At 43.0% G+C, this 117,460-nt stretch overlaps 36 protein-coding genes across 36 annotated transcripts; 18 read left to right on the top strand and 18 right to left on the bottom strand.

Moving 5' to 3' along the window:
• Nucleotides 1-265: 265 nt before the first annotated feature.
• Bfra_008659 (putative eisosome protein 1 protein) lies at nucleotides 266-2,988 on the top strand (the record flags this gene model as incomplete). The annotated part of the gene is made up of 4 exons (XM_037339017.1): nucleotides 266-287; nucleotides 344-523; nucleotides 584-2,167; nucleotides 2,225-2,988. 4 exons carry the CDS (start codon nucleotides 266-268, stop codon nucleotides 2,986-2,988), a joined length of 2,550 nt encoding a protein of 849 aa, XP_037190583.1.
• Nucleotides 2,989-5,461: 2,473 nt separating this feature from the next.
• On the bottom strand, nucleotides 5,462-6,766 carry Bfra_008658 (putative o-methyltransferase protein; the record flags this gene model as incomplete). The annotated part of the gene is made up of 3 exons (XM_037339016.1): nucleotides 5,462-6,239; nucleotides 6,298-6,554; nucleotides 6,602-6,766. 3 exons carry the CDS (start codon nucleotides 6,764-6,766, stop codon nucleotides 5,462-5,464), a joined length of 1,200 nt encoding a protein of 399 aa, XP_037190582.1.
• Nucleotides 6,767-11,466: 4,700 nt separating this feature from the next.
• Nucleotides 11,467-11,802, top strand: Bfra_008657 (putative cytochrome p450 monooxygenase protein; the record flags this gene model as incomplete). The annotated part of the gene is made up of 2 exons (XM_037339015.1): nucleotides 11,467-11,637; nucleotides 11,671-11,802. The coding sequence occupies 2 exons, from the start codon at nucleotides 11,467-11,469 to the stop codon at nucleotides 11,800-11,802; spliced, it is 303 nt and encodes a 100-aa protein (XP_037190581.1).
• An 844-nt stretch (nucleotides 11,803-12,646) lies between these two features.
• Bfra_008656 (putative f-box protein pof6 protein) lies at nucleotides 12,647-15,466 on the top strand (the record flags this gene model as incomplete). Its single annotated transcript, XM_037339014.1, has 1 exon — nucleotides 12,647-15,466. One exon carries the CDS (start codon nucleotides 12,647-12,649, stop codon nucleotides 15,464-15,466), a length of 2,820 nt encoding a protein of 939 aa, XP_037190580.1.
• Nucleotides 15,467-15,888: 422 nt separating this feature from the next.
• Bfra_008655oa (putative serine threonine-protein kinase protein) lies at nucleotides 15,889-17,152 on the bottom strand (the record flags this gene model as incomplete). Its single annotated transcript, XM_037339013.1, has 2 exons — nucleotides 15,889-16,904; nucleotides 16,966-17,152. 2 exons carry the CDS (start codon nucleotides 17,150-17,152, stop codon nucleotides 15,889-15,891), a joined length of 1,203 nt encoding a protein of 400 aa, XP_037190579.1.
• Nucleotides 17,153-17,807: 655 nt separating this feature from the next.
• On the top strand, nucleotides 17,808-18,736 carry Bfra_008654 (putative fk506 suppressor sfk1 protein; the record flags this gene model as incomplete). Its single annotated transcript, XM_037339012.1, has 3 exons — nucleotides 17,808-17,831; nucleotides 17,884-18,367; nucleotides 18,417-18,736. The coding sequence occupies 3 exons, from the start codon at nucleotides 17,808-17,810 to the stop codon at nucleotides 18,734-18,736; spliced, it is 828 nt and encodes a 275-aa protein (XP_037190578.1).
• A 227-nt stretch (nucleotides 18,737-18,963) lies between these two features.
• Nucleotides 18,964-19,668, bottom strand: Bfra_008653 (putative c6 transcription protein; the record flags this gene model as incomplete). Its single annotated transcript, XM_037339011.1, has 1 exon — nucleotides 18,964-19,668. One exon carries the CDS (start codon nucleotides 19,666-19,668, stop codon nucleotides 18,964-18,966), a length of 705 nt encoding a protein of 234 aa, XP_037190577.1.
• Nucleotides 19,669-21,655: 1,987 nt separating this feature from the next.
• On the bottom strand, nucleotides 21,656-23,261 carry Bfra_008652 (uncharacterized protein; the record flags this gene model as incomplete). Its single annotated transcript, XM_037339010.1, has 6 exons — nucleotides 21,656-21,715; nucleotides 21,837-21,972; nucleotides 22,055-22,201; nucleotides 22,302-22,664; nucleotides 22,767-22,877; nucleotides 22,942-23,261. 6 exons carry the CDS (start codon nucleotides 23,259-23,261, stop codon nucleotides 21,656-21,658), a joined length of 1,137 nt encoding a protein of 378 aa, XP_037190576.1.
• Nucleotides 23,262-24,083: 822 nt separating this feature from the next.
• Bfra_008651 (putative siderophore iron transporter protein) lies at nucleotides 24,084-26,101 on the bottom strand (the record flags this gene model as incomplete). The annotated part of the gene is made up of 5 exons (XM_037339009.1): nucleotides 24,084-25,012; nucleotides 25,065-25,407; nucleotides 25,459-25,511; nucleotides 25,580-25,797; nucleotides 25,860-26,101. 5 exons carry the CDS (start codon nucleotides 26,099-26,101, stop codon nucleotides 24,084-24,086), a joined length of 1,785 nt encoding a protein of 594 aa, XP_037190575.1.
• Nucleotides 26,102-28,615: 2,514 nt separating this feature from the next.
• On the bottom strand, nucleotides 28,616-29,014 carry Bfra_008650 (uncharacterized protein; the record flags this gene model as incomplete). Its single annotated transcript, XM_037339008.1, has 3 exons — nucleotides 28,616-28,685; nucleotides 28,734-28,845; nucleotides 28,896-29,014. Coding segments are annotated over 3 exons (300 nt in total), but the record flags the coding sequence as incomplete, so codon positions are not given.
• Nucleotides 29,015-33,163: 4,149 nt separating this feature from the next.
• On the bottom strand, nucleotides 33,164-33,502 carry Bfra_008649 (putative c2h2 transcription factor protein; the record flags this gene model as incomplete). The annotated part of the gene is made up of 2 exons (XM_037339007.1): nucleotides 33,164-33,470; nucleotides 33,495-33,502. The coding sequence occupies 2 exons, from the start codon at nucleotides 33,500-33,502 to the stop codon at nucleotides 33,164-33,166; spliced, it is 315 nt and encodes a 104-aa protein (XP_037190573.1).
• A 65-nt stretch (nucleotides 33,503-33,567) lies between these two features.
• On the bottom strand, nucleotides 33,568-36,758 carry Bfra_008648 (putative c2h2 transcription factor protein; the record flags this gene model as incomplete). The annotated part of the gene is made up of 3 exons (XM_037339006.1): nucleotides 33,568-34,159; nucleotides 34,218-35,354; nucleotides 36,673-36,758. The coding sequence occupies 3 exons, from the start codon at nucleotides 36,756-36,758 to the stop codon at nucleotides 33,568-33,570; spliced, it is 1,815 nt and encodes a 604-aa protein (XP_037190572.1).
• Nucleotides 36,759-40,859: 4,101 nt separating this feature from the next.
• Bfra_008647 (putative rna polymerase ii elongator complex subunit protein) lies at nucleotides 40,860-41,900 on the top strand (the record flags this gene model as incomplete). Its single annotated transcript, XM_037339005.1, has 2 exons — nucleotides 40,860-40,865; nucleotides 40,923-41,900. The coding sequence occupies 2 exons, from the start codon at nucleotides 40,860-40,862 to the stop codon at nucleotides 41,898-41,900; spliced, it is 984 nt and encodes a 327-aa protein (XP_037190571.1).
• A 215-nt stretch (nucleotides 41,901-42,115) lies between these two features.
• On the bottom strand, nucleotides 42,116-43,084 carry Bfra_008646 (putative alpha beta-hydrolase protein; the record flags this gene model as incomplete). The annotated part of the gene is made up of 1 exon (XM_037339004.1): nucleotides 42,116-43,084. One exon carries the CDS (start codon nucleotides 43,082-43,084, stop codon nucleotides 42,116-42,118), a length of 969 nt encoding a protein of 322 aa, XP_037190570.1.
• Nucleotides 43,085-43,769: 685 nt separating this feature from the next.
• On the top strand, nucleotides 43,770-45,040 carry Bfra_008645 (putative cupin domain-containing protein; the record flags this gene model as incomplete). Its single annotated transcript, XM_037339003.1, has 2 exons — nucleotides 43,770-44,075; nucleotides 44,297-45,040. 2 exons carry the CDS (start codon nucleotides 43,770-43,772, stop codon nucleotides 45,038-45,040), a joined length of 1,050 nt encoding a protein of 349 aa, XP_037190569.1.
• Nucleotides 45,041-47,894: 2,854 nt separating this feature from the next.
• On the top strand, nucleotides 47,895-49,381 carry Bfra_008644 (putative exo-beta glucanase protein; the record flags this gene model as incomplete). The annotated part of the gene is made up of 5 exons (XM_037339002.1): nucleotides 47,895-47,959; nucleotides 48,014-48,139; nucleotides 48,199-48,455; nucleotides 48,506-48,524; nucleotides 48,583-49,381. 5 exons carry the CDS (start codon nucleotides 47,895-47,897, stop codon nucleotides 49,379-49,381), a joined length of 1,266 nt encoding a protein of 421 aa, XP_037190568.1.
• A 1,126-nt stretch (nucleotides 49,382-50,507) lies between these two features.
• On the top strand, nucleotides 50,508-52,099 carry Bfra_008643 (putative aldehyde dehydrogenase protein; the record flags this gene model as incomplete). Its single annotated transcript, XM_037339001.1, has 2 exons — nucleotides 50,508-51,487; nucleotides 51,580-52,099. 2 exons carry the CDS (start codon nucleotides 50,508-50,510, stop codon nucleotides 52,097-52,099), a joined length of 1,500 nt encoding a protein of 499 aa, XP_037190567.1.
• A 3,732-nt stretch (nucleotides 52,100-55,831) lies between these two features.
• Nucleotides 55,832-57,460, top strand: Bfra_008642 (putative glycoside hydrolase family 45 protein; the record flags this gene model as incomplete). Its single annotated transcript, XM_037339000.1, has 2 exons — nucleotides 55,832-56,409; nucleotides 56,464-57,460. 2 exons carry the CDS (start codon nucleotides 55,832-55,834, stop codon nucleotides 57,458-57,460), a joined length of 1,575 nt encoding a protein of 524 aa, XP_037190566.1.
• Nucleotides 57,461-59,381: 1,921 nt separating this feature from the next.
• Bfra_008641 (putative polysaccharide export protein) lies at nucleotides 59,382-60,732 on the top strand (the record flags this gene model as incomplete). The annotated part of the gene is made up of 2 exons (XM_037338999.1): nucleotides 59,382-59,990; nucleotides 60,067-60,732. The coding sequence occupies 2 exons, from the start codon at nucleotides 59,382-59,384 to the stop codon at nucleotides 60,730-60,732; spliced, it is 1,275 nt and encodes a 424-aa protein (XP_037190565.1).
• Nucleotides 60,733-60,876: 144 nt separating this feature from the next.
• On the bottom strand, nucleotides 60,877-61,800 carry Bfra_008640 (putative glycosyl transferase family 8 protein; the record flags this gene model as incomplete). The annotated part of the gene is made up of 1 exon (XM_037338998.1): nucleotides 60,877-61,800. One exon carries the CDS (start codon nucleotides 61,798-61,800, stop codon nucleotides 60,877-60,879), a length of 924 nt encoding a protein of 307 aa, XP_037190564.1.
• A 4,170-nt stretch (nucleotides 61,801-65,970) lies between these two features.
• On the top strand, nucleotides 65,971-67,767 carry Bfra_008639 (putative xlf family protein; the record flags this gene model as incomplete). The annotated part of the gene is made up of 1 exon (XM_037338997.1): nucleotides 65,971-67,767. The coding sequence occupies one exon, from the start codon at nucleotides 65,971-65,973 to the stop codon at nucleotides 67,765-67,767; it is 1,797 nt and encodes a 598-aa protein (XP_037190563.1).
• Nucleotides 67,768-72,949: 5,182 nt separating this feature from the next.
• Bfra_008638 (putative reticulocyte-binding protein 2) lies at nucleotides 72,950-74,299 on the bottom strand (the record flags this gene model as incomplete). Its single annotated transcript, XM_037338996.1, has 3 exons — nucleotides 72,950-73,353; nucleotides 73,434-73,553; nucleotides 73,612-74,299. 3 exons carry the CDS (start codon nucleotides 74,297-74,299, stop codon nucleotides 72,950-72,952), a joined length of 1,212 nt encoding a protein of 403 aa, XP_037190562.1.
• A 626-nt stretch (nucleotides 74,300-74,925) lies between these two features.
• On the top strand, nucleotides 74,926-75,340 carry Bfra_008637 (uncharacterized protein; the record flags this gene model as incomplete). Its single annotated transcript, XM_037338995.1, is given in 3 exon segments — nucleotides 74,926-75,048; nucleotides 75,067-75,205; nucleotides 75,237-75,340. 3 exon segments carry the CDS (start codon nucleotides 74,926-74,928, stop codon nucleotides 75,338-75,340), a joined length of 366 nt encoding a protein of 121 aa, XP_037190561.1.
• A 130-nt stretch (nucleotides 75,341-75,470) lies between these two features.
• On the top strand, nucleotides 75,471-76,228 carry Bfra_008636 (uncharacterized protein; the record flags this gene model as incomplete). Its single annotated transcript, XM_037338994.1, has 3 exons — nucleotides 75,471-75,718; nucleotides 75,768-75,886; nucleotides 75,939-76,228. The coding sequence occupies 3 exons, from the start codon at nucleotides 75,471-75,473 to the stop codon at nucleotides 76,226-76,228; spliced, it is 657 nt and encodes a 218-aa protein (XP_037190560.1).
• A 602-nt stretch (nucleotides 76,229-76,830) lies between these two features.
• On the top strand, nucleotides 76,831-80,325 carry Bfra_008635 (putative wd domain-containing protein; the record flags this gene model as incomplete). Its single annotated transcript, XM_037338993.1, has 1 exon — nucleotides 76,831-80,325. One exon carries the CDS (start codon nucleotides 76,831-76,833, stop codon nucleotides 80,323-80,325), a length of 3,495 nt encoding a protein of 1,164 aa, XP_037190559.1.
• Nucleotides 80,326-81,308: 983 nt separating this feature from the next.
• Nucleotides 81,309-86,271, bottom strand: Bfra_008634 (uncharacterized protein; the record flags this gene model as incomplete). The annotated part of the gene is made up of 3 exons (XM_037338992.1): nucleotides 81,309-82,425; nucleotides 82,471-82,683; nucleotides 82,730-86,271. The coding sequence occupies 3 exons, from the start codon at nucleotides 86,269-86,271 to the stop codon at nucleotides 81,309-81,311; spliced, it is 4,872 nt and encodes a 1,623-aa protein (XP_037190558.1).
• A 2,419-nt stretch (nucleotides 86,272-88,690) lies between these two features.
• On the top strand, nucleotides 88,691-91,366 carry Bfra_008633 (putative pheromone processing endoprotease protein; the record flags this gene model as incomplete). The annotated part of the gene is made up of 3 exons (XM_037338991.1): nucleotides 88,691-89,848; nucleotides 89,899-90,472; nucleotides 90,516-91,366. The coding sequence occupies 3 exons, from the start codon at nucleotides 88,691-88,693 to the stop codon at nucleotides 91,364-91,366; spliced, it is 2,583 nt and encodes an 860-aa protein (XP_037190557.1).
• A 1,308-nt stretch (nucleotides 91,367-92,674) lies between these two features.
• Bfra_008632 (putative vacuolar targeting protein atg24 protein) lies at nucleotides 92,675-94,121 on the bottom strand (the record flags this gene model as incomplete). Its single annotated transcript, XM_037338990.1, has 3 exons — nucleotides 92,675-93,100; nucleotides 93,130-93,819; nucleotides 93,876-94,121. 3 exons carry the CDS (start codon nucleotides 94,119-94,121, stop codon nucleotides 92,675-92,677), a joined length of 1,362 nt encoding a protein of 453 aa, XP_037190556.1.
• A 662-nt stretch (nucleotides 94,122-94,783) lies between these two features.
• Bfra_008631 (putative mrs7 family protein) lies at nucleotides 94,784-96,494 on the bottom strand (the record flags this gene model as incomplete). The annotated part of the gene is made up of 2 exons (XM_037338989.1): nucleotides 94,784-96,375; nucleotides 96,440-96,494. 2 exons carry the CDS (start codon nucleotides 96,492-96,494, stop codon nucleotides 94,784-94,786), a joined length of 1,647 nt encoding a protein of 548 aa, XP_037190555.1.
• A 939-nt stretch (nucleotides 96,495-97,433) lies between these two features.
• Bfra_008630 (uncharacterized protein) lies at nucleotides 97,434-98,384 on the bottom strand (the record flags this gene model as incomplete). The annotated part of the gene is made up of 4 exons (XM_037338988.1): nucleotides 97,434-97,703; nucleotides 97,756-98,050; nucleotides 98,105-98,126; nucleotides 98,246-98,384. 4 exons carry the CDS (start codon nucleotides 98,382-98,384, stop codon nucleotides 97,434-97,436), a joined length of 726 nt encoding a protein of 241 aa, XP_037190554.1.
• A 3,277-nt stretch (nucleotides 98,385-101,661) lies between these two features.
• Bfra_008629 (putative adenylate kinase protein) lies at nucleotides 101,662-102,515 on the top strand (the record flags this gene model as incomplete). The annotated part of the gene is made up of 2 exons (XM_037338987.1): nucleotides 101,662-101,818; nucleotides 101,869-102,515. The coding sequence occupies 2 exons, from the start codon at nucleotides 101,662-101,664 to the stop codon at nucleotides 102,513-102,515; spliced, it is 804 nt and encodes a 267-aa protein (XP_037190553.1).
• Nucleotides 102,516-103,557: 1,042 nt separating this feature from the next.
• Nucleotides 103,558-105,540, top strand: Bfra_008628 (putative mfs monosaccharide protein; the record flags this gene model as incomplete). Its single annotated transcript, XM_037338986.1, has 7 exons — nucleotides 103,558-103,691; nucleotides 103,756-104,084; nucleotides 104,135-104,152; nucleotides 104,206-104,238; nucleotides 104,299-104,409; nucleotides 104,477-104,723; nucleotides 104,778-105,540. 7 exons carry the CDS (start codon nucleotides 103,558-103,560, stop codon nucleotides 105,538-105,540), a joined length of 1,635 nt encoding a protein of 544 aa, XP_037190552.1.
• A 2,091-nt stretch (nucleotides 105,541-107,631) lies between these two features.
• On the top strand, nucleotides 107,632-110,253 carry Bfra_008627 (putative phosphoketolase protein; the record flags this gene model as incomplete). The annotated part of the gene is made up of 2 exons (XM_037338985.1): nucleotides 107,632-109,284; nucleotides 109,441-110,253. The coding sequence occupies 2 exons, from the start codon at nucleotides 107,632-107,634 to the stop codon at nucleotides 110,251-110,253; spliced, it is 2,466 nt and encodes an 821-aa protein (XP_037190551.1).
• Nucleotides 110,254-111,993: 1,740 nt separating this feature from the next.
• Nucleotides 111,994-112,869, bottom strand: Bfra_008626 (uncharacterized protein; the record flags this gene model as incomplete). Its single annotated transcript, XM_037338984.1, has 1 exon — nucleotides 111,994-112,869. One exon carries the CDS (start codon nucleotides 112,867-112,869, stop codon nucleotides 111,994-111,996), a length of 876 nt encoding a protein of 291 aa, XP_037190550.1.
• Nucleotides 112,870-113,878: 1,009 nt separating this feature from the next.
• Nucleotides 113,879-114,896, bottom strand: Bfra_008625 (uncharacterized protein; the record flags this gene model as incomplete). Its single annotated transcript, XM_037338983.1, has 4 exons — nucleotides 113,879-114,495; nucleotides 114,550-114,669; nucleotides 114,745-114,813; nucleotides 114,866-114,896. 4 exons carry the CDS (start codon nucleotides 114,894-114,896, stop codon nucleotides 113,879-113,881), a joined length of 837 nt encoding a protein of 278 aa, XP_037190549.1.
• A 176-nt stretch (nucleotides 114,897-115,072) lies between these two features.
• Bfra_008624 (uncharacterized protein) lies at nucleotides 115,073-115,454 on the bottom strand (the record flags this gene model as incomplete). The annotated part of the gene is made up of 2 exons (XM_037338982.1): nucleotides 115,073-115,270; nucleotides 115,395-115,454. 2 exons carry the CDS (start codon nucleotides 115,452-115,454, stop codon nucleotides 115,073-115,075), a joined length of 258 nt encoding a protein of 85 aa, XP_037190548.1.
• Between the last annotated feature and the right edge of the window lie 2,006 nt (nucleotides 115,455-117,460).

Below are 117,460 nucleotides of genomic sequence, written 5' to 3'. Positions count from 1 at the left end.
TCTAGCAAGCTCTTCCTAGCTATCGTTGTCCAACTTCACGTCAAGAAACGACAGAAACGACAGAAACGACAGTTCCAAGATATACATCCGTCAACACTAATTAATTCCGTTTCGATTCGTTTCATCCATTATTCAACCTTCTCAGAGGCTTTGTTTGAGCTTAATGTCATAGCAGGAAGCCAGTATCGTTTCTGTCAGCTTGCATTCCTGAGAACAAATCATACCTACCAGGAGAACAAAGAAGGAGGGAAACTATTGTGTAATCATGCCGACTAGTAATAATCATGGTGCGTCTAAGCAGTCTTTGATTCCTCATCTGCATGTATACTAATCTGTGCTACAGCTACAGGCATTGAAACCAATGGAATATCAGTTGAAAGCAAATCGCACCCAACTCGAACAAGCTCCAACAAATTAGAGGATCAAGCTGCCACAGCAGCTCTTTACGTGACAAATCAAAATAATCAAACGCCCAAGACGGGTTATGAATTTCTGGACAGCGACAATAAATTGTCGTCTGCAGGTAATTATTTGATTTCACTTTGTACAATATGACCGCATCGCTAACAGTCTTTCCGAATAGGTGCAGCAGCATCCCTCAAATACGCGAAGCCCCGAGATTTACCAAGTTACCCCTCCACCGGATTGAACAAGAGTCAGTCGGCAGCTGGAGCAGCAGCATCTTTGGGTTGGCAGAACCAAAAGACTTTCGAACATTGGAAACCAGATCCGTCCGCTGCGGCGTCTGCTGCTGCGATGTTAGCTAAGGATTACAAAATGAAGCCCATGTGGCAGCCAGAAGCAAGTGCGCATGGCGCAAAAGCAGCTTTGTTGGCTCATAAAGCCAATAAAGGTGTCGAATTGTGGCAACCGGAGCCTACCGCATGGGGAAATACTGCCGCCACTCAAGCTATGAAGAAGGGGAACACATTATCACCGCAATTGGATTATGGGCACACTGCTGTTGGAAGACAGGGTTCCCTTTTGGCCGCGACTGGTGCTATGGCTAGCAGCAGGAAACGTGCAAATTCGACACCAGTGAAGACTCAAAGACCCGAAACCTATCCTGACGAAGCCAATGCTGCCAGTAATGCTTTGAGAGCTGCAAAGTCTGTTCACAAATCTCAAATCGGTGCTGGAAAAGCTACCAATACTGGTCAAACAAATACACCCAGTAATGCCATGAAAGCTGCAGTCGCTGTTCATAGATCCAACACTGTTCTAAAACCCAATACCTTCGAAAAGAGTGTTGGATCAGTACCATTCACAACAATGCCGCGAGAAATGTATACGTCTCAGCCACCTGTCGACCAATTTGAACAGGAGCTGCCCAAAGACCAAAATCGTGAAGATGTCCTTAAAGCCTCAGCAATTGCCATGGCAAAAAAAATGTACAACCAACAGCAGAAACAAAGTGCTGCTACTTCCAATGCGCAATCTGGTGCGGCTGCAGCACACGGCCAGCGAAGACTTTCTATAGATAGCGATGATGAACCTACACCGATGCGTTTTGATAATCTCCAAGCAAGAGCACAGCAGCTCACCAATGAGTCGGTGGCGAGAATGACAACCGAGGATATTCGAAATCGTGAATATCGAGATTATTATGGAGCTACTCCAAGTATATCTTCAAAGTTATCTAAGCGTGGTCGGACAAGACGTCGGGCTTCCAGTTATGATGAGGATCGCCATCAGTCTGACAAAATCCGAGCTCAGATGAATTTATTCTCAAGCAATATCTCTAAAGTAGACGAAGAAAAGCGACAACGAGATCGCGATGCTTTACATGCTGCAGCTAAGCGCAATGTTAATAAGGATATTCACGAGATGGATAAACAAGTATTTAAAAATACTGGCAAAGTTGCTCCATCTCTACTCAACGAATGGGAGCTGAAAGCACATGAAGCTGCTCAAGCCCAGAGTAAAGCTAGAATGGAGAATTTTGGCAAAGTCGATATTGGTGGTGGAAAATTTGTCGATCAAAGTGTGATTGATGCTGCTGCCGCTAAAATAATCCAGCCACAATTGGAGGAAATCAACACAAAGGCAGAAGCTAAGAGGTTTCGAGAGGCTGAATTGAAACTTGAGGAAGAGACTCGAAAGAGAAAATCGCAAGAGATTAAGATGAGAGAGAAAGAGGAGAAAGAAATCACCAAGAAATTGAAGCGTAAGTTGTTCTTGATTAAAAAATCGGTGAATTTACATAAACTCATATATTATATAGAACAAGAAAAAGACGAAGAGAAAGAGCGCAAAGCTGATGAGAAGGCCGCTCTAAAGGAACGTCGTAAATCAACCACCAAATCCGAACCAGGTGCTCCAGTTTCAAAAACCTCACCCACCAGCGTACCTGGCGAATCTGAACGTCCCACTACGGCTCCAGCTCCAGTACCTATTCGTACTTCTATAGATGGGAATAGTACTCATGTATCTGGAGCTACAGATGATCCACACACAAGTCAACAGGTTTCATCCAATGCCCCATCACCAACTTCTGAGAGTGGTTCCAAGGTGAAGAATTGGCTTAAGTCGAAAATGGGAAGGATATCTGGTCGTCACTCAAAATCTTTATCAGAATCTAATGCTATTAAAGATGAGAAAGGATTTGTGGGTGGTCATACCTACACAGGTGCAAGTGTTAATAATAGTACGACATCTCTTAGTCGACAAAGTATAAGGGACGTTGCAAATGCCACCGCTCTTGTCCCCGGAACCAATCCCACTGTTGCTCCTACTCAACAACCAGAAGAGTTTGAAAGAGTAGGCAGAAGTAAAGTAAGACCAGGAGATGATGTGAGTAGCCTTAGCGAATTTAGTGACAAAGCAAAGGGCAGAGAAGACATTACAAGTGGCGACGATGATGATGATGACTTTCAGGAGGCAAGAGACAACTTTAATGACGAGTTGGCGCCGCCTAGACCATTCTCATCTCACGGAGCAGTCAGTACGAGTCCGGGTAGAGCCCCTAGATTTCATGAGGAGATCTAAAAATAGAGTTGTATCAATATTTATATAATTTCGGTGGGCTCTGGGGAATCGGTTCGGAGCTTTCGGTGATCGGGATATGGGATTATGCAACAAGGTTCTTTCTCTTCTTCTTTTTTTTTTCTTTCCATGTTGATACGGTATTTGAAAACCGGGATGATCTTATGATATTTCATCCTCCTACGCGAGGCAATGGAGAGGAGGAAGGTAGGCTCAAGAAGGGAAAGCAATATGGCTTACTTAATAACCGTTTTGTTTTTTTTTGTTTGGGTTTTGGGTCAAGTTACTTGGGTTTGTACAGTACATATGCGGACTAAATATGGAAACTGGGAGCAGTGGCATGATTGGAATGGAGATAGGGATGAGAAAAGGGTGATCAAAAAGGGGAGGCGGAGGGAAATCTGAAGTAAAGTAGTGAGATTTTGTTATTGATGAAGTTTGTTAATCCGAAGGTTTTCTCATGCAGTGGAATTGATGGATTGGGAAAGTCGGCGTGATGTATATGTGTTGTTACGAAAGCCACGTCTTGGTATAGAAAGGGTAAGGAAAGCTCAATTTGTGAGTGTTATTATTTCTTCATGTGAGATACATGTGAGAAATTGTTGTTGGATTAAAAGTGGTCTGCTCTTTTATGTAGATGGTTGAAGATGATTGAGATAGTATTTGAGGCTTTAGTGAGCTGGTAATAATAGATAACTACATACATGCATATATATTTTCTTTGGATCTTAATAACAATTTCTATTTCGTGTTCTTTTCTTTTATTGTGTTGTTGTTATTGCTATTCGTTTATTGGGAGATCATTTAGTAGTATAGTGATTATGGGGGTTGTTGTGGATGTAGATATACGGGACGATGGTCTTGACTCTTGATCTTCACACACACACACGTGGATATTGGATTGGATTGGATTTGGTGGGCGACGAGTGTCGCGAGGTAATGGAGTTTGTAGCTTTATCCTGCTGCGGTGAGAAGAGTGGGATGGATTGATGGGGGGATTTATTAGAAGCTTGATGGTTTGTTGGAGAGGGTGGTGGGTGGTGGGTGGTGTTGGGGGTTCTTTGAGTAATGGAAATGTTTGTGAGGAAGATCATCTGGCATGTTTTGATATAGAAGCATGCAAATAGATGCAGCTCTGGTTCTCTGCTAGACGCAAGATATATTTCGAAGGATTTTTTGAGGCGGAATGGACTTTTGCCTGTGAGGGTAAGAGGTATAAGCAGTGGTGTAGCTATATAGTGATGTGCATACGAAATTCCCGCTTACAAGCCAGAACTGGTGATTAACAATACGAGCATCTATCAAATCGGCTTGTAGAAAGTTCAGACAAGAGGCGTAGTACATGGCTCACCCTAAGAAAAGTAGCATTCATTGAATCAATCAATCTGTATGCTTGAACAACGTGACATGATTCAGATGTGATGGCTTAACAGTGGTGCGATGCCTGTTCGCATTGTATATCAATGTCCGTCGAATGTCGTTGTATTTTTATGTTTCTTGGTTGAATAGCGAAAATTGCTGCATACTGTCTTATATGTAGTTTGGCATACCTGTGCGTGAGAAATCTTGTAGGGGCCCTTTTTGGTATGCAAGATCGGGACCGAACGCTGAATTTTCTATCAACCTGGTTGAGGGTGATTCCATAATATTCATGTTCTCCCCGCAGTGTTATGCAATTGGGCAAGCTGAGATTCAAAATTTCGAGTTCTTTTACTTATATTAATTTAGTCAATATTGTTGTTGACTAACTAACATGTTACTGCCAGGTTGTATGCCCGTCTATTTAAGTCGATTGGGAAGAGCTAGGCAACGTTACTTGAAGATAAACAAACATCAATAGACTAGTATCACATTGTTTAACAGAACTAATCGTCTAATCCGGGGTGGGAAACCCTTCGACATCTAGATCGCAAGCTGTCATGGCACGGAACGGCACGACACTTCTGCGCCACTAATATGCTCACATTTTAATGGAGACTGCTGACGGATAACGGGCCGAAGGAGTGCTCCAATTGCCTACTATTGAGCGAGATATTGATATGTGGACCAAAGTCTGCACGAAATCAAACGATCTTAATAGCGAATTGTCCGCTGAGATTTATGATAAGCTTTTGATGACACAAGACAGCAGTTTATATTCGGTAAAGAAGAGGAAATGCTGAATTAGAGGGCTTGAGGTTTTGCGTATGATGTGACGGCCCTCAATTGATATACTTTTAATCGGACCAATGACAATACAAGATGTCAGTCATTCTTTACAAATATTGTTCACAAATATCGGTTGATATGGGATTTGGTATGTTTGAATGAGATCAATTACGTGGATTCGGAGTGACAATCCTACATTGATGAGGTATTAATACTATGAGGCAACACGTATAATTGGTCTTTAATAGCTAGAGGAGAAGTTTGAAGATCGCGGCTGTGATTGTTAGCGACTCGCGAGTATTTATGAGATACCGATACAAAGGTGTTTCTAATCTTGTTTCAAGATAGCCTCAAACAAGAACCCACTTCCAGGTCTGGCCACTTTGGGCCTCCAAATCTTCACCAAATTGAAACCTTCACTTTCCAGGAGAGCTCTGAACTGCTTGATTGTACGGTCAGTCGCAGCAAACAAGCTCATCATAAGAAAGTCGAGTTTGACTTGGTATAAACCAGCGTTGGTATCAGGAACGGCATTCTCACTCAAGAGTAGAATGGAATCTTTGCTCATGGCATTACGAATGTGCGACAAAATTGTCCTGCATTCTGCATCTGGCCAATCATGAAGAATGGTGCCGAGGAAGTAAAACTTAGCACCCTTAGCAGTCTCGGGCTGTGGCTCGAGGAAACTATGAACGACGCGTTCGATAGTAGGATCCAGCTCTTGGATACTGGAGATGACCTCAGGAAGATCCTCAAGTACGAGACGACCGGGAAGTTCTGGAAACTTGGCATGGAAATCGTTGAGATTAATTCCTATGTTTCCACCAACGTCAACCATAAGAGGAGCTTTCTCATCAACAGCTGTCTCGATTTTGGATGCGACAGGGTAGTAATCGTACCAAGGCTCACCGCGATCCATACGTTGCAATATCATGGCAGTATTGAAAGCGACAGCTTGCTCGGGCTCTGTCTTCAACCAGTCGTAGTACTGAAGTTTTGTATTCATGGCATATTGAAATGGCCCATCGTTGGTGTTCTCTGGATTTTGGTACTTGGTTTTCTTCAGGTATTCTGGAATCTTCATGAGAACTTCATTGGCTGTGACACTATCCAGCATAGAGTCAGCTTTTGCATGGGAATACGGTCGTACTAATGATCACTCACATGTGAAGTACAGCGTTTGGCAGTGGTGAAGCATCAGCGAAAGCCGGTGCAAATGGTCCATTTGCATATTTGTCTTCTGCAACTTCTTTGAAGAGACCCATAGCAGCCAAAAGCTTCATGACTCTGCTTACCAGCAGCGGCGCGGCTCCCGTCCTCTGGGCAACCTCAGAGGCTGTTAACTCGCCTGTACCAATAGCTGCCATGGTATTGAAGATGCCACTTTCGATCCCAATTCGAAGACCAACTTGTTCATGTGCCTAGAATAATGAGCGGAATGTCAATAGTTAATGTGTGTGAGGCTTACACCAAAGATAACCCGAGTTGTGAAATCAATCGGTGCCTCGACTACATTTCTGAGCTTTTCGAGACTGGCCAAAAGAGTTACTCGTTCTGCTTCACTGACAGCATCAGGAGCAGGAGGGTTTTCAACCACTTCGTTGATCTGCTTGATAAGATCGGCAACGGCCATTTTGTTAATTGACAACTGAGATAAGTTTAATGATGATGAGTTTTTGGAGTCTCTGAATGAAAAAATGTACAGGACGGGGTACAGTAGATTGTGATATAAGCAGATTTCAGCTGTGGACTGGATTGGATAAAGTTACCAATTGCCTCGAAAACCAACTTGTTGTGCTCAAAACCCGATCTAATTACAGCAATCAGTTTTCTTACTAGTATTGCTCGTATTTCGTATATTGGTCCGTATGGTGGTGCGTATCAATATTTTCGAAATTATTCATGTAGGTTATATCGATTTATATATCACTAAAAATATTCAATATAGAAGTAATATTGAATATCAGTAGGAGTAATATAATCCCTTTTTACATATACGAGATATTGTATTAAAGGCTTCATATATGCCACTATTACACTACCGTATATTAGTACAAACACTGACAGCAATAGAGCTGCAGAAAGTAAGAGGATAGGGGATTCTCTATAATTTCGTAAGCTGCAGCGAGCTAACTGTGCTTCATGCCTGATTCATGTTCTTCTGATCCACAATACACCAGACTGTGTCTCATGTAAGCCATTACCAACAAACACGACTGCGCCGTACAGGTTAACTTGAGGATATCTGCAGTCAGAATCAGATGAAGAGCTTTTATGTGATTGCAATGCAGACCGTAACGTTCACTGCGCAGTATGTCGTTATAGCTTTCGAAAGTCCAAGGTGAGAAAGATATGATCCACAGAGTATGGATTAGAACTCAGAAGTAACCTGGATTGATGATGCAAGGCATACTGCTACAGTTCCCATCACCCAACTACATACAGTTTTTTTCTTCAAAATTGAATGATTTTTATATCCAAATGTAGTCCTATATCAGGAGAATACAATGAATTTTTGCAGAATTCAGAATTCAGAAAATATCTTGTGTGTAGTTGGGTGACAAGAACTGTAATTACCCAGAGCAACACGAGGTGATAAGTAAGAAATTGATATGCACTCTCATTCACAACCACATACTTCGTCTCATTGCAAATTCTGTACCATAAGCCTCGGAATATCCAACACGAATCTCACCTCAAGGCGGCTCACGGACATGGTTGGGGCTGGAAGACATGGAACTAGACTCACTCTTATTCTATCAGACTTGAAAACATCAAGGAATTTTGAAGATGATTGGACGAATCTTGGATGTGAAAATTCTGAGAGGTATTTCTTACCATTGAGATTACATTTCTTTACAAGAACCGATGGAAAACACAAGGTTCAGAACATGAGGGCATTCAGACTATTATCTAATGGCTAGCTAGGAAAGAATCTACGTAATTGAAGCTCTACGGATCAGGACTAGTTTCGCCTCATCCTCTCACCACGGGGACTTAAAACTTCACCGGATATGTTATTTAAACTTCATCGTAGCTGACTGGACAAGGGACTCTTTTTGATATTTGACGCTACTCAGCATTGGAAAAGTGATGTAGTTGGACCTTGACCATGTCAACCTGGGGTATTTCGGGATACTAGTAACTAAGAATGAGCCTATACTTGATCTTTGCTCGGAAAAACGGGAATGTCAGCAATGCAATACAAACATGAGAATAATAATGATTCACTTTGTTAATTCCACTAATTATATAGTTTATTTGCCGATCCACAACGATTTATTAAGCGCGGAATGACAAAATGGGTAAAGAATTATCGTTAATTAGTTAAACTTATTTGGTATGCTTATGACTAGGTCGAAGATTGGCTTGACTTTACGATGTAAGCGCTAAAGTCTGCAGGAGTAAAGTTGACAGACAGGCTTCCCTAGCGAAGGTGACACGGTTGTATGTACGTATTGATTGACATCTAATTAGCTAGCCGAAGATTTACCGACCTATTCGTTCCTGCAAGCTTTGGGTAATTATGGAATTATGGTATGTTTGCAAACAGTGATTTGTTGGAAGAAACATTGTTGACTGAGACGCTTTCAGAAAGTGCAGACAAATACCATCACGAATTTCCAAAGTATAATATTTACGGTTTTCAAACACATAATCAGATTCACTACACCAGCCATTATCTCCCGACAAGACTCCAGAACTTGCAAAATTACTACACCAAATGCTACTACATGTGAAATGCAGGCCATGAGAGCTTTTTCCAGCAGTACGCATCGTGCCCGGCTTTGCCTTCAGAAAGTAAGTAACAATGCAAATTTTGCATATGCCCACTGTCAAAGTTCAACCTTAATCTATACTTCGGAACGTGCACTCTGTGAGCCGATCTCCACAGACCGTTCCGCATTAATCTCGTTCTTCATCTCAGTTCTGATCCAAATACGTAGGGCAAGAGATGGTATGGTACATATGAGCGGCGTGTAGATGATTGCGTACAGAATGCTCGATCATCATTGCTAGATTTCGCAAAAACTAAATTGCTTTTATTGTGCGGCACCTTCTTACTTTGTTCATGGGCATGCGCATGAAATGATATCGCCGATCGAGAACTCGATAAGCTGGACGAAAGATGCAAACAAAGGCCCATGATCAGCGGCAGGCTCTCCGTAACGGGTGCTTGCTTGTTCATGGGACTCCTGTGGTTTGCTTGGGTATTCTTGATGCAAAGCTTTGTTCCATCACTCATGGCTCATGGTATAGCCTTAACCATTCTTTCGGGAGTACACCCATTTACCAAAAGGTTCATGGCATATACTCCCGGTTTCCTCGGCGTAACCTTCGGATGGGGAGTATCCATGAATTTGCAGCGACGGGCATCGATCCACTGCAACTAACACTTCCTTTCTCTAATCAAGGATATGAAGTGATAATTTTCGGCGCTTTATTGCTCTTCTTATATTATACAATATGGGCAATCATCTTCGAGACAGTCTATGCTTTTCAAGACCTCCCAGATGACACGAAGGCCAAAATAAATTCTATGGCAGTTCGGCATCTCCATAATTGCACTTATTGTATTCCTGCTGACTACTTGGCCGTTTATGGCCTACAAACCTTGGAATTGTACCCGCGTCATTGGGGTAGCAGCTCTTTGGTATGGTGACCCGAAAGATCGAGCTTTCGGGTGACCCTGAGAAAGAAACGTTATTTCTATATTGATCCTAAAATATAACCGTCTGCAGACATAGCTTGTTTATCTGTATAGTGAATATTGGTGTTTGATTGCTTCAATCTCGAGCTTCGTACGTCCATTTGGTGATAAGTGCAGGCTTGATAAATGAAACACACAAGTGCTCCATTTAGATACTAAAGCATTCCTCTTCGTTTTCCGCCGGATGTTTTCGTAGCATGTGAAGATACTCTTTCAAAACATCAGAAGCGATGCAGAAAACGCAGCTGGAATGGATCGAGAATGAGCTGATGTGAATTGAATCACAGAATGTTATAAGTAGTTATAACATATCAACGTACAAAGGATTATGCAACAATGATGTTATGATATTCTATTTGATGGAAGTGAGAAGTGCAAAGGAGTAGGGTAGAAAAAACGGGACCTTTCCTGATGATACAATATAAGAGGGCCCTCAGGGGAAGCAGTTTATCGATTCTTCCAGAGCACACTGTGAAGATAGAAAAGAAATCCATAACGTTCTAGTTCAGATCATTTGATAAAGGGCTCTACTTTATGATGGTCAGTCTTTATAGGGCAGGCCGCTCTTCTGAATCGTTAGACGGTGAGTTGGCTAGTTGAATGGAGGATCTTATTCTGTGTTTCATTCTGGTTTGCGTTGCTGCACACACTGTTTTGGAAGATGCCGGGAAGATGCCTCATCCAAAACACAAAACACAAAACACAAAACAGAAATCGGTCTCTTTATTGTTCTTGCTCTTCCTCCTTCCCTCTGTTCTTTTCCTAAAGTTGTCTTGTGATGGATGAAAATAGCAAGAGGAGCAGTAGATTACAAACAACAGAACCAATACTAGATAAATAATTCTTAGATATGTGACTAAAGAAATTCGACAAGCAGTGTCACTATACGTATAACAAGATGACACTAACATCAGCAACTTGAATACTGTGCTTTTCGCTTTTCCTTTGGTATTCATCTCACATTCCGCGCAACTATCATTTAGCACAGAGATCCCCTCTTCTCATTATTCTAGGGCCTGCGAGCCTAGCCAATTCCATATGACTTAGTATCCTTGCCTGTCTAGTCATCAAATTATCTCTCGTATCATTCATCGATCGATATTTGATGGGGTTAAGCATACCATCCTTAAGCGGGAGCACAGCAACCGAAATTTTTACTATAAGAAGTCGGGGTTTTTTGTTGAATCTTGTTTCGCCGGGGCAAAACATGATTTTCACGGCCGATCATAAGATATTCATGGAAGTGTTATCGCAGGTACTTGTTCGATTTCACTATTTCAGGCTTTGGCACCACGGCTAACACACTTGCACATGCAATCATGTATCTCGCTATTCATTCGGAATGGTAAGACGGGATCATTGTCAATATCTCTCAAGTTATGGATGCCCACATGTCAGGAGATTATTCGACATACTTTTCGATTCTGACTTGCTGTCTGGTATTCATGGTGCTTATTTCTGCATTAAGTCTTGGCAAGCTGTGATGATGGAGCAACTCTTTTAGTTCCAGACCATACGTCTCTATACACCTGTTGTTCACGTAGCGAGGACTTTCGCAGCCACAGAAGATTCAAGACTTTTCCTTCGCACCAGGAATAATTACCTAGGTCAGCGGCTCTACAATGAACACTAGATCATCGATATGGCGTTCCGACTCTCTCGAATTCAGATCACCTCGCTGGCTCAAGCTCTCCACTGGTGATGAGACTGTCCGTGGACCTCGCGGCACATTTATTCCCTGGTCCGCGGGTCTGCGCTTCTGTCTTATCTTCAAAACGGCTCATGTAGAGTTCGTGAGTGATTTATTCACAATTTGCTGTAAGTAGAAATTAGAAATAGTGAGGCAAGAGGGCGAGACCGAACAGGATGCAAGAGATGGAATGGCTGCTATGGGTTTAGGTAGTTCACCCAAATCGACTTTGCAAATTAACAGACCGCAGGATGTGGAATTGAGATGAGTTGCGAGATGGTTTGGATATGGATATGAAGGCCTGGGGCCTTTCTAGGTGCTCGTTGTGAAAGAAAATTTTGCGATCATTTCTATCGCTCTTTCTCGTGTTTGGCATTTCATTGACGAAGAGCGACTAACTTGGGACCGGCAATTTAATCCATAAATATATAATAGAGATGCTTTTACTTGAAAATCGTATATAACTATTAGACTTCTTGCAATTCTCCAGGTTAAAGGAGTAAAGTTGAGAGCTCTTTGAAAAGGGGTTGTCCACTAAACTGATACCCCTCATCTACTATCAACGACATTCCCTTCTTCACCATTCTAGATATTCCCACACCACTACAGCACACCTCGAATATGAGACGAATCTACTTGACATCTCTTCTCAAGAGAACTAGAAAAGGATAAAAGGAAAGTATATGATCAGAAGATTCGGTATGCATCTTTATATGTGATGTCTATTGAGGTTCCCCGCGGGGGGGGGAAACTGCTAGTGAAATAGTGAAGCTGATCGGCCAATTACCTTAGGTAGATATACTTGTAAGCACGGAATGAATTTATAAACAACAGTAATTTCTGTTTAGTCAGAAGTAGAACGGGGCGTATAGTAATGAATGAATTTAGATATACACCTTAGTGGTAGGGGTAATCTAGCCAAGCCACAACTCCCAGTCTAGCGACATCTCCAGATTACAATGTGTCGGCCAGCTTTCAGCCACAACCTTGAGCAGCAACGGTGAAGACGTCAAGATACCACCATAATTGGAAGATGCGAATACGTTCACTAACGCCCTTAATTCCATGAACAATTGTCCCACACTCGCGATATCACGCGAACTCAATCCACGATGTCGAATTTTCGGCGCGCCCCAGTTGGGGGTAACAATCGAAACAGCATTCTAAGTTCTTTGAGAGCTACTGAAATGGTCGGCAGCAATGGCAGCAAAGCTGTTCTGCCTGCTGAAATAATATCTACAATTCTCGACTACCTACCGATTCCAGATCTTATGAGCTTTGCGCGCACATCGAAACGAATGCAAGAAATGGTATATGAGGATTCGCGATGGGTTTCGAGACTGAAATCCATGGGTGTCTGGAACGAAGGAGAAGCTAGGAAAAGATTCGAAGAAATACTGAGAAAAAAGCGAGAAATGGTGCGAGTGAGGGCAGAAGAGGATTCTAAGAGAATTGGGATTGGTGTCGGTGTTGGTGGAGCTGGGGGAGGAAATGGGAATGTTGCTGGAATGAGGAAAACTAGCACGACGTTATTCGATGCGGGAGAGGAAGAGTTACGACAGCAGCGGAGATCAGCAGAATTTGCTTCGAAGAATATTAGAGGCCTTCCGGATGGATTTGAGACGTTGTCAATATCAGCGCAAGGTCATATGAGTCTACCGCCCCCACCACGAACTCGAACGCCTATGCAAGATCCGGAAGCTTTGTTGAACGTATTTGCGGAAGCTAGATCAATACGTGGGTCTGCGAGGCATGAATACGGGAAAATATATGCAGCACTAGGACCTTTCTACTACGATTTGGCTAGATCTAGGAGTCATGTTGATCCAGTTTTATTTCGAGTTTACAGAACACCAGAACAACAGGCACAAATGCTAGCCCATCTCCAGGTGTTTTCGCGGAGTGATTGGGCTCAAGGGTGGAGACAACGAGAGGAAAGGTTAATTACTATGACAGGCATATTCGAGACCGCAGTGCTGCGAGAATTTGAGCAGGGTTACGAGGTGTGGGATATTGACGGTAGAATGCGTCGGTATGCTCATGTGTTGGGTGTACTAAATGGGGGGCATGCTGGTATAGAATTATTCGTTCAGAAACACCCAGTATTCTCCGACCGCGATTTTCTCGGTAACTCAATGGATTGTATCAACCAAGCAGCTTCTGAATGTATAGCGCTTGAGCCGTCACGGGCGTTTCTGGAAAAGCTGTCCAAGAAAGTGAATGAACAAGCAGATATAATCGACAGGGTCTTTCCTCCAGGGCAGGATGTTTTACAGATCTTTTTGGATAAAGTAGCAGAGGATATTCTTATGGAATACGTTACTCCTTTATTCGATGAATCCCACGAACGAAGCATTGCATCTTATCTTCAAGCGGTTTCTGGTATCTTTGAACAAAGTATGCAATTTGCATCTACACTCAGGTCCACCAGGAATTCAGGGAAAGACTTTTTCGATAAAGTTAAAGCTGTTATAGCGCGAGTGTTTGAACCTCACGTAGATCTCTACCTGTCAGAAGAACTTGATCATTTTAAAAGACACGCCGAATCTGAAGTAGGAGAATGGGAGACGAAACTCTCGGCTCAAGATGCTTCAAAAGAATCATTCTTTATGGGCAATGTCAATCGCGTTGCAGATAAGAAGGACTTCATGAGTTCGTTCAAAAAAGTTGTTATGATGCCTGTTAACGTTTTACCTATAATGTCTCCGTTCGGTGCGACTAAGCCCGTAATAGCGCCCCAGGCAGGGAGTCGATCAAGCTTGCAGGTACTTAGTGCGAGTCAGTCAGCAGTATCTTCTCGATCACCCACTCCATCATTACCACCAGGTGCAATATCGGTTCCACTACCGACCGAAGCACCAACAGATGAACTTGCAGCCAAAGCAGCTTTGATGGCCTCTAGGTTGGAAGGAATTCGATCACTCTTCAGTATTGAAGTGGCTCTAGACCTTACGCATTCTGCAAAAGCGAGTATTGAACGTGCAGCTCTTTTCGTCCGACTAGGAGGTCAAACTGGAGAAGAAGCCCGAGAACAGTGCGAGGCAATATTCGTAGTGTTATTGCAAATCCTTGGAACCAGGCACGTCAAAACAGGGTTTGATAAAGCCGTGGATCATCTCTCCAAATACAACCCTCGTGAGATTAGCGAGCACCAACAGGGTGTAGTGGTACCTCTGATGACATTCCTGGAGCTTGTCAATGTTGGAGACTTGATCTCCCAGATGATCGATGTCTTCTACGAACAGCAACTTGCAACGACTAAACTTGCTGACCGGAATGATTTTCTTGATCCCGCCGTTAAAGCCAAGAAAAAATTCGAACAAATGCTGGATGAGAGAGTCGCAGCCGGTTTGAATAAAGGTATTGATGTCCTAATGGACGAAGTCGAATATATTTGCGGCACCACCCAGCTTCCCACTGACTACAATCCACCCGAATTCGATGCCACTGGTGCAAACTCAGATATTGATATCGGGCCAACTAATACCGCCGTGCAAGTTGTCGCTCTCGTAGAATCCCACACTAAAATGCTTACTGGAAGTACCGACAAAACAATGCTCGACGTCTTCAATCAAGAAGTAGGACTCCGTCTCTTCACTGCCGTCTGCAAACACCTTAAGCGTCAACGTATCTCCACTTCCGGAGCCATCAAACTCATCTCCGATATGAATATCTACTTCGTGTACATCAAGACTCTAAGGAATGCAGACCTACTGCAGTATTTCAAGGCATTAAGGGAATTGAGTCAGATTTATTTGATCAGTCCAAATCACGCCAAGGAAATGGCGACAGTTATTGCGGATGGTGATAGATTCGGGGGTATCTTCAGAGCGGAGGAGGTTTACGAGTTCGCGGAGAGGAGGGCTGATTGGTATACGGTTAAGAAAGACGTTGAGAGGGCTATGTATGGAATTGGATGTGGAGTTATGTGAGATATAGAGTGGGGGGGGAGAAAATATTAGCACGGCGTACATAGAGACCTTATGAGATATGAATGAATGTGTCTCTCTGAGACCAATGAATATGATGGAATAAATTTCATTGTTATTATGATGACTATATAGTTTCCACTCTTGCGCTTTTCCAGTAGATTCAGTACTTTTTGTAGCTGGTTCTGGAAGGAGAACAAATGCAGCTTCAAATGCAACTTCTTTGTGCTCAGAACCAGTACCACCAGCGAGAGGGAGAGGTGCACGTCTGTTCTCTGTTGAGGTCTAATCTTTCGATAGAAGCTTCACGAATAAGGCTTTCTTGCCTCCTTGTCTGCGATTTCCTGTTTCCAATCACCCTTGACGCCTCATCCTTGACGCCAGATGACAATATACGCCGCATAATGTTCGGTGACCCAAAATCTTTACCTCATAGAAGAAAAATCCAACTTCCTCGCTACCTTACTCGTCCGATCATCATCTACTAGTCCTGGTCTCCTCTTCAAATCCTCTCCCATTTTTTCCTCGCCACCTCTCTTCTTTGGAAGATCTTGATTTTTTGTAGGTTTGGGATCTGATGCCCACCAAGGATGTTCTAATACCTGCCTCGCCGTGATCCTTTTACTGGGATCCAGTATCAACATGTTCATCAACAAATCCACTCCCTCGGGCCCAGCTGTTCCAAACATGCCCAAATAGTTTTCTCGTGGAACTACTGGGTTTATTGGATCGGGTACTGTGTATTCTGGTAATTTGGTAACTCCCGGCCAATTATCTTCAGTTGGTGTGCCAATAGCTTGACAAATGAGAGAAACTTGATGAACCTCAGTTTCACCACCTAGAAATGGAATTCTTAAAAGCATTTCGGCAAACACAAGTCCCACTGACCAGATATCCACGGCGCCAGAATAGTGCCTGGCGCCGAACAACAGCTCAGGTGGTCGATACCAACGTGTGATAACATTCGATGTCATAGTTCGCTGGGGGTCTGCGAAGTTTCTCGCCAAACCGAAATCTGCAAGTTTGACCTCTCCGTCTGCGGCAATCAACAAATTGTTTGGTTTGATATCGCGGTGTAGAACGAAGTTTTCGTGACAAAACCAGATGGCTCGACTGAGCATGCCCATCCAAGCTTTTATATCGGCCGCACCGTACCGTACGCCATCAACGTCTTTGATCAACATTTCGAGATCTCCGAGAGGTAGAAATTCGAGGACCAGGTTCAGGTTTTGGTCTTTGGAAGAGAAGACTGAGAGGAGAGATATTACATTAGGGTGGGAGATTTCTTGGAGGTGCTTCAATTCGCGGATGGCATCGGGTGCCATTCCCTCTGTGTATTCTTTTTGTATTTTAATTTTCTTGATAGCGACGAGAACCTTGGGATCAGTCCTTAAGTGGCCCAGATAAACGTTGGCATAAGTTCCCTCTCCGAGTTTCTTGCCTAAGACATTAGCTGGTTAGCTATGTTACGACCTAACAATGTAATGCCATGGAATAAATACCTTTGACATATTTAGATCTCTCATTCTCGTTCATCTGCTCTGCTAAATCATAAGTTGTGCCGGCACTTGCAGCTGGGCCATCAGAAGGAGTCCCATTACCACTGGGGACGGCGCTCGAGAGCTTTGATCTGCTTGCACTTCTCTCGCCAGAGCCCGCAGATGGGACAATGAGAGGTGAAACTGCCATATTGAATCGGGGCGGTAATTGACAAGCCTAGCGTAGCATATTTAGAGTCATAGAGTTGTAACGTTTTGTTTTGCTGACGGTTTGTCGGGTATTAAGCTTAGATTGAAGCATAAGGCTTTGATGCACATTTCGGGGTTGACAAGGCTGAGATCTTGAAGTCCTAGCGCCAATTGATTAATCATCAGCTTTTCTCATAAGATGGCGTCGGGCATCCAGTGATCTTTTTGTCATTTTGATGCGAGCTGGTCATCTACCAATTGTAAACATTTTTCATCTTAACTGTCTTTGCCATATAAGTTTATGTGCGTTGTGTAGTTATCAGTTCCATGCTGGTGTTCGCCGGTCTATTGGCCCGTGAAGGCAAGAGCGAATGGGCTACGATTTCGAGCCTTCCAAGATTGTCTTCCAAGTGGAATCCATCGCTCTTTCTATGTTGAATGTTCATTCTCTTCTCAAAATACTGTAAGTAAAGTATCTTCTCATTCAAAGGGTTCATCATCACTATCTATTATTGATACCCGACCCACATACACTTGATTTTGTTGGGGGTTATGTGAACTCGATTGGTATGATTTCTCTCTTAGTTCATTAATACCTTCTTGCGCTTCTGCTTAGAGTATTGATAATTCTAAATATTGTACCCCTCTCGTTCATGATGTGGCAGGTATTTTCATATTGGGTTTGTTTTCCTATCAGAACCTGCTCTTCGCTTGATGTCTGACAACAGCTAGATGATTCCAACGGCCTCAGCTATCATCTGGTTTACTACACTCAATGCCCTGCTCGGTGCCTTTATCGTCTTTCCCCCTCATGATCATCTTAACTCTACTGTACCAGCCCGACCACCTTATCCATCAATGGATTCCCAATTCCATACAGTACCATACGTATCGGACATCGGAGCTACCAAAGAAATGCAGCCAATATTTGTAATAGGCTGTGTCCTGACCACTTTCTTGCTCGCAGGGTGTTTTATTGCAGAACGCACACTTCGTCATAAAGGTCGTCTCGCAAGGAACACAGATAGTACAGAGAGAGTAGTGGCTTATCTGAGCATTGTGTCGGCTGTAGTTGGATCCATGGGCTTGATCTTTCTGAGCATATTCGATGTTTTCAGGTATAGGACCATACACAACACAATGGTGGGGTTATTCATTTCTGGATATGCTATTAGTGCATTTTTCCAATCTTGGGAACACTATCGTATGGGATGTAGTATGTCTCCTTTCTTTCCATTTCAATTATATAATCTGACTTTAATCAGAATATCGAGACACGCATGCAAACTTGATGATTTCAGCCTACACGAAACTCGTTTTTATTGGTCTGGAAGGCTTTCTCGGTCTAGCATACTGGTATGTCTTTATAGCAAAGAATTGGGACGCGGGTGCTGCTATCGAATGGGCCGTTTCCTACGTTTTCTGTTTTTACATCCTTTCATATCTTTTTGATTTCCTCCCAGCATTAAATACGAAAGAAAAGCACTGTAGATTTGGAGTTTATAACGAAGAATGTATGGTCCAGGTTAATGGTCGCAGGAAGCAAGCTGTTGTACAGGAGGTCAGGGGAGTTACACCAGGATGAGAAGAAGTGGAAGACTTGAGTTGTACACATTATTCCAGCAATTGAAATTGACCATAACCCTTTCAAGGCAACATACAAAAGCTCTAGATTATTCTAAGTAGGCCATTACCAAATGCAACCATTCAAAGCATATATCCATTGACATCCAATACTAGGCCACTGCCTCGGCCAAAAACGCAACCCTTAAGCAAAAGTATTATCATCTTTCCAACTAATATATGCGACGATTATCTCCCTTTCTGGCTTTCCTTCGTCGTCGCATTATAGCTCGCTGGTTTGTTCTTCCTAACAGTCATTTTCGCTGTCTGAAATCTCACAAAACAACCTGCCACCACTTGCTCTTTCGTTTTATCTGTGTCCACCAAACCTGTTTCAATCAATTCCCTTACAAACATCTCAACATCCTCGAATTCATTCCAATCATTCAGAAACCTTTCCGGTATTCCCGTGTTATTCAACAAAGCTATCAAGCCCGCGTTGACTGTGTTAGCAGCCGCTAATATGGTTATCGCAAGTCCATGTTTTGCGGCAGAGGAAGATCCGAGAGCAGTCAATACAGCTCCAAAAAGGAGTTGAAGGATTAATGCAAGACTGTAAAGAGTACTGGAGAGATAATACGCCAGTTGACTCTTCTGGCGTGTTTGCACAATATCTTTGTAAAGGCCATTAGGCAAGTGCCGATGTGAGAAGAGAGGGGAACCAGAAGCTATTTCAACTGGCTGCGATGGGTTGTCTGTGCGCGTAGCACCGATGGATCGTAAGACGCCTATGTATTCGGCTTCAGAGAGGGTGCAAAGAGGTGGGAGCACGTATTGTGTCTCTATCTGGCCGAGGGCATCGACATCTTGTGGTGTGGGTGTTGGACTTCGCGAAGGTGTTGAGTCGAGGTTAAGTTTGTCCGCTGGGATAGTGGAAGTCATGGCTGAAGCCATATTGATATAGTGTATATTGTTAGATTTTCTGAGTGGATTGAAGCAAGAATCGATTGAAAGATCGCTAATAGATGACACTGATTGCAACTGACCAGGCTAGGTACGAGATCAATGAGAAGACGTGGAAATTAGATCCAAACTATAGCGCACGAGAATTGATACAGAACAAGGCAAGGAACGAATCCTTCTGGGATCTTTCTCCCTTTTATACTTCTCGGTGGCAGCTCTCTTCCCTAACTTACGCAAAACTTTCCATGCCATACCCTCAGTACGCGAGTGCAACCCAACTCAGTCTTTTTTCAATACCAACATTGTCGCAATTCAACACACCTTGTCAGCGGTTCCTAAGTCGAGTCAGGCTGTGTGTAGGCGTGGGGGAGTGAGGCTCCTTGTTCTTGCCCAATGTGTAAATGGATAAGTCAAGGATGGTATGACAAAAACGTAAAAAAGGTGCGTCAACTCGACACGCCACCTTTGTGCACCGAATGTAGCCTTATAGACATCAAAGATGATCTCATCCCCATGGAAGGAGATTTTGACAAGATTGTTATCCTAGTATCATATCCTCGAAACTAAACATGGTACTTCTTTCTCGCTTTCAGGAGATTGGTTGAATACCGAAGAACATAGATTGACTTAAGTAAATTACACTATCGAGGTAAATCGGGATGGGATGAGATCATCCAGTACACATGGATGCTTGTAATTGAGTCAGATATGTAGGTACATTGATCTTACCCTGAGTGGCAACCCTAGTCATCGAACAAGCATTCGCAGACCGGGACCTCCACGAGTTCATGAATAAGCCTTTTCTATAAACACGCTTTACAATCAGCCTACAATAACCGGTACAATACCTGCCAGTCGGGTCTTCGCAAATGATAGCATGTGCGACTGTGTCTTACTGCTCTTTGTGGCACCAATCGGTGAGAGGATCGAATAATTACTTGCATCTGAAACAAAAGGGGAAGGCAGCCCTATCGCTTATTTCTTCAGGGAGGTGGGGATAACGGTCTCATTGGCTATGCTACGTATTGGTGGCTTATTGTCAGAAATCTTACTCTATCAATCCTTTATGAACCCTAGAATCGTGTAGTTTGTCTACGTCAAGACTAACACACTATACGACTAAGAGGTAGGAAAATTTTGGGCTTATGGCAATTGGTCATGTGGAAAGCTTGAAGTAGATAGGAGTTGCAGTGGGCCTTAGACATTGTTCCTATTTGTACTTCGTACTTTGGATTAAGAAATAGGTGATACAAGGCATGGGGAGAACACGTTTTTGAAATTGTTAGTTCAGCCTTGGTAATGGTCGCAGCGAATTACGGGATATTGCTTGGGGTCCGAAACGGATACGAAGTATGGTTGACATGGATTCTCCTTTTTACTTAATGGGTTGATACTTTTTGGCTTCATGTTGGTCTTTGGTATCAAATCAGAAATCATTTTTTTCCCCGGGAAAATATGTTTACAGCGCTTGCTTGTGTTGGCAGACATGCAGGAGACTCAACTCGACACCAATGTTGAAGGTGCTCTGCATTTGAATCCAACCAGTTGGGGTTTCAAGGCCATTTCAACCATTCTTCATACTTGGTCATGAAACGACAACTTCGAGATGATAACTCAAAATGGGTTTGTGAAACACGGACACTGCTATTGATTATCTCTCATGTCAATTTTTGCGCTATTGCTCTGATGTTCGGATAGAGACTTCATATTCCTTCATCGATCACTTTCAAGAATTGGGTGCGAGCGCCATAGAAACATCTCAGAGTCACTAACCCCCCATTCCGGTTCGTACCGTCGTTCACAAGGATGCATGGAAGCTGGAGACGAGAAAATCGTCGAATGACAATACCCAACATGCTGCGAGATAGTTCTCAATTCGGGTACGAAGCGTAACATCTTTCTGTCAACTTAAGATGCATATTTCATATACTGTAGCTAGCAATGACTTCACGACCAGAGACTCATTAAAATCCCTCACTTAGAGCCCATTCTTCTTCAGAAAATCTACAATAACCTGGTAGCCGCCCGTTGCATTATACTGTTAATAGGCAAATGTTAGTCAATATCAATTAACACATCCTCAACATCTAGCTCACTGGAACTTTCACAGCCACGATGTTCAACTACACAATCAGGTTACAGGAAAGGGGGGAACTTACAGCTAAATTCAAACTGTGAGCTGCACCTGGCTGAACGTGACTCTGAAATCCTTTGGAGTTAGGAAATGCTTCTCTAGCCGTTGGTCCCAGAATGCCTTGGCAGTTGCCACCGCAGTTTATATAATCGTATTCGCCGCTTTGGATTAAAGAGAGTTAGTGTATAATCTCGAAAGATGGTAAAATTGGTTTAGGGAACGATGTCATGATAGAATACATACGCCATGACTAACACCGGGCTTTTAAAAGCTCTCGCATTCAGATCGACTAGGGGCGCCGTCGCGCTTCCCATTATAGCTTGTGGATATCGATGTTCTGTACTATGTGAATCTGTAAGATTCGTATCATAGTATCCTTTCCGATAGAACCTATATCAAATTCTCGTGAGCATTTTCTCAATTTTGACCCCCTCAATTTTTCCCAACACACAAAAATGGGAACAGATTTATGAAAAATCGTCTTTCTTACAATTTCCAAATCACAAACTTATCATCCTGATCCAAATACCCCGAATCATATCCCGAATCCTCCCATTTCTTATCCACCGTACTTGCAATCTTTCCATTCCAGCTCGAAAGAAGAGAGCCGATGGAGCTGGCAACGCTGGCTTTGTAGCCAACTCCAGTCAAGATTACCGCGTCGGCCAGAGAAGCATTCTTGGCTATAACTGCATTTGTAATGCTGGAACCTACATTAAAGCCGATAGGGACAATTTTCTTGGGCACAGTATGTTCGACCGATTTTGGAAAAAGCGAGTTTTCGCGGATTCGGGTGAGGATTTTCTCGAGCACGGCAACGTGCATCGGGAGTTGGAGGGTGTAGCCGCTTATTCTGTGATGATGTTATTACTATGAAGAGATGTTGGTGTTTAATTGTTTAAATAATCCTCGTAATGGGGGTATCAGTTGAGGAAAGGAAAGCGTGTATACGTACACTTGAGAACGACCTGCCCCTAGAAGATCGTAGGAAAGAAACGAATATCCCTTCCCTACTACGTAGTTTGCGAAATTGTATTTTTCGGGTTGGTATTGTATATCCCAATAACTAATCAAGTCAACGGATACTCACAACTAACAATCTTTTTTCACAAGCAATAAAGCAAGCTTACGTTCTATCAGAGTTCAAACCATGCGTAGCAACTAACAAAGTAGTTGCATTCGCCGGCTCGCAATACGTTCCCGAGAAACGAAAGGTTCCATTTCCAGGAATGCTGCCTGAAATAGAATGGAAAGTCTTGTCGGCGTCGCGGCGATTGATGTCTTGGATATAGGTAGCTACATCGTAATTGTCACTGAAAGGGGGGTAGCCGAATTGGTATTGGGTGTAGTCGATGTACACGAGAAATCTAAAATCGGTGCATGCAGTTTCGGCGCGAGATATTTGGGTATGAATAATGAGGAGTACGATGGAGAGGAAGGGGAGATGCATAATAAGCTTAGATGAGTGATTTTGAGGGTCTTATATGATTAGACGTGATTCTTTCTCGTGCCTTCGATGGAGGTAGAAAGTTCTTGAGATTTCGCAGTTCAGGCAGATTCTTGTGTGTAGAATATACCAGAGAAATAAGAAAAGACTTGTCATGAGAAGAGTCCAACTCCAGAAAAGTTCAATTTATACATTAAAATGAGTTTGAGCTTCATCCAAAAAGTTGTATGATCTTTTCCTCCACACGAAGACACAACTCGTAGCTCAGATGATCAATCAGCCCATTAGTAGAAATGGATGAAATTTGAGTACTTGCCGTCCCAGGAGCAGTAAGCAGCTATCAAAACTATCATTTATGGGGAAAAACGTTTCTTGGAATGACTCGAGAATGGGTAAGGTTCACAACTTTTCTCGTATGGAAATAGTCGATGTCACTGAAGAATTGGATGCCTAGCCTTGGAAATTATTATCCAGTATTGAAATTCTTCTTGGCATGCAACGGGATACTCTCGCAGAATAGCCACGTCAAAAACCGAGCTGAAAGTAATTGACAATGATACATTTGACAAATCAATAGCATAAATACGATGTATAAGTATGTAGAACAGCTTTATAATTAAATTTCATTAATGACTCGATTAACCCATCTTGAATAACCCATTTTACGTTTCCCATTCCAAAATTCTATCTTTCCATTCTTCATCAACATTAAGCACCATAACATAACGGGTATATCGGAAAGGGCGCGACCGTGCAACCGCCCATTTTTTCTCATCAAATGAAGTCATCTTCTGTCATCACTAGAAAGGAAGAACTTCCTTTCCTCTAAGCAACAGTTCCCTTAACTTGCTTGATCTCATCGACCTTGTAATCTCTCCACATGCCCACAAACACGAAACAAGGTATCAGGAATGCTACTCCGGCAACAGCCAGCCATTTCATGCTCTCCCCATATGCAAACCAGACTGCATCCCTCTCCACACTGCCAACGGGATACTGCAATTGAACAGTCAGACTTCCGTATAATTGAGCTGCCAATTCTGGGTCGCTAATCTTCTGTGCCAATGCTGCGGGGAATTTGTTGGTATAAATAGCTCCTGAAATTGCCACACCAATTGCGCCTCCAACAGAACTGAAGAGTCCAATGAGCGCTAACATAGACGCAACCCCTTTGTGTGGTGCAGCAGCCATAACAGCCATTTGTTCACAGATGGATATAGTTCCACCAGAGAAGGCGATGAAGATTTGACACATAATGACATATCCGATGGGTTGATCTGGTTGGCGGAAATGAATCATAAGACCCACGCCCAAAGTTTGAAGTGGAACTGCGAAGTAGAGGGCGAGCCACCTGAAACGGCCGGTGACGCGGATGGCATAGGAGATGACTACAGCCCAGAAACAGGAACCGATGGAATATATGTTGGTGACGTAGCCAGTGTGGGTGACGCTGAGATTATGGACCGCTTGGAGATAGTTATAAAAGTAAGAGTCCCAGCAGTAGAAGGAAATGAAGAAGAAGGAAGAGCAGAGGCAGGCGCCGACGACGGTGCGGTCAGTGAGAAGCTCGAAAGGAATGAAAGATTTGCGGCCAGCATAGCGTTCGAAGAAACCGAAAGCGATGAGACATAATATTCCAATGACGAGCATAGCGATGATCATGCCGGAGTGCCAGCCTTCCTTTTGGTAGGAGGCAAGGGAGAAAGGAAGAAGGAAGAGGACAAAACCAGCGGAGACGAGGAGGAGACCAATTACTGCATAATTCTTAGACGAGAGTCAACACGCGTGAGATTGAAATAGGCTTACCATCGAATTCCCAGAAATAGTATTTGATACTCTCAGCCCATGTGCGGCCACTATCGATTCTCTTGATTAAACCTGCCTTCTTTGCTTTACCTTGATTCACCCATAAAAGTGAAAGAATTGGGATACAGATCACGGGAGTGATGATTGCGAAAGCACCGAAGGCCCATGGCCATCCACTTGTCTTGAGGAATGACGCCGCAGCTGGAGGTCCAATCCATGTTGTTACGATATATGGAGTTGTCGAGAACGCGAAAACCAAAGCTCGATTCTTCAGACTTGATGTATCGGCCATGAAGACATCGAGGACGTACATCATTCCATCGAATCCCAACCAATAAAATACCTGCTTTTGTTAGTAATCGTGAGTCGAGAAAGGACTAGACTCATCACTTACTTGTGCAGCTGCATAAGTTTCTACATTTTTGCACGCAGCCATCATGATAAGACCTATACATGATTAGATACATCGTACATAGCCAAGAATCACTGTGACACGGAAGGTGGGGGAACAATACCTATTGTGGCGAAACCGGTCATGATCGCAAATCCTTCAGCGCGACCAATCAAATCAACAAACTTAGCAATTGGAAGTCTGAAGACACCACCAACAATGCTTGACACGATACTAGTGGTACCAGTCAAAGGCAATAGGATGAAAGAAGAAGTAACGTAGACCGAAAGATTGTTCTGGATTTGTTGTTGCATAGAGATCACGAAGAAAACGAGGAAAATGCTATTTTATATTAGAGCCTTGTTCACATAGTATAGGATTCATTAGGATAATCAATAACTCACAATGCGTATGCCAAATATAATTGGTTTTTGGTCCAGATCAAAGTGACAGCTTCTACTGCTTGAACACCATGCTGAGCATCCTCTACTGGTGTATCATCTACCGAACTTGCTGGATCGTTAACGGCTGTGTTGAGGCCATCATTCTTATGATCGAGACCGTCAGGATATGCTGTCATCTCAGGACCGACGGCAACCTCAGAGGCCAAGCCGTCAGTCTTCGTTCTCCATGGTCTGAACCCCATGTTGCGTTGAATACTGTTGTCGATATCTCTATCCAGTCAACGTAGGTTGGTATGAAGAGATATGCGAAGATTATTGCTCGGATGAAAATTTGATGGTCGGATATCAATCGAGATATGAAGAGGAAGATGAAGATGAAGATCTATGAGCTACAAGTACAACATATATCATATGTACTAGTACTGTATGGCAAAAAAAAGAAAGCTAGCTTACGGTGTGCATACTTACTTATCACTCCTAGCGTAACTTGGTCTCCGTGCCATCCCTTCGAGTTCGGAAATCAGCAGTTGCATTATTATTGTTGAACATACCCGTGTGACTATCGTATAGCAGTAAAATCGGAGCTTCCGTGGTCCCATAACCAAAATTATGGGGAGTGGTACAACCCGGTAGCCATACAGATAGCATTCTTTTTGGTGGGATTATGGGAAATGGCTCCATTCTGCTACGCAAGAAGGTAAAGATCCGCTATCAATATAAATCTGTGACACCCAATCAAATGATAGAACGAGGAGAAGATTTTTTACACAGATATATAGGACTGAAGTTATGATTGGTTGGTGAGATCCACGTTGACTGCTACCCTGACGAACTTTGTTACTAGAGCAGTAAGTATAGTCCGGCCGGCCAGGATTTTGTTCATTGACGGATCTGATAACTTTAAAATCTCCTCAGACTCCATCTGATTAGATTGATTAAGGAAGTGGCGAACGAAGCTATTGATTCATTCATTCGCTCCAGCTACTCGGTATATGTTCATGGCATTCGTGTTCTTACATTGGTGCTACACTCTCATTCTCTTCCTTTCCTCGGTAACGTATTTCGACAATCACCGGTAAACGGCGAAAGGTACTCCAGAAGTTAGAAGCCAGGAAGACTCGAAGGGTGATCGACAGAACTTTACTCAGTTGCGACTTGGAGGTAGAAGCACACCTACCTATTGATTGCCAATATCACTCTTTCTATGATTACGTACATCGATGTATTGAAGCCTTCCCTCATCTGCTTTGTACCTGGAGGGTAGGTAACGTAACGTTATCAAGAGATACCCAAAAAAATGCGGGTTGGGCTGCAAACGAAGTAGTATTAGCAATTGCTGAGGGGTGGTCTTATTAGCATCCGGCCGTATCCACATGACTCAGTCAGCCATTTTGGGTATTTTTTATTAATCATACGTCCATCACAGTATAATTTCACATCAAAGCATGGCGGTTATGGTTTCATTCACTGTCGGGCAAGGTTTCCTTATGGGGATCACGAAAATGGGGAAAGTCGGAGAACACTCGACAGGGGTAAGATCTGATAAAACTTTCAGTGGGGGCAATTGAATCGGTTGCGCCCCCGAGACTTCTTGACATGCAATTATTGGGAATGTTTCTCAGCTCTGAGAGAAGTTCAACGATGTTGACGAGATCGAAAATCATGACAGCGAGACCCATCACAGTCATTCAAAAAAAAGTCTTCCAGAAAGAAGCAGACCTCGAACCATCAAGGATGTTGTCAAGTGAACATGCCAGATGCTGCACAGAACACTTGCTATTCATTAATTTTTACTTTTTGTTCAAATTGTTCAATGGACCATTATAGACCACGCTAATTAAATGGAGCATCTAAATGAGAAGTGAGTCAAATCCTTGGAACAGCCAAGGCTGGTGAAAATTGAGTGAAAAGGGTGTTTTCAGTTACAACCGATATCTAATCAATAAATCTAATCAATCAGTCACGCGTTGGACAAGAATTTCCTCGTCAGATCTAATCAGATCTTTTTATCTCATCTCTACAGCCAATTTCAGGCAACAGAGCTGATCTCCTCCTTTTTCTCGCCTAACAGCAATGCGATCTTAGGCAGTTCAGAGGCCCAGTAAGCGTCAGAAATCTGAATGAAGTGGCATTCCCGTTACGTTTTCAAAATCTTAAAACCTCACGGAACGGAGGATCGTCGCGAGCTTCAAAAGATGCATCGATCCTAGTAGCATATGCTGTTGGTGCAGCTAAACGAAATTTACGAAGTTCAAAAACCCGGAGCTGTGGATCTTGTATGGAACGCAGGAAAATACGATCCATTCATCTAACAGACAGCCAACTGTCTCTAGTCTATAAGGGGAAATGGTTTTGCCTATACAGACCAATCATCGCAAGAGAAACTCTCTCAACAAAAGACTTATGTCAAAAGTGTCCTAAATTTCACCATACCCTTACAGTGTGGTCTGGAAGTACTGGCATCTTGACACTAATCACATTTTAGACCTGTCAAGATGTGATGGGTGATTATTTTCGGACGACTAACTCTTTTCATCTCTTGAAGTTGGAGGCTTTAGCCTGGCCCTCTTATCCACTCGATTCCGCTCTCTGTCAAGTTTAAATCCACCTGATTATACTCTCTTTTCTAAGATCGAATTTGGCCTGATTTGGAACACAAATCTAGATCGCCTACAGTCAGACTTTACGAAACAGCCTAGACTGTTACGGCTTCCAACTTGCCACTTTTGTGATCGTATGTGAATCTGAACGTGTTCTCAGCGAATCCTTCGTGTATAGTGATTTTCGCGAAGTATGGCGATATCATTAATGACCGACTGTTTGAGGCTGGATAGTTATTAGCTTGAAAAGTGAGCTCAGGAGAAGACTTCTAACTTATCAATTGCACCGAATGCCATATAATTGATTTCATGATGATGCTTAGTTGGCATACAAGCTCTGAGAGAATCGCGAATGTCCTCATTGGTGAAGTGGATAGCTCCACTGTCTGGAATTTAGTTAATTGAACTGTGTTTCAAATCAACGAGAAAGATGAACCTGTATGGTGTATCACCATGATTTTATCAAAATGTAGAGAATCATCTAGTGCATTGATATCTTTTAAGGCTGGCTCGATATGACGTCCAGCATTTCTTATAACCCCAACCCCATCTACAGAAGATTAGATGAGTGTCTTGAATTGAATTGAATGATCGTTAGTATACTTTCAAGTTGGATATTCAAGAACAATTCTGGCACAACACATGGGTCCATGCAAGTTAATAATGTTTCTGCCAACATATAAGAAGAAACAGAGGCCATTCAAATTATGATTCACCAACCATGACTCGTGTTGGTTCACTCCCTGTGGCCCCAAGTTCGGCCAAAGTAGGGATGTGCGTTTTCACACTGTCTTAGAGACATTTTCAATCGATGAGCGAGATAGCCGCAAGATTGGTGATACTCGCGAATTGACCAAAGATGCAATGTCCATCGCAAAGTATATTCTGATTGTGTTATGAAAATTGGGTTATTGCTCTGAAGATGGTATGCTCGTGGTTACGATTTCTTTGAGAGAGATCATATGCAGTATTCACAACTTTGTAATGAAGATTGAATCGTAACATTGTGCGGAACGTCCATCTATCTTCACGGCTTACAGGCTCGAACATATCATATCTTGTGCCAGCTAGCATGAACCAGCATCATCAAAATCTTCTTTCTTCGGGGAACTTTTTTCCTCGGTTTATGATGAGCAACATGAATAATTAAGCTTGGGGATACTGATATTCTTTCAAGTCTTGCACGTCCCGGAAAATGAATCCAAGGCGACAATTCGGAGACGCGGCTACGATAGGTTTTGCAATGCATTGTAATAAGTAAATGTTAATCTTGTGTTTTGTCACCACGACGATTCAATAACATCTGATTTTTGGAGTTTTTTGTGTACTTGTGCATCTTCATTACACTCGGTAGCCTCCCTTGAGGATGCTAAAATCAATCCCAAGTAGGTACCTGCCTTATCGTCGTTTACGTCAATATCGTTGGTTATACAGTAGTCTGATCGTTTATCCACAGTAGCAATTCTTATACCCCCGAGATATCCCACTTCTTTCATACACGGGGTGCTATTTGTTGCTTTTCCAAAGAGTTACTCGTAAAATCCGCTTCAATTTTAGGGTTTTCTGCTCGAATCAGAAGGCTCTGGGTCATTGGCATTTACCGCAGATCCAACGACCATGTAACAAGTTCCATTTACGTACCTAAACATATCATTGACAAACGCTCTTTACTTTAAACCCCCATTATTCATCTCTCCATCTTCCTGGAATAATAAGTATCACCCAATTTCCATGACTGCATATGAATATGCTTAAGGTTCTAGGTGCGAGCCGAAACGCAAGGATTCCGAAGCAAGTCAAGTCGCATTACGCACGCATTTTCTCATAGCAACATAAGCATCAATATGGTGTTCCCCAATCCAGACGATGTGAGTCTACAGATATAGCCACTATGGATAACCTGTATTTGTTTTTGAAGAAACAAAAGCCTTTGTACCCTTCCTATTCTCGATATGGTTGTTTCACATCAATCGATGTTAAATACGTCTTCTAGAACTTAATCAGCACGCCGAGGATAGAATGATATTGTCGGGAAAGGGAAGTTCTGATTAGGAGCAGGGCAACGTTGCACAATGAATGATTGTTACCACGATCAGCAATCGTTGATTTTACCATTCATCTATCACAGATGAATTTGCGATCTGGGATTCTACAATGTTTTTTCTTGTTCTATTTTTCGAGTTACTAGGGAGACCAATCATCCTTCCAGCATGCTGTGCATCATCAGCTGGAGGAACGCAGTCAGACCGACGATCGAAAATGGAGCTAAGAATTTTTAAGATGGTAGTACACTGGACTGCTTTCCCGCATGAGAATAATACGCTTTACCCCTTCTACACTGTTATTTCTGCTGTTTTCGAATTGTGGTCCTGGGATTTAGATATGTTATAAAATTGGGTAACTTATGCAAAGTGAGTGTAAGCGATGCAGTCTAAGCGGGATACTCTTTTATACACTATGCATTCGAGTAAATAAACGCAAGAGAGCAGATTCCCAAAAGGCAGTGAGATATCGAGATTTGGCGAGTCATCGCTCTATATCTCTTGCAAGCAGAAACTCGAAAAATCAGACTTTTATCAGTACACCAGTACTCCGTTCACCATCCATGGGGAGACGAACTATCCATCTGCGTTTCCCCCATGGTTTTGGAGACTTCACTTCAATGATTGATCGACCTCTGATCTTCTAGATATCGAAGAATGCACCTCGTCGCCACTTCTTGACTAAGCCCTGCATACCAGACATATGATTTAAATACACTTCAACGTCATATTTCGATCCCTCACTGCCAAGTACGTAGGCTTCCTCTTCGCCCAAGAACTGAATATAAGTGCGCCTGCCTATACCAAAATAGAGCTCTGAGAAAGGTATCCCAATCAATATGTATCCATAGTTGAAACTGTGTATTGCAGAAAGCCAGGCGGAAAGTATCACTTTCCTGATATCCTGATATCTGAGATTCCACGTTTTTGGGTTAGAATGTCATAAGATAGAAAGGAGCTATATCATGATATGTCATCGATACATCAATACGAAGAGTCAAATAAACAGAGAGGAGATTGACGAAGGAGGAACCAATCCATACCGCTATCCACAATGTTAGTCAAACTATCATTCACCCACTTCGACTTCTGAATTTTGAGCTCGTGAAGATTCTGCCGCGACTGCGAGAAATTATGCCAAAGCTCCAAATTCTACTGTCGAAGATAAGATTTAAGTGGGAAAAAATAAGCAAAGTTTCATTATTCAGAGGCGCGAGAATCAAAGCTAGTGTATAGTAACTCAACTGCTTTCTTCCAATGCAGTAGCTACTCCCTCGATATTCTCACCAAATGATCTCCTCTCCCCTCGAAACGCCCTACTCCCAACCCACTACATCCCCACGCATCACCCTCCAACTCCCCCTTCTCCCCATACCCTTTCTTTACAAACTCGACATCCTCCGCACAAGCGACTAAGTCCCCCGAGCCCTCTAGCTAAACCACATAGATCCATCACCCCTTTAACACTGCGTCATTTATTGCATTACAGAAACCGCAAGTTTCCACGACGGATCACGAACGCACGCTCTTCATGGGTCATGTCCTACGAGACCCGGATATCTCGACGTGTTTATCAAAAGGGGCGAAATATTCTTCCTTGGAAGAGAAGGTTGTAACTGGGGTTGCGCAAGATGGCGGATTTGTTTTACTTTCTGCGACGGATACTTGGGGTGGCGATGGAGATTAAGGGTTGCAAGGTGGATTTGGGGAACAGGATAGGAAGAAGTGACTTCGGGGATTGATGAACCAACTTGTGAAGAAGGGAGCGTGTGAAGAAGGGAGCGTGTGAAGAAGGGAGCGTGTGAAGAAGGGAGCGTGTGAAGAAGGGAGCGTGTGAAGAAGGGAGCGTGTGAAGAAGGGAGCGTGTGAAGAAGGGAGCGTGTGAAGAAGGGAGCGTGTGAAGAAGGGAGCGTGTGAAGAAGGGAGCGTGTGAGTTTTGGGATGAAAGTGTGGATTTTTTTCACATTTGACTGGAGTATTCGATCATGGTAAGAATGGATATAAAGAGTAGTGTTGCATTTTATACAGGCGACCCTCTCAATCCCCGTGGGAATACGAGGGGTAGAAGTCCGCGAAGACTTTATTCAGCTTGCCATTCTCGAATATGTGACCAGCGCAGATATCTCACTAATAGGAAACGGAGAGGGCTATAAACCTCGAAATGTGATGTTTATTTCCTGACATATATGCGGGTAATTCAGATTCCATTTTCTCTTTACTATCCGGGCAAAATAATCACTGATCCAAGCTCCTTCTAACTATCTAGTATACTATCCCATAGCACAATCAAGTCTAAAAAAACATAACTTTCATTCCCAATTCTCTATCCGATATCGTCCGATACAATCCGCTAAAACTCCTAGGTATCTATCTAAATTTCAAAAGTCCATCTCCAAGTTTCCGAATCCCAATGGTATCTGCCCTCCCAAGTTCTTTCCAAAAGATGCCAGCTGGCCTGCTATGATTGCTATAAAGCTTTTATACCAAATCCATACCTCCCAATCCAAGATATTCTACGTGAACAAGTCCTATAACCAAAACCCAAAAATATAAAAACAACACTTTTTCTACTCTGTTCATCTGCGAAATGACCCTCCCCCTCCCCCTTGATCCTTCTCTCAATTCTTTTATCGCCAGCCTAACCTTGTAGGTTGACATCTATCTATTTGATAAAGAGCATGCAAAATCCAGGGCTTGTAATATTTTCACAATGTAATTCAAAGAGACAGACTGGTACTGTCGACTCTGAGACACTGATTCCTGGCACTGGCATAAAGGAAAGATCCTTATGGCTGGCTCCTTGGCTCCTTAATTCTGGGGTATGTATGCATGACTGGCTCCATGACTTTCTATTCTGTCGAATATTGCAATGTCCTGGGATTTCCTGACGGGATTGTCTGAGCGGGCTGGGTCCGCTTTGTTGTTTTCCTTGAGGGGAAATATCATTGGAGATAACTCGGCGTAGGTAGCTAACGAAGAAATGTTAATTAAACGGTCCCATTGAAGTAGTTAAAAATATAAAGTTCGCTTACAATAATTCTCAATATGTTAAAGTGAATAATTCACTCAACCCATGGATCCATGGCTGAAGGTACGGCTCATGGCTGGAGATGCTTGATTGATCTTTTGAAGAGTCTGCGCCATCATCTTGATGCAGTCACTGGCATTTCTCAAGTTGGTCATTCCGTTGGCACTCTTGGGATCATGCAATTGCTTAACAGCCTCCTGGAGTCGTTGTTCACTTTGGTGGTAAATTTCAATCAAAGAAGGTTGCTGGTTAACAACTGGAGACTTGACTCTCTTGACTGGTTCCTTATCCGAGGTACTTGGTTCCGTGATGGCATCCTGCTTACGCTTCTTGGAGCCAGTGGCTGGCTTCTCAGTAGGTGGTGGAGAACCACCGGCACTCCTGGATGTGCATGGGTCATTGTGTACGCGCTTCATGTGGTCATAAAGATTCCAGCGACGTGGGAAACCATTGCCAGTAACGCCGCGCTCGCATCCGTCATACTTGCAAAGGAAGGGCTTATCCCCATGTCCGTGCATGGCGTGGGCTTCTCTCTCGTGGCGGAGTAAGCATGCTGTGGAGGAGAATTTGTTGTCTGCACATGCAGCGATCTTGCAACGGTATGGCTTCAAGTGAGAGTCGACGAATTTGCTGTAGCGAAAATTGATTAGCTTGTTGTACGGGCTTAAAAGGGGTACATGAGTCCTACTCGTAATTGCACTTAAGCTTCTCTGGCTTGTGTTGGCATGATGCGTTTCCTTCCCATGGGCAGTGGTATAATCCATCGGATTGAGTCGTCACATTATGGTACAAATGATGATCACGTGCTGAGTTATCAGCATCGAGACTGGAGCGTCCCATCAACTTGAAGGACTCCTCTGTCTCAGTTCCAAGGACACGTCTGGAATTCGTGTCACTAGCTACTTTGGAAGCTCTAGGTCCCATTGGCTTCCTTATAGTCCTGTCGCCGATCTTGTAAGGAGGTGAATCCACGAAATCTGGAAGGCCTTGAACATACCTTGGTGATCGGCCTTCGGTTGGGGAGTAGTCCAATGGGCTATTTGTCGAAGACATCATTTGTGGTGGCAGAGCCCATGAATCCTCGGCAATAGGTGTGTGTGGTTTAGAAGATTCAAGTAAAGCAGTCTCCCACATATCTGGAGATCCCAAGACAGGGCTTTCGAAGAAAACTGAATCTTGTGCGCTGTGAACATAACTGGAAATAGAGCTTGGAGCTGCTGTCATACTTGTAGGTAATCCATGGGCACTGGAAAACATGTCAAATCCTCCTGTTGTCAACGACAAAGTTGGTGGCTGCTGGAATCCACTGGTAACTGGTACGTGGTAATCATTTCCGGCTGATTCATCTCCTCCTGGGTACTGGAAATTGTCGAATGCAGATTGAAAATCAAATTGTGCTGTTGGAGTATATAGAAGAGTGTTGGCTGGACTAGTTGATCTACCTGTAACATCTGATCTTGCAGATGCCATTTGATATTGTGCCTGAGAAGCATTGGGCAAGTATCCCATTTGCATAGACTCAGTTGTTGATGTTGACTGAGTTGTCCTTGATGAATCCTTGGATGGAAAGCGGGTCATTTCCTCTGACTCAAGACCTGAAGTCAAATCGGCGGGCCACCGTTGACTTGTCATATGAGCCACTGGGATATAAAGAGAAGAATCAGAAAATCCATTGGGTCCTTGGGAAGTAGATTCACGAGGTGAGTACTGTAAACCCTCACTTTTTCCGTTCCAGGATAATCCACTGTATTGTCCCTTGGTAGGTTCTGTATGACGCAAAGAAAATCCAGTTGTTCCTTGGAATGGAGTTCTTGAGTGAAAACCGCTACACAAGATCTAGGTTAGTATGATGTACATATACAGGTGGAACAGTTACAATTGCAGTAAAACAGAAACAACAAAAAAAGAAATGTAAAGCAAAATAACAGCATCCAGCGAGGTTCCTGCAGCAAGACGTTAGTTGTGAAAATCTCATGTATAAAGGGGGGAATCTACAGACCAGGTGGAATTTGGCGTGATAAGTGTAGTCGAGACGGTGATAAGAATCCAGGGAGAGTGATTGAAACATCCAGGGCAATAAATATAAACAAATGAGAAAAGGCGATATGTCCTCGGAGTCCTTGGCATCCTTGGGTTGGCCTTGCTTGATACGTTGTTGTGTCCATGTGATGTTCTGGTGAATATAAATCCTTCTGCTCAACGAAAACAACGTACTGTTAGTGGATACTCGATTGTGTTATAAAGGGGGTTTGTTGTCAGACTTGTAGTCAACATTGAGTAGGTTACGTACTCAGTGGCATAATTGATGCCCGATGCTTGATAGAGCACGGTGACTGGCTGGAATAGCCAGTCGCTTCCATTGTGGTCTTTTGGAGTGTCGTCTCAGGAATTGGTTCCATGTGCGGCAGTTAAAAAAGAAAAATTAATCCACGGTGTCCATTGTGGTAAACGTTGTTGAAACCGACATGCTACAAAGTTGTTGTGGGAACCCCATGCATGGAAGCTGCATTAAGAAACCACCGCTCGCATGAAAGATGGATGTTTGTCGCCATGTTATCCTGTAGCACATAGTTTGGCCCTGGAAGCTGAGTGCGTGTTCGTATTGATAAGCTGATAGGTGTTATGATGTGCTCGCAGGATATGCGAGCCCACATCTGGGAACTTCGGCTGATGGGTCTCTGGCTTCGGGTATATAAACGGCTAACAGGCTACCATGAAAGAAATCAGGTGTTTTGGGTCCATTGGAAATTCGGCTCCTTCCGGTATGTATAAAGAGAAATTGCAGTCTGAGTTCCATTTGAAGTCGATATACTCACCAAAGACCGGAGGTCTTTTGATTAATAGTTCATATTTTTGATTTTCAGAGTGCTCTTGAAACCTCCAAAGAGGTAAAAAGCATGCTCTCGTCGTGTGGATACACGGTAAGACCATCGAAAATCCTATGGGTTCCTGGGAAGCTTGGGAAAGCTGGATATGTGCCTGGAAAAGTCCTTGGAAGTCCGGTATCATTGGAAATGTTGTGTTGCGAAACAAAAAAGTACATGATTTTTCTGGGAAACAAAGACATCCGGGATTCTAGCAGTAAAAGCAAACGCAAACTCAACGCAAAGCAAAAACACGCAAAATAGAAAAAAACAATATACCTGGCGGATGCCTTCCTGGAATGTGATTGTGTATCGAAGCCTGCCATGGTTTCCGGGAGAAGGGTCAAGGTCTCCGTGCAAGTCATTTGGGATCCTTTTTGAAGCAACGGCAATGTGCTTTGTCGAATATGTTGAGGAACTATGTGTTGAAGACACTACTCTTATGGCCACGGCCTTGTGGTATGAGCAGGACAAGATAACTGATGTTGGTGATAAGAACAGTCCGGCTGGATGATCTCTGTTGGGTATGTTTGCAATAGAAGAGAAAGCAGAAACAAGTTGGGCAGCTTTTCGGGGGAAGATCCGCAATATACAAGAACTGGAGTAGGGGGGTGGTGAATGTATGGACCTGAGTGACAGAGAAAGAGGCTGACTGAGATGCGAGCAAGGTAAAGGATGAATGAGAATGGAAAGAAAAGAAGAGTTCGTCCAAGGTGGGGAGGTTGGGCACTTATGCTTTTCAATGGTAACCAAAATGAGGAGACAAGGTCAGAAACGCACGAAGCGAACAAAAACCAAGGATATTTGACATTAATGAAATGTGTGAAAGAACCAGGGTGATTGATTTGTCGACGAGGATACTCCTGCCATGTGAGACATTGATGCGTTGTCTCTTTTCAAAAATTGCTTGCCTCGTTTGAATTAGCCACCACTTGATATGACTGGTTGGGTGAGGGCAATGGGTCACCCTTTCACGACTCATAAGAGAATTATACCTTGTTCTTTGGATATTCAAATAGAATTCTGCCCTGTAATCAATCCTGGCATTTGTTCTATTCATCTCGAAATAAATATGGACCATTTGTATGATTGACTACATGACCCCTCTCTCGACCAGGTTTTGTATGGATGGAATGAATGGAAACTGCAGCAGATTGACTATACGATACGCATTTAGCCTAAGAACTATGTGAAGTCACGACCAAATTTCAAAGTAACTTTCCGTACTTGCTCAAGGATAGCTAGAGAATGGAATGACGACGTCTACCTACCTCCTGTTAACGGAATCTTGAAATGTGATGGATTCCAGGAAACGTGCATTGCATAATTACTTTGGTACCAAGAACTGTGGCATTCAAGTGTCTTTTTTAACTTTTTGCAAATGAAATAGAAGGAAACCAAGCCGCATTCAGTAAACATGAAGCTATGAGCAGGATTGCAATCCTTATCACGGAAGGGAAAGGAATCCACTTCCCGTTCAATTTCTCTTAAACTCTCCAACTTCCCGAAAAGATTATGCAGATTCAGGGTTATGAACCTCTCAGCCCTCATTCATTCGACAAGAATCCAAGTCAAGAAAAAGGTGTGTATCATAATAATCAAACGGCACGGAGTCTGTCTCCAATAATAGGTCCATGTCTCCTCTCCGCAGCCTTATCAAATGTTGGAAGCGATTATCAAGCGTCAGAAACAAGAAGGTAACATTATTGATAACAATTTCGGCATTCTTTCTCTGAGAGGGGGAGGCGGGAGACAAGAAAAGGAGAAATCGAGGAAATTCCGAAAAGCCATGGGGGATAAAGTCAATTGTCGGTATTTGGTATCGTTGTGCCCTGAAACACATGGAAATCAATCGAATACGGAGTACATGCGCGCACTTCACTTGTCTATCAATGTCTGAACGCCATGTGCTGAAGGGTTTTCATTTGATTAAATTGGAGATCTTTTACTCCAAAGAGCCACTTCAACGCGAGATCATTCAGGGGTTCGAAACTCTAAATTCAAAGAGATTGAAAATCATGAATTCATCATCATGCATTCCGTAATTTCCATTATTATTCCTTTCTTCTTCGTACCGTAGCTCGAGAGTGGCTCGGTGGTACATCACTTCGCATTCAGAAGAAGCATGAGCACAGTACATCATCCAGTATGATAAGCATGAAGATGCGCAGAGTGTCAAGGTATCTTTCTCACATGAGTCACATCAATCCAATGTACCATCCACCCGAAGGAGAAATGGGGTGGTGGGTGGTGGGTGAGTAGCGTTCTCAGCAAGCTCCGTTCTTTGATGCGCTGGTTTCTGTGTGGTTGAGTCAAAAATTGATTGGTATATAATTTATCAATTCCCCCAGCTTCCTCCTGCAAGCTGTCGCCCCGTATCATCAATAGTTTCATTTCCCTGACCAATCGATACCTTCCTTCCAGCTGCGTAAGGGCAAGCCTGCAAGCAATCCATTACTGCACATATGAACATGGGTAAAAACATGAAGCTATCACGGTCACATCAATCTCTGATATATGTATTCGCTGTTGGTCGGTAGTATTCGGATCTCATCACACCATAGAGAGCCCATACAAGAATGCTTTGCAACGCCTTCATTAATTACAGATCCAGCATCAAGGGGCCTCAGTTTGCGAACACACGATGAGTCTTTCTCGTGCGGTGCGCTTTCGCGGTACCTACTTTGTATAACATGATAGCATCAATTTTGTGGCGGCGGCGGTTAAGGCTAAAATATAGAGGCCTTTTCAATTGAACAAGGGCGGGGTGCAAATTTTCAATTTTCTTTGCGCGATTTTTGGGCCTGCCGCTTGGAATAATCCACTTTCATGCTGGTCTACTGTACAATTTTCAAAAAACTTTATAACATTCGACAGCAATTTGGAAGATCAAACGTTTTCGACTGTGTGTGATATGTACGATGCATGGAGCTACAAGTTTAAACCGCCAGATGTCCGGAAATTTTGGTTAATGTCCTCCTATGTTCCACTACTTTGTACGTCTCTGGCACAGCGATTTGAAATCACGGCAACACAAGCAAAATTCGGCATAAACAATTTCAAGGATGCTGCTTACTACGGTCCGAGGTTCGTTGCCGTGTGCATTTCACGCCGATTCAGGCTATTCTTCCCCAAAAAGCTTCCTGGTCTCTGCTGAGGAAGAACACATTCGATCTTCCACTGAGCATTTCTAGAAAGCCCTTGCTGTGTGATCTGTGTGGACCATATCAAGTAATATTATATCCGTGTAGGATTTGAGACTCCCCAACGGCTGAAGAGATTACAATTCCTATAGCCAAGTTAGTTTTAAGAAACTTCGCATTCCAACATGAGTGTCACCACAGTACCCGAAAGGACTCCGGAGCCTTTTGAGAAGCCTCGAAGCCACCCACCAGTGTTAAATCTCACTTCAATCTCATTGCATGTTGTGTGGTACTGACCGAGTAGCAGGTGTTCTAGACTCCACTCTCGCACATTTCATTCATCGCAAGCGAGTAGATTGATTAGATCCAACTAATCTGCAGAATCCCAACCACGAAATATCACGCAATGAATGTACAAGCCCAGCTACTCCCTCATTGGCATGATTCCAAACGCAGTGACTCAGTGACTGTGTGCTCTTCGCTGAAGTTTTGTGTAATACTCAAGGGAAGCTTCAACAAATCAGACCTCTAGAAAAACGCACGACGATAACATACAAATAGTGAGCTCTCACTTGAGCCGTCAGCCTATAATTTGATTGGAAAATGTAATCGTGTTGGACCACGACCGAATGACCTGTGTTCCGTGTCAGCTATCATCACTCTATGAGTCTTGCCAAATCAAAACACAACTTTGAGTCCTCAGCTGCTACGATTTTAATCACATTGTACCGCCTCAAGCGAGTATCCGAACATACGAGAATGGGGCGGCGAACCGACACGCGTAGGCGCCAATATGAAGACACTACGAGGACCAATTCAAATATCTGATATGCAGTCGAGTAATAGTAGACGTAGACTAAGAAGCCGTGGGAATGATCAAGCGGGAAACTTCATGCAAAAGATCCCGCTTGAATAGTGGGAAGTAATGATAACCGCCTCGTTTCTTCGCGCATTATACGAAGTGCTTCGAGCAGACCATGAACAATTGAGAGGAAGCGAAACTGAGAAAATGGGTTTAAGACAATTGGATGCGTTTCGTGATGTCTTTGAGTGATATCTATCCTCCAGAATGACTTTGACTTCGGGATGCATAATATTTGGAGAAATCAAGTCTGTTGATCGCAAGTTGAGCTTGAACTTGAGCATTATGGCAAGTGTCATGCTTTCCAACGACCCCGCACTAGGTATTGTCAATGGAGGGGTAGTCTTATCGACACGTGATTGTCTCTTATCTTGTCTACCTCCATGATGGTACAGTCCCGGTACCGAGAATATTTTTCCACTCGCACAAACCCAGCATTCCATCCTCATACATCATCCACCATGCCAGTGAGTAAGCCCTTTCAATGTTTTTCCGACAATGCTAACACTATGTCCTCGATGTAGCTTATAATACTGACCGGCTATCCTACCTCCGGTAAAACCTACCGGGCTACCCAACTTCGCGAATACTTCCTCGCAAAAATATCTTCGCTTCCTCCCAGCAGTCCCTCTTCCTCCCTCCGTGTCCACCTCATCTCTGACCACACTCTTGCCATTTCCCGCGAAGTGTATAATCTTGAATCCAAATCCGCTAATGAGCGATCGAATAATGCTAGCGAGAAAGATGCTCGAGCTACAATATATGGTGCGGTGAAGAGAGTGTTAAGTAATAAAGATGTGGTAATACTTGATGGAGGAAATTATATCAAAGGGTGGAGATATCAATTATTCTGCGAAGCGAAAGCTATGAGGACTGGATGTTGTGTGATGCATGTTGGAGTTCCTGCTGATAAAGCTAAGGAGGTTAATGAAGCACGATTGGAACGAAGAAATTTCTCACCTTCGGAACAATCTGCGGAGGAAGCGGAGATCAAGGAAGAGGATAAGGCATATGAAAAGGACAATTGGGAAAATCTAGTATTCAGATACGAGGAACCAAATGCGATGGTACGCTGGGACTCTCCGTTATTCACAGTCGTATGGGAAGATGAAAACGTACCAGGAGACGCCATTTGGGATGCTATAATCGGAGATGACTCAGAAGGAAAAAGGAAGATTGTCAGGCCAAACGCAGCGACGGTAGCAAAGGTTCATAGTAGTGAGGGGTTTCTATACGAATTAGATAAGACGACCCAAACGGTTCTCAATCGGATTTTGGAATGGAGTAAAGACCACCCAGGCGAAGGAGGAGGAGAAATCAGTGTTGGCGAGAATTCGAAGGGGGAGGAGCTGGTGGTGGAGTTACCTGGAGATCCCGTGGGACTGCCGGCGTTGCAGCGGCTAAGGAGACAGTTTATAAGTTTGCAGAGGACGAATCCGGTGACAGTGGAGAGGATTAAGGAGACCTTTGTGAGATACCTGAATGATAGCTTTGAAGCTTAGGGAATGGGCATTACTTTGGCGTTTGGCAGGCTGGAAACGGATACCCTAGAAATCAAATTGACTCGCAAAAGTTGTCATATATGCGAACATCTCTTCGAAAAATCGTCCAATTATTTGTCAACTGATACTTTTAGGGAAAGTTTGCACATATGATGTTAGGGGCTTGAAGAACAATGTGGGACAAAGTAGTTGGATGCGTCTCTATTGCCAAGAATCTAAGAATTTATTTTAATCCATGCTGCCGCCTTCTCGCCCCATTCCTCTCCTTCCCCAGTACTTAAAGCCATCGGTGGACTAATGTGATTATGACCTTCAATCTTAATGACCTCAATTTTCTCCTCCCATATTTTCTCTCCTAGCTTCACAAAAGCATCATTGGGTTTTAAAATTTCGTCCGCAGGATCATACTCTGAATTCATAACCAACAATTTCGGAATCCCCAATTCCTCTCTCGACTTCTTACTTTCTCCTACCGCTTTCAACAACCCATAAGGACATCTCGCAAGAACATCCTTATCACTTCCGTAATATTTCTCTAGCATATCTTTACGACCAGCCAACGCCTCTTCGAAACTAAATGGTACTCCTACCTCTACCGCCCCTTTCAATGTCACATTGGCTTCTCCCTGCCATGACTTTCTCTCTTCGAGAAAGCGGGGCTCAAGGAGATATGTAGCGATGTGGAGTCCACCGGCTGAGTTCCCCATTAGATATACATCTTTTTTATTTCCTTTATCGTCTACTAGATCGGTTTTGGAAAGCCATTGGAGAACGGCCGATACATCTTCACCTCCACTAGGGTAGATGGCCCCTTCGCCACCTGTCTCGCTGTCCACACGTCGATAGTCGGGAATAATAGTTGTGATTCCTTGTTTTGAGAAGAAAGAGCCCAAGTTGTGATAAACAAGTTTGTCAAGGATTGGGACCTCGAGAGTTTTATCACCGCGAGTGAGTCCCCCACCGTAAAAGTAGATGAGGATGGGAGAGGCACTAGAGGCGGTGCTAGAGGGATAGAGGTCAAGGGTTTGGCGGGGATGGGAACCATATGTGTGAGTGCTGCGAGGAACAGAGAGGATGGAGTTGCGGTTCTTTTGGAGATGGGGGGCCAGAATCTTGACGGTGGGAAAGAGAATTTCCATAATGGAGGTGCCGGTTGTGAGGGAGAGATTCTTGAGTGCTTCCATGGTTGCGGTTGTGGTGTGATGACGGGTGTAGGATATATCAATGAACAATGGGTGCTGTGAAAAGAATTTTGTGTTCTCCAAGATACCAAGTAACTTTCAAGCTTCACAAATAATAAGAAAGATGCGTGTGTATAACCAGATGGATTAAAGCATTCTTTCCACGCCACTTATATCTTCAAGAGCGGAATTCCACTTCACCATTGCTAGGTAGACAAGCACGAGCTTTGCCGTCCACATACACGGCTTGCCCAATGATACGTATGCATTTACGAGTCCATCCCACGTCCACTATCCACCGATGGGGATCTCACAAAGCGTCGCTCGGTGCTGCTCGGGTTTAAATAGCGAAAGTGGAATCGGACAATTTCGGACAATTGGAATATCCCCTGAGAGGCATGCACCCTTAGAAATTTGGGGAAGAATCCCCACGAATCTGAGATTGTGGGGGATGAGCAGCGTCCACATGGAAATAGTGGACGATGCGGACGGGCCCCTAAAATTTATAGTAGCTCTGCAAATGAAGCTTGTGGACGAGACAGTATATTTTCTTGCCATTTCCCGTCTTTTCTGTTCCAAATCATATCAAATTTTCTCAGAAAAACTTCACTTCTTCACATCTTCTCGTCTTCACGTCTTCACGTCTTCCCAAATTCCCACCGAATTGATAACTATATATCCTTCAAATATGGCGCCAGTCCCCCATCTCACCACTCCTCCCGGAAAAGCAACACCGTATGTTCTTCCTTGTTTCACTGGTGAACTATGGACAATTCCAACCTCCAATTCCACAATGCGATTACTTGTTACTGGAAATGAAACGAATAATGCTTTTGCGGTAGTGGGAACAGGCGGAACTAAGGATAAGCCAATTGGATTTCATTATCACAAGGAGGCTCATGACGTGTTTTTGTGCTTGAAGGGTACGCTGAATATATGGGCAAATGATGAGGCGAGGAGTATGGGTCCAGGTGATTTTGCCAGCGTGCCACCGGTAAGTAGATATTGTGAATGAAGTTCAATTTTGCCGTCTCTGTGGTGGGGCTTCGGTATACAGTGAGCTTGTGGAGATATAGCTTTGTTGCATTTCTCTTCTAAATCTCAACTTACTATGGACACTCAAACAAGCGTTAGAGTTCAAGCTGAAATGAGACATCACTGAGACGGGATATAATATTCACATGTTCACAAATGCTGATCTCTTCTCTTCTTTAGGGAACTATCCATCAATATCAAATCGCTTCTTCCCACACCGAGTTCTTGGGCCTGATCATCCCAGGCGGTTGGGAAGAATTCTTCCGCTTCATTGGCGAACCATATTCTGGTCCTCTATTCCCCACAAACGACAATCGCAATCCTTTCGAAGTATTGATTCCAAAACTTATGGCGGCAACTGAGAAATTCGATATGATTCCAGTGCGTGAGAAGAAGAGTTTCGATCCACAGCCATGGAACGGTACCGAAAATAAGTTACCTGGAAAATGTGAGAATGGAGGATACTTCCTCAAGGAGGGAGAAGGCGAAAAGACGGTCCTCGGTGGCACAGTAGTGAGAGCTATGTGTAGGAGAGAGGAAACAAACAACAGATTCTCAATCTATGACATTTTAGGAAGCTCTATACATGCATCCAAAGCATTCAACAAAGAAGTTCAATTTGCAGACACACACCATGCTATATACACAGTGGATGGCGCGCTCAAGTTGACAATTGGCGGAGAGGAAGTCATAGCACCAGCAGGAGAAACCACGTTTGTACCTGCGGGAACAAAGTTCAAGGTTGGCTTTGAAACCGTGTATGCGAGAGCATATGTTTTTGCTAATGGGGGTGGTATTGGAGAGTTATTGAATGTGCTAGGAAGTGTATATGAGAGTGTGGCAGTGCCAAATGAGGTGGAGGGAAGTTGGGATGAAGGAAAGTTGAAAGAATTGGAAGCAAAAATAGCAGATTTGAGCTTTTAAATATTGTTTTATAATATGATGCAGATAAGGCGATCATTGGAAAAAAGGCGTTTATTTTGATATAAACAATAGAGGTAGATCATATCTATGGATTGTTGAGATATATTTGCAATGAGGTGAAAAGTGATCTGGAGAAGTTGAAGATTACCAACAGCTGGCTCATGATAAGCTGGGTGGAGAGAACCGTCCCAGTTGAGCTGTTATTTAATAGGTCCTTGTTATCGAAGAAGAATCACAAAGAACTTGAATCACTCTACTGAAATAAATTCTTGTTTCATTGAAATCTACTGTCGTCACTGCCATTCTTCCCTTTCGTAGCACCATGTAGTAAACACTAGTCCAGATAAAGACTAGTGGCGCATTTGTATCGTGCATTCAATCTGGAGCATCTCATCGTTGGGATTGCATCGAAACTTTTTCAGAGACGAAATCATTGTATTTCTACTTACGAATAACCAGGGAGTCTCCCTTACCTCAAAATCATGTCTGACTCAAAACGTCCCTTACTCAAAGGCCCACCGCGTCCACCTCGATCAAATCCATCGTTATCCTATACCGAACCTCCCAGACTCAGGAACGAGGTGATATGTACAAAGCGTGATAATCTCAGAGGTGATTCCTCCAAACTCTCTACCATGATCTTACACTCATGACTTATTCATGTCTCACAGTTGTGGAATTCAACGGATCCGCAATTCCTCAGCCATTTCTCGATCCATCCATTATGCAGAAAATAGCGCAGTTGGAACGAGAACAGAAGTTAGTGTAGGAGAAAAGCACATGATAGCAGCTCGAGAGAAACCAGAATCAGGCCTCTTCTAGATCCTAATTGAAGGAGATGTGTTCAGTGGCGTGCATTGGTATCACGTGAAGTTTATTTTGAAATGTGTTTGCTTTGGGATAATTTTGGGATAATTTTTTGAGTACTACGATCCTCGATGACGGATTGATATCGGATGCTCGACCACATGTCGTGTGTAAAGCTGTATTTCACAAAAATACACGACTTTCTACATGCGTAGGCCATCATGTGAATAAATAGCAACGATAGGTATGAGTTGCAGTGCCATTTCCGAGGTCCGAAGTCGGTCGAAGGATCGGATGATGAAGTCTGCGATTTTGAAGATATCCGGATACTTGCGTGTTTCGATAGATCTTATCTCTTGTCCCTGATGACCTGAAGATCTGTCCATGAGTTTGCTCTACTTTGGGTCGATTCCTTGGTTTTATGTAAGAGATGTAATACTATTCGGCGACGTCAGAGCCCATGTCATGGTTAATGACATACTTGGGATCTGGTGTGCATGAAGATGGATCATCAGAGCCGCCTCTTACTGCACCCCGCTTTTTTGACATCTCATGAACTGATCGACCCTGAAAGCTTAAATGCTTCATCGTTGTGGCTGGCTGCCACAATTCAAGGGAATTTATCCATAAACTCTGAAGCATGGCACGTTACAAGCCTCGGCAAGAAGTTCCTGAAACTTGATATTGATGTTTTGGTTGGGCATCTTCAAATTCGGGCGTAATCGGCATTGGCTGCTTATAAGCACTAATTAATTCGCGTCGACGGGAAGACCAATAAGTGTACGATGCGCAAACCGATGTGTATCACCAGCTTATTCTCCGACGTGATCATATCTCTAAGAAATCATCATAATGGATCAAATAGGCCCGAGTCGTTCAGGTAAGGACTTCACACAAAAAATCAAAATTGTCCTCGTGGAACTACCTGCCTCTCGATTATGATCCCTTTTATGTCGATTAACATACCACGACCTATTAAAAAGAGCCAACAAGTCGTATATCACACGTGAGTAAGGATAGCTGAAATCATGACTTTGTATGGAACAGCACAGAGCAAGATCTTCTCATCTCTATTGACAACCAGGAAACGCAAAGGTTCCGAATATCTGCAATCTTCGTTCGACAGATATATTAGCTGCAGCATGCTGTGTCAACACAGGTGATGTACGACATCATTCGGGACAAATATCCAAGGCTGCTTTGAGGGTTTGTTGTTTGCGCATCCGGCCCAGCATTCAATAAGTACTTTTCCTATCGGCGTTATTCCAGTTATTCTGGATCTTTGAGCTTCAGAACTAAATCCAAATCAACTATTATTGGATATGAGGTTCAAGGTATCGTCTTGATGTCCTTTGGCGAGATTTCAGAAGACAAAAGTTAGCCAAACCTAATTTTAAGAACGTCGAAATTTGTCTCTAAATTTCGCAGTTTCTTTGAACTATTCCATGACTAAAAGCGGCAGTCTCATAAATGTACCCCTACTTTGTGTCTTGCACTAATAATAATTATGTGGATTCCACTTCCACTACAACCTTTACAGACAACGTTAACGTTGAAATTCACATAAATTTCTTCTTCCACTGGTTGTGTGGCCCGAAAAAGACTATTTAGCTTGGACCTGTCAAGCATGCATTTTCCGAAAAGCTGGCTCTGTGCGATCACCCGATACATGTCATGCAGCTCGACTCATGAGATTTCTATCCATTGCCATGTTTACATACCCTATTCCCAATGGGATGTTCATGAAGACAGACGTGTCTGTTTACAGCCACGGTTCTTGTCCTGCCCTTCCATTTTATCCAAGGTTTCAAATGGCACAGTCGTACTAGCCATATTGTTTGCTCCTTCTTTGCGGGAAAATAAGTATTCGGAAGCATCTCCCAACGTTGGATGGCTGAATGCTTCTTACAAAACACCGAAGTATCTTTGTGCATTTTCATTTACAAGTTCTCTTTCAGTGTCTTCTAGAATACATATACATTGACTTCCCACTACATCAGGATACGTTCTAGAAATTCTCCAGAAAACATCTAGAAGCTCAGCCAAAATGGTATCGTCTTTTAGAACTATCATTATTGTGGCATGTCTACTAATGACTGAAGCTACACCCTTGTGGGAACCATCTCACGTTAAACCTGATGTCGGTGCTCACTAATACGTGTATAGACTCAAGAAGAAGGGGCTGAGCTTCGATTACAATGGCAGTAAGGTTCGCGGCGTCAATTTAGGAGGATGGTTTGTGCTGGAGCCCTGGATTACTCCGTCATTATTCTATGGATCTTGGGTAGATGAGTGCGTTTCTCACAACAATGATCACCAGTAAAGATTGACTAACACTGTACTCATGCTAGGTACACTCTGACTCAAACACTTGGGAAATCTGCTTCACAAAATCTATTGAACGCACATTGGGCAACTTGGATTACGCAGAATGATTTCAATGAGATTGCAAGTGTAGGCTTGAATCATGTCCGTATACCAATTGGATATTGGGCTTTGAATCCATTGCCTGGGGATCCTTATGTCCAGGGACAGTTGACTTACTTGGACAAAGCTATTGGCTGGGCGAGACAAGCAGGGTTGAAAGTCATTCTGGATGTTCACGGGGGTGAGACACATTGCATGTTTGAATGAAGAGCTTTGCTAACTTTTGCGCAGCGCCAGGAAGCCAAAATGGGTTCGTTAGTTGATATAACAGGAATAGTGGTGCATCAAAAAGCTAATGCGATTCACAGGTTCGATAATTCTGGACGGAAAGGACCTGTCACTTGGACCCAAGGAGATACTACCAAGCAAACATTGGTTGCCATTCAGACGCTGGCCTACCGCTATGCTCCAGCCACAGACGTTGTGACTGGGATCGAGCTTCTCAATGAACCAGCGAACTGGGCTCTTGACATGGGAGCAGTTAAGCAATTTTACTATGATGGTTGGGGAAATGTGAGAAACGCGAATCCTGATACCGCGGTTGTCATCCATGATGCTTTTCTTTCTCCGCCTTCATGGAATGGTTTCATGAACTACCAATCTGGAGTCAATGATATCATTCTCGATACCCATATCTATCAAATCTTTTCCTTTGCAGAGGTCGCCATGAAGCCTTGTCAACATATTCAGGTTGCTTGTAGTCAAGTCGGAAATTTGGCCAATACAGACAAATGGACAATTGTTGGCGAATTCAGTGGAGCGCAAACAGACTGCGCGAAATGGTTGAATGGCTTTGGTGTTGGTTCTCGATACGATGGATCATACCCTGGGAGCCCTGCATGGTATGGATCTTGCCAGACAAAAGACGTTGGCACGGTTGACGGACTACTTGAAGTCGACAAAGTCAATCTGGCTTATTTCATGGAAGCACAACTTGATGCGTATGAAGCTCACTCGGGCTGGGTTTTCTGGACATGGAAGACGGAATCTGCTCCCGAGTGGCACTTCCAAAACCTTACAAGAGCGGGATTGATCCCGCAGCCTTTGACAAGTAGAAAATTTGGGAAGCAATGCGCAACTTCAGCCTGTTTGATTCCAGGCAATTGAAGATTTTCCACACTGCTTCACAAAAAACCATGAAGTTACTTTCGGGGGCGATTCAAGATAGTAGGTACGGGGCCCAATGACGTTTATACATGCAATTATTTGGAAGATGGTATTTTGGCGAGATTTACGATGCAATAACGATACCCCTCCATTCGCTCGGGGAGTTAGGAGCAAGATAGATTCTAGTTATTGGAGAGAAGCGAAGATTTAGAGTGCAAGGGATGCCAAGAGAGGGGTACTTTGTTGGTGTGACATCTAATGAATGCCCCGAGCGTCCTTTTCCTGGTCGATAAGAATAGCACGTGAGGCGCGAGACAAATGAGAAATAACGAATAGAAAAATGATGAGATGGATTGCTTCATATGTTACGGGTGCTTTCTTGTCAACAAAGTTAGTTGCGTATGCATAATTGAATCATTAATGAAGTCGGTCAGGTACCGGAAAAGTTTCCGGAAAGTGGATGGATGAGGTTTTCTTAGGAGTCGGCAAGGTCACAACCTTCTACCAACGACTCGGTTTTAGTATTTCCCTATTTCCCTTATGTCCTTCTGTCATTCTGTCCATTGTCCTTATGTCCTCATTATTGCCATGGATTATACCCACCTACCTAGTTACATAAGGTGTTTGCTTCGATACTTGTAGTCTCTCATTGGTATCTACATCTCTTACCAACATTGCCGTAAGCATTTCCCGGGTATCTCCAAGCCACTTCTCCATTCCGTGGGTTGACTAAATTTGCGGCTCCCTCCTTGACCCCATACTTTTGAGCGGGGTTGTTACAACATTCGAAGGATCCGACCGTTAGACTGCAACCCAACAATCAATTCGCCCCCACTTCTCCACTATTATCCAATGTTCCGCTGTTCCTTGCTTGTCTAGCTGCCTAGTAGAATCATAGAATCAACAGCTTGGAAGCAAGATCCCACCAATTTACAGACTTGATCCCAGAGCTACTAAAAGTAGGCGCTGTTTCTTAACTTGGCTTAGGTAATACAATGTCTCATCCATCGAACTTTCTAATGAAGACTACAAAAACACAATATATTTCCTTTATCTATTATCTTGGTTTTATCATACCACACTCTCCTTGTGATATACGATTTTGATTGTTATATCCACAAACAATATGTCTCCCTCCGCTACCGAAGCCACTGGCACCACAGCCAAGACATCATCCAAAATTAACGATGCAGTTTCACCCTCAACCTCAATCCACACAATACCCCTCATTATCAACAATGAACCTCATCAATCTAGCAGAACTTTTCCTGTCCATTCGCCATCAGATAATTCACACCTTCACAATTGTGTATCTGCATCTGCATCTGATATTGACCTCGCTTTGGATACAGCTCAAAAGGCCTACCCAGCATGGAGCAGATTACCGCCACCCCAAAAACGCGATATCTTTCTTCGAGCAGCCGAGATAATGCTCGAACAAAAGTCTATGCTTGAAGAAACCATGATTAAAGAAACCGGCGCGGACCCCATTTGGGCTGGTTTTAATACTCATCTTGCTCGAGAAGGTCTTCTCGACGTTGCCGGCCGTATAACTTCCATCGTGGGTAGTATCCCCATGACGTCAGAGGAAGGTCGAAGTGCACTTGTCTACAAAGAGCCTTATGGAGTTATCCTCGGCGCTGCACCATGGAATGCCCCCTATATTCTCGGTTTCCGAAGCATCACCTATGCACTCGCAGCTGGCAATTGCGCAATTCTCAAAGCACCAGAGTTTTCACCAATGTGCAGTTGGCATATCTGTGATATCTTACACAAAGCTGGGTTACCTAAAGGTGTATTAACATACATAGCAATTTCAAGTGAGGATGCTCCGGCGAGGACGGCACAAATGATTGAGAGCCCGATCATTAAGAAGATTAACTTTACGGGTAGTACCAGGGTAGGAAGGGTTTATGGAGAATTAGCGGGAAAGAATCTTAAACCTGTGGTGTTGGAGTTGGGTGGGAAAGCCAGTGTCATTGTGTGGGAAGATGCGGATTTGAAATTAGCAGCTGTGGAGTGTGCAAAGGGGGCTTTCTTACACTCGGGTCAAATCTGTATGAGTACGGAAAGAATTCTTGTCCACAAGAATGTTGCAGCAGAATTGTAAGGTTTCTTTTTCGTTTATCTCATCATTCTTGTTCTGCTTGACTAGCAAAAGACAACAAAAGCAAGAATAAAACTAACAACACATGTAGCGAAAAAGAATTAGCGGCCGCTACTGCAGAGATGTTCCCTTCACCAACAACCCTCATCACCTCTCAAGGCGTCTCCAAAAACGCATCTTTAATCTCAGATTCCCTTTCCAAAGGCGGCTCCATTCTCCACGGCACACCACCTACTGATTCCTCTCCCACCACCAAAATGTCCCCAGTAATCCTCAAATCCGTTAACTCCTCCATGGCCATTTACCGTGAAGAATCCTTCGGGCCCACCGTCTCAGTGATCGAAATCTCCACCGAAGAAGAAGCGATCCGTATCTCCAACGACACCGACTACGGGCTCGCAGCAGGTATCTATACTCGGGATTTACAGCGGGGATTGCGCATTGCGAAAGCAGTGGAAAGTGGTGCCGTGCATATCAATGGGCATAATGGGAGTGTACATGACGAGGCGGGATTGCCGCATGGAGGCATGAAGAATAGTGGATTTGGACGATTTGGATCGCTTGGCTTGGAGGAGTGGGTCAGGACGAAGACGGTGACATTTATGGATTAGGGATTGAGGATGAGAGATATGACGATGAATGTAGAATTTGAAACAAGTGAGACACGAATTTTATGTAAGCCAAAATGACTAAACTCGACTATATTAACCTCATTGATCACCGAAGAAAGTCTCTGTTTTAGTGTACTTTCTAGATTAAAATCGAATAATGTATACTTCTGAATACTATTTTTGTTTAACTTGGAATGAGATATATGCTTATTTATTATAGATAAGATAAAATTCATTCAAATAGTATTTGAATGCAAATCATTATTGCTCCTATGCTTGATAGTACAAAGCAAACAGAGCAGAGAGTAAAAAGCAAAGCTAGCCAAACAATATTCGGTAAAAAGACGGAGTCAAAGTTCTTCCAAAATCCATCGTATACAGCCCCCTACTTCACCAACAAGCAAGCATCAAAATGACAACCATCAATCCATTATTCCATCCATACCCACCCCAACATTCTCATCCAAAGCCCCTTCTCCACTAGCCCACAATCTCCCTCTCAGAAAACCCAGCTCCTTCCTCCTCTGACTCCTTCATCACCTTTTCAACTCCACCCAGTGTTGTAATTAGTATTTTCCGTATTTTGGATACGCCCCACTTCAGTGGTGCATATCGAGTTTTTGAAATATATTCCAATAATTATTATTATGTGAATATCACTAGTAATATCCCCGTATTTCAGTATATCCTCAGTATAGCTCCTTTTGTATACTACGTACTAGCGTGCGTATTATACTTCTTATATCAGCCACAGTAATACTACCGTATACTAATTACAACACTGACTCCACCTCCACCCTTCATCCCCTTTGGATCACTTGATCCAACATCTAGTAAATTATCGTACTTCAATAATCATTCTACTCTCTCATCACACATCGCCAAACCATTCATCTTCGCTCATAGAAGCTTTCATCTGAACTATACAGGGGACACTTAGCTCAAGCTTAATAACAGTAATAAGCATAATCGACATGATTGACAAGGGGGGGCAATGAGTAGAGATTCTACCTCGGCTGTTTGACGGTTGTGGGGAGGGTTAGCGCTTCTCCTAGGATATACAAATAGCATTTTTGAACCAGTGAGCCGCCTGGTTTTACTTTGATCTACTGGTACGGTGTATATAGCTTCCTAGGAGACTATTGTTATGTAGATCATCATGGAATTTCGCTTACTAGAATCCCTTGCGGTTCTATGGATATTCTCTACAGTTTAATATTTATGGATTAGTAGAGAGTATCTTGTCTGAATAGAGTTATAAGTAAGCGATATATAATATATATACTATATAGGAGTTTATATACTATTCTACTGATTGATCTATAGTATTTACTTTCTTGTAAGTTATTTAATCCGCAGTAGTTTAGATCAGATAATGATTGTTCATTCCTGTGATTTGTAATTCCTTTACTAGGGACGTATAACCAGCTCTAGTGACAATTGCGGTCTTTTACTTTACTAGTCTGGTTTGCTGACTCCGGCGACACAGGTAATGCTACTTGGGTTTTAATTTAAATGACTGAAGCGGCGGCAATAAGTGTACTTTTATGAGCGAAACTTTTCTTTCTTCCCCTATTCTTCATGGAGATGAGGTTGAGTAGTCGTTTTGATTATATTAGTATGGCTCAAGATGTTCTTGTTCCACTTCTCTTTAAATCCAAACAGCCTTTAAGCCTTTCTGCGATTTCTTGTAGAAAATGTGCGTGAGACCTGAATATTCGTTCCCTCTTCAACATCCTAACGCAAGGCATGAAAAGTACGTAGTTTCATACCTTGAAAGCTTTGCGTGAGCTAGGAGATTCACCCAAATTCACGACACCTTACCGTACAGTCCAAATGTAGAATCTTCTCTAGAGGACCTGAAGCCACGGCACGTCCTTCTGCGAGCACGGGAACTCGTTAGATAAAGCTCAAGTGAGCAGATGTCTTATCCATTGGCTACCGTATAGGCAACTTGAGCAGGCTGGGAAATAGATTACGCCGGCAGGGTCTATGTTTGGTGGTATTGAAAATGATGAGTTCCTATCATGGACACCATGTTCACCACCCCTTTTTTGAAAGCTTAGAAAGCTTAATTTAACCTGAATTTGGATCTGCATTCACAAATTATCAAGTATTCATAGCCGATGCCACGTTGTAACTTGCACGGTAGTTCCTATATTTATATGAAGCTCCGCCGCACCCTATTTGCGCCTAGTGGTTATTATTATTATTATCATTTTTTTCTATTTTTTATTATTTCTTCGTTCTACTTTCTTCTAATAATAATTAGATTTGTATTATCTGATATAATATATGGTTTATACTCAAAACTAATAATTTATACTAAATAATTGAATCTATCACATCTCAAAAAGAAGCTTTATATACGTTATATATATAGAGAGAGAGAGAGAGAGAGAGAGAGAGAGAGATTCTTTATCTTGCTTTCATTGTTTAGCATCGAGTTATATGATTTATACTATTACTAGATAGATATAGATAGAAACACAAGGAGAATTATTACTTCATAGTTATAACACTTTGCCTTAGAAGAACTGCGAGAGCATAATACAATTTATTCTTAGAATCTATAATTACAGAATAGGAGGCAAAGTGCTTATAGAGTGCTCCTATACATTAGCTATATACATATAATCGTGCATATGCGTATTCGCGTATGTGAGCGATCACATTGCGATTAAGTGCGATCCGTGATAATAGTAGCTCGGCATTCTCTAATTATTTGTAGTAGATACAGCATTATTCACCTAATTGCTTTCACTTGATTCATAAAGATAAGCTTATCAATTAAGGTTAACTAATTTAGCTCCTAGGAAATGCTGTAGCGCCAATTCATAAAGTGTTAAGTCTGTTCTTTCAGACCGGGGGTAATGATTCTAGGCTCTACTAGAGGTATTAGACAACCCAGAACTCCTGGGGAGCGTCTGAATTCAGACATTCCTCACTCCTGAAATAAAAAAGCAACCCCACATTTCATCAGTCCCATAAAGTCGAATCGTATGAAGGCTTGAGACGACACGGCCTATTTGTCATATTTTGTGCGGGTCGCGTTCGTTTCAATCAGCGGCGGCGTGGGAAAGTTCAGGTTTCAGTATATAATGTTCTTTTGAAAAATTCGTTCAAGGCTAGCAAGGATTAACAGTTTAAGCTTTTTGTGGGGTTAGAGTTGTGGAAACCCTTAGAGTCGTTTGATCTTTATTTCAACGGATCATTCATTAAATGCCTTGTATTTCTGTCGAATACTTTTATCTTGAGGTGTTTTATTTCATTCAGAGGGAAGCCAATTGGCTTTAAAATAACCTTAAAGTAATGATCCTTGCTAATAGTGAGCGAATTTTTGAAGAGAACATGGTATATACCAAGTTACTTATGTGCTAGTGAGCATACAGAAACACAATGGAGAGGGATCAGAGTAGGAGAATAAAGGCCGTCTGCTAGCTCATGCATTGTTCAAAGAAATTTGGGCTCCAACTTCACTCTACTTGCGGGATATTATCACCATATTATGGGACGTTATCACCATATTATACGAGAAGGGCAGGCAGATCTGCTTCTGAAATGACAACGTTTTTGTGTGGTACTGACTTGCCCTTGTCACGAAAGGTGATTGAGGGGTTATGTATGGTTAAATAGAGAGAATAAGACAATGACTTTTTTCCCTTCTACGAAAATTATTTAGCATCATTCTTTGCATCTTTCACATTCTTGCGATTTCAATTGTCACGAGCAATGTTGTACCGATTTTCTTTCCTGGCGCTTACCGCCCAAGTGGCTCTTGCTGCTATCAATGTCAATGTTGGCACAACTTATCAGACCATGGACGGCTTCGGATTCTCTCAAGCATTCGGTCGAGCGAATGATCTTTACAACCTTCCTTCTACCCAACGAAGCCACGCACTTGACCTTCTCTTCAGTCCGACTGCTGGGGCAGGCTTTACCATCCTTCGAAATCGCATTGGTTCCGGGGGATCAGGCGACAGTATTGAGCCAGCCAGTCCCGGCTCACCTAGTGGCACCCCCAAGTATGTTTGGGATGGCAGTGACAGCCACCAAGTATGGGTCTCCCAACAAGCAAAGTCTTATGGAGTGACAAGATTCTATGCAAACGCCTGGAGTGCACCCGGTTTTATGAAAACAAATGGCGTGGAAACCCATGGAGGTTACCTGTGTGGTATGAGCGGCGAATCCTGCTCGTCAGGAAATTGGATGCAAGCATATGCCGAGTTCTTGATTCAGTATATCAAATATTACGCTTCTGTTGGCATTGATTACAAGTATTTGGGCTTTTTAAATGAGCCTGACTACACGTGAGTACTGTATTTGCACCCTCTAGCGATTCAACACTGACAAGAACTGCTCAGCACGGCTTATTCCTCCATGTTGGCTTCGGGTACACAAGCGGCCAGCTTCATCAAAGTGCTTCATCCAGCTCTTGCTGCCGCTGGCCTAAGTGAGGTCGGTATCAACTGCTGCGATATGGTTGGGTGGGAAGACCAGGTTACTGCTACGGCGCAACTTGTTGCAGCTGGTGTCGAAGACATGATTGCGAGAATTACATCCCATGGTTATTCAAGCGACCCAACCTCGCCCATCAAGACTTCTCGCCCAACTTGGATGACGGAGAAAGAAACGACAGATGCCTGGAATGCAAACTGGTACTCGACTGGATCTAGCTCTGATGGCTACACGTGGGCAAACAATATTCATACGGCCATCGTCAACGGAAACGTCAGTGCTTATTTCTACTGGGAGGGTATCGAATCCACAACGAACAATGCTGGGCTGATCCAGATTTCTGGAACAACAGTAAATCCCTCCGCCAGACTCTGGGCATACGCACACTTTAGCCGATCGGTGCGCCCCGGTGCTGTCCGTGTTGCTACTTCTGGGGTTCCAGCTGGGATCAATACCAGCGCATTCAAGAACACCGACGGCACTGTTTCCGTGCAAATGATCAATACCAACAGTGCCTCCACTGCCGTTCAAGTAACGACCACTGGCTTCTCAGCATCGAGCGTCGTTGCGTATGTGACTTCTCAAAGCCAGAACTCTATGGCTAGTCTCAGCGCCACTGTCAGTGGTGGTGTCGTCAGTGCGACAGTCCCCGCCCACGGCATGGTCACATTCATTCTGTCTGAGAAGGGAGCGAGTGGGACTGATAAGGTCGAGGCTACCACTTTACTCAAAGTACCAACGTCAACGACCTCTCCTCTGGTTGAAAGCAAAACTGCGACGTCCGCCGAGACTACTCAATCCCACTACGGAAAGTGCGGCGGAATAGGATGGGCTGGCCCAACGATCTGTGCTGCTCCGTATAGTTGCAAGATCACGAATAACTACTACTCCCAGTGCCTGTAAAGCGTAGACTCCTAGTCGTTAGACTGAGCGAACACCAGTTAGGGGGAGAATGCTCCATATCCTGTAGATTCATCCTTTCCTTTCCCTCAACTTTTACTTTCAACCCAAAAATGTTTATACTTGGCCCTTATTTTCTATGTAATTCTAGTATCATGTTAGCGTCAATCAGATTGAATTGCACCCGAAGAACGATCGTTCGTGAAATGAATCCATAGGTACCCTTTGTCGATTCTGTGTAACAATTATCTTGAAATCACTACGATAATGATGAGAATGGCCGAAATGTGAACTATGTATAATGGATGCGGACTCTGATGTAAAAAATAAAATCCCAAGCTTGACCCAAGCACGATCTTTGCTTCTGATTTCGATGGAAAAACGCCATCTCTACCTTGAGGATGAAAGCCTCTGAAAGGTACGATTCTCCGACATGCACCTCAAGAGGCAGATTTAAACAGACATTAGTGAACAGGCTTGTATATCAGCCAATGACTTTCGTGCTGGCAAAGTAATATATCTGAGACTTTCCTTAGCATCTAGGACTGGAAGCGCAAGTAAAAGCTTGTTTTGGGGAGAGCTGTAGCGGGTCCTGTCGCTCTACTTTTGGTTGCTGCTGCCAGCATCTGTATAGTAACTAGCAGACACAAGGTTTACAGTGCTGGTGGTAGCGGTCTTGACTGGTAGTATTACAGGGTAAATAATCTTGACTATGGCGCTAGTCAGGATAAATTAGAATCAAGTAAGAAAGGATTGGGGGACCCGTCTACTAGCTATGTCATCACGCCCTGGACGAAAAAAACGGTATACTAAAAAACAGTGCTACTTTCAATTTTTGAAATCAATAATTAATATTCTTCATTAGAAATCAAGGAATGAAAGCTCATAATTTATCATATATTTCTTATTCTCATTCTTATTCTTCTTTCTCTTTCTCTTTTCTTTTTTTGTTGGAACACGTGAGTCAAACGTGACATATCAGTCTGTTACGCATTACTCTTTATAAGCACGGAGTGTATATGTAGAACGATTAAACATATATAGAATAGTAATTTCTCTTTGTATAAAGGGAATAGATAGAATTACAATACCTTTTAACCCTATATGCTTTGTGTATACACCTTACCAAGTCTGCCCGGCATTTTTATTAGAATCAATAATTTATATAAGAAATTGATTGAAGGTTTTATAACTTGATATTTAAGAGGAACTACAGACTACTCGTGCGGCCAGAAAGTATGCAACTCCAGCACTAAATATGCTATATCGGCTCAAATGGACTAATGGATTCCACTGCTTCTCTTAATCCCATTATATCAAATAGAGATTTGGAAAAATTAGTTAATTGAATGACTTGCTTATATTGAAGCTCTATTGCTTTGAATACAAATTTTAATGATTTATACCTCTTTCAAGCACTAGCAAGTTTCACCACAATAGCTTAATCCTATTGGGGCAGGAGTTTCATACTTTCTGGCCGCACGAGTACAAGATTCAACTAAAAGTGGGTTTTAAAAGACTTGCCTGGGTACTCTTTCAATCTTCGTATATCAGCTACACACAACTCCACTAAAAGGAAGCTTTTGACTACCTAGCATCATAGAACTTCGATTTAACGGTAGGCGCAGTACCGAATGAACCACTTGGCATTATGCCCGTTGACCAGGGTTTCCATCGTCCCAAGCTTACTCAGACCCACCCAATCCTTCTCAATTCAGCCGATCAGAGGCAGTGATTCAATATGCATATGGTTCCCAACATGTGCATGCTAACTGAGAAAGATGAGTTTGTTTAATAACGCTTACGTCCAAGGTGGCTGTGCCGACATCATCAGCACCACATCTCCTTCTGTACTCTCAAATAGCAAAATGAGATCTTTTCTCTGCACGTAGAACTATCTGATGTATAGAAACACTTTATACGTATGCTTCTGTATCCTAACTTGCGATTATGGCGTCAGGGCCGGAGCTGGCTTCGTTTGGCTACTATTCCCCTCCTCATTATACTATCAATCGACTTTTTCCTAACGATTTCTCTCAGTTCATCGCTGAGGCGAGTTTCTCTATCCTCGGCTCCATCCGACACTGTCACTCGTAAAGATCGTATATTCATTGCGAGCATGCATTGGAACAACGAGCTTATTCTACGCTCTCATTGGAGTGCTGCTCTATTAGATCTAGTGAGATATTATGGCGTGGACAATGTCTATATCTCCATTGTAGAAAGTGGCAGTTGGGACGACACCAAGGGTGCTCTGAAGGATTTAGATATGGAATTGGGGAAGCTGGGTGTAGATAGGAGCATTGAGTTGTTGGATATCACACACAAAGACGAAGTGGAACGAATACCAAATCCAGACGAGGAGGGGTGGATACAAACTAGCAGGACCACGAAAGAACTACGTCGAATTCCCTATCTTGCAAAATTGCGAAATAGAGTTATGGACAAGCTGAAAAGGCTTGCAGATAGAACAGATGATCAAGTAGAACGATCGTTCGACAAGATACTGTGGCTAAACGACGTCATTTTCACGGTATCTTCGCCATTTGCTTTTTCCCAACTTGTTGTACAGTTCTTTAATAAACTAATTCTCCTGACTCGGTTCACAGACGGAAGACGTAGTAACTCTGCTTGCAACAAGAGATGGCAACTACGCAGCTGCCTGTGCAATCGATTTTTCCAAACCTCCACTCTTTTATGACACTTTTGCTCTCCGCGACATCGAAGGCGAAAAAGCAATTGAACATACCTGGCCCTTTTTCCTGACTGCCGAATCGCGGAATGCGATGAAAACACACGCGCCAGTACCGGTTAAATCTTGCTGGAATGGAATAGTAGTCTTCCAAGCCGAACCGTTTTATGAGAATCCATCCTTGCGCTTTCGCGGAGTTCAGGATAGTCTTGCGCGGTATCATCTAGAAGGATCAGAATGCTGTCTTATTCACGCAGATAATAATTTGAGTTTAACGAAAGGCGTTTGGCTTAATCCAAAGGTAAGAGTTTCGTACAATGCCGAAGCTAATAGTGTTGTGAATTCAAAAAGGGGGAAGTGGCCGAGCAAAAGTGAAATTCTAGAGGGAATATGGAGTAATAGGTGGGCTCGATGGACGGGATTTCTAAAGAGGTACACCGAACGTTTTTTAGTTCAACTAAGGGTGCAACGCTGGCGCAGTGAGGCATTGGTTGTAGGACAAACAGAATTTCATGAGAAGGGAGTTTACTGCTTAGTGAATGAGATGCAGGTCCTTAAGGAAAATGGTTGGGCACACACATGATTGTTGCTATCTCGATTCGAATGTATAAATCAATGTTCCTAATTTTGAAGCAGAGAACATGAAAAACGAACAAAACATTTCGTTAGTTTCACTTCAATATTCGTTATTCAATATTTGGTGATTCAAACAGCCTATTACTCAATATCACTCCCGAAGCCTCTGTTGAAAAACTTCCATCTCGCTCTTCACTTTCTGCCACCTCTCTCTAATTTCCTTTGGTCCCGTACGATCCCATTTCTCATGCAGGCTCTTTACACCTGCCTCCCAATCCTTCAAGCTCGGCCACGTAGCACTCCACTCCCACCCCAATTCGAACCACGGCATTGGCCCCTCCCTTCTAAACGCATAATTCAACAAACTCTGCTCCATTGTATGGGGATCAAACCTCCTCCAATGTCTCATCACACTCATCAAGTATTCAAACATTTCCTTACTCGGTGCCGCAATCCAGAATCCAGCTGAGAAACTGTCGGTCGGGGGAGGTGGGTAAGGGTGGTTTCTTTCTCCGGAGAAGGCATTATCGCTGCGGGCGGCGAAGGTATAGTTGCTGGGTACTGGCATTTCGTCGGACTTTACCTCTTGGGTTCTATGTAGGAGTGAAGTCATAGGAGTCTGTATCATCACTTCGTCGAAAATCCCATCAAGTGGCTCGACAATCAACGTATCAGCGTCTATGAACAAAATCCGCTCGTACTCTACCATCTCAAATATCCGCAATTTGGTGAACTGGTCTTTCCATCGTGTTACTCCTGTCGATATCCAGAACGAAAGGGGCACATCGGGTACAACTTTCACTGTTGCACCGTCGAGTTCTAAGCGTTTGAGTTTTGGAGTGGCAACGCTTTGGGTGCAGAGGATAAGGAAGGGAATATCAGTTCTCTTTGACCGCGTTTTGGGATCGTGCAAGAGCTGATATGTCAGTGTTCTGGTGGCTTGAAAATAAAAGTCGTCTTCTGGGAGCGCGGAGGGATCTTCGCCACCAGACAGGAATGTGGCTATTGCAACTTTTGACGTGTGGCTAGTTTTTCTGAGGGGTGCGTAGTTGGGAATCTGAGTGTAGTGAGGCATAGAGAAGCTATAAAGATAGATCAAAGTAAGAACGATGAGTGAGGATATGAGGAGAAGGTGGCGTCCATGAGGACTTATCCTACGTACGGTCATGACTGCTCAGAATGTAAGGAGTTATAGCAAGTTCAAATCTAAAGCCCACTGTCACAACAATTGATCAAAAATATCGAAGGTCACAACGTTCAGCGAACAGCTGCTTCGAAACTCTACAGAACATAATATAGTAGTTTTAAGAGCTATAGGACCACTAATGAAACGAGTATAAGCTGACCGTAGATATATTTTCCAAGAAACGATCTGTTCCATGATGCTTGAAGTATTAGACATTGTACTGCCTCTTCCTATGCATAGAGCTTACAAAGTGAATGAATCTTCAACAAATTTAATAATTTTCAAGGTGTCAGAATGCGTCCAGGAAAGTACGATCATCCTAGATTAAGTTAAAGTTTAGAATCAGGAACATTAACCACGTAATACCGTTTTACGTGTTGTGAACTTGGCCTATGGAATCTTTGCTTATAAGAAGGGGGATCAGCAATGTATAGGTGACATCCTCCCTACAGAAAGGGGATATAGGATTATGAATACGAGCTCTTGATGACATTCCAATGCAGGCAATAGGACTTCAAGTTTGCTGGTCTATAGCATCTGAAAGAGTTTTGAACATTGGATTGAAAATTTGTATAAAGTCAATTTGCTATAAAAATATTGCTTATAACTAGATATTTTGCCATAATGAAGTAAAAATAACTAAGCAAAAGCATATACAACTGAAGTAATCGGCTTGACTTGCCTTTAATTGTCTTGATCAAAGCTTGAGCAGCTAGATCATTCGTATCCACAAGCCAAAGATGTCAGATTTTAGCATCAGCCTCTTCGACACCCCTGCAAGCGGATACCCGCTTTAATCTTTTGATGAAATATCTTAAAAAAGATTCGGCCTCTCGTGAATGACATACTGTACTAATCCACGCCCCCGCATTTCGAACACATTAGAAACCACTTTGCTTTGGTAATTACTATATCTTAAACTTCGATAATAACCCCGAATGACATTCCATGTTTTGGGTCCTCAAACATAATCTTGAAGTTCGGGGGTCTCAAAGACACCCTCTCATAGTCAGGCATAAGCAAGCGGAGTGGTTTAACTAGGTATTCGTCGATTGATTATAGTATTAGATTTTTTTAAATTAATGATTTCATTCCATAAAATTAATAATCGAAATGCGATCTAGTGTCTGACGTAAGCGAACACGCTATGCTCGGTTCTCATCATTCGAAATTACCTACATTCGGTAGAGTGTCTCCTAAAGATATTGATAGTAGTCATAAAGTTAATTACATGCAGATAGAAATGTTGTTACTTGGATTTGATATTCGAAAATGAACACGGATGTTTGATCAAATCTCAGGAATCCTGACAGTAACAATCTGATTGATTAATACGATCCTCGTCAAGCGAAGACGCTCCAAGTTGACATCTAAGGGGATATACACTAAGAATTGTCACGTGGCATTCTGGTGACGAATCGTCACAGAAATTTAGGAGCATGTAGGTTGTAAGGAAGCCCTCAGAAGCATCGATCTACACTACACAAAGCCTATGTCTGAGGGCACGAAGAGTCGTCTTTTGTCGACGGTTTTTTTTCATAAGTTTAAAGCCTTTGTAGCGGAGCTTCTGGGGTTAGAGCAGCACTGTTGACTCTCTGCCTACTCTGCGCGACGTGATTTGATTGCTCTAGTTCCACTATTGAGGATTCACACGAATTTCGAAAACGCCGTCCCGATGCAATACACAAAATGCATACCCTCCTTCAAGAGATAAAAACACCACACACCCCAACAATTCTCTCCCACTCTCACTTCTATGTTTGCTCACTCGCAAACTTCGCAACCATCGCCTCATAATTGTTCATTTGCGCGATTATCAGATTCTAATTAGGATGGTGAAAGCATAGCTTATTGCTATCAAACAATGGTCAATAAGACTCGGTGTCTGGAAAAGAAGGTATTTTGTTACCATCCACCGGCTAGCAAAGATCCAACATCGAAACAGGAAGGTCTCTCATCACCCATCGATATTGGCGCTAGTCTGCTTACGTTTAGGGGTATACACATACTAGTCCTCTACTCAACCTATTAACAACAACAATACAAAGTACTTCTCCAGAAGCGATTTCAAGAAACTGGTACGATGATGATGCTAATATGATTGTCAATGCATATGTGCATTCCATCCAGCCCATTCAGAACAGAGGTATTTCGCGCAGTCGATTAGTATAGGTTAGACGACAGGGGTATCTCCCAAGCAGCCATTCGGCCCATAAACCAGGGATCCAACTAGGGCTGCGGGTGCACACGAACGGCACAGCTGGCCCCGTGACTTCACGATACGAGATACGATGTAACTTCTTATCGTGTACCGTCTGCGATTGGTACAAGATAGACTAGCGAGGGGCTCGCTCATGTGATAGATGCCAAGCTTATCAGAAGCGTTATTAGAAATATAAAAGTAAAAAGAACAATTGGAGTAAGTATTAGAGATATATATAGAAAGGTTAAGAATAATATTCTAGGTTTTAATAGCTTATATTATTAAGGGGTTTCTAACTATCTATAAATTAGAACATAAGAATATAAGAATATAAGAAAAAAGAAAAAAGAAAAAGGAAAAGAGGTTTTGGTCCAATGAGATTAGAATAATAGGAATTTTATATATTATGATAAGTAGGAAGTTGATAAATGAAACAAAAAATACGATTTGCATACTATGAGACAATAAGCATAAACAAAATTGATAAAGTATAAAGAGTAAGAGATTATAAATAAATAAAAAACAGTTTGGAGTGTGTAGATAACCATCAACAGCAAATTCCCGCTCTAATAATCCGTTGAATTTGTGTAAGTATCCTCTATATATACCTTAGTCAATCTGCTTATACTCTAAATACTAGTGTCAACACTCCCAGAGAATACATTCGTAATCTATTTGCGACTCCACTATATCTTTACAATCCTGTCATGTTCACTTCGTGTGTTGTTCACCAGACGAGATACGAGAAGGACTACCACCCCAAAATTACTTGTGTGGCTTTTATACCATTGTAAAAAAGCGCGTGGTGGTAAATATAACTGGACTATATGGACATATGCGATATTATATGGTGCAATCATGCTGCTTATGCTCAAAGTTTGTGTTGTCTTATCATGGCATGAATTGCAAAATCAAGCCACTTTCTCATCGCGGATTCTTTGATCTCAATGAAACCAGAAAAGATATATTTCGCCCACGATGTAACTGAAACAGAGTCTATCGAAACACCTTTTGATATAGCCGGTGAAATAATGCTGAGGAGGGCAGATGCAATGAAGTTGCGCTTTGAAACAAAGAGGTACTGCTCCTTAGCTTCAGTTGTCCACGGAGTGCACAATTCTACTTCCAAGAAGGAATTTAACATAAGAAGATGAACAAAGTTTAATCCGTTAGATATCTATTATCAGATATATAATAAATACACTTCTTCTTCTTCCTCTTCAATCTTTCTTCAAATGGAGGCAAGCCCCCAGACTCCCAGACCTCGCTACACTCGAAAAGATAGAGAAGATTTTTATATGCTGTGTTGGAAACGGAACAAATATATGGTTATGATATTCTGTATAATAAATAACGCTCCCCAAACTGTTGGGGTCAGCGTCTCTTGTACATATACTTAAGTTGTAGAGTTGACCTTGAAGATTAGATCCAATGCAACTAATGACCAACGTTCTGCCGGGAAGCGGTGAATTAACACGTGATTAATGCCATCAGATCGATTTGTTGCATATCTGAAAAAAAGACAGTTCAGTTTACAACCATCTCCATGAATTTAGCGTAAAATTGAAAAAGTTCCATCGACTGGAAATAAGAATAATTTCTCAGTGTTATTCCCGGCGTCAATCATTTGTGAATGTTGCCTAGTAGCTAAGACCTTGGATTTCAACATTCAAAGACAGCGTCACCTTGCACGCTCTTTGAGGAATTCAATGTCATGACACCGTCTTGAAAATATTTTGTGTTCATATATTATTTCTCTACTGTAGTATCGATGACCCTTTTTCGATTGCGACCGTGTCGCGTTATTTGAGGCGCTATTCGGAGCTTTACGACAATTTAAATATACAATTGCGAGAATGGCCGCCTGGAGACCTCTCAAACTTTCTAGCTCTGCTGGCGCACAACTACCCCCCTTTCTCATCTCATCCGAATTCAACGATGATTCGTACCTAGTCCAACTGAGCGATTTAACGAATACGTGGGTCGAAAGTGTAGATCGCGATGCGATAATCGAACGAAGCAGAGAAGGGAATACCAGTATCGATCCAAGTGAGGATGAGGACCAGTTATCGATATTTCTCGAAAAGATCAGACTTGGTCTTGCAGGAGGAATTGATACTAGTCTATCTCTGCAAGTCGGGCCGGAAATTGGAGATGACCTCTCACCAAGTCTACTTCTCCATGTTACGATCCCACTACCTGGTGGATTGAAGGACTTAGAATGGCGTTACGAATTGGCCTTACAAACGCCGAAAGAAACAGTCGACAAGTTGCTTATTCCCAGTTTAATCGCGCTACAAGAAAAGAAAAAGGAAGTCGAGAAGCTAGTGGAGCTGCTTGAGGAGAAAGATGCGGTTATCCAGAAATTGGTGGATACTTTGGAAAATCAAGGGAATGACCTAGGTATAATATTCCATCAGGTTGCAGGAAGACCGGGGAAAAAAATCGACAGGAAGAAGGCTAGTGAGAAGATCCAAGGATTGAAGATTTTCGACGTAGAAGCTTGGAAGCAGAAGTCGGAATCTGATAAACCGGACGATAAGTGGGAGTTATTGCACAATGTGTTCGGTGGCAATGATATAAGTCCGAATCTCTCCAAGGCGGACAGATTCGACAAAGAGGATCGGAACTACAATTGGTGGAAAAATATGCAGGGCAAGAGGGTAGGTACATCTGGGAGCAAGCCTGCGATAAATGCGACAGGTTTATCAAGGAGAAGGATTCAACAAGAACACACACAGTCCGAGGATGATTTTCAAGTACAATCAACACCACCTCACCTCTCGAGACCTAAGGCCAAGCCGGATGTTTCAATGGACGATTCTACAGAAGAAGACGATGATGATGATGATCTCGATGCTCCATCCCAACGCTCGAGCGTTCCAGATAATCTGTCTATTTCGCAAGCTCGCGCACCAAGTCCCGATAGAACACTAAGCCCAAGCCCAAGCCCACCAAGAGTGAAACCCCTTGTCAAATTGGGTACGAAACGCAAAGTTCCAACACCAACTCCTCCAAGTGAAAACGCAGATGATGCCACTGAAGATGACGAACCTATACCAGCAATTTTACACTCTACGAATGCAATTGATGATAATTATAATGATAATGATACCACGGATGATGACGCACCATCCTCTTCACCACCAAAACGACATCAGACCCCGAAAACTTCGCCAGCTGAGAAAGGCAAGCTTGGGAAGATAGGCGGAAAGAAAGCTCCGTCGCCTTCTCCTGAACCGGAGTCGGAGCCGGATCCGGAGCCAATCGCTGAACCTGAGGCTACTAAGGTGCGACCCAAAAGAGGCATACTCGGCAAAATCGGCGGAAAGAAGAAGGGGACAGTAACAATACCTGAAATCGACTCTCAGAATTCAGTGTCACCAAAGAAGAAGCTGGGTACGATCGGTGGGAAGAAGGCTGCTACTGGGGGCGCTAGTCAGAGAGAAGATACTCCTGATGAAGTGAGCAGAGGAAGGGAAAGAGCATTGACGATAGAGACAGAGAAATCGAAAGAAAAAACTCCACCGCCAAGAGAGACTTCTGAGGAACGGGCTGATAAGAAGAGAGCGATTTTGAAGAAGGAATTGGAAGCAAAAGTAAGGCGCCAGCTAAAAAGAAAAGGAAGTTTTGAGGGGAGAACTCGTGGATAGTGAAAATGTGTAAACATATAAGTATGTTCATCTGCCCCATCTGAAGAATTTTGCATTTTCTTTACAGGCCTTGCTTCTCGTCGTTGGCCTTTGCGCACATTATCTATTTTCCGATTATCTACAGTATCTCATCAGCCTCACTAGCGAGACGATAAGTCTCTCTATTTGAAGTTTCATTACACTCGTCATCCAAGCACCTACTGAAAGCAATTTCTTTTTCTTTATTGCACCTTCACAAAATTCATTTGAGCACTGTTCGATTTTTGGTTGCCAATGTCTCTTGCTTCAAGTCATTTACCTTCCCTGTTGCGCGGCCTCTGGTGCCCCCCTTCATGCACCAGGCGATACCTCGATGCTCTATTCATAACCTCCAAATTTATTCAATAAACCTTTCCCTCCCAACAGCTGAGTAAGACTCAAGATCATGGTTGCATATGTCAAGCACGGATCACATACTACCCATTTTGTTGCCATGTGGTTTTGTTGCATGTCTAGAGCACAGACCGCATTGTTGAAGAGTTGTTTGTGTGAAGGTGAAAAGGTTTGTCGTGTTGTGTCTGCTTCATATACTCATGCTTTCGCTATGCTTCCAACACCTTTTTCGATACAACTTGTTGGGTTCGCATGCTTTGGCGAAACATCTACACAAATAAGTCACATGTTGAAAACCCTTCGACATGTTGTTTTGTTGCTTATCGCAAGCACAGACCGGGCTCTTGGGAAGCAGTGTTTGTGTAATGTAAAGATCTTTTGCTATATTTCGACGTCGTTCTACACCCTTTAGTATAGTATAGGCGGGATACGAGATTGGAGATTAGTCAACACCTACTTTGATCTACCATCTATGATCTCTCGTGCTTGTAGAACAATCAGTGATATAGTTGCAATGGATATCGCATTGCGCAAAAGGTGGGTAGAGCTACTTGTCAGATAGATACTTACTTGGAATGAAAGTAAGCGATTTGACTTTGATATATGCTAGATGAGAATTTCCAAGTATTTTATATCAACAATTGTAGTGGAAATGAAAAGTTGTTTATGGATGGTCCTGGCTAGGCAGGTATAAGCATGTCGATATGATGTGTATAAAGCGTATTGGTTTGTCTTGATCATTAGCTCAACCCCTTTTCTCTTCGAGCCAAATCAAGCGGTATCCAAATCATCTTTCTGTGATCGTCAATACTTTGATTCTACATTATGAAGAGATTGACTTTGAGACGCTACAAAATATCCTCAATCTGGACCGCATCACCATCGTGGTAATGTGTGAATCTTAATATAATACTCGTCTCTGCAATCGAGTGAGTATATCATCCTCCATACATGCATACACGTATGTACTTGTAGTACACTCACAAGGCTGAGATAAGCCTTCTGTTTATACAGATGTACGTGCATACCTATCGAATGGAACAAAATCCAACGTCTCAACTAAAAATTAGTCTCCATGTCTGAAATGCTTAAATCCCCACATTCGATAATTCACATGACATATAATACTTATGTAGGTGGAGAGGTGATAGAAAAGAAAAGAAGCCGGACATGCATCAAACGAATCTCCCATCGCGATGAAAGAATTATAGACATGCAACAAAAGAATTCCTCCTCCTTAATTTATTCTTCGCGTGTGGCATTTGTTGCATGTCTGGAAAATGTGCATCGCGATCTTGCTTTTGTGATGATGTTCTTTTCGATGTGTGTATATACATAGATACATCGATGCATAGCTCTTCATCCCAACACACAGGGCGAATTCTCGATGCAGAGCACTTCTTTCAGATCTTCTTTGACAGAAATGCCAAGGAGTGAGGGAAGCGAGGATCGAAGAACATTCATTGGGGAGGAAGAAGATTGCTTAGTCATCACCGAGATCGCGATTTCACGGGCTGGAGATGAGATTCTTCCCAACATTTGGCATATTTTCCAGGGCTTGTTTGAAGAAATCTGGGAAGTGGAATAGGGGGATGGGGGATATTGAGATTTGTTGCATGTCTGACATCGTCGATGAAAATAATTTAATTGAATTGCTGATGAGGGGTGATGGATTGAATCGTGATGGTGTCATTGGATGTTATTTTCACACCGGGTATTCATCACATCGTACGATCGGATGAGGATTGAGGGAGGCATGGATGGATGATGATGGTTGAGATGCGATGAGATGGATGGAGGCCGATGACGCTGGTGGTTGGATTAGGTGGGACTTGAGATCATTGATGCCTGCCTGCCTGACCGGCTTGGTCTGGGTCGATGGATAATTTTTGTGTGACGACTTCGGAGGTGCACGAACATCGAGATTTGGGGGAAGGGAAGGAGGGAGTGATCGGTTCGATGGATCGATGGTTTTTCGATGGTTTGTCTGTTGGTGCGCTTGTGGGTGGATCGGGCAATGGTAATGAGAATGAGGGAAAGGGTCACGGGGTTTATGGTTTGGGTTTGTGTGTCGGGAAGGAGTTTGATGGATTTGGATTTTGGATTTCGGATTTTGGATTTTGACATCGACATCAACATCGATTCATCGTGAATCGTGATGAATTGTCAACTGTGAATTGTTTCCAGGGGAGATGAGGTCGTATTGATTGCATCGATTCTGATGGATTGATTGATTGATTGATTGGTGGTTTTGGTGACGTATACCTACTACATACCTATGCTGATGAGAATCGGCAATTCCTAGGTTGGTTGTGTAGGTATCTAGGTATCCTCGAGTTGGTATGGGATCCAAAATATACGATACTGTGATAGATAGGTATATGCTCTCTTTTTCATCATCGTCGTCACATTGTATACATCACATCAGAGATTTCTCCAAGAAGGAAGTTACCTAGTACCTCATATCATGCCTGCCCCTTCCTCCCTTCCTTACTTTGTACACACATACATTTCTTTCTCGCCACAATATACACATTCGCCCCTTCTCCCTACATCCTCAACATGTTGCATATCTCACTATTCACCAACTCGTCATTCTTTCTCAAATACCGCCATGAGGTTTTCTGTTGCATGTCTTAGTATTCACCTTGGTTACTCTATTCATACCTCCCTAGATATTATTGATATCAACTCAGTAGATCTACACGTCTTGTTGCATATCTTAGACAATTCACTCGAGATCTTCGTATATCAATCAATGAAGTAGCTACTAGGTACTTGGGTAGGTATACTTATTCTTTTTTCAAAGGTTCTCTGATATATACCTACTTGGGTATGTATCTTTTCGATTAGATATCTAGCATTCACCTTGTCGTCCTGCTTGTTAGAGTAGGTGCAGATGTGAATGTACGGTTTGAAAAGGAGCAAATCTTGTTTGTTGCATATCGTATTCGATTCTCCCGCGTGTTTCTCGTCACTTATCAAGTCATTTATTCATAGGTAGAATATATACGTAGCTACCTAGGTATATTTGATTCCTCCCCTTCTGAATCACTATACTTTGTCCGCATATTTTATGATTCATCGAATCATCATCGAGTCAACACGCATATATCATTCAAGAAAAGAGATACTTTCCAACAATACATCATACACTTATAAACATCATATCATACTAATTATTACACCTCATTTCTATTCCTCAGAAATCACTATACTTCGTTGCATGTCTTGCTACCTACCTACCTACCTACCTACCTACCTAAGTTCCAGCTTCCTCTCTTCTTACTTCGATACCCGTACACACACTTTTGGAAGCGCTAGATCTCTCGTTGCATATTGCATCTCTCTCTCTATACACCTTAAATCTCATATCACATATGTCTAAATCTGCCTTCTATACACATCCACCAATAAAGGAGACCTCCATCTTTCTGTTGCATATCGCATCTCATTCACTTACCTTCATATTCATTAGAACGTAGGTACGAATAGAGGATCGATAAATGCCGTGTCGCATATCTATACATTCACCTTCGTGTACCTGTCATATGAGGTATGAGTTTATCTATCACATATGAATCCCACAATGACGAAGAACTATATCGTTCTGTTGCATATCGCATTTTATTCACCCGTGTTGCTTATTACACACATACTTATTACATATCACACTATATCTATTTCAGGAGAGATGCCTCGCATCGCATAACTCGAATATCAATGTTCAATCCAAGTCGATGTATGATGTGAAGTCTGAGTGAAGTTCATGAATATATATGGTACATACATACATACATAGTTCTATCGCATATCTAATACCATTTACTAATTCTAACAAACATCATTTACTATTCGTACATAAAGCAGAAAATGGAGATCAGAAAAACAAAAACAAAAACAAAAACAAAGACAGAGAAAGAGCTCTGCAGGTAAAACGTATATGTTGCATATCGTGATATTCATCTACACTGGGTATAGGAAGGATAGTGAAATATACTACCAGTGTGAATGCATGACGTATATCCAAGAATTGTCAAATAATCACAAGAGATTGGTTTAGTGTAGGTAGGAGATGCTCTTGTTGCATATCTCATGACCTATTCACCCGTGTTGTTTGTTGGTGAGAGTAAAAGTGTGTATGTTTGTGTTGCATACCTCGCTATTCACCTGTGTGGTGTGTTAATCCATAGGTGTTGATCAAAGTAAGTTGGGGTATTTGTTTATGTTGCGCATCTTCGTTATTCACCTGGAGATTTGATCTTGCTTGAACAATAGTAGCAGAAACATTGAGTGTTTGGTAGGAAGCGCGGTTCTGCAAATTCTTAGTTATGAGATCAAGTATGAGAGAGATGTCGAAAAGACTTGGGTTACGATGATACGTAGCCGTAGAATGTTTCTGAAAGCAAAGTATCGAAAGGTAATCTGCGATTGAGAAATCTACTTGATACGATTCTTGACTGTGCTACGGACCAGATATGCAAACAAGAGCAAAATCGAAAGAACTCAATCAAACTCGATCAAACTAGACTAAAATACAACTACAGATACAAAATCTCCTCCATCGAAAGAAAGAAAGAAAGAAAGATAGACGCAGTGCTCCATCGAAAAAATTATCCAACAATTAACTTACAAGAACCCATACTCGTTACAGCAACTCCTCAAATTCCTACACTCTGCACGCGACCCCTTCATTACACTTTAAATCCCTCCACTTGGAACTGCATTTTAAATCCCTCGTGCGCCTTCCTCCTCCCCCTCTTATCAATATACCCCACCATAGCCGCGAACCCCAAACACCCCAACGCAATCACATACTGTCCAATCTGCAACGGAACCCCCTACTAATCTGTTGCCCCGTGCTCCTACTCGTGACAAACTGAATTGCTCCCCCAGCAGTACTAATACTCCCCGCTGCACTCATCATATTACCCGCGCTCCACTGCAATATCGCGGATGCCATTTTGGAGGTAGGAAGAGTCCAGATCGTCCAGAGGACTCCAATACTGAAAGCAAAGAAAGGCACGAGGATTAGAGGAAGAAGTTTTTGTTGAATACCGACTGCAAGTTCGATATTTTCCGCGGTAGACGTGTCAGTGCTTCCCTTGAAGAGTGCGGCTTGCACGATGGCAGCAGCGCTGCTGGCGGTTCGACCGTAGGGAAAATTGGGTGTGCAGACGTCTTTACCTGTACTAGGGATGATAGCACAGACTCCTGAGGTTAGGTTAGTAATGATTGGGATATATATGTATGTGTCTGTGTATATATAACGGGTGTGTAAAATGTTTACGTACCAAAATAACCAACTCGAAAATTCGGGACGATGAACTCGTCAGATGCGCCGCTAAATACGTTGATGGTAAAGAAGGCTCGGGATATCACGTTATTGGCCATGCATCCCGTCAAAACGACGACTGCACATTTGTTAGCAACCCACCTCGTATGTTGGTCAATAAAGTGGTATGGACTTACAATATAAACCGATAATAGGAAAGCCCGTAAACATGAACAATATTCGTCGAATCCACAGTTGCTTCGTCGGCAACTTCTCGTCTTCTTCATGGTACCCACCCACATAGTCCACCGCCCTGTCGATTGTTTCTCTCACTCTTTCGCTATACTCCATCAATCTTTCCCTTGCAAGTCGAAGATTTCTCTTCTCTTCTCGAATTGTCGCCTTTTCATCTTCGACTTTCTCTTCTTTCGCTCGAATTGCCGCATATTTTGCTTTCAATTGAGATTTCTCCCTTCTTAATTCCGATTCACGCCTCCTCAATTCCGATTCATCTCTTTTTACATCCCTGTGCTTCTCTCTTAACACTTCCGCAGCTTCTCTCTGGTCATTCTTGGCGACGTGGGCTTTCTCCTCAAATCGTTCCTTTTCCTTGGCGAATTCTGCATCTTGTCTCCTCAATCTCGATGCTTTGTCTGCTAAACTTCTCATCTCCATTGCCTTTTCTTCTGGAGTTATCTTTGCCCCTGCCTCTGACCACCATCTTTGATCTCGAGGGCTATCTTGTCCCTTGCCCGACCACCAACGATCTCGACTGCTTTTAGGTTGTTTCTTTGAAGCAGAATAACTTGGATTGTTCTTCTTTCGGCGCTTTTTCTTCTGATGCCTTTTCCACAACACTTTGGCAGCAGGTCGAGCCAGCCACATTTACCTGTCTTTGAAATCTGTATCAGGGGGTCGACTTTTGTATGAAAACATAAATAAAGGTGGTACGGAGAGTATTTCTCGCTCATCAATCAAACAAGAGTAAATCAACCTGTAGTAAACATCATCGATTGCCGATCAAAGTTGGAACAGGGAAGCATGAAACATGCTGGAAGGGGAGTTGGGGGAATGCTTGCATTATCTCTTTGGTGAGAAGACAGGACTCCGGCCTTGGTCATAACCATTATCTGGTTTGTGGTTACTGCAGAATCTCGTAATGACCATACTAAAACCATGCGTAAGACCTAGAATCCAGACCTTCAAAAGATGCCTTCTTGAATTGGGGCTCAAGATTGGCGGGCCAGCAGAAGATGGCGTTGTTGAATGCTGAAACGCACGCGGCACTCATCTAAACCCATTCAATAACACAATTTTACACAGGAAAAAGCTTTGGTCGGTTCGAAACCAACAGAAGATGACAGTTTTGACAATTTTGTGGCTGTGGTTGGATATGCAGTAGGATCGCGCGTAATCTTGGTGGACCGCTTGAAGTGGCTGTTGGTGGCCACGACCACTCCAACGATGAGTTGATCCTGCGATTTTCGGTTGAGCAAAAAAAAAAGCTTACAATGATATCAAAGATACTTACATTCATCAAGAACAGTAGTAGTTGCACCGACGATTTGATCATTGCTACATATTTGAGCAGAAAGCGAGTAACGATTGCACATTTTGCAAAACAAATTAAAGCGGTAATACACAACACATAGAATATAGGTGGCAGGCTGCAGAAAATCGACAGAGGCAAGGCATTATCGACGGTTTTGTTTAGAAGGAGCAGTTTTACTGGGCAATTAAAGAACCTTCTGGCCTACCTGCCTGATGGCAAAGCGAGGAACCTTTGCCGAAGTTTGACCTCCTTCAAAGCCGAAAAAAAAAGGTCATCTGCCCTGCCTTAAACTTGTGATTGACTCAGATTCAGATCTCGTTGGATTATATGATAAGAAGGATCTCTCCCCGACCTCCATCAAATCGAATGCATGAAATGGCGGATGTTTGACACATTTACCAGCTATACCCTCCAATCAAATTCCAACGCTTGGAGAGTCATCTCAATATTTGGGTTATAGCCTTTTTTCCTCTTCAAATCCTTCGGAAAAAAAAAAACTCGCAAATGGCTTCGAGATATAATATAGTCGACTACGACTCGGACGATGAGCTGGAACTCAGTCCGCACATTAATAATCTCATCTCAGCAGCTGAATTCGTCATTCGGCTGTTAGAAAGGGGAAACATCGATTATGCTTTAATGGGAGCATTTGTCCTTAAGTGCTGTGGCAGCGCTCGTGATACGAATAATATTGATATCGTGGTAGACACTTCAATGAAGAAAATATGGCAAATTATTGAGCCAGAAAGCAGGTAACTTGCCATGAGCACTCGACTCTTGAGCTTATTCTGACATTGATAGATTGGTAATTCCTCAATCTCGACTTGTTGCAGATGTAATGAAAATATTTGTCAAGACTGGTCCAAATTACGATGGATGTTCAGAAACAAGACTCATCGAGGTAGAGTTAATTGCACCAGGTAGATATCTCATGAGATTTCATCTTGCAATAAGTACTAACAAATCGACCAGGCTCAAATGGTACTCCGCGGGATATACGAAATCATCAACAGACTCTCGTGGTACCCAGTCCATCAGGACATCAGACAGCTTTCAAGGCTTTAGATGTTTTGTACTTGTTGCGGAGCAAACTGGATGTTATGGCCGCACGAGGAGCCCCCAAAGACTATCTAGATGCTCAATTCATTGTCGGAAATTGGAGACAAGAGTTGGAGAGAATTCAAGAATACTCCGAGGTAGTCAACACGCAAAATGATGTCGAGTTGATCTTGACTCCGCCATGTTCTCCAATGGTTTGGTAGGTAGTACTCTGTAAGTGATGTATGAGTGAGGTCTTGTAAAATTAGAGCGAAAGAGGAAGCCAAAGATAGCATTTGTCGGGTTACAAAATGCACATGGGCATATTATATTTTTATAGCTAGCCGTTAATCATCGAGACTGCAATAGCCCCCTTTTGTGAGATGCTTCGTGAGATGTCACCAAAGCGTATATCTTCATTGGAGACAGGAAGCACTGGTAAGGTTAAAAGATCATAATGTTGTAACACAATTACTGTAGTGTCCAGAAGATAAAAAGTTTTCAAGCTGATACGAAGATACGAAGATACAAAACGGGCACATACGGAATAATTGACACACGGGAAGATGCTCAAGATGATGCATTGTTTTGGTGTTGTGTCTGGTTGTGTTTGTGTTAATTGGTAACATTCCTCGGGCGGTGAGCCTAGTAACTTTTTGGGTCGGCAGTTTCAGCACCATTTCAAGGTCTCTAATAATAAGGTTCAGAAGAACCCAATGTGCTGGATTCCTACCTAGGTAATATCGTCATTTTATTCACTACTCAAATGTTGCTCGGGATCGAATTTAGGATGCCTCCTTGAGGACATACATTACAACCTGCAAAAATGAACAAAGGAAAGATAATGAGGAAATTACTTGGTCAAACTGCTACTACTGTCGAGGTTTCCGACACCAACAATGACTCGCCTCAACTCCGACCGACTGCTTCACAGGGTACCGTCTATTCAGCCGGCGCACCACTTTCATGTCTTGGTCGCGCGCCGGATGGTTCGCGCGCTGTTATAGCTGGACCGAAAGTCTTCAAGATCGTCAAAACAGAAGGGTCGAAGATTACAGAGGATATTGATCTTCGCACCTCGATATCTGCATATCCCACAGGGCATGATGGTACGGCAGCTACCTCAGACCAACTTAATATTAGGGCCGTTCGATGGTCTCATACACAATTCAGCTCTACGATAGTTACAGCAGGCGGGAATGGAAGAATAACGGTCTATGACCTCAATCGCGCAGGAGGAGAAGGATTCGAGCTTGCGCGAATTCAGGAACACCCTCGACAGGTTCATAAGCTTGCGATCAATTCATTCAAGGGGAATTGGTTTTTATCAGCCAGTCAAGATGGATCTGTCAAGTGTTTCGATCTACGTGACACGCGTCGAAGCGTGGCTACCTATAGATGTAACGCAGATGCTGTTAGAGATGTGAAATGGTCGCCAACGGATGGCATGGAGTTTGCTTGCTCTACAGATGCTGGAATCTTACAGAAATGGGACTTCAGGAAGTCATCTGCTCCCATTATGAAGATAACCGCCCACAATAGTGCTGTCTTTTCAATTTCATGGCATCCGGATGGAGATCATATTATAAGTGGAGGCAAAGACCAGCAATGTCATGTGTGGGATATGTCAAAGTCGGAGAGGGGTCAAAGGCCTCGATATTCCTTCACCACACCCGCGCCCATTTTGAATGTCTGTTGGAGGCCTGCTTGTTGGACAGCCACGGGTCAGGGGAAGAGAGTTGCCCAAGTTGCTGTTTCTTATGATGACACCAGCGCCAATAGAGCCCAATTTTCGACAGTACATCTATGGGATATTGCAAGGTCTGCCATGCCATTCAAAGAAATTGAGGTGTCAAATAGCGCACCCACGGGCATACTTTGGAGCACTCGAGATCTTTTGTGGAGCGTTGATAAAGACGGCCACTTTGTACAAACAGATGTCGCATTTTCACCCAAGGTTATCGATCGTAGAAGTTTATCAACATTTTCTTTCTCTCCTACAGGCGATGTATTGATGCTGATGGAGGAAAGACAAGCTCCTAAACGCGTTCGACCTTCTATTAATTCTCCAGAGTTATCTTCGAGCTCTCAGCAGCACCCGAATGCCCCGTCTTTTGCTATAAGTCATAGTGACTCCGAGGAGGATGTTGTTGGCAGTTTTCTAGGCCCAAGAAGACGAAAGCATCATCGAGGACAGCATATTGGACGACTGACACAGAACCTAAGCACTACTCCACCAAATCCAACAGGAATGGCCGACAGCAGGGTGATGAGACTAGAAGACGCTGTACAAATTACTGGTGTTTATAAACCCCAACAAGTCATGGCTATTGGCCATGCTCCCTCGACACCAAAGCGTGCGAAATATCAATACATGTCTAGATGTTATTTGGAATACTTGACAAAGAACGCCATTGAAGCAGCCGATAGCACCCCTTTGAATGTCACTATTTCAGCGACCATAGAACACTTTGCTAAAGGTGCCGAGTACGCCAGATATTATCGGCTGGCTCAAACGTGGAGACTCCTTGGTTTCACAATGGATCTTTTACTAGTTAGACGTGCAGAGTTTCATCGCCAGCACAGACTGCAGAATCTCTCGCGCAAGGATTCGGGACCAAAACGTATCGACAGCTTTACGAAAATTGATGAACTGGATGAGTCAAATGAAAAGACGCCCCGAAAGAATCAACGTCTTGCCGCTTCAAATGAAGTGGCCGTTCATCCGGCCGTGAGATCAATCATTGCGGATGAGATCGAAAGCACTTCAAACGTGGCAACGCCACTTGTACGCCCTGTTATGGATTCTATTGCAGAAATGTCAGAAGCGATAAATACACCAATGGTAGGAAATGACACGTTGGTACTTCCACCATCCGTCACCTCGACAGTTCGTGAGCCGATACCAGTGCCAGTGACTGGCAGTTTTACCTCTGACCAGACAACATCAAGTGTAGAAGGTTATGACTTTTATGGTATGGATGCTTTCAAGCCAGCCGTCGATTTTGTTCCGCCTAAGAAACAGCCTCTTCGTTTAGACTATTCCGAACAAAACAGTTACGCTCAGAGAATGGGTCTCATTCGTCATGATTCTGGGGAAAGTTTCCAAATGTTTTCAACATCAAATGATTCCCAGTCCAAATACCTCGGTGGGGGTTCGGATAGTGATGCTCATAGTGTGAGGAGAGATGAGTCTTTGCGAGAGAGAGTTTCTAGTTGGGAAGGCAATGTTGCTGGATATTCTAAGGCTACATCGAGTCTCAATTCTCGCCCATCCGAAGAATCTATGGAGAATCCATCTGAAGCACTGCCCAAAATTGTAGTTCCAGCCCCGAAAGTCACTTCACCAGTCCAAACACATCGCAAAGTTCCTCCAGCACCGAAAACAATTGAATCCGCCTTTGAAAACGTTTCGTCCGATCCAAACCTCATCGAAACGGATTTCCTTCCTTGGCCCAGCGATGATGACACCGAATTTGTTATCCCTCCACTAAACCCCACCACTCTTGTTCAACGCGCTATCGAATTCGAAACTCAAACTGGCGCGTTGAACGCAGCTGCAATGGTCCTCCTCCTTCGACGTCTCCTTCCTCCTGATGTCATTGATCCAATCCATGCTGAAGCCATCCTCCGCCAATACAACCATCGACTTATGAGTATGCAGCTCTGCTACGAAGCAACTCTTCTCCGAAATCTGTGCGTTCCGCTCTACTCTTCGATTGTTGCGTCTACACAGGAACAAGTCAGTGTCGGCTTCTACTGCACAGAGTGCAACAAACCTCTTGAGAATGACCCGCTCGTCCCTGGCTCGGAATGGTCCTGTCCCCGTTGTCGAAATCCAATCATGAATTGTCCAATTTGTCAGCATGGGGATGACGTACCAGGTAGTCAGGGGCCACAAACCTGGTGGTATTGTGGTGGTTGTGGACACGGTGGTCATACAGCTTGTATGGGAGAATGGCATGGCGATCAGGGCGATAGGTATAGTGGGGGAATGTGCCCGCTAGAGGGCTGTATGCATCCTTGCTTAGAGGGAAAATGGAGAGACGAATTGGTAGAGGAAAGGAAAGAAAAGAGAGCTAGGGAGTTGGAGAGAGAGGTTAGGGAACGGACTGCCGGGGCAGGTCTTGGAGGCATGGGTAGATGGGATAGAGGAAAGAGCGTGAGGAGGGATGTCAGGGAGGTGGGTCAGAGTCGGGCTGTGGAAGGCGTGAGAGTTGCATTAGGCTTTGGGGGAGGAGGCGGAAGTAGTGGTCCTGTGGTTGAAAGGAGAAGAAGCGTTAAGGTTTTGGCGCCTGGCGAGGAGAATGCACCACAATGATTGCGAGATTGGGAAGCTAGCGTTTCTCATCATGTTGGAGAATAAAGATCTGGTGTATGGACTGATCTCACGAGTGAGATTGGATGTTTGCTTTGAATGGCATGGCGTGGCATGGAATAGTAGATGGAGGCGTTTGGTCATTAGGGTATACCCAAGGGTGGCTAGTATATATATACGTATGCATACATTCTAGTCCGCAGGATGTGAATGATCACACAATAATAGTACTATAGCACATCAATAATAAAGAAACTATTGTATGAGTGGTAGTTGCGGGGTAAGGGAAGAGCAGTTTCCCCCAACATTCATCTGATCGAGGGGTGTTGAAGTCGTATGCTTGAATGTTCAAACAAATCTTGTGACGAAACATGCCGTAGCAGAGCCTGGCCCAGCCAGATCTTACCACAAAACAATCACCAAACTCACAGCTGAATTCACAAAAAAAAAAATTCTCATATCATGAATTCATTCCCCACTTTCCTTCACTTCCATGTCATTCTCTCTGTATACCTAGATAGGTATCTATTAAACCACGAACCTAAAAGTTCCAATCTCATCCCATCTCCCTAAACGATTCGGACCTAAAAGTCCATCTCACTTGTAACAAATCATCCATTCTTCTTTCCATCCATCTATCCATCAACCCACAGTATCATACTATTTCGATAATTCCTCTTTCATCCTCAACTTATAATCCCGTCCCACTCCCCTCCCACCAAATCAGACCTAGCAATAATCCTAAGTAACACAACATTAAAAGAATGTTAAGAAACTAAAAAGAGTAAAAGATACACCAAGCAAAATAGTAAATACTTTTCGGCAAAAAGGGGGTATTTTAATGTTTGTTTCTTTCTGGCTCGCTCGCTCGCTCGCTTCATTGTTCATCCATTAGTCTTCGTATCGTCGTAATCATCATCACTCATCTCCTTTTTACCTCTCCTCCTTATCCACTCTCGCCTCAATTTCACTCCCATCGCCATTCTCTACGCACTATCCCCTGCCGTTTCAAGTCTCTTTCCATTATCCACCTTTTGTCCCTTGGTCGCCCTCTTCTTCTTCAACCACAAAATCAAATCATATTCTCTCTTCCTCTTTGCAGCCTCATCACCCATATCATCTTCATACCAAAGCGCCGGAACCAAGAGTCTATACGGCATAGTGATACCCGCTGGATCCTTCTGATTGACTTCCACATTCAAACAGATATCTAATCCACCCTCCAAATTGATATCTTGGTAATTACCTTTTCGAATTTGTTTCTCAGATAAACCAGTTGGAGTACGGTGAAATTTGTTCCTTTGAAAAACCGGTTCTTGTGGTTGACTTCCCGCGACAGAAGTTGCGGCTTGTTTTTCAGAGTAGGAGGTGGCACGAGGAGCTTCATTTTCAAACGCATAATATTCGTCGCCTGCTCCACCACGCATAGTTGCTGAACCATCAAGATTTGGGTTGTAGGATAGATCGTCTTCGCTTTCTGAGCCGTATCCATTGATACCACCCGAGTCTCGGCGTTTACTGTTTCGTCGGAAAAGTCCAGTGAAATCCTTTCGTGTTAAAGATAGTGTCCTTTTCAGGCTTCCTGGTCTTGCAGATTCAGCGGAATTCCGACGGGACAAAGATAATGACGGCCGTGAGAATGACGGGCGTCTATTGAAGAATGATGCATTTGATAAGGGTGGTGCGTCGGGACGATATGAAGGGCCTTTGGTAGTAAAGCGACGCAATAGGCCGCGTCTAGGTACCGGTGAGATACTGCCATCATATGAAGTAGTGGCGTCTGGTGAACTAGGACGAGTTAGAGCTGGATTATATTCCCGTATCGAGCACCAATTTCGACGGTTGAGTAGCCGTTTATTGTTTCTAGGTTTGCCATCCACATCATGAGTGAAGATTGGAATCATGTCCTCGTCTGTGTTTGCATCAAAATGATGTACTTTGTTACGTTTGTTTAGAATATCAGCCAGCATATCCGGTGGTGGTGCATTGACAATTGCCGAAGATATGATGTTTGTCATGTAACGATAATCGTGATCCTTAGGGATTTTTAATTTGGGATTTGAATAAAATTGGCCAATAGCACCGAGATGGACGTCACCACTGCTTATGTTAGCCTTGTCTCCGAGCATTATGAAAAGTTGTACACACCCTAGAATTGTGATTCGAACAGACTTCTCGGCTGCCAAATCTTGTAATTCTTGAATCAACCAATTTCGCTCTTCCTTATGATGAGCCGCGGTCCAATGATCGTCAAGATCATCAAGAATTTCCACCCCACCATCAAAATGATTCATGAGACTTTTTCCGAGCAATCCAGCACGGCCCATGGCCTTTAGAGGCGTCATGACCTTGGAAGTGAGGCTATAAATCTGTTAGAATTGAGAATAGACCACTGAAATTTACTTACAGAGTTTCAAGCCAGACCATCCTTGGATAAGCGATCGGTATCCCCAGTAAAACAATGAGATGCTTTGTCTGACCCTTGATGATATCCTTCTCAAGTCGATCAAAAATCTTCGTGTACGTTTCAGCCGTAACAATTTCATCATTCATTCGTTCGGTGCGACAATCTATGCCAAGGAATGCAATTCCACGGCCCAGACCTGTGAAGATACTTCGACTTAATTCAGGAATGTATGGTCCTGGCTGTGCTCCCAGAATCCAGCTAGGCTCTGTATCTTCTCCTTCATCGATACTACTTTGTTGTTGAAAGAGCATATAGTACTTGAACGCCACGCTTCCTAAGCCAGACATAACCGGACATTTCATATAGCTATCAGAGTAAGAACCAAATCCATCGATAATATCGTGGTCATCAAAAATATTGATCATAGGAATTTGTGAGTTGGCGACTCCAAAGAGACCTTGAGAGAACCACATACAATAGCTGTCTAGATAGAAATGCTCCATTTCATCCTGCATCTCTGGTGTAAAAGGTAAAGCCTCTTTACGGAGAGGATTTTTGATATTGAGCCATTCCTTGAAGAGGGTCGTTCGTTGCATCATGTGATCGTTGTACAGCTGATCACCGCCTCCAAGCATGACATGAAATGGTTGTGTTTGATGGGTATTCAGAACATCTCTCCACAAAGGATCGGGTCCACTAAAATCATTTGGATGAATATCCATGGTGAAGCCGTTACAGCTATAGAACATTATATTCATCGCTTGCCCACGAGCTGGAACCCAAAAACCGGTAGCTGGGCCACGATTGATCCGATAGGCAATTCTTTGTTGCTTGCTGCGCAATTCTACTTCAATGTTAAATCTCCAGAAAGTGAACCCCTTGTCTGCATGCAAACGAAAACCTCGCACTTCTTTAAACTTCCCAGCCTTTTCTCCATCATATTGCTGTGTCTTGCGTGCCCGTTTCGTATCTGCGCCCCCATCAAGATTGCTTCGATGTGACTCAAATAATCCTTCGTCTGTTTCAATCTTTGAGAGATCTTGCTGTTCTGGAAGATGTTCAACAGGACGAGTATAGAGCGTCCTACCATCTCGTCCAATTTTAGTCATTCCTGCGATAGGGTCAATATATTCTGGAGCAAGGTCTTGGCCATCGACTTGTGCTGGCGGGGGTGGCATCAAATCCACAGGCTGCAAAAATAGTCTTAGAGTTGGAGCAAGTTCGTAGGATGAACTTGAGTCCTGAGTCACAATCATAACACTTCCTCTCCAGACTTCACGTTCTGGCAAAGGGCCACGAGCCACTGAACGACTGGATGTCTTTTCGGAACGTATGCCATGGTAACGTAGAAGTGGTCCGCACTTTAGGAATAGAGGTGGTTTAAATCTAGTAGGAGCTATATCAGGACGAACGCGGATGACCCGCATTGCACATGTTAGTGAATGATCTGGAGTAGGGGGGGTAGAAGGGGATTTCTGCTTGTCAGATGATTGGTTCGCAGCAATCACTTTACTCGCATAACCAGATTTGTGTTTCGGTCGCAACTTAACAAATCTAGTAGAGCTGCGAGTTTTAGTTGATAGATGCTGCTCAGCAATACAACCGGCACAGTCTTCCATGGAACCAAAAGCTAAAGGTACTGTACCATTATTGTCATCATATTCCCCGTCATAGGCTTCAGCCTTCTTCTGTTTGACAGAGCGTTTCTTGCTGTGACCAGCTTCCCACCACGGCCCCTTCGGACCGATGTCACTTTCACTTGCTTCGTCTTCAAGGTCCAACAAAGCACCTGCCAGCAAAGCTTTCTCACCCTTCTTCCACTCAGTAAGTCGTTGCGAGGGAGCATATAATCCTTTCCCTGGCTCGTAGTTATGATGGTGATGAAAGATTTCACTAAGATTATGATGATCGTGATGATCATGGTGCTCCTCTTGATCAATGGAACCATCATCAGCTATAGGTGGATATGCATGATCCTTTGAAGAGATGGAACTTGTTTTCCGATCGTATTTGGCAGATGACGAATGCTTTAAAGATGGATTCTGCCCAGTCAATTGCTCCATCTTTCGTTTCGGTCCCCGCCTAAAGGAGATGCCCCTCGTCTCTTCTTCCGAGTCGAATGGAGACTCGTCACGAAACTCTGGTTCACGAACCGGCAGGTTTCTAGATGAAATGGGTTCTGTTGCTCTCCGAGGAAGTGGCAGAGCTTGTTGACCCGCTGCAAGACTAGGTAGCACGTCGTCCTCAGGTTGCCTGTCAGTCCCACTCTGGCGTCGGCTCCAATGATCTGGTGGTGGATCTTTTCTCAATTTATTGCTTTTGCTTCGGTAAAGAGGACCAGAAGTTTCAACAGCGGCTGCAGCTCCAACCGCTACTGGTAACCCAGACTTTTGCTTTTTACTGGATGTGCGCTGTGGGATTGAAGTGCTCTCGATATCGCGACTAGAAATGGGACTTCTTTCCTGGATAACACCAATTGGAGGTGATGTATGTGTAATTGGTCTCCTTTCCAGGACAGATCCACTGCGTGTGAAGCTTTCTTGTGATTTAATACTTGAAGTTCGCGGAAGGCTTTCGGCGATAACCGGTCGCCTTTCTGGTTGCAAACCACCTTCGGGAGCTTTGGCAACTGGTCGATTTCTGAAGCGGACTGTGTTTTGTGTGGGCTGCTCAACAGTGCGTGTAGGCTTTCCTTCTTTTTCTTTGATTACACGCTCGGCTTCTTCCACACGTGCTCGCTTCTCCTCTTTAGTGATGCTGTCAAGGGTCAATTCCAATCTTTGTAAAGGAGACCTGTCTGATGCCCACTCCTTCCGTCGTTGGACCTCTGCCGCTTCAGAATATGAAGCTTTTCTAGTATGTGAATCAGAAGCTTGACTACGTCTAGGCCGTTCTCCACTTGATGTATGACCTCCTCTGCGCGAGTAGCCCTTACTGTCGCCTCTACCAGTTGTATTAGATCTTTGAATAGTATCTCTTTCACTGATAGAAGAAGATGTGCCAAGGACTTCCCAGTTCGTTTCCTGAGATTTTATAGTGTCGGCACCATCCGATTTGCGAGCTGGCCTCGATCTTGCTGGAGTTTGATCCGCGAACAATGGTCCACTAGCCACGGGCTCGTTATAGCTACCTGATGGAGGTGCTCTAGATTTATTCGCAGCAATTGGTGGAGAAGTAGCCTGGTTGAATTCGCGTAGGTTGTCTTTGTTCCGACTTTCTCCACGCCTTCTCCTCTTCTCTAAGTAATCGTTATCGTAGGATGTGCTGGGAGTATCGTATGGGAATGATGGAGGTCGAGGGACTAGACCATCTCCCCGAAAGGTTGAAGCAACCGGAGAAGCAAATGGACTTTGTGTAGATATCGTAGGAGCTTCTGTTTGTGTCGATTCTCGATTGCGTCTTGGATCTTGAGAGGCAAGTCGGTCCTTTTTTGTATCAACAGGTAGACTGTTCTTTCTTGAATTTGGATCTGCAGCAGAGCCAATTGAGCCTTGCCTTGAGACCTTTGGAGGAGGCAGTTGCCCCCAATATGGTGCTGCCATTCTTTTTGAGATTCAGACGAATACTCTTGCCTTCCAATTCTAGACAAGTCGGTATCAAAATGAACCTTAAAAGTTTTCTAGAGATCAAAGGATAATATTTCTGTGAGAATCAATATTCAATCCTATGTTCACAAAGTGGGATCCAAAGGCGATATCTTTGTTGGTTGCGTACTGAAGTTTGTGAGCTGATAATTTATCTTCACTGTCGTCATCAGATTATCCTTACTCGAGGTTTACGCCGGGCACATCAGTGAAGGCACGATTTTGGAACTCACTCGAAATGGGATAACATGATTAGCGCGAGATGCGAATGGATAGCAAGAGCAAGAGAATATGCGAACCGCAAGATCTGATAAAATAAGGATTGACTCGATGGTGAGAAATCGCGGAGGCTGGGTATCACAACATTCACTCACCTTAGGCCTCTTGTTCTATCAAATACCTCGTTCTTTTTTTTTCCTTTTCATGGCAGAGTTCACCAAAACCCTTGGAAATCCCGGCATTAGCGGTAAAAGGGCTTGCATACAATTTGGCCTGCTGCTTTGGAGACTGACTAGGTTGGCACAGATCAATTGGATAAGACGAAGACACGAAGATACGAAAGACACGAAATCGAGGGAGCTCATCCAGGGTTTTCGAGGGTTGGGTTGAGGTTGGACACCGTTAGTGTGAAGCAGTTCGTTGAAAAGCGGCATGAAGAAGTTGTATGTATGTGATTGTGGATGCCATTAAACCAAGCTAGCGTGCGAAACATGACTCTGGCATGTAGGTACCGGCGGAAGATGTCGAAATGGACAGTTGCTGTATGGGAGAAAGAATTGATATAAGGAGTAAGATCTTATCCTGTATGGGAAGCATTGAAGATTTACGATGAGGGGGTGGAACTGTTGAGACTTGAGTACCTCACGCACGTCAACTCAATTTTGCGTAAGCATATTCATTCCCCACACTACGCGACTACCTACGCCCACGATACTGTGTGGAAGCATGGAAGTATGGAGCAAGGCATATACTAGAGGAGGTATAGGAGTAGTGTCATGTAAAGCCTTGAAGATTATGATGAGACGCGGGAAAAGCTGTTGAACATACAGCTCGAATGCCTGCCGTCCTACTCAGATCCTGGAACTGTCACTATGAGGGGATGTAGCGATGTATATATGTATATATGTACTAGGGAGGTACTTTGGATGTCTTGAAGTGACGGCTACCGAGCCAGTCATGCTTGTTTCTGCTCCTTTCTTGACTCTTGTACCTGATAGAACTTGAAAGCACACTTGATCTGATATACGCCTTTGAGTTTGAGGGACCAAGGACTCTAGCGCTATCTTGGCTTGGTCCCATTCACATACACGCTGAAGCCGCCCTCAGGAGTCAGAAGTCGGGAGTCAGACCGACGATTGAATTTGATGATGATTATGGCATGCTCGAGTGCAGCGTCTATTGTATATATACCTATTTGTATACCTATTTGTATACCTATTTACATGCAGAAATCTACGTAAGCGCGGGTGCAGCTGAATATAACCTGCCTTCAAATTACATACGTGTATCTACCTCATAAATAACCATTACCATGTGTACTACCAGAATATTATTCATGAAACATCATCGTATGAAATAGTTAGTCCGTAAGCCTCCTTCTCTTCCATCCACAGTGCGAATGGAAATCCGTGCGAAAAGGACACCGTCTAGCTAGGGAATCCATAGAAAATCCACAACATCGCATACTCCATTCTGTTTCTAATCTTCCGTCCTAATCCTGCGAGCGGTTCTGATCCCATCCCAGAGGGCCCAAGGGTAAGAGGACTAGAAAGCTCCCTCTCTACCTACCAACCCACCACGCCCATCTCCTGCTCAAAGCTACCACGACCCTCCTTATTAAGAACACCAACCTAGAACAACTGCGAAACATCAAAGAAGTCAAAACGTGAAGGATCACCATCAGATCAAACCTAAAGTCATCTGTCCATTTGCTTATTTATTTAATACCATCTCATCCCTCTTCACTGACCATTGACAAAAGTATCCTACAGTATTTCTCTTCTGATTGTTGTCTTCACGTTACTCGCTGCACACGACACCCATCCTTTGTGGCGAAGATATATCACTGCGTCTTGCTTACTTTGCATCCATCGGCACTCCGTAGTAATAAATAAGGTTACGCTACGCTACGCACCGCAGCGCTTGATACCACCTAATCAATAACCTACCGGACTTACGAGTCCTTTGTTCTCTCAATTGAACACTTTATTGTTACACGTCCAATAATTCATGTGGCATTATTAGTCGAGATTGAAAAGAAGAAGATTATCATCCATGCGACACCGTTAAGAGATTCCGTTTGATTATAACTACACTCGCGGTGTGAAGGGATTGGATCCTCAATTCAGCGTCGAAACTCGCGACGTTATAACACGACATGAAATTACACACACTCATCGGCCTATTTGGTCTGGGGGTTTTGGCAAATGCGGTGAATCTACGCCCACGAAATTACGATGCTCAAGATTACTATGTCCTACATCTCGATTCCACCGCAGATCCAGTACAAGTCGCAGGGAGATTGGGCTTAACTCACGATGGCCAACTGGGAGAGTTGGAGGATCACCACGTTTTCTCAACGCACAAGCAAGATGAAGATGTTGTGCATACAGCTTTGAAGATGCGGCGGAGACGGAAGCGGGAGCTGAGCGACTTTGATATTCTGGATACCGTGAGGTATGCCCAAAAACAAAAGTTGAAGGCTAGAATGGAGAAGAGAGGTTTAATGCGGTCCGCGCCTGAAGGATACGAAGTCGATAAACGACAAGATACCACACCACCGGTCGATGCCGCGGTTGCGAAACAACAAGCCGTTCAAAAGGCGTTGGGAATTCAAGATCCAATATTCAAAGATCAATGGCATTTGTATAATCCAGTACAAGTCGGACACGATGTAAATGTTACCGATGTATGGATGCAGAATATCACTGGTACGGGCTCGATTGTCGCCATCGTGGATGATGGCTTAGACATGTACAGCAATGATTTGAAGCCCAATTACTACGCTGAAGGGTCATACGATTTCAACGAGAATACTCTAGAGCCAAAACCTCGATTGTCAGATGATAAGCATGGCACACGATGTGCTGGTGAAGTTTCCGCTGCCAAGAACGATGTTTGTGGCGTCGGAGTTGCCTACGATTCGAAAATTGCTGGAATTCGTATTTTATCCAAGATGATTACAGATGCCGATGAAGCCGTCGCCATGAATTACGCATATCAGCACAATCAGATTTATTCTTGCTCGTGGGGTCCTCCTGATGATGGAAGATCGATGGACGCTCCAGGTATACTCATCAAAAGGGCCATGGTAAATGCAGTTCAAAAGGGACGTGGGGGGTTAGGTTCAATCTATGTGTTTGCATCTGGAAACGGCGCCGCGAACGAAGACAATTGTAACTTTGATGGTTATACCAATAGTATTTACAGTATCACGGTCGGAGCGATCGATAGAAAGGGTCTACACCCATACTATTCTGAGAAGTGTTCTGCCCAGCTTGTAGTAACATACAGTAGTGGAAGTGGAGATTCCATTGTAGGTTCTACTCCCAATTTATACGGAACAAAAGCTAACCGTTCTCATAGCACACAACTGATGTTGGTACGAACGCTTGTTCTGATGCACATGGTGGTACTTCCGCTGCTGCACCTCTAGCAGCAGGAATCTTTGCTTTGGTTTTGCAAATCAGACCAGACCTCAGCTGGAGAGATATGCAATACCTCGTCATGTCAACTGCTTTGCCGGTTGATCTTGACACTGGTGAATGGCAGACAACAACTATTGGAAAGAAATTCAGTCATACTTTTGGATACGGAAAGATTGATACCTGGGCCACAATCGAAGCCGCAAAAGATTTCAAGAATGTTAAGCCTCAAGCTTGGTTCTATTCTCCTTGGATTCATGTCAATCAAGCCATTCCCCAAGGAGATGACGGTATCTCGGTTTCCTTTGAAGTTACCAAAGAAATGTTACAAGAAGCAAATTTGGAGAGATTGGAGCATGTCCAAGTCACAATGAACATTGCGCACACTAAGCGAGGAGATTTGAGCGTCGACTTGGTCAGTCCAGACAAGCTAGTTAGCCATCTTTCTGCGTCACGACGTTATGATTCTGAGCCCGAGGATATGACGATTGGACTTTCATGTCTGTTGTTCACTGGTAAATATTATCCAAGACCAATCTGTAACATTTCACTAATAAGTATATAGGGGTGAATCTGGTATTGGAACTTGGACCATCACTGTCAGAGATGCTTTCGTCAACGAAAATAACGGAACTTTCACGGATTGGCATCTCAAATTATGGGGAGAGTGTATCGATGCCGAAAAAGCACTCGTGCTTCCAATGCCTACTGAACATGACGATGATAATCACGCCGAAATTGCCACAACTACCATTGCCGGCGTCACATCAGCCGCAACAGCAGCTCCAACCAACCCTGCAGCCCCAACTGGTGAACTTCCAAGTGTTCCATCTGACCACCCCGATAGACCTATCAACGCCAAGCCTTCAGGTACAGAAGATGAGCTAACCTCTCCTACCTCCACTGCACCCGCAGAATCAGAAACCACCACTCCCTCAACATGGATTCCTTCTTTCCTGCCCACCTTTGGCGTCTCTTCCAAAACCCAAATCTGGATCTACGGTGCTTTAGGTCTCATCGCCGCTTTCTGTGCAGGTCTAGGTGTATACCTCTACATGGCGCGTCGCAAGCGTCTTCGCAACAACCCAAGAGATGAATGGGAATTCGATCTCCTCGAGGATGATGAAGCGGAAGCGTTAGCTGGTAATACTGAAATGAGTATGAAGAAGGGAGGAAAGAGGAGAGCCGGCGAGCTTTATGATGCGTTTGCTGCGGGCAGTGATGATGAAGATGATGAGTATAGAGATGGAGGTGATGAGAGAGAAAAGAAATTGTATGAGGATGATGGAGAGAGTGAGGGGACGGGTAGCGGAAGTGGACATCATGTTGTTGGGGACGATGACGACGAGGATAGTGATGATGAGAGCGCGGTCAATGTGAAGGATGAGAAAAAACCGTTGAATAAGTGATGGAGTTGTTATATAGGTTGTGCGTAGCGGCAGTATCGTTGTAGGAAATTCAGCATGGAGATAGAGAATTGAAATGAAATGGATCGGAAGGCATACTTTTTGAATATCAGAAACGGAATAAAAGAACTGAACTGAATTGAACGATTGGTAATTGAAAATTGAGTAGAGAGGAATTGGGTGATGAGTTGATGGTAGTTGTGGTATGCATGGATGGTTACAATTGGCGTTTTCTTTTCATGGGATTTTGGGATATGTATCTTCTTGTAGGATACAGGAGGACAGGATAGGATGCAATTCTAATTTCTGAGCATTGCTCTTTGCCGTTCTCGTATGTGTGCTTCTAGGTACTTGGATATCTACATTCCCTGCAATCGATTACCTGAGTGTGCATTACTACTTACTACGTCTCTCTCGTGCATTTCGAAACTGTTAGTCCTTGGGTATCAGGATCAGTATTGTTTAGTAAGCAATGTGATGTGTCAACTCGTGGAAAATTGGAATGGGGAAATATTTACTGCGTAGGTAGGTAGGTAGGTAGGTAGGTAGGTATCTATTATATATAGCCAGGTATGTACTGCACAAACTCGAGGCAGGGGGGGATCGATATGCAATTATTAGCGATACTTCACATCTGGTTTTGCTTTTTTAGTTTGAGAGATGAAGGAAGAGAGGTGGGAAAGAGGTGGGCATGGTAATATGGTAGTATGATGGTATAGTTATATCTCATTATCTGATCCGATCTCTCACGAATCCATCCATGACATCCCACAGTAAAAGGAGTCACATACTTACAATTCCACACCCATCAAGCAATAGCCATTCCCCTTGCCAAAGTACCTACCTCTAGGCACGCAGTAACATCACCCAACCTAAACCCAATCTTCCTACAGAGTCCAGACTTTCAGAATCCAAAACACGTCAAGCCAGAAATATGCGTCAAGTTAAGTGTATGTAGGTATATATCATTATTCTCATCTACCTAAACGCATAACGTAAAGCTCCCATTCATAACCATAAGCCTACCCATCATCCCATCATCCTATCCCCATTCCCATCCTCACCATCTCCATTCTTCTCCATGATGAGAATCGCGTGCTCCGAAACCATAAAACGCCTAGGTTGGTACTTTCTTGCAATCAATCAATCAATCAATCCGAAAACTTATTCCCATCAGATAAGATAAGACAAGACAAGACAAACAGCCACTCATCCATCTACTTTCTTCCTGTTGCATTGCCCTACTTCATTACTTCCTTTTTCCCACTCATCAAATCTCTTCCCTCATTGTAACATCTATCTACTCCCACACTAAGCCTCCACCTCCTCAACCACCAGATCACCCCCCATCTCCGTAACATAGCCCTCCCAAATCCTCGCTACCCCATCATAGAAATCCCTATGTACATCCGCCAAAGCCCCTAATTGACTCCTAAACTCCACCCTCTTAATCCTCTCAAAATCCGCCACTTCTCTTACAACCTCCTCATCGAAAGCTTCCGTCGTTTTCTTCGCATCTTCCACTTCCTTTGTCAATTCCTCTATCCTCAATTCCAATCTCCGTAATCTTTCTCTGCGAGATTGTTCATGATCAACTCCTCTCACATCTTCGATTTTCGAACGAATAAACCCGCCTGCTCCAGTCAGGGCTCCAGAACCATGAGATGAGGCCAGCTGATCCCGGTCATTGGTGGATTTTGCAAGATATTCAGTTAATTGTTCAAAATCGAGTTGTTTCTGTTCGCGAGTTTTTAGTAAATTTTGACCGCCGTGCTATAAGCCTGCATATCTCTCAAACTTCCGAGATAGTTTTGATCCGTATGGTCCTTCAATGTTTTGATTCCTGCACTGGTATCTTCCACACTAGCGCTGAATCCGTGAATACTGGTTTCAATCTCTGGCTCAAGGTTGATTAATCGTTGAAATTGTTCCGCTAGATCTTTATAATCCGTTTCCAAATCGCCTTCACGACGAGCTACTCGAGCAACAATCTTTTCAATGTGTCCGAGATCTTCGTCCAATTTGTCGGATTTTCCTTTGACTTCTATAAATCGTTGATCGGGTTTGTGGACTTTGGTAAAGGCATTTATAAATGTATCCGTAAAATTGTCAAAGACTCCTGCGGCTTGTTCGTCTCGAGAAGCGCCTCGAGAAGGGCGCGACCTCATTGTCGCATTCCAGTCCGAACTTTCCAGGAAGATAATCAAAAGGGCGCTACGACGGAGAACAGGGTGAAGAGTGAGCCGGGTGAGGAAACGTGCGAGAGAGTTGGCTCGTCTTTGCATGAAATCGACCCCGAATCGATCGCCTCGGACATATTCCATCTTATGCTTATCTGGTAGAGGAGGAACAGCACATGCTGGATATTCCCTAAAAAGAGTATTGTATAAAAACACAAAATCCGTAAATCGTCTTCGAACCGTCGTGGTGGGCTTTTGAAAAGAAGGAAACGTAGTCTACATATCAAATCAGTAAATCACCCTGCGCCCCTCGATATTTCCATAACACGAACATGCGTAGTAACAAGATACGAAACAAATGCATCTTTAGTCCCATCATTCTCCTTGATAGGTGATCCAACTGTACACTCTAGAACCCCTTCTCCGACGCCCGCTAGATCAAGAGCATCTGCATTTGGGCCAGCCTGGGTTTCACCACTTTTCCTGTTGGTGTCTGGTCCTTCGCCTTCATCATCACTTTGCGAATGCCCTCTCTGATTGTTCTGCCATTCGACATTGGCAAAATCGTCGTGGTCCATCTTCGCAGTTGGAGTGCGCGGGGCAATCGGAGCTTGTTTTCGTGGGTAGGGTAGGGAAGCTTGGTTTCGTAGGAGCCTTTTTGCTATACAAACGATTTCGATGAACAATGCTCAAATAAACTTCTGTGTATTATTGATTGATAATATTTATGAGTTGTAATGCGATTTTGTCTTGATTTGTACTCAAAAAGTGGTGAGAATAATTGTAGTGAATTGTTTTTTGGGATTTCCTACGCAATAATCATGGAAGCTTCCCTTCCTTCGTCAACATGTCATCCATCAATGGGAACCCTCTTTGAGCTTAGCGTTTTGAAAATGGTCAAGAACTCACGACTCGTGCAAGTGTAGCTTTTTATTCAAAGTATGTTATACGAATGCTGTTACTTATTACCTACCTAGGTCGACAAAAATAGGTGACGTACAAAGGCGAATTGAATGGGTTTATCACAAGAGACTAAAAACTTTGGTATTGATTGATATTACAATACTACGCTGTGCTGCTGTGTAATCTGATGCACAATCATGGCAATCAGTGTCTATAATTGTGAAGTTCTATCGCATTCCCATCCAATCCATTTTATCCATGCGTAAACCAGATCCAGTAATGCTATAGCTTTTAAAACAAGTGAGAAGAATTTTCAAATATACACATCAGGTTAAGCTTATGGCTTTTCTTCTCTTGCCTTGCTATCTTCCTGCTTTAATAGTTCTCCATCTTTCTCGGCAGCAATGGCCTCACTCACTTGATCCTTATCTGCTCCATCTTTGGCCTCCATACGTCTCTCTTCTGTTTCATCAATATCTTCATTGTCTTGAGGAGTGGCTCTACCTTCCCCAGTGTTCTCCTCGTTTTGCTCATTTTCTTCCTCGATGAGCTCTTGTTGCTCCTTCAACACCTCAAGACGTTGTTTGTTGGTGGCAGCACCCTCTGCATTGTGAACTTCAAGCTCAATCTCATGGAATAACTCCTCTGGGATGGATGATAGAACACCAGTGAGTGCATCAATTTGGGTTGAAAATTCAGCCTCCTTGCCTTGAGCATACATAAAAGCATTGCTCAATACCAATAATGTAGAGGGAACTCCATGCTTAAGTCTCAATTCTAACCAAGCTTGAAGATCATCGCGAAGACGACCAGGAGACATTCCATGAGTCCTGATACCACGGTTGAGACAAGCAACCTGAAGTTCTGGAACAGACAAACTTTCTACGCCCTCAAAGCTGATAGCACGATCGTCTCTCTTGATTTGTCTCATACGATGACGAATCTGATAACGAAGCATGGTATCTGTACCAAAAGTGTTAAGGTTCATGTATCTGCACATACCAACGAGTTGGGGGCGAGATAAGTTGTCCAAAGTCAAATCGTCCTTGAATATCTGGCAGACTTTGATGACTTCCGAAGCACTAGGCGTTTCACCAGTGGCTCTAACTTTGCGGAAAAATTGAGCAAACTCTTCAATGTGAGCATTTGCTGTACTCAATGGTAGTCCAGTTTCTTTCAAGGTACTTCGCAAGAAATTGCTGACATCCTTTCTGGTTGCACGAAGTGAAGATACTTTAGCATCTTTTGATTTCTGTGCCTCGTATGTGCTTGGAAGCATGTTGGGGAATAACTTGAGAGCAATGGGAAGGAGAAGTTCTGCGAATGGCACAAGAACAAATACAGAAAATGGCACTAATCGTGCCATATCTTGGACTGTTCTTCGTAGTTGCCTGTGCTCTCTGCGACTGAGCTCATATCCAGCAGCCATCTTCAATGCTAAGCGTGAACTAATCTTAATTTCCGTTCCTAGCAGTTTCGTACCATCCCAATAATGTGCAGCCTCTTTCTTAATCTTTTGTCCGAGTGTCAACTTTTTCTCTGCTTTCTCGCCATCTGGTTTTTCCACTGACTTTCCGGTTGAGCCAGCGAGTTCCGAAAGTGTCAAGCCTTCAGAGGCATCAGTTTTCGGTACTCCAGTGGCTTCATTGCTTGGAATAGGGTCTATTTCATGCTTGCCGGCTTGCTTCACACCAGCTTTTGACGTCGCATTGGAGCTAATTGGAGTTTCTTTGATTGGCTTTCTTGCTTGTTCGGCATTGAAACCTGGTGGCGGTGCACCATTTGTCCCTCCTGATGTATGAGTATCTGTAGTTACACCTCTTCGTGGGATTAGAATAGCCAGTGCTGGCATTTGTGATGGAAGAGTTCGAGCATTACGGCGTAAATATGCTGCTGTGGGACTAAGAGAAGATCGTTGAAGAGCACGAGCTAGAAGTAGCAGTTAGTACTTCATTAATTCCCCATTTGTAGGCTGGATTGAATGTGAACAAACCTCCTATGAATGATGTTTGCGCCGCACTGCGGACAATTCTCGATGAAGCGCTCATTCTTATGGTGAATTCCCTTAGGAATGATATGACAAAAAAAGGTGTGAACAGATTATCGGAATTGTAGTAGTACACAGATTTCTAATAGAGAGAATGAATGAGTTTATTCGTAATGAGAGATCATAGATAAAGGTTGTTTATGAGAAGAACGAATTGTTGTAAAACTTTATAAAACTTTATGCATCCAGTTCTAAAATGCCTTCAACGACGGATATGGATCAATGATTCTTCTGGAATTCGCCGTATAATGTCACGTGCTGATAGATTCCCAAAGCTAATGGGCTAGCGCGAACTGATAGGGGCGCGGGACGGAGCGGACTTAAGCATGGTGAAATGTTCTAGAAGAACGTGGCACGAATACAGTAGTAGATATCTTCTTAGCCAGGTTCATGTAGGGCCTTGCGTTGTACAAGAGTACGGATAGCCATCGAACTAGCTACTTTACCATATCAACAATCCAATAAATAGGTTTTATGTGCAGTATGCATACTAGTTGTCCATGTATATTAAAACGGTACCAGACTAGGTGTCTTGGTCAGATAAACGGTGGTGGATCTACTCTTCCCTGCGAATATTCGAAAACAGCTGCAAATACTACACAGCACAATCAAACCCGCGATGTCTCAAACACTATAGCCATTAATTTCATCTAGCTCTTCTCAGACAGTTCAAGAAGTTGCTGTTGTTGTTAAGGTCTTGCTTCCTAGCCTTTTCAGAGTATTGTTTGTAATTGGTGTCGTATCGAAAGTGAATATGCAGAATTTGTTTCCTACATACTTCGCGGTGCATTAACAGAAGAATGTGCTAAGACTTCCGGTGCAATTGAGAACAGAATTCGATTCAGAATTCGATTCAGAATTCGATTCAGAATTCGATTCTTATGCTATCTTTTACGCAGCAGATCCATCAATCTGTGGTTAAGCTACCGATAATCAAACTCTATAAACCTCGATGACAGTGCACACGATCGACAGCAGTATTTCCAAGATCTGATTTCTTCCCTATGTTATCAAACGTCCTTTTCTCAACATCCCCCGCTGAAATTTGGTCCATATATACGTGACATCGACTTGGGATATTCACTCTCCGGGGCCAAATCTTTTCCGAGTTTTCACGATCCTGACTCTTTGGTTTACCATCACGAGTACGAGTTTTCTCGAAGACATAAGCAGCATAATAAGCAGGACTTTGATTGCCATGTGGATCTTTCTGCTTCATGAAGTTATTAAGAGTTTTTGTAAGGACTCTGCCATCTGGAAACGTTTTGGCGATTTCGCGACAATGCAGATTCGTTGGATGATACGTTTCGAAGGAACACCTTGAGTTTCTTGCGGATTTCGTGGCACGAGTCGTAGATTGGAACTGATTCTGTTTCTTCTCCTTGGAGTTCAATACCTGAGACATCATACGGTCTTGCCGCCTCGCTGAGTCTCTTCTTCTTCGTAGGAGGTGAGTGCATGGCAGTCCGTGGTAATGGGATGGGACTCGATGGTGATGAAACGGAATGTGGTAGTAAAGGAGGGGATGTTGAGACTGGTGCCATGGACCTTTTTAGGCTAATACTATCAGCTCCACGTCAAACCAGCGAGAAAGTTAACATGGTCTCTTACTCTCTTTTCTTGAAGAATGCGACTGCATTTTAGCATGCATCACTATCACTTCCTTCATCATGACCACTCTTGTTATGAACGTATGATAACTTCTACCTCTGACACCGATCGCTCTTTAGAAATTTATGTCATTCATCTCACCCGAGCTAATAGAATTCTGAATTTCCTGTCGAACCTGCTTGCAGTCCAAGTCGACTACTGGAAGGTGTTTACCATCATCGTCGATCTCAATGAGAGGTTGGAAATCATCAATCTCTGTCACTTTGCGTTTGCTCGTCATCATCTGATGCTCGCATAGTTAGCAGAGAAGATAAAGGTCTGAATCGATGTACCTTGGTGGATTATATGGTATCGCGTCGTTTATACTGCAAGTTGCTTGAACGGGAGTCGCAGAGCAAACGTTGCTGAATTGAAAGAGATGCCATTACTATTAGTAGCAGGGAGGAGAGTACCAAAATTACTCACAAGAACTCTCTACTGCACGCAGGCTCTATGGGTGGGTGTCTTTTGTTTTCCAGCCACTTTCCCCTGTTGCCTACCGAAACGGAATCTTGCAGATTTATCAGATGCAGGCTGCAGCGCCATCCTTTAGCTTATTAGCGATTTTTAAAACTGTAGATAGACTATTTAATATATAAATGGACTAAAGCTTGATTGTTTAATTTGAATTATCTAATTCGTTCTGGAGTACGGATTATTGGATATACTGAATATTCCGTCAGCCTAAGGGTCTGAACTATGTGTGTAACCGCACGCGTCAGAGCACTTCCAACGCTGAAAAAATATGCAAAGAATCTTGATATTACGAATGCGCATCTATCAACCAAGTATGGTGAACCAGGATGGCATATCAGTTATTATTTATGCTGAATACATACTGGGAATATGATGGCATTATAGGACCTCTGCTTGTCGAATGGCATTAGACCCCATTCCCACACTTTCAAAGTCTTGATCTCATTCTACCGCCTTCTTTCTGCAATGAAACTTTGTCAACAGAAGAGGCCATCAACGTAACTTTGTACCATGTATCATAAAGTTAAGCGAAACAACTCGTCAGCTCAAATTTGTATAAATGAAAGTATTCAATAATCTAGACTAGTTTCAATATTTAACAGGAGGTCAATATTCGAAATAACTTCAACATCTCAAAGTACTTGGCTATTATCATTGATCTCAAAGCCCTAGAGAATCCAAGTATCAGATTTTAGTTCGAATTATATGAAACTCTGGTATTGTGGATCTATATAATCGTTAGGAAGTGATTTGTGTGTTAGTTGAGCTCCTGTAGCTAAGTTATTGATTTCTCTGATAACCTTCGAAATTATTGAGAGTGAGCGAGTGCTAACGAGTTTCGGAAATGGAACAACCGTTCGTCAGTGGGATTTAGATAAACGGAGGATTGGTAACCGTGAAATCTATATCTGGACACACAATTTAGCGTTTATACTTGAATGCAATGACATAGAATACTAAGCTTGGCGTGATTTTATTGCAAATCATACTGATATATCAGTTCAGATTTCCATATCATGAAACATACCATTGACCGAACTACAACGAAAGATTGGTTCTTCGATAAGAAGACTTAATACCGGTCATTAAAACGCAGTCCCTTGATATAAGCCGACCTCTAATCCCACAGTAATATCATTCTGATTCTAGGTTGGTTGGAAGGCGAATCTTGGTTGGAAGGAGAATCAAACAAAGCTGTTGTTGAATAGAAGACCTGGAAAAGGAAAGGAACTCTTCATATATTTGAATAGACGTACTGGCCTAAGAAATGAGGCAGTGTAACAAATTTCACCACTTGGTTTGCAGCAAAGCCCAAATACTCATTCATGCATTGCTGAGAATGACATGCTATATGACCGACATACTAGGACTATTCAGAAGCACGAGATTACTCGAGCATAAATTTGATTTGGTATCAAATTTAAGTCATGTAAATTGGTTTACACTTCTCAGACCATGCCGAACACATACGCTTCAGCGCGAAACACGAATTCCCAGAATGGAAGCTGGCCAAAAGATTGAAATTGTATTTTACAGAGAACAAACTTGACATGGAGGCTGGGGGAGAAACATCCTCATATTCTTACCTTTCTCGGTCAGTCCAACTTTCTTCCTGAGATAAACAACTTACAACTTATGTGGTATAGCAACAGTCCATACTTAGGTTCGACTGTATGATTGAGGATATCCCGACGCAACTTTTTCAAGCTACAGCGAAACACTTGTGTCTGCAAACCTGAGTTTCGGTCGCGCAATGACTTGGTGCGATTAGTTTGGAAGGATTGTGTAAGTTGGTCTTGGAAGCCACCAGCTATACTATTTGATTACTTTTTGCAATCTCCTGCACAGAGGAGCCTTTACGATCACCTCATTTCACATTTTACTGCCTTTGATGTGATCAGAAACGATCTAGCCTCACAGAAAGATTGATAAGAGCTTTTGGTAGGAAATATAGCCAAAGCTTTTCTTCAAAATTTCCGAAGAGGAGTGCGAGTGAGCTTTTCTCCATCTTGACAACTGTCATAATGAATCAAGCATATACGGTGGCAGTTGAATTTTGGATTGTTGCAGTCCAGTATAGAAAATTGTCCCAGGGAATCACACATAGCTCTTTTCATTGACGATTCGTCCAGCAGTCAATGTTAGAATCACTGCTTTTCACACCGCAGTGATAGAATCCATAGGACTGACAGCATTCCGGTGTCTAGACCGTCAAAAGTAAGCAAGAATAAGTAGAAGAGGAAATAGATAGACCGAACAGTCCCCTGCTAGAAAGTAGACTAAATAGACTATGAGTTGGGAAGAATCAAGCTGAAAACCTCTGAGGTTAGAGTGGTGAAGATGGTAGGATATTGAGTATAAAGTGAAACAAGCACGAAGGTTAGAGTGATTATTCCCTCCTCATCCTCTTAGATTTGATTCGATATGTATTTGACGTTATTGAGATTTATAGACAGAGGAGAAGGAGGAGAGAACAAATGGCGGATTAAATTATTACCTAATCAATCAGTCAAAATTTAGCCTATCGGACAATCGGACAGGCGGGACGATCCCTGACATTAGTAAGGTTAGCTCTCACTTTCGTGCGGCGGCCGTCACTTGGCTCATTCCTCAACAAATCCGGGGAGGCGCTATGACCATTTCACACCAGAAATTCTTGATAAGCTTCAGTCAAATTGAGATTACATTTTCCCCCGCTCGCCGTTTACATTTGCTTGTGACAACTCCGGACTCTTATACAACAAAGTACCTTGGTATTGTATTTTACTATTCCCCCATTACTTATTTCAATCGTCTCATCCCTTGCTCCGGCTGTTTTTCTACCTCTCGAAAAGAGTCATTCATATTTTAGATTCACAGTCATTCATCAGACTTGTATCTTTTCTTTCTTTCTAATTCTTCAATACAAGTGTCGTACGGCAATTCCTCCAGCAGAAATAGAGGGTTCTCGACGTGGTGTACGGACATCCGGCGTTAAGGATTTTGATATAAACTGTCTCCATCCGCGATCTCCTTTGACTTGGACCAGTACGTGCGACACAATGCGCCTTAAGAAAGCAGCAAGAATAATATTAGTTGGGGCTCCAGGAGTAGGAAAGGGTACACAGGCAGAACGACTTCTGCAACGATTTCCACAACTTTCTGCCATCAGTTCCGGGGATTTATTGAGAGATAATGTCAAAAATCGGACTCCATTAGGTATGCATACTTCCACATGTTTGTAAATTGCGACTTACACATATCTGCAGGAATCAAGGCGGAAAGTACTATACAGTCTGGCTCTCTTGTTCCTGATGCCATGATACTTCGACTTATCCTTCACGAATTGAAAACTCGTGGTTGGTTATTTCCTTCGTCGGCGCCATCCATGACACTAGCATCTAGCGCTATGTCTGCTTCCTCCTCATATTTCGACACAGATTCATATGTTGAGCAACCATCACTGGCGGAAGCCTCTTCACCACCTCAAACATCAAACGACCCCTCAGCTTCTTTTATACTTGATGGCTTTCCTCGCACGGCCGAGCAAGCCTTTCAACTCGATTCACTCATTCCAATAAACCTCGTCGTCTCTCTCAAAACTCCAGCATCTGTCATACTGGAGCGTATCGCGGGCAGATGGGTTCATGCACCATCTGGTCGAGTTTATAATACTACATTCCATGCGCCTAAGGTCGCTGGGCTTGATGATATTACTGGAGAAAAGCTCACTAAGCGTCCAGATGATTGCGAAGAAACTTGGAAGACACGACTCAAGAAATTTGAGGAGACAAGTGAACCTTTACTTGAACACTACGCACGCAAGAATGTATTGTGGGAAGTTGAAGGAAATAGCAGCGATGAGATTAGTCCTAAATTATACCAAGAGTTTGAGAGACGGTTTGCAGATATATAAACAATCCTACTAATGGCTTAAATGATTCCAAGTAGGATGGAAGGATGTATCATATCTGTAAGGTTTTGGCGCACGGTGGGACTGTTGGAAAAGAGTGGGCTTTGCCTCTGCGAGATCAATTTACTCTTCGTTATTTTCGCTTATTCCCCTTTTTAATTGATCGTGGTTCAGTGAAATGATGCTCTAAGTGGGGCAAGGACTTTTGGATGTATGGAGAGTGATTCTCGCTGGCTATGCCAAGTGCTGAGTTCACCACTGCAGGTATATGAAATGCCGTGTGATTTATTCTGGACTCGTTCATTATTGTCGACGTCACAGAGCATATGAAGAAGTAGTAGTCAAAGAATTGATGATTATAATTGGAGGTTTCAGGACGTCATTAACAAAGAGAATGATTTTTTGTTTACACGGTTTCTCTGGACATTCTAAAGACTTCTTTAAATTGATTACAGGTGATACATGCATTTTCGGAATGTAATCCGCTGTTCTTCAGGACTTCTTCTTGGGATTTCGATGCCATAAAATGGCAATGTCGGCTGAAATGGATGACGTTGGCCTCATATTCCAGCTCTTTGTTCTCTTAGCATCATCCTCGGCAGTTTCATGTTGTTGAGATCGACCAGAGAGATTATTGCAATAATAACGGCATTTGAATCGTCACCTGGCTCTTCAAGAAGTGAGATGTGTTTATAAAAACTATCTTTCAAGTACCACACCAGATGGGAAAGACGATTATAAAGTATACCGGCAACGCAGTTTTTGACATGATGATTAATTGAATTTCTTCAGTTGTTCGCCATCGGAATTATATCCGCGTGTACAGCTCATTGTCGATGTTCATCAAATATTGAGAACCAGTGACGTTCCTCCTTTTCAATCACGCGCATCTCGTATGTCACTATCAGAACATGGTTTTTGGACAAAAGTGTTCCCTTTGTTTAATTAGTTTGCATGAACTGTATAAGGGTGTTCCCCAGCTACTATGTCGAAGTACTCCATATCATTTGAGATATATCAAAGGTTCGATAAAACTAATGACATGATGTTTACGAAAAATAAGCGAGGGAAATTTAGTCTTAAGGGGATTGGGATTAAGAAGCCTGAGGGTGTAGCAGGCTCGTCTGTCTTTGCTATTCTCGTAGGCCTATTTGTGGCATTCGGTGGAGTGCTTTTTGGGTTCGTATCTTATTGGAGTTGATAACCACGAAATCCATACTCAAACTAACACCCGACTTGATAGATACGATACCGGAACAATCGGTGGCATTATAACCATGCGCTACTGGTTAGACACCTTCTCTACAGGGTACATTGATCCCAAAACTGGTCAACTCGGTATCACTTCTAGTGAATCATCCTTGATTGTGTCAATTCTATCTGCGGGAACACTCTTTGGCGCTTTATTCGCTGCACCAGTAGCTGATTGGACGGGAAGGCGCATTGCACTTTGGATCGGTCTATGCGTGTTTGCCTTTGGTGTAGTTTTGCAGACAGCTTCAGTTGATATCCCATTGTTTGTGGCAGGAAGGTTCTTTGCTGGGTTTGGGGTTGGTATGGTTTCGATGCTAGGTATGTTAGACTTCTTCATGGTCTATTTTATATGTGCTAACACGATACAGTGCCTCTCTATCAATCTGGTAAGCTGTGGTGGTTATAAACAAGGCTGTGTGTGTGATCTGACTTCAGCTAGAAACGGCACCGAAGTGGATTAGAGGAGCTATAGGTAAGGAAATATTACCCAAATATGGTATTATTGTTATTGTTCGTTGCTGAAAGAGATTAGTGGGTGCCTATCAACTTGCCATCACAATTGGATTGTTACTTGCTGCAATTATTGACAACGCCACCAAAGATCTCAATAATACCGGATCGTACAGAATCCCAATTGCTGTTCGTAAGTCTTCGCCTCAAACTCGACTGTCAAGCAGACTAGAGTTCAACAACTAACGAAGGTCGCACAGAATTTGCCTGGGTTCTCATATTAGGGATCGGACTCATCTTCCTCCCCGAAACACCTCGTTATCTGATTAAACGTGGCAGACACGACAAAGCAGCAAAGTCGCTTGGCAGGCTCCGAAGACTGGATATCAACGATCCCCACTTGATTGGCGAGCTCCAGGAAATTGAGTCCAACTATGTTCATGAACAAAGTTTAGCTAAGGGATCATCGTATCTTCAATTCTTGAAATGGAATACCTTGGGCAAAAGGTACTCTACACATCAATATCAGCAAAGCTTTTGATTGCATACTGACGCACACAGACTTCTAACAGGTTGCTGCCTTCAAGCTCTTCAACAGCTAACTGGAATCAATTTCATTTTCTACTATGGCACTTCATTCTTCGCGGCTTCCGGAATCAAAGAACCTTTCGTCACAAGCATGATCACCTCATCCGTCAACGTCTTCTCCACACTCCCCGGTCTCTATCTCGTCGAAGCATGGGGCCGTCGTCGTCTCCTGATGTTCGGCGCTCTCGGCATGTTCGCCTGCCAAATGATAGTCGGTAGCGTTGGCACCGCCTTCCCCAACGGCGACAACGTTGCCGCCCAGAAAGCCCTCGTGGCATTTGTATGCATCTACATATTTTTCTTCGCCAGCAGCTGGGGGCCCGTAGGCTGGATTATCCCGGGGGAGATTTTCCCGCTCCCTGTGCGCGCGAAAGGGATTTCGATGACGACTGCTTCGAATTGGCTTTTGAATTGGGCGATTGCATATTCGACTCCTTATTTGGTGAATCCTGGACCGGGGAATGCGAATTTGCAAGCGAAGATTTTCTTTGTGTGGGGTGGTTGCTGTTTGTTGTGTGCGGTGTTTGTGTACTTTTTGATTTATGAAACGAAGGGGCTGAGTTTGGAGGAGGTCGATGAGTTGTATGAAAGTGTGGGAAAGGCGTGGAAGAGTACGCATTGGGTGCCGGTGGAGGGGTATGGGAAGGAGTGGAGAGGGGCGGGGGAGGGCAATGGGACTGGAGTTGTAGAAGGGGGAAAAGTTACGTCTGCTGAGCACAAGGAGGGAGTTGCGTAGATGAAATAGGGCACTGTTGGTTGAATGGGAGGAAATATATGGATCTGTGTACTGGAATAATGCGCGATACTGGTGGTTCAAAGGCGGCTTTGGAAATATTGGATTTCATGTATTTTGATTGCGATGTTGAATAATATAGGTTACTTCTTCGCTCTCCTTAATACATTTATTTATCTGATGTTATCTATCTGCTTATAATGAGTAAACAATCCAATTCATATTCTGCAACATTTCTGATTCCGTTCACACAAGACCTCCTCTCTTCCTATTCATTCGAAAAATCAAAATGTCTTTGAGCACCGGTACCTAGGTAGGCATCTCAAATGTGTTGAATTATCAACCAGCTTTCAAATCAATCAATCAATCAATCAATCTATCTATCAATCACTCACCCATAACCCAAAACTTTAGCTGAACTTTCTGCGCCTCCCGCGTCGTCACTTATTAGGTAGTTAGGTATAACGAAAGATACTTTTCATAAGAAAGAAAAAAGAACATCTAAATGCTTCATAGGCTAACTAGTTAACTAGCCAACTAGCTAATTGTAAACATTTTCTTTCCAATAAATAAGATGGAAACTCAAAATTCGGCGTGTTTGGTCTCTTGGATACGAAAAGCTAATGTTGTTCGTATTCAATCAATGAGCGTCCTATATACAGAATACATAGATAGGGATCCAGTATCTAGACGCAGGAGAAAAAGAAGACCAAAATTGATCACCCCGATAAATTGTATGATAAATCAACGAACAAAGAAATTTATGAGAATTAATAGCATTCAACAAATCCTTCGATAATCTTCAATGGCAATGTCATCTAACGTTTTGATTCTTTGCATTGGATTGGAATCATTGGATTGGAATCATTGGATTGTTGGAAGATTTCGCCAGTGGTCAATTCCAGTCTGTTTTTGTGGCCTATGAATAGAGTATTCATGTAAAGTTAAGCACCTATTTTAGTTGTAGGTAATGCAGGTATTTAGTTACCTCACCCCGCAATCAATCATCAACATTCTGCATTTACATTTGCATTTTATGCAACCACAACGTTTACAACGCAACGCAACGCAACGCAATGCAGGTAGGTGGTGGTGAATCTTTTCAATCCTTCGTTATCATGTAGGTACCGGTAGGTAGGTAACACCTATCAATTCAAGACAAGTATATACCTAGGTACCGAAAATTTTATCATCAGACCACATCCAAAACTCCAAGATTCGACGTCGTTCCAGTAGATCCCTATCTGGTGGAAGGAAGTAGGCTGATTGAATAGGTGGTGCGTCATTGTCAGCTCACTTTGTTTTTGCTTCCGGGTTGTACAGGAACCCCGCCGACAAGCAGTTACTGCAGTGTGCTGTGTGCTGTGTTCACTCGGAACATTCTCTACTTTCCGTGCATAAAAGGGTTGTATATTTATTTTCGTGATAATTTCTACATGAATAGAATGCGAAAGGTAACCGGGAAATTATGTTTGTATATCGGTATTCGGCGGATATGTTTTTGGCATTGCTATAGATGGTACAGGTAAGGAGTAAGACCAAGGAGAATAAGGAGATCTCAACGCATGTGATTGATCATTCACTACATTGCAAGCCATGAGAATATGGATTTTATCGCCCCATATGATATACAATCCAATCACCTAGGTATCGATTGATGCGTTACCTAGGTATGCTTTTAACGCTTTCATAAGATCGAGATCTAGGTGAACTAGTTGACCACTAATGAGAGACTATTCTACTGTTGGGTGAATATACGTGAGGAAGATTTTGGTAAGATTTATCAGGCCACTTTTTACCAGCCCGTGTTTGCACTCTGCAGTGCTTCCATACGACTGGTTCTTGGAATGAATGTCTCTTTGAGTTTTCTATACGTGCAGTGATAAAAGGAGGCGCAATTCCACATTGCTTTTTCCATTCCTTCTTTCTTTCTTCTTCATCGCAACAACGACATCTCAATATCACGTTGCAACTTCCACTTCCACCTTCGTTGCTTGCAGGCGAACACCAACGATCTATACCTACTATTCGATACGACATTTCACACTCACTCGTTCACTCTAGGGTTCTATCAAGGACCTCAAATACCTCAACATGGCTCCAGCTTCTGGCGAAGTCGAGGTTGAGAGCATTTCTCCATATGGAGTTGCTCGCACCACCATCGACGAGAAACCACTTTCAGATGAAGAAATCAAGAAATTCGATGCTTACTTCCGTGCTTGTATGTATCTGTGCCTGGGTATGCTTTACCTTCGAGAAAATGCTTTACTCAAGGAACCGCTTAAGAAAGAACATCTCAAAGCTCGACTTTTGGGACATTGGGGTTCCGATGCTGGTCAAGCTTTCACATATCTTCATATGAACCGACTTATCAAGAAGTATGACTTGAATGCATTATTCATCTCTGGTCCAGGTCATGGAGCTCCTGCTGTCCTTTCAAATGCTTATCTGGAGGGTACCTACTCTGAAGTTTACCCTGATAAGGCGGAAGATGAGGAGGGTATGCGAAAGTTCTTCAAGCAATTCTCTTTCCCTGGTGGAATTGGTAGTCATGCTACTCCAGAGACACCAGGAAGTATTCATGAGGGAGGAGAGCTTGGATACTCCATTTCACATGCCTTCGGTACCGTCTTTGATAATCCTGACTTAATCACCTTGACCATGGTTGGTGATGGTGAGGCGGAGACTGGTCCATTGGCCACAGCATGGCATTCAACCAAATTCCTCAATCCAATTACAGATGGCGCTGTTCTACCTGTTTTGCATCTCAATGGTTACAAGATCAACAACCCTACAATCCTTGCTCGAATCAGTCATAAGGAGTTGGAAGCTTTGTTCGTTGGATATGGATGGACACCATACTTTGTCGAGGGAAGTGATCTCGACAGTATGCATCAAGCTATGGCAGGAACTCTCGAACGTTGCGTGGTCGAAATCCGCAAGTACCAAAAAGAAGCACGTGAATCCGGCAAAGCAGTCCGACCACGCTGGCCCATGATTGTTCTTCGCAGTCCTAAAGGTTGGACTGGTCCAAGAAAGGTCGATGACAAATTACTCGAAGGCTTCTGGCGTGCACATCAAATCCCTCTCCCTAATGTTGCAAGCAATCCAGAACATTTGAAACTTTTGGAGTCTTGGATGCGCAGTTATAAACCCGAAGAGGTCTTCAACAAGGAGGGTAAATTAATTCCAGAGTTGAAGGAATTGGCTCCTATTGGCAATGCTCGTATGAGTGCCAATCCTGTTGGTAATGGTGGTATTCTTAGAAGACCACTCGATATGCCTGACTTCCGCAAATACGCATTTGAAAATGTCGAAGCAGGTGTCAGCAATCTTCCTAGTATGGCTAACATGGCAAAGCTTCTACGTGATGTAGTTGCCAACAACATGCATAACTTCCGTCTCTTTGGACCTGATGAAACCGAATCGAATAAACTCGGCGAGGTTTACAAGGCTGGCAAAAAAGTTTGGATGGGCGAAAACTTTGAAGAAGATGCTGATGGTGGAAATCTTGCTACTGAAGGCCGTGTCATGGAAATGCTCAGTGAGCATACCGTTGAGGGTTGGTTGGAGGGATATATTTTGTCTGGTCGCCATGGTTTACTCAACAGCTATGAACCGTTCATTCATGTTATCGATTCCATGGTCAATCAACATTGCAAATGGATTGAGAAGTGCAACGAAGTCGAGTGGCGTGTAAAGATGTCATCTCTCAATATCCTCTTGACAGCCACCGTTTGGAGACAGGTAAGCTTTTTTTCTTCTTCCAATCCTTTGTCTCTGAATCCCAATCCTCATCTGAATTTCTTTCTTCTCTTGTGTAGAACTTTGTGTCTTTTTCTGGTCCAATGGCCTTTCAACAGCCTTCCGTAATAGACAATTACTAACTGTTCTATGTTATAGGATCACAATGGTTTCACTCATCAAGATCCCGGATTCCTCGACGTTGTCGCGAACAAGAGTCCTGAAGTTGTACGAATTTACCTCCCACCTGATGGAAATTGTCTTCTCTCATGTATGGACCACTGTCTCCGCAGCACCAACTACGTCAATGTCATCGTCGCCGACAAACAAGATCATCTTCAATACCTCAACATGGAAGATGCTCTCACTCATTGTGAGAAGGGTCTCGGAATATGGGACTGGGCTTCTAATGACCAAGGCTTCGAACCTGATGTTGTCATGGCCACTTGCGGAGATGTACCCACCCATGAATCTCTCGCTGCTACCGCACTTCTTCGAGAACTCATTCCAGACTTGAAAATCCGTTTCGTTAATGTGGTCGACCTTTTCAAATTGATCCATCATGGTGATCATCCTCATGGTATCACGGATAAAGATTGGGTATCGATCTTCACAGATAATAAGCCCATCATCTTCAATTTCCATTCTTATCCTTGGCTCGTTCACAGACTTACCTATAAGCGTCCTGGCCAAAGCAATATCCATGTTCATGGATACAATGAAAAGGGTAATATTGATACGCCATTAGAATTGGCTATTAGGAATAAAACCGATCGATACAGTTTGGCGCTGCATGCAGTTGATAGGATTGAGAGATTGGGCAACAAGGGCGCGCATGTTAGGGAGAAACTTCTAAATATGCAGATTGAGGCGAGGAGAGAGGCATTCGAGAATGGAATTGATCCAGTTCATATTCGGGAGTGGAAGTGGCCCTTTCAAATGGGTGGCAAAGATGAGAAGATGTTAAAGTAAATGAGGGACTGGCGGGGTGGCGGCTTTCTGGTAAACTTGAAGGGAGTTCTTTGAAGAATAAACGGATTTTCTGCGAGAATTCGGATGGTGGAGGGAAGGGATCTTAGAAAGGTCTAAGGCGTTGGTTGAGTAGGGGATTTACAAAGATACTCATAATTCATTGTGGCAATTCTGATCCTCGGTCTAAAAATTGTGCTTTGATTATCGTGATGATGCCTTGAAAATACCATACTCTTCAAAATTCCAAGAATGAAGGTAAATAGAAATAGATAAGTAGATTATCGAAAGCTTTGTCTTCATAACAAAACACCAAAAGAATTTCGTAAAATATACCATCACTTCGATTCTGAACTATACATCCCCCTCCTAAAATAAACCCCACATATCATACCCACCCTAGCCAAATCCTTGCTCAAAAATCCCCATTCCATCTCCATTTTTCTTGTGTGATATATATTTTCAAAACTGAGTGCAAAACTCAACAAACACAACAAAATGTGACCATTTCGAGCTCCAACTCGATTAATAACTCTCGGTCGTCTAGTTGGTTTATGACGTCAGACTGTAATTGTAACATTGTCTATCTGGATGTCGCGTGTTCGACTCACGCCTGAGAGATGAATCTTTTGGAGTTTTCTTTGATCAAGTTTTGGTTTTCGGTTTTTGGTTTTGGGGGGAGTGGAGAATGTTGTCGTTTTTTGAGGGGTTTTATTTTCTTCGGAGTCGATACGATACTAACATCATTGTGTATATACGTAGATGGATAGAATAGGATTTTCTGTGTCACACGCTTCACAAGGAGCAATATGGGAATGGCTTCAAAGATCAATAATTAGATAAAAGAACTATGCTAAGGAAGAAAGGTCTTCCTACAAGATCAATGCCTATGTAGGGATTTATCATGTGACTATCTATGTCATTCACTAGGCAGGGGCTTAGGCATAACATTCTCGAATATATGTATCCATTCTTTTTCTAGTTCTTTTTTTTAAAAGAATTATAAGTAAAAGTAAGTAAGTACATGTATATATATATACTAAAGGTCTATTTATTATACATATAATAAATAGTAATTTTATCTATATCGCACTTCGTTTATTAGCGGAGCTAGTAATATAAGTAGTAATTAATGACTTTGAATCATTTAAATTATTTCTATACTACTTAGGAATTATTTGGAAAAGCTCATTGATTTTACTTACTTACATATAAAGAGAATATGTTTTAAGGAAAGAATTATATGGGAAATCTCATCATTATTAAAACTCATATATCAGGCCGCAGTTCATAAATATACTAGAGCGCTTCAACCTGGGGGAATCATCGCTCTGGGACAGTCGCCGACTAGATTTTCCTAGAGGATACTTTTTTATCATGTGATTGAAAGCCTCGAGGGTCACTGCACACGCTAGACTAGCGTTGAGGTGTATGTATGATGTGTATGATATTCTTGTGCTAGAGTTATATTGACTTATGAATATTTACAATGAGAGTAAAGCTTTTGAAAGCTAACGACTGTGATTCTTAACTAGCATCAGGTTTACGCACTATTTAAATACTCCTCACCTGGCAAATGTTTGCGTCAACTATAGTGAATCAAAAATCACACATTTTCAAAGCTGCTATTCAGGTATATATTTGAAAACCATGCAATTATTTATTTTAAAGCACTATGAAATAGTATGTGTGTGACAGAAGCTTGAACCACACCAGAATTCAGTACACTGAGAACCATAACCTTTATTTCTTAGAACCCTCAGGCTTGCCATTCTCGAAATAGAACTCTCTGTACATATCCTTTATAACTCGAAGTTCCCAGGGCGTAATGTCTGAGTCTACAAAAACCAAACTGCCAATTTTTCCCTTGTACTTTACATATCTCTTCAAACTGCATCTGCATTCTGAACACGGCCGACCACCGGCACTCGGATGATCCTTGCAAGTACCGCATTCTCTCTCGTTGTTGTGAGTATTGGCAAGACCAAAACGAACGACAACATTCACTCCTTGGTTTCCGGTATCCAGTGGCTCGTGTGTTCCATGCTTACAGCATGATTGAATAATACCGTTGGATTCAGCGCGGGCAATGATGCTTCCTAGAAGGGCTTTGTGTAACATTGCCGCTACAGGGTATATATAAGGACGTCCGTTCGCGAAACCACCCACGTGAACACGCTGCATTTCTATGGCGAGTCTTTCGATTGCGTCGATATCCTGGTTGTTGAGTCTTCGGCGCAGGAGTTCCTGGATGTGGAAGGGCGAATGATATCCGGAAATTGCGTAAAGATCTCCCGCGATGGAGCAGCTACTGAAAAATGAAGCCTGACGCTTGAGGTAGTCGTTTCTCAGTACAGCCTCTCCATTTTGAACCCTCTTATCTAACGCCTCGACTAAATACTTTGCACGTGTACCGGGAATCTTGTACGGAGGGCGTTTTGTGGTGGCAAACCCCCTTTCGAGACACTCCTCACAAAACAGACGGTTGAGTTCAATGATCTTCACCTTGATAGGGCATTTTTCGATGCTTCCGAGTTCGCAGCGACGATGTACGAAGAGACTGTGTTTCTCTTTGCGTTCATTTGTGCAATCGTAGTCGACTTGATAGGTGAAGCACATTGTGGCTATTGTCGAGTATGGTGTTTTTCTTAAGAGTCTGAATTTGATGGCTGGGATCTTCTCTGAGGAAATAATAGGTATCTAAACAGCTTTGTGGGTTTGAACACAACTTTGCGAGGAAATAAGCCAAGAGGGAGTCATAAATCTGGCAGAAAGGTGGAAGAAAGGAGTCATGCTACACGTGAGATCAAGTGTTACACCTGCTCAGAGTTGGAACAAGTAAAGATGCAGTGTTGAATTGTAATATGAATTCTGGATCATTAGTGTTACGTTTCCCGCGTAATAATGATTCTTCAATCTGCCAATCTAGTTTGAACAATGACTGATGAGTGTTTTCTTTTATATGAACAATTATTGCATACCAATGTTCTTTTTCCATTGAATAATAACTCATCAAAGATTTGATGGTATTTCGAAGCAATCTGAACAATAGTGACTTATCAATGTTCCAATCTCTCTGGAACATTATACCGTCGAAATCCTAGCACAATTTGTGTTACGAACTGTCAATGATCAAATCAACCAGAGCTATTTTCGAGGGCCAAGCATACCATGAACCAGCATTCACTTTGTGGCCTGCGTACACCTATTTTGACTACCCTATCTTGATACTTTAGAGGCGCCCGCCAATCACTTGCACCCACCGTGAAGTATCAGTTGTTTATTGCATTTGAATATGAAAAATGGTCATTCAAACTATGAATGTGCAAATTGAGTCGTGTACGAAAAAATGACCGGGGAGTATGAAATAATGAATTATTCGAAGTCGGAGATTTTTTTTTTTTTCAAAAACCAAGAAATAAAACAAATTAAATTATATTGTTCTAGCTGACTAGCAGAAATAGAAAAACATAAAGTGAAAACACCTACCTAAACAGAAATATTTATACATCTCGTAAACACCACATCACGCTTCTGTGCCCCCCTTCCGACATGCGGTTTCGTATTACACCAGTAATATCCAAGTTTGAATTACATAATTGTCGGTGCATCAACCTGCCAGCTATAATTATCTCTCGTAACTCAACGATCGCTCCTCCTCGGAATACTCATCGGGGTACGCATCGTTCATTCTTCTTCCACGAGATCTAGCACGAGGAGCAATGTTGAAACCATACATAGTGTCTCTAGTGACCATATAGATACCGAATGAAAAGAGAAGAGCAAAGGCAAATGCAGCCCACTGAAGTCCCTCGAGCGTTTTCCCTTGTTCAATCTGTACGTTTGCAGAACATCCTACAGCTGTATCTCCAAGTACCGTATTGATTGCATTGATGGAGACAGTAAGCGTGTATGCTGCGCCAAGACTGGTAGCAACAGATGCCCACAGAAATGGCATGGCTACCATGCCGACTTTACCAACAGGTTTTCCCAGACCTGCAAGGAGCCATGCACCAGTGTCAACAAGGAATCCTAAGAGAAACAGAGAAAGTGAGACCATAGGCATGAAAATAGATATGTCGTTCTGTAACTTTTGTCCTAACTGTATGATATTTGAATCGACATGAAGTGTTGCAGCAATCTCGTCGGGTGACTGACTATACTGCTTGCCTATGCATTGGAAACCGTTCGTGTTCTTGAACGTATCTCCATTGCTTCCTTCCACCCCCACATAAGCACAAATACCTAAATAGCTTGTTAACGAAGATTCGTAGAAACAGGAGAAATATCTTCACACACCCATGTAACCAAATCTCAGTCCACCGATTTTAGATCCATCACTGCCTACCTTGGAGATTTGTCCGATGAAGACGTTCTGCATTCCTGGCGTTGTTGTCGCAGATCCGGCAATCGACATGGCTAAACATCAAGACATTAGCTCAGGTATACGTATTGATACATCGAGCAAGAAGCAAGGAGGGTGTGTGGGCTTACCCGAGAATGTAAAAAATGGGATGGCTCCAATAATCCATACTGAAGCTCGAACAGTAATGTTCTTTGGGTCTGCGAGAACTAAAGTCAATCTTCGTTTTACAAGGACTTCTGAAAAACTTACTCATGGGTCTCCATGCTCCACGGCCGGACATTTTGGAGGTGTGAGATTAGGATAATACCACTGAGTAGTGGCGACGGTGCAAATGAGTGACTATTTTTAATAAAAAATACAAAAAAGAATGACGAAAGAAAAATCTGTCAGATGGGAAATTCTACACTGCTAGATTTCAACTTCAGCAGATAGATAACCTGGCTTATGGCTTGAGGACTAGAAGACCTCGCTCACTATATACGGCTGTTGGCAAACCATAGTATCCATTGCTCCACCTCTGGTCGGACTTGAATGTCCATGCTGTGCAATTGCTGTGCCTTCAGTTTTTGACCATATTGACCGATAGATCACTGGATCTAGGTACACCCAAGAAACTTTATGAATTGAAACAGGCACTGTAAACCACCAACTAACCTACTAGGCCAATTCTTCAGTGAAAAGAATTGTTAGTAAAGGACGGCACACAATAACCGCGGCCTACAAACGGCAAGCGCTCAAGTCAAGGGTCGTGATGTTTTTGGTCGTTCATCAGACTGACATTAACCGATAACGTAATCAATCTAGTACTCGAGTAGCTGCTAACAGTGCGCAAAGTCATTATCGCACGCGCCTGTGCAATTTTGATTTTTGGGTCATGCTCAGGGTCGATATGAGGCTCTTGTAAGCATCCAACCAGACTTCCTCTCCCTCTATCTTGGGTCCTCATTTTGTCGTACGGTCTACAGGTAGGAATGATTCTGTGCTCCATACATATCTCTCGTCTTCTGGTCCAAGATATGGACAGAATCTCGAAGATCTATTTTGAGAGCTAATTGGATCTTTTGAACCTTCTGCAACGAATTCTGTTTGGGGAAAAAGCTCCCCCCGATTTGAAACTCAATTCAAATCCTTGTTAACATTCATATGTTTGTCCTTCACAGGAAACTGCGTTCGCGTTTGCTTTGACACCTGGTATACGTTTGCTTGTTTACATTTGTTGGTTAGGTTGTACAAGTGTGGCTGCCAACAATAGTGGCGTTCGACTATGGCCTAACCCAAAGAGGCCAAGTGCGCTCTCAAGGTAAAAAGTTCGACATAAGGCTGAAGTGTCGGTCTTGTTTTGAGTCAATGGGTCGGCGATGAGGTTATCGCAGGCAAGCCTCTAGTGTCTACAGCTCTAACTAATTGACTGTTGGTGTTTCAAACGATAAGAAAGTTGATATGGAAGGATTTGAACCACAATGACCAATTTTGCACCTCATTTCTGACCATTCCCAAGGATCAAGATTGTTGAAACTTCGCAGACTGAGCAGTAAATTAGCTTAATTCTCAGAAATGAAGGGGGCCTAGAATTTTACATGAGAAATATGAAAATTTCATTCTGCATAGCCGGGTCGATTGCCATTCTAGCGGCCGACAATGGTTCTTCAGAGGTCTTCTCTATCTATTGCTACGTGTATTTGAAAGCTGGAACCTGCCAACTTTTCCTCACACCATCAAGCTCAAACGTCACATCTTTCTTGAAACCAACATCTAAGAAATGAGTATTCCAGTGTGAGCTCATATCTACGACGATGAACATGTGACAATCGAGAATCACGCGGGAATAGATCCTGCCTGTTTCGGTGACGGTGGACTGTGATTAGTCTTTTGTTCGTTCAATTATCTCAGTATCTTAAGTTATTCATGTTTATCATCTACTCTCAACGATCAATACGATCTCGGATTTCAAAAACTAAGTCACAGCTACGCCAGCGTGAGGCCGAACAACAGTCTACAATGCTATCGCTCTGGAGAATCTCATACAAGCCGAGCAAAGGGCATCAAGTCATTGGTATGTTCTAACATGTATGTAGTCCAGCATTGGTTTACAAATAAGATCCACTAACGGCTTGTGATAGGATACTGTCTCTCTGAAACAATTTCCAACTTCATACACACACTAAACTTTCAACACACTCGTTAAACTTTACTTATTTACAAAGTTTGTGGAACAATGCTTGCAGGTCACTGAATAGAACAACATATCCAAGATCGTTTAAACACATGAATTGCACTCGTTTTATCTCATTTCCTTTGTCAGTTTCTTTTTCAAATACTTATCCCTACTTTGGTATAAGCTTCTTGGAGCCATGTACCAACAATTCTTCCACTTCACAGCATGTTACTATCGCACGCAGGATCTCTCGCTCCCATATCTCGATGGCATCCTATACAAGGTTCTCTTTTGTCTCCAAAATCCACTCCTCCACGTTCGGGAGCCATGTATACTGAGACGAGTCAAATCGCCTCTGTGGTCTTCTGAGCAGGCAGCTAGTAGGTTGAGACGAAACGGGGCTTGGATTGCTTTCTTTATTCTTGGGTTAGTGTTGTGGAACTAGTTACGAGCTTTAGTAGAATGCTGTGAAGACAGATCTGGAGTATGTCAAACAGAGGCGAAAATGGGACGAATCAAAATAGGAGTAGGATTGTCACCTTCACATTGCTAGGCTAGGAGGGGCGTTCAGAAATTAAAAAAAGTCAGGTCTTTACATGGGAAATTTTTTGGCGAGGTAAAAGGATACGAGCTTGGAGTACGGTTAATTTTGATAGCTGGATCGGAGACAAAAATGGATAGTTCTAGTT

This window comes from Botrytis fragariae (assembly GCF_013461495.1).
Source record: "Botrytis fragariae strain BVB16 chromosome Unknown tig00000101, whole genome shotgun sequence".
NCBI lineage: Eukaryota > Fungi > Ascomycota > Leotiomycetes > Helotiales > Sclerotiniaceae > Botrytis > Botrytis fragariae.
Note: the sequence above shows the minus strand (reverse complement) of the source record. Positions and strands in the feature narration are given on the sequence as shown.